Genomic DNA, 114628 nt, shown 5'->3' on the forward strand with positions numbered 1-114628 from the left:
TTTACAAAAAATAACTTTGCTATAAGATTCATTTTAAAATAACGATAGAATTAACACAAATGGGATTTATTGACATATTCCTTTCATAAATAATCTTTTAATTAATACAGAACAGAAGATCAAATTAACAGATGACCCTAAGAATTAGACATCCTAGTACACCCGCTAAAATTTGGAAGAGGTTGACCTCTTTTGTGACTTTAACCTTTAATATGAATTTAAAACTACACTTTAATAGTTTAAAATATAATAAAGCTATGGAATGACGTAGCTCAATGGACAATGTGCTCTGGATAAATTATTATCTTGATTCGCACCCTGGTCGTTCCTGGAAAAGGAAATATATATTGTGTTTACAGACTTTAAAGAAAATTCTTGGATCAGATGGAGTACTTGTATTACTATGATATTTACTTATTTGTAATCTGACCACTTAGAGGTACAATGAAATAAATAAAAAATAAAGCAAGTGCTTCAAGTATGAAAGGGCTTTAAGGATCACAATATTTGCGAGTTTTGTCTTGTTAATATGAAAATAGGTTAAAATAGGATGTGTGACCGATATATATATTTTTTCCCAACAAATAACAAAAATGGCTATGGTCAATAGAAAAGTTGGGCTGATATTGAATTTGCTCATTTTCTTACATTAACTTCTCAATTAAAATAATATTGAAAAGATAGTATACAGAGTGCAGTCGTTGTTTAACAATGAATTTTATCACCTGCACAAGCTCCAGTAGGACGTTGTTTGTTGTTTTGACGGCTAGCCAAAAGTATTTGACGTCAGTTAAAAATGAAGTATTTATTCCACAATCGTGGAAAAAACAGAGAAATTCGCACCGGAAGATACAATAGTACTATTGCAACTTCTTAAATCTGCAAAAGTTAAACCCTAGATTGAGGGTTTGAGGCTCGGAGGCCATTCACCCGGAAAAAACTCTGCTCCATGTCAGACCGCAAAGAAAACGTTTATCCGGTTGTCTATTTTTTTTCTCACTTTGTTGAACATAGTATATGGCCTCCAAGCTCAACAGACCTCGACCCCATGAACTTCTTTGTATTTGTGCAGTTGAGATACACACCAACAGATCCTCCTACAACACAAAATCCAAACTGTTGTCCAGGATCCCGGAGAAATTCCAGGTCTGCCAAATGAGACAGTCATCAAGACCTACTCCCATTTCCAAGGTCGAGTTGAGGCAATTATTTACGCCGAAGGTGATTTCATTGATTTATCATAAGGCAATGTTTATTATATATATCGGATGATAAAGTTTAAGTTAATGTCTTCTTTTTTTTTTTTTAATCGTGTTGCTTATTAAATAAAGGTTGCTCTCTGATCATACAGCCGAAAGGTTTCAATTTTAAACTTGTTTAATTTTGGTAAAGTATATTTGATATTTTTTTCCAAAAAAGTTTAATTGGATCTTTGAATATTTTCAAATTAAACAAATATTTTATTTTTTTATTTTTAGTTAATGACTCTGGATTTTTCGAAATTTTAATGTTCGTATTTAATTTTCACAAAAACATCCAAAAACTAAACGCCGGTCCCAAAAAAAAAAATATTGTATTCTGTAGACGTCCCTGATATAAGTATAACTAAATTTAATTATTTTAAAAATATTTATAGAATGAAATTTTTTATATATTAAAATATGCTTTCTTTTTATGGGTAAAGCATAATTATTCTAAGCGATGTCTTCATTAAAGTATTAAATATATGTTTTAAGAAACGCACTTATTTTGATTAGAGAACGCTGAAAAACATTGGATTCTTTCCAAAAGAAATAACTTTGTTCATAATTTTTTGTATACCTACGCATTGCATATGTGTATATACAGTAGGGTGTTTTGTTTTTCAACTTATTTTGAATTTCGATTACGATTATATCGGAAAACTTGTCAAATAGCAAATAAACAAACTATGTAAAATTTCATTTTCCTACAGTCTCATTTTTTGATATTACATATATCTTTTTTCAATCCTTAAAAGGAGACAAAACTTTATTATTTCGTCAATAAGGATTTAAATACCGCATTCATCATAATTTTGGATTTACTAATTATAATAGATATTATTTTAAACAATAAAAACATAAATATAATTTTTGGCTACCTTATATGGTACTTTCCTTTCTGAAAGTGTAAAAAAATATGTTTGCTTTACTCAAATCATTAAATTTTTCCATAATTAGTGTTACTCTTTGTTTTCATGAGCACACTCACACAAAACTACTCAATACTTTGATCAACTCATTTGTGTTCTGTCCCCAAGAAAGATATACTACTAATAATAAGAGTTTGAAAAGAAAAAATATACATAATGGGATGACTGATGAGTACTTTAGTCTTGAGAGGGCTCATTAATAAACACAAAACAAAAAAATCCTTTTAACATACAAGCATTTATATTTTATTCAAATCTTAACATATACTAAAATATACATGAATTACAGTGATTTACGAGTATAAAAGAGACCAATAACAAAAACAAACAGAAGCAATGCCTTGTTTTGAACACACACACGCATATTAACAATATTTATATGATTTACATCAGGGAACACTATATATAGTCACCCTTTATTCACGTTCGATCCTATATACATACACCAGCAATAATTCATAAGTTTTTTTAGTTTTTTATTTGCAATACCTCATTATTATTACACAGTCAGAGTATTATAAACGTAAAATAAAAAAGGTCGACACTACATATTATAAATAAAACATTCACAAAAAAAAAAAAAAATGTGAGACGAGAAAAAAAAACAAAAACCAGACCTAAAAAAAGCATGATCAAAAAACAGGATTTGACAAATTAGTAAAATAATCATCTAAAAATATAAAGGAATCGCAAAACAGATTTAAATTAGATAAATTCGTTTAGAGCAATGTAAGCTATATTTGTATGGAGTTTAATATTTTCAAAATTGGACATTACAATCATACTTTGCGATAAATTTGGATCCAATTCAAACGGAGGAGCCATGACGTTAAAACCATTTTTTTGTCCTTTCGGGTCGTTCCTCTCCCAAGATAGTTAGTGAGTCCATTAAACATTACCAACCATATCAATTGAAGTTCCTTGCAGGCATGAAAGTCATAAGCAAGCGTTTTCTTTTTGTTTATATGGATCGAACAATGACCTCACATATTGTTTCTGAATCCTTCTATCCTTTATTGTGAATTTTAGAGTCTTGCAGATATCGTATGGAAGGTCCCTTTCTCACTCACTTCTTAATTGTTTTATTATTAATAGTTAGAGCTATTCTTAGAGGAAGTTTTTTTTGGGTTGGTTTGAAGACATTTTGGAGGGAGTAGAGTAGCATAATAACGATGGGAGGTTTTATTTTCTCCTTGGTAATCATATCATTTATCATTAGTACAACTACATCCTTATTTATTAGATTAAAATATAATATTGATCGAAATTATGGAACACTACGTAAAATGCACCTCGTGACTTGTTTTCATATATTTATAGAGACAAAAAGACAAAATTTACCTTATTAATATAATTACTAGTTCTTAATATATTTTTTTCGAAATATCAGGCGGATATTGTTGAAATTTTTTTACATTTTAATGGACTTTATTTCACAAAATAGATATCAAACCTACATGCCACCATGAAAAAATAAATTAAGAGGGAATGGGAAAGTAAAAATCAAAAATAAAACCGTTGGTTTTAAACTCTCCCCCTTAATTATTGCCCACCATCCCACCATCCCATTTGTATTCCTTTAAAACATAAAGCACCGAAAAAAAATATTTTCTAAAAATAAACATACAATTGAGTAACATACCCAACTCAGCCACAACTAAAAAAATTAAATTTAAAGAACGTTCATATTAATAATAAAAAAGGACCCAAAAGACTTTGATCATCTCATTGTTTACTTTTCCGGAATCAATCTATTATAGTCTTTAGTTTATGATAATATCTAACCCCCCAAGAAGGAAAATATCGAAACAAATCTGAGATGAATTCCCAATCCAAGGAATTTCCCCTAGGACTACGCACGGAAAAAGTGGGATATGTTTCTACAAATACAATAATCACCTTCCTAATTTCCCTCAATTGCAGTTTATTGCAAGAAGTAAGTCGACTTGCTATAACTACTTTAGAACTTATAAATGCATAATTTACTCCACGGATTTTAGGGCTGGAATTTATTTGCAGGAGAATCCCGAAAAAAATATGGGTTCTCATGTGTTTTGAAGGCAAATCCACCAAGCCCAATAACTTAGCATTATGCCAAAATATTTTTTTTTAATTGAGGGGAATAGTTCGATCCATATTGATCAATGTTTAAAAGTTGCAGTCAACATAGGAATTTGTAAATTTCACAGTTTTACGATAAAAATAAAATTTTAATCTTAAACAATAGACAAGGCAAGACGAAAGAAAACATTTTATAAAGAATAACTATTAAAATGTACAATATTTATTCAAAATATAATTAAAAAGTTTTACCGACAGTTTTGTATAAAAAATGCAAAATAAAGTATTCCTATTCGGCGTATAGCGGGCACATTTGCCCTTTTCAACAATTGATGTAAATTTTTAATGTAAAGCATTTCCAGAGTCAAAAGATTTGTATTTTTAGCAAATTTTTGGTTAACTCCTTATTATTAGTGGATCCATAAACGTGGACACTGATCATTTTGAGAATGTTTGGGAGAAAATGCAAAAGCTGTACTCAGCCGCAAGGAATAAAGTTTAACCAAAGTAATGCAATATGATAGAGAAATGCCATAAGGGAGATATTCACTGAATATGTCCACTTTTTTTTGTAAAACGTTTTCCCGACATTTAAAAAAAAGAAGATAAGAACAAGTCCATTGAATTTTTACTCATTTGATTAAAATTAACAATATTTTGCATAAAATTGATTTTGTAATTCAAGAGCATGTTTATTTTAAATATGAAATCAATCTTCTTTATAGCAAATTATTTAGATGATGATGAAAATTTGATATGTTTAATGCATTAAATTGATTAAACTTTTATAAATATAACAGTCATCATCATTTATTATACCTTTTAACCTTTTTTCTCCAAAAAGATAACGAAAAAAGACCTTTCAAATGTTGGATACATTTAAACATAGGGGATTGTTTACTGCAACTTAATAACAGCTTGTTATTAAGTAAATAATAAATGCTCATAACATATATAGCGACAAGTTCAGCTAATAAAAAAATAAATACAAGTTGCTGGTGATTGAGACCAGGGATGCCACTCAGAATTATATTTCGTGATTCACACCTAAAAAACAAAGAATCGATGCTGAAATCCAAAGAAGATAATACAAGTTTACAGAAAATCAATAAAATTTGTTGCTCATCTTTAACAATTTATGTTTCCGATTTTTCTTCAGCTTCAAAAAATCTACTGATAAGATGAACATTGCCTTGTACAAATTTTGTTATTAAGGATGTATAAGGCATCCACTTTGAACATATTTAAGAGTACAATCAGACAAAACGAGAATAATTTTGGAACGAGTTGAAAACGATTAAACAAAAAGTAAACTCTTGAAGCATTAGATAAATAAATTTTTGAAGTATAACGAAAGTCATGGAATGAAAATAATCAATTATTGTTGCATTTTTAAATCACATTTTGATAAATATCCTGAGATTCTGAGATAAATCCAAAGGAGTTTTATCTCATTTAGAATTATTAGATGTTAAAAAATTATAGATGTATTTTTTTTAAATGTTTTTTTAGATCTTCATGTGGATCTTTCTTTCACTGTCGAGTCTTTCTACCTTTGATTTATACTCATAATATTTCATAAGCTAATGGATAGTCATTGACAAATGAAGCAACTGTGCTTCTAACTGGTAATGAAGTCAATTCATATATTAATATATCAGACCTAGATATTTGGATATTTGTCCAATCTCTATTTGTTTCCGCCTGTTAGCCGGGTTACTTTTCCATTCATCTAAAATTTAGATATTACGTTATGCAAAATGCACTATACGCAAAAAATTAAATTTTGAAAAATATAAATTTACAAATTTGCTTTCCAAAAAAAAAAATATCAACTTATTGGAAAATTGAATTATGAATTACACTAACTGGTCTGATTTAACAATACTATTGATTTATATAAATAAATACATAAACATTTTTTTTTTCAACCATAAACCATTTTGAGGAGGAATTGAACGTTAAATATTTTTGCAAAAATGAGTGAAATATATGTAGCATATAATTATCTCGGTATTTTTTGCCAACAAAAATTAAAATGAAATTAATATTGCCCATAATATAAAGCCTTTAAAGAAGAATATACATTTTTCCAAATAAATTAAACACTTTATTTGCCTCGGTACTTGATTAGCACCTCGAGTTTTCTGATACAACCCATGTGTAAATTAGTTTGTCCAAAAACAAAATAACATTTCTGAAAAAAAAGAAAATTTAGTATATAGAGCTTAATAGTATGTACCTACAGAGTGGGTACCCAAAACTTGTAGTAGTATAACTTTTAGAAAAATAGACCCACCCAAAACAAAAAAAGGAATTTATGCTTTTTTACTAGAAAATTTAATATTTTAATTTTTTGAAAAAAAAATTAAAATTTGAAATCAAATTTAGCTTTTCAAATTAATTTTCCAAAAAAATGATTTAGTTTTTAGGTGGGCTAGAAAAGGGTCATGAGCAGTGTTGGCTTGTAAATGAGTTGCAATTTTTTTCTTCCGAGCTTGATACACTTCAGCTTATTAGGCATATTATGTGTATGTTTAATACTTTCAGCTTTTTTATATCGTTCTTGCCAATAATGAAAGAAGAAGTCATGAATTACCTTCTCTATGTAGATTGGAGGGGTCTTAATAGCAAACTAGTTTTGGCTCTCAGTGCCTCTGTTCGCAAGATGGTCTGCAAATTCATTTACTGTAATGTTAAACCGTCCTTTGCACCATTTGGGATGTATATTTTTCTTACTCATTCCTTTGATGATAGTTTCTTTACACTTTAAAACTTCTCTACTAGTAGTAAGTGGATTAAAGATTGAAATAATTACTGATTGGAAGTCTGATCTGATTATTATATTGTTCATTTTTTTCGTTCTTGAGAAGAGCTTCTACAAATTGCGTTATGGCGAAAATATCTGCTTGAAACACAGAAGCCTCTTTATTTAATGAGGCCATTGAATGACAAATTATGGCATCAGCTTTGGTAGCCGCCGATCCAGCCCAGTGCTTCCGTCTTCGTCTTTAGATCCGTCCGTATAGACAATTGCGTCAGAATTATTCATCTGACTATTATTTATCCAAATGCAACTTTTTATGTAGTCACTTGGTTGATCCATTCCGACTTGTATAAGTATTGTATCAGTATGGAAACGATACCCACAACGTTGTAGAAGATTACCAATTCCATCCAAAAGATAAAAAAATGTAAATAAGATTCCTAAAATTAAGATTTTTTTTTTTAAATGAAACATACTATTTGATTTTTTTTATAAATAAAATATTAAAATTTTATTTGAGTTTTCTAATTTTTTTTTCCAAGAAATTTAATTGTCTGTAAAACGCAATAGATGTTTGAAATTATTCCCCAAAAAGACTCAAGTTTTCCAAAAATTTCTAATAAAATTATTTTTTTTGTGAACATTGGATAGAAACTAGACTTTTTTTTTTGTTTCTTCTGTCGTAGGTTGCATAATAAAACCTCATAACTAAAATTAACATGGATATATTCTTAGTTAAATGCAAATGCAAGTTTTTAGTCCCCACTCTCTAATATTTTGAATTTTATCTATAACAAAGCTTAAGGCATATGTAAAAAATAACATTTTATACCTTTGTTACGTTTTAAATTTACATATGCATTCAAGTATTAACTTCAATGAAGTTTTTACCTTCTCAAAACTAAGTTTCGTTTCTTTCTTTCATGTTTTTATATTTTTATTGATAGTTTTAGATATTTATGTTCATATATAGAATATTTTATTATACTTACATCGAAATATGAACATCACATTTACCTACAATATTCAATAGTTTAAAATTACACTTTGAAATAAATCATAGACGTACGCAAAAAAGAAAGTTGTTGGATGTGATTGAGTTGCTTTCTAATGCTACGTCAGTAATCTACATAAGTATATTATTACCCTTTTTCACAAGCCTACAATTTAATAACGTTATTTAGCTTAAAGTAAAATAAATGTGGGTTAAAACTTACTGATATTAAAAACATACGACAACATGTAAACAAATTTTAGCATTTACAATTGTAAAGAATTTTGTGACGTTCCTAATGATATTATTTTTGTGTATGAGCTTATACACAAACATCTTTTAGCCCTATATTTACTGTAGAAAATAATATTAAATATCATGACGAAGACAACAGCTAAAAAAATTCCTTAATTTTTTTTTTAAAGAAAGAAATAATTTTGTGTTATACTCCAGTGCTTTTTCTATAGAGGTTATTGTGTAAAGTATTTAGTGTAAAAAGTAAAGTGATTGTTGGTTAAGAAGGTTAAGATTGTTCAAAAGGAACATTTGATATAAGTAAGTAAATAAATTTAAGTACTATTTATTTATTTATATTAATTTTTTGTTTAATTATTTAAATTGATCAAATGAAATGTAAATATCTTTATGAATATTTTATTTAATATATCTTTTTCCCACAACTTTAATCTGAAAAAATATATACATGTATATATTTATTTAAGAATGAACATGCATATTGAATCAAACAAAATTCATTCAGCGTTAATTAAAGTTTTAGGTGAGTGATTTTTTGGTTGATGTATTTACATTTATTTGACAAAAAAATGAAATGTGTAAAAGACAACCGTACAAAGTGAAGACACAAAAAATGTAGTCGCAATTAAAAACAATTTTATCCCCGTTATATTTAATTACGAGGTTTCATTACAAAACTAAATGACAGCTAAAACAAAAAACTAGTTTTGCCCATGTCTCTAGTATCCCATGTTTCTAGTAAGTGTAAAAATATGTCGGAGCTACAACTAAAATAAAGGCAGATTGTGTAAAATCTCCTTTGTGCCTGTATAAGTGCCAAGAAAGCTGCAGATATCGTTGACAACTCCGTTCAGATTGCCTATAGCATCAAGAAGTTCATTACAATACCAAAACTTATCCACTAAATATATGGCTTACTTATGCCCTGCCTCCATAAGGCCTCTTCATGCCTTGACCTCAATCACTTAGACTTTGCAGTTTAGACTGTCTTGAAGAAAAATGTCTGCCGCACCTCTCATCCAAATTTGGAATTGCTTTGACTTACCATGATGACAGTTTGGTACGCCATGGATATGGCGTTTTGACATTTTAGGATGTTCAATCATCCCTGCTCTATCATAGGACAAATCTCAAACTAATAAGATATTAACAACTTAATTGGTCGTGTTGGGTTGCGTTCTATAAATCCTAGATCAGCCAAAGACAAATATAATTTGGATTAATTCTGTTATTGTTGTAAAATTCTGTCTACAGAAGACAAAATTCGGTCTTGATCCCGTATAACGTCATATATATATATATTTTTAAATGTCAATTTTGGTCCAAATCGGTCTGGAAAGAATTATTTTTTTTTTTTTTGGGGGGGGGGCAAATGTTAAATTAAAATATTTTTTGTGACATTAACATGGTTTATGCTCACTTTTTTGGAGGGACATAAAAATAAATATTTGTAGTTAATACGTGATAGATCACATATTAACTACAAATTTTTATTTATAAAAAAATTGGATGATGGTAAAATTCTTATATTTAGAAAAGACTCTAGTCTCGACACGTCTCTTAATTATTAAATACTACTCGGATGGAAGAGTATTCCGTATATCCCGCAGGTCTTCGTTAAAGCTACTAGAGTTCATAAAGATGTTATATCCTCTACAAAACATCTCCCACATAGAGAGAGAATCTTGAAAGCCATTCATTTAAATTGGGTTTGAACATGAAACTAATGAACAATTCAAGGTCATAAAAGGTGGTACAATGAAAATTCATCTGAACCCAGGTCCTATCAAACTATTACACGTTTACAATGCTCGCAAAACTCCAAATGTATTGTAAGATGCTGCAAAGAGCAAGCTTGAAGGAGATGAAGGTCTTGGAGTTATTGAGAAAGTCTTGGAGTGGTTTTCTCCCATATCCTTCGTTCCAAAAAATAACAGTAAGGAAAGGAAAGTGATATACTTTGTTGAGCTTAATAAATATGTAATTCGTCCGACACATCTTTTCCCTGCTTCTCTTAAGGATATAATTGCATCTATTCCTTCTTATACAAAATGTTTTGCTATATTCTACTGTTTACATGGATATTGGCAAATTCCCCTAAATGAAGAATTCAAATTTTGTAACTGAATTTGCCAGGTATCGTTATAATCGATCTCATATGGGCCTCGTCAGTAGTGGTGATAAATTCTATCGTTGAACTGATGAGACGCTATCAGGTGTTCTTGGTGTGAAAAAATTGTATGATAAAATTCTTATATTTAGAAAAGACTATCATTCTTTTAAGGATCTTTAATATTTTTGCTCGATGCGAATTTTGGGCATCATACCATCAAAAGATAATTTTTAACTAAGTGAAACTGTGAAGTTTTCTTAATGTAGTATTTTGCCTGAGGGTATGACCTGACCCAATTAAAATTAGTGCTACCAATAAGTTTCCTTTTTTTTTTTTTGCCTGATATGCATTCTTTTATGCATCTCAAGCAATCAAGTCAAGGAAGTACTTACTAATCCTAATGGAAATTTTCTCAGTCATTTTAATCCAAGTTTAGCCGTTCAACTATGGAATGAATTATCTAGCGATAAAGATTCTGTTCTCTCCTTCTTTATTACTCACGAATGTGTGTCCCCACTGAATCAAGGTCTACTACAAATATTACACATGCAACACAATGGAATATAAAAAACCTTCAGATTGCATAACAACTATATTTTTGGCCGAAGAAGAAAAATGATGTTAGTAGAATGGTTTCATCTTGTCTAGAATATTTAAGAATATTACTTAAACAAATATCTGAGCCGGGGGTTCAAAAAATTGCTACCCCCCCCCCCTTTGAAATATGTCTCTGTTGACTTAGGGAAACAGGATGAGACTAATTATCTCATTCTTGCAAAACGATACTCTGGAAAAACACAACTAGTTTTGACGTGCTTTCACCAGCTCAATAGTTAATTAGAATGTAACCAGAGAACCGAAGCTCCTGCTCTACCTTCAGCTTATTAATGACTTAATGACTGGACGGTATCCATTAACCACGTGGAGTCGGATCATCTGTATCAGTGCAAACCCCTTTCATCAAGCGGTGGAAGCAAGAGTCCACCATAATATCAAAACGTAATAAGAGGTCTTACGTGGACTATGGGAGAAGTTATATACGAAATAGAAAATTTTGACCTCCATTCCTAGTCAATTAAATTGTAAAGTTACTTTTAATGACAATGATAAGTTTCTGTTTTATTAAATTTGTTATTATTGTTTTATTTACACGTTAAGATCGTATGAACTACTGTCTTCTAGAGACTCACACATACACATGCAAAATTAATATCTTGACGGGTTGGTACTCTAATTAATAGATTAGTTAGATGAATTTCCTGGTATTTGGACCTGGATCCAGCCCTTGTTCCTTTCAATGTATATATTTTCGTTTCGATAACCTAGCAACGACATCCAGCCTTAAACTGGTTGTTCAGAGATATCGGCCTTCTATGACATAGAACCTTACTTGGCGGATCTTACCTCCTATTATGGAGGGTACATTCATTGTAGAGATGAATTTTATCATTATTTCTGTAACAATGACTTCTATATTCGTGGAACATAGATCAGTGTTCAATAACAATAATATCAGTCAGAGTCTATTTTCCATCCACAGTTCATTAATTACCTTAATTAAAACTCAGAGTGATTCCTCCTACAGTCAATTCCACTTCGTCTCCTACAATAAGAAATATTTTATTGATTCGACTTTTTTTAGTGTCCTTGAAAAACAAATTGATCATATCCAGCACACTCATCTGATTACAATTCCATTTATTTAGGAAAGGTTAAAAAAACCTTCATACTCTTAGTTTTAAAGGTATTATTGATCTGAAGTAATAAAAATTCATATCGACTCATCCTTCAATTAATTTCATTAACCACTATAGTTTAATTTACAAGTTTTATATATCAAAAAGTATATATACAAATGTAAGATTAGGTTTTAAATATAATTGAATCTATTTAGGAAAGGATATTCACTACTTGTAACGATAACTTTTCAAAAAAAGAAAATTCATTCTTGAGATTACCAATTCCAAAAAAAAAAACCCAGATTAGTTAAGAAATTCACAGGATGTACATCACTGTATATTAAATACAAACATCATATTTAGTTTATATAATGCTTTCCCGGGCCGCACAGTGCTTTATTTTACAGAAAAAAACCGTCAAAACCTCTAAATATTAATATTGTTAAATTAGATTTTTTTTTGTTCTATACATCTTATAAAAATGTGTCTATATTTTGTTGTTCAGACATTAAAAACAATTTAATGATTAAAAATATTGTTTTTATTATTACTTAATTCGCGAGTATATTATACCTATGAGATTATAACAAAAATATAATATAATTGAGTTAATGTTTGAAGGCTATTTAGAGCTTTGTACATAATTTTAAATAAAAATAGGGCAATGCAATTGTTAAAGGTAACTATATTACAGTATTTTTTTGTAACTTATATATTTTTATATTATTTAAAGAAATATATATATATTTTATGAAAATTTTACTATTTTTTATGATTTCAATACATAAAATTATTTATTTACCTAATGTTTTAGTATAGAAAAACAAGTGTGCACAAAAAAACAAAAAAAAACTCAATGTGTTAAGTTAGATACATTATTAATGAAGAGTATTAAATAAAAAAAAACCTGCGAATATTTGCTCACTTTTCTAAAATTAGGATTTTGCTTGATAGTGTACTCCAAGATTAATACAATAGGTATTATCCAAAACAAAAATTGAGATAGCAAGGATTTAACAGTGGTGAAATTTGCGCCTTGACAATAACATTAACGTATATAAATTTATTTTTGGGGGATACTACAGGCCTCCCCCACCCCTTTGGCGCTCTAAGGTTTTCATATGAACTAAATTTTTTTTTGTCATGCGTCATTTAAAAAAATTATATTCATAAAAATATGTTAATTATCATAATATGAATATCTTATGCAGTTAAAAAAATGTCAAGAGATTTTCCAAGGATTCATTGAGCAATAGAGGCATGTACGCCCACTGTTTGATATAAAAAGTAGGTGCCCCAAAAAAAAATGTATCTATGTTCATTTCTATTACCAAAACGCAACTTGACGCAACTTTCGTCATGGTTAAATCTTTATTTTTCAATTTCTATTTTGGGAAGATACCCTCTACCATGAACATGTTCCCCTCTTCTAGTCCGTAAAACAAAAATGTCTAGATACATTATGTCTCCATCATTCAATAAAGTATTTATGCATGAAAAACAAGTAATTGATTCATCTGCTTTTCTATTTGGGCTTTATTATGAAGAAGTCGGAGAAGCATTAAATTAAAAAATTAGAAATGCCAGGCTTAATTACTCAAGAAAATCATACAATAATTAGCATCCTTACAGATCAGATTCACCGCCTTCTGATAAGTAGTGACTTTTCTAAAGGAAATAAACAAGTCATTGGGAGATACTAAATCCATATTTATAAAGTAAACGATGAATCTGATGAGAGAGATTAAATTTATATGTTTGTTAATTTGTCCTGTATTAACAAATAAATTATATTTTAATTATTTTCATAAATATAATATCAATTTTTATAGTTTTGTCCTTTTTTTAGGGAAATAGAGCACTGTGTGCCGAAGGGGTCTAAATATTAAAGAAAAAATAATACTGACTATTGTCCATGGGATTTCCTGCTTCTTCCTTGGCAGAATCAGGGCCAGGTTACCCTTCGCTAGTATTTATATATATTTAAAGGTGCAAAGTAAATAAAAAATTAGAATGAATTACACTTAAATTCTTAAAAATTATATATTCATTCATTGTTCTTAGATATTTATTTTTAAGTTTTTGTTTGTTTGCCTGTAAATAAACTTGATACGTAAAAAAATATTCATTTTTCTACAAATAAAAAGTTTTCAAATATTGGTATTTGTTAATTATGTTATTCATACAACTTTTTATTATACTAATGCAAAAATATTTTCTCAAAGATACAAAATATTTTTATTTTTCATATTGATATTTATAGTTTTTGTAGAATCACTTTAATATGCTTTCTTTAATTATAAATATTAGTGTTGGGTTTTGGTCTTATTTAAGTTCGGACCGTTTTTGTATATAAATTGTTTATGGCTTCATATGTATAGCTCCTCGGAATTTTCCCTTGATTTTATTACGGATCGTGTATCAGATTATCTTTGATTCTATACTACGTTGAATAGGATCATCCTGCAGTATGAACTTTTTTTTTTAAATATTAAAATTATAGATTTTAGGGGTTCACTCCATTGTTACAATATTTTAGGGTGGCTGTGTTTTAATTGGGTAATTGCTTTTGACCGTGGACTGATAGTGCTGGACTGAAGTGCTGGACCGAAAATATTTTTGAAAAGTAAAGATAAACCAATATTTACCTATCAAAAAGGCTTATATTCAACACATAAGAATGCAAGAACGAGTTTTCTTAAAAAAATGTGAGATAATTAGATTTGTATTCTTTCAAGAATTATCTTTTACATTCTTCTTAAACATTATCAAAATATAATATTGTACCATTGTTTAAAGCTCTATGTACCAGGTGCAATGTCATCAAGTATAATTTGGGAAAATAGTTGAGCTACATTAACTCAACTTTATAAAGATGTTGGCATATGTATTGCCCTTTTTAATCTTCAATGTCGTCTATATTGACTTTGATAATAGCCTTGATGTGGCACTGATAGCTCTGACAGGTTAGTAATAAGGTAACTGGGGCTCATGGAATTCCAATATTCATCAACAGAAGCCTTGGAGATTTCGTGACCTTTTCCGACCTTGACATGCAGCCAGAAGAAAAAGTGTAGCTGGCTGATGTCTGGCAAGTATAGTGGCCATATTATTTTCATCTGGAATGAAATTTTAGTCTCCAGAAAGGACTGTTTAACCTCTGATGTGTGTGCCAGTGTACCATTTGTTAAAGCTAATATTGATGACAATACTGTCATTAATGGCCTCTTTGATATTGTAAATAGTCTGTCTGCTTGCCTTAGTCAAGTTCTGAATCCCTCTTGATGTTTATTCTGCATGAAGTAGAGCAGCAACTCTGATTTTCATCTCTACATGAGGTCATTTTTCGATTGATTGCGTTAATAGATTTGGAAAGGGTTTTCTAAACGTACAGTTTGTCAGCTGATGGGGAGGAATTATAAATTTCTCCCTTGTGTTTTTCTTATTACTCTTTTTTATAATTGTTCCAATTTCAACTACGCACCTTCGATGTAATATGTTAGAAAAAATAATTAACAATTTATCTCTAATTTTTAAACTTATTTTGTAATTTTAATTTTTGGATAGGCCAAAATATTTAGGTTCCAAAGCTCTAAATTTTATTATTAGGATTGAAAAAGATATGTTTATAGAAAAAGTGTTGTTAAATCATAGAGTCTGGACTTTACTCGATATGACCTCTATTAAATCCATTTAAAGCCTAAAGAAATGACTAAAACTGGTACAAGATTTGAAAATCTGATCCCAGGGTAGTTGGCCCAGGCCTTGGAGATAGTAGATCCAAATTTTGGTGTGTGGTTGCATTTTTAATGCCTTCAATAGTACCCAACAAAAGTAATCAAAGGATTTCAAGTCGGGGAGTAAGAGAGGCTACATATCCTTGGGCCATATATCAGCAAAGTTTTGGGCTCAGAATTCCAATTCCTGGAGCTCTGGACGTCCCTTTGCCAATATTCTTAGCATCCTAGTTATTAAAGACGGTCCTCATATTGACCCTCGAGGTATCAATTGCTGGAAATTAATTTTAATGAAACACCGGTATGGTAAAAAAAAAAAAAAAAAAAAAAAAAGGCAACGTGGTCACTCAGACAATTTGAAGAATGGTTTAAAGGAGATCATCTTAGATACCATGACGTTTCATTAAATGATCTGCAAACAGTTTTGAGACTAACAAAATAAACACAACCCCAACACTGTATCTTTCAATTATTTAGTCAAGAATTACAGAGATGTCGATCTTCAATTCTACTCCGTCACCAAAAAAGACTTCCACTTATAACCCTTCAACGATTTCTCAGAGTAACTCTTCGTGTTTCACGCACTTGTGACTACTTTATACTGGTCTTTTTAAGAATGAAAGTAAAATGTTGACTGCTTTAGAAAATTTTAAAGTTTCCTACTTTTTCAACTCTTATTAAAATGTACAAGAAATATATTTTTATTTGGCAATCAGAACAGATTTTTTTTACTTTTCAATGCTGCTCTTATTATTTTTAATTTTAGTAGACAGAACATCTAAGTAAAAGTAATCACTAGGTGCTTGCTTTTCAATGACAGAGAGTAACGCTAAGGGTTTAAATGGGATTAATAAGCAGGGTTGTGGAGTTTGTCCATAACATGTCCTACTCTGACTTCAATATATTGGATGTCACCAACTCTGACTCCAATACATAATTATATTTTATTATCTATATAATTAATATTAAGTCATTTGAGTGTAGAGACTATAAAAATAGATTTAGTTTATAGATAATGGTAGTTATTTAATATATATGGTAAATCATTGTGCCAGGTAAAAAAAATATTTAACTTAATGGACAACAAATAAAACGGATCAATAGTTATATAACTTATATCTATGGTCAGTTCATTCGGTCATAAGTTTTTGAACAGAATTGATGACCCTGTAACCGAGGAACTGATGACACTGACTTTTCACAAGACTAAGTAATTAACTAGTAAAATTAGTAGTTATGCCCTATCTAACATAATCATTTATATATTGGTGGGAATTTGGATTATAACGACTAAAGAGCACGTATATAAAACATTTGCAATTTTTGAAGTAAACTTATATATTGGTTTCAACTTTCATGTAAAATGAATTAATAGTACTTAATATATTACCTATATTTGATAATCATTTCGAAAAAAAAGTTAACGAACCCTCAAAGTAAACTTTAGATTATAAATAACTGTTAACTGAGTCGTAATGGACTTTAAAAGAATAAAAACTGTCTGTATTGATAAATAAATAAAAGTTAATTACCTAAAGTATTGTATAGTACACCGATTATTCAAGATTTCTATTTATGTAGCACAATTATTCATTTCAAGTCCCTTATAATATTATCCAAATTTGAACCGAATAAAATTATATATTTTAAACCTGAAACATGTTTTTTGTTTGGAACAGTCTGGAACCCAAACAATTCAACAAATCTTTGTGATATTGCTACATAAGCAAATACTTACAAATTATTCTGCTTTATGCTAAATGATGTGGATAAAAATTTTTATTATTATTCTGACATGAAAAATTATCTTGATTAACTAAAGCAACAAATATTCTTTAAAATATTCGATATACATATGCTATTTAAGAAAAAAAAAAGCTTTTACTAAATTGACTTTTCATTTACGTTAAAGACATTAATTTACGTGTAATTTATAAGTCTACAATTACAATTAGAGTTAAAAAATCTGATAAATATCAATTTATGTATCATTGTGAGTATTCAAAGTATTAATTTAATGTTACATCAATGATTAGGGTTTTTTTTAATAAGGGGATAAGATATTAATATTTTAAAATTGTGATGAAAATGTTAAAGAATTTTAACATTTTCAAAACGATAGAATATTGAAATACACATGGGTAAAAAATTGGAAAATATCATGGGTTTTTGGTCAAAAGTAGATAATTTCTTTTAACCTAAACTAGAGTTGTTCATGTGTAAAAGAAATCATTGTCTAATTATGTAGCGTTTAATTCTTCAACATTTGTCAAAGGACTTTTAGAAAGGTAAGAAGTAAGTCTTTTTCAAAAAATTGACTACCAATTAATCTTTTCTTCAATACATACTAATACCTAATGTACTATAAAAAACTTGACTTAAAAAAGATTTGATCAAAGGGTATTATAATACCCCTTTGACCATAAAACATTTTTTTTTTCATTATACTTTTTTTAATACCCAAGACTTGAAGTAGCATAACCAAATTAAGAAAAACGGGATTTTTATTGAATAAAGGAAAAACAACTCTAAATCAATTTGTGATTGAACAAAATACTTATGTTCTCTTTAGCAATATGTTTTATTCACTTTATCTTCCTTCACATACAGTTACAGCCTCGACACGCCGGAGAACGCTTGAAGCAAATCCAAATTGGATGCAAAAATGGTAGACAATATTCTTCAAGACGGCTCAAACTTTTAATTCTATTGAATTTAGGTCAGGGATGGAGAAGGGCCACATCGAAACAGGTCAGAACTTAGCTATATTGTTGCTGCAGAAGTTTTGGTTCTTTTTGACAATATGGAAGGGGCTCTCAGATGGACTTCTTGATGCTAAAGGCAGTCCAAATGAAGATGCCAACGATATCTGAAGCCTTCTCTGCACTGACACCGGTACAGAGGAAATGGCACAAGTGTTACCTCTTTTGTTATTACTCCAACATTTTTACACCCAGAGACATATGATCTCTACCAAACTTGTCTTCTTTTGTTTCGTTTAGTTCAGTAATAAAACATGGCAACTGAAAATAAAAGGGTTAAAATAATTATTAGATGCTATTGCAACTTTCAAACTTTGAAGAACATACATCTTACATATTATCAAAAGATGAAATTAACACATTGTTTTAGATTCTTTGTACCAGGTGTGTATTTGATAACTATACATTTTGAATCAGAAAATTTAGCAAGCGTAATTTGGGAAACTAGTGGAACTACATTAACTTAACTTTCTAAAGATGTTGACATACGCATTGTCCTTTCTAATCTTTAATTTAGTATACATCGACTTCGATAATGATCTTAATGCGGCGTGGTAGCTCCGACAGGTCTTTTATAATATAATTGGGGCTCATGGAATGACAATGTTCATCAACATAAGCTTTGGAGATTTGGTGACCTTTTCCGACAGGTTCTGGCCTTGGTATGTCACCAGAAGAACCAAAACTTCTGCAGCAACAATATAACTGATTTATGGGCTTCCTCCATGTGGCCCTTCTCCATCTCTGACGTAAACCTCCTAGACTTTAAAATTTGAGCTACCTTGGAGAATATATTTTGCCGCTCCTTGCATCCAAATTTGGGATAGCTTTGAGCTGCCTTTATGACAGTGTGGTACGCCTTGTATACGTCCTTCATCATCAAGAGTTGGCAATATGTTCGCCGGCGTGTCGAAGATGATATTGCTTGTGAACATATTGAATATAAAATATTTTACTTGAACATATCATAAGTTGGTTCTGTGTTGTTATTTCTTGATTTTATAAAAAAATACGTTTTATTACTGTATATATTTAAATACAACAATTGAAAGTAGATAAATAAAATAGAAAAAGACACAAATTTGGGTTAATGGGTATTTATGTACAAAGTCGATATCTCCAAAAGTGGAATAAAGTACGATGTTCTCTTTCGGAGACAACCCTACCGTTACATTGTGAGTAAATATCCAAAATGTCATATAAACTTGGAAAGTTTCCTCTTTTTATGGATATACGATCACAGCTAACAAAGAAGTTAGTTTTAGTAAAACTTTTATGTACACTTTTTATTTCTTAAGAGGGATACTTTATCTTTTTTGATCATATAATATTTTTTTTATACAAAAACGAATATTTAAATGAGCTTTCCCTTCATCAATTTGACTTTAGGTTTGAGTACACAACCCTGACCAGAGGCAAGAAAACACTTTCAAAAAGAAGATGTCTTATCATGGAAATCCCAGTTCTATACCTATGTCTCCCACTGGTAACGTTGTCATGGATCTGGGACGAATGATCCCACCAATACCCCCTCCGACGACTCCTTCTCATTCCAAATGCTCAGACTGCTTTAGATTTCTAAGACAGACCACAAGCTTTTTGTTGAGTCATATAGGACTTTTTTCCTTGGTGGTTGGATACTGTCTTCTGGGTGGACTTATTTTTGAAGAGTTAGAAAAAGAAAATGAATTAATGGTAAAACGAAATATGACCAAAACAAGAGAAGCGGTAACCAAGGATTTGTGGGCTATGACTGAGTATGTCTTGTGTGTCTATTTATGAACTAACAAAAAGGTTTTTGCGGATCGTCAGTCTATTGAATTCTTCATTTAAACAATATATATATTTTTCAAATGTATGAAGGGCAGACATAAGCGAAATTGTTCACGGCTAAGAAAAAGAGGGGGAAAATATGCAACATATTTATTAATGTATAGGTGGTCATAAAAAAAATGTAAGAGCCATCTCTAATACAGATTGAGCTTTAAAGAATCAAAACTCTAAGTGCCATGGGGTGTCTTAATATAAACACCATCTAAAACAAAAAAATGGAAAAATATCTATATATAATTTGACTTCATATTTAATATATTTGAGTCACTTATAGGGTTTTGATTCAAATTTGAAGGATGCCAAAAAAAAATGGCCAAAATTTTTAACCATTTTAAAACATTGTTATTTGATTTTAAATACTTAAATTGACTACAATATAATAAATATAATACATCATTTATTAATTATTTTATGGTAACAATTTATTTTTGATACATTAAGTTCAATTTATGGCGCCTCCAAGGAGTGAATAATAATAATTTGCCGATAGAAAATGATGATTATTTTAAGTTTTGAGTCATTCCTTAATAAGGGCATATGAGGAGCACGTCCCAGTCCCTCTTGTTGGCCGTAAAAAGATAAAATCACTCCCTCAGGACGTAATTGAGGCTATTTTTCCCTTTCAAATTATTCCATTATATTCTATGTAGTATAATCAGTATTTATAAGCCTGCCTTTGGTGTCATAACACATGGAATTTGATACGGTTCGCCAAATCAGTCTCAAATTTCATAAATAAACGTATAAAATAACTGTTCGTATGACATTAAAGCTCATTAAAATGCTGTTTTGATCCTTTCTTTATATCTCTCCTTCTCTTCACCCTCTGTCTCTTTTTACACCCTTATCTCTGTCTCTTTTATTCTACCTTTATACTTTGTTTCTATACCACCCTCTGCTATGATATAACTAACTGAAAATATAATATGTTCGTCTTACAACTATATTGTATTTCAATTTTGTAAGATAAATGAAATGCACAAAATATATATTATTTTGATGAATAAACCATCTAAATTTTTATGTAAAATACAAAGACCGATAGGATCCGTCCTAAGAGGGAACTCATCGAGTAAATAAGGACCGTTAAAACTCTAACTATTCATCAAAGAATACAAGTGCAAAACACACCCAATTTTACTCAATTTGAACATCAATTTAGCTTGATTTTGTGTTGACATAAAAATAAATAAAACTCATTCTATATTTTGAATCCCTAAACTAAATATTTGATGCTCTGCCTAGTCCATATTTTGGCTAGTATTGGGAAGCAAAATTTATGCTTTCTTTGATGTTTTTCCTCATCCGTATAAACTCATCCCAACTAAATTTTGATAAATTAGCATGTTATTCATGAAAAATTTTATTTTAACATATTTTTTTATTGAGGAGTAATATTAGTTTGATGACCTTTAGCTATAGTAATTTTTAGGGATATGGAAGTTTTAATACAGGAAGATTGGACAAAGAGTGTGACTTCACATCTTAGAAACTTTGAAAAGTCTCTCATAATAGCACTCAAGGAGAAAGGTTGGGATGGTAGTGAGAATGAAGAAAGTGTCACATGGACATTTTCTGGAGGTCTTTTTTATTCTATTACTGTCATCACAACCATTGGTAAATCATTTAATCCCATTTTTTTAAACCCTACCAAATGAATATGTTTCAGGTTATGGTCATATTGCTCCAAAGACACCCATAGCAAAAATAGTTACTATTTTCTACGCTATTTTGGGTATTCCACTCACTGTTCTCTGCTGGTCAAATATTGGAGATGCTATGGCTAATGCGTTCCGATTCAGTTATTGGAGAATCTGTTGTTTTGTCTGCACCAAAAATGATAAAAAACGACAGAGAAGACGCGCGGCTGCAAGACCAAAGTATTTATTAATATATTCATAGAGAGGGTGGGACTTTTGTAGAAAAAACATAAGAGATTAATTATTAAAAATGTAAAAACGATTCTTAACCCTCCGTTCGTGAACCTCCTCATAATAACGTGCTTAGAGAATTTGGACAAAAAATAAAACGTATTTAATTACATGATAAACAGTTGAACAATTATAATAATTACATAATTTAAATTTTGTAATATTATAATTTTAATTCATCCATTCATTTTGCACTCGTAAATATAATTTAAAATGCAAAAAATACTTTTATAAATATTATTGAAAAATAATCTGAACAACGTGAGTTTGGGGTTTCAAACAAATGAAATTTGGTATTATTATAGTTAAAACATTATTATTTGAATCTTGATAAACAATTCTATGAAATATTCATTACATTATCCGAATTTAGAAACTTAAATTTGTACCCATTAATTTTTATAAGACTGTGTGTATTTTATAAAATGATAGCCACAGTATTACATTTTTGTAACTACTGTTTTAGGCTGCACACTTCACATAGAAAAAAAAAGAAGAATCGAAGAAATCAATAAGAAAAACAAATGAACGACTCCTAAGAAAAAAAGCTAATTAAATTCACTACACCTTGATTAAAAATTGCTTAAAATATGAATTAATTATACTGGGTGGTCAATTCAAACTTGAACACTTTTAATTTTAAACTTTAACAAGTTATAATTGACAATAGAATTTCAAAAAAAAAAAAAAAAAAAATGGCATCCCAGTGCTGTCGGAAAGTGGCTTTCAGGCCTTGATGTTTGGATGAAGAACACTGAAGGCCTTCCCCTCTACATGCACTCAAAAGGTGTAGTCGAGGGGGTTGACATCAGGGCTGTAGGGCCCCCTAAAAAGAATCAAAAATACTTTTGCAATTGAGGAGTATTTTTCATTGCTGGTGTCAAAAGTGGCCTCATCATTTGCATAACGCTCTTCCTACCCTTTTTTTATAGCTCTATGGGCATTATGTTGTAAAATAAAGAGATCTCTTGCATAGATCATCATGAACTTGAAATGATTGGCCTGGGATGTTTTCTTTAACTCCTCCGGATCCAGTTTGGCTTTTTGACATAGCCCTTGTTTCTTCTCTAACGTTTCATACTTGTTGGCGGCGTAAACAGTTGTCTTGGAGACGCCCGACTGTTTAAATACTTATTTTGGTGTTTTTCGAGCGTCAAGGAATGCCTGAAGGAAAATTCTTCGAAATTCCCTTTCAAGTATCATTTTCTCGACTTGTTCATTTGTTTCGTAACTAATTGTTTATACTTTAGTATATCGGAATATGAAATAACTTGAATCACTGAACTTTCATTATTTATTGAATTATTAAGTGTTCAGATTTCTATAGACCACCTGGTAACCAAAGCATTATCAAGACAAATTTAGAATTGCATATAGTTTGATTTATTGTTTCAAGAACATACTAAAAAAGTATTAGCGATACAATGTAGATTTAAAGGAGTAATGAGAAGTATTTGCATTAATATCCCTGATCACAAGGGAGTATTAACTTAACTATATCATCAGTTTCGCTCTCGCCTACTATTGCTCTCTATTAAAGTATCATTCATAATCCTTATTTATGTCCTCTAAATTTATGTTTTAAACCTTTTATATGCTTTTATTGGAAACTAAGTGAACGAATATTAGAGTAACTTTTTCTCAAAAAATTAGTAAATACAAAAAAAAATGATGACAAAATTAAAATTTAAAGCACTTTCTATGAAATTTTACTGAAAGAATATTTTTAACTATTATTACGGTACATGTTCCTTTTTATACATATTTCAGAGTTGTTGCATCCAATAGATTCCCTTCAAGGAGTTTATCTATACGCAGATCTCAAAGAACAAGTCAAAGATCTGCCGACTCTGCACTCTCAGTTGAAAGTTCAACATCATATTCAATCTATAACAATGAAGAAAAGTAAGTATTTTGGATTAATATTCTGAAAAAATAAGGAAAGGATAATGTTTTAAATCTCATTGTTTTAAATATTTTTGAAAAGAGACTACTACGATTATACAAGAAAAGATGGATTTTTTTGTTTTTTTAGTTTTTTTTATTATAATATTCTAATTTGTCTTAATTTTATAATTTTTATTGCTATTGCAAGTAGCAGTCTAAAGTTTATATGTAAACTAGTTAGTCACCTTTATATACCAAGTTATTTTTATTAATATAGACATGCCGGATACAATTGCAAGCTTTCATAAATTTGATTTGAGATTAAATCAATATAATGTTATTAAAAAAAATATTGATCAATCTAATGTTATACAAATAATATATTAGAAAGTGTGATTTTCCTTATACATACAGTGTGCAAGTTAAAATAATGGAATTAACAATAAATTAATCTGTATTACTTTATAGTGAATAGTTTAAAATACTAGGTTGATTTATTAAAAGCAAGGACTATTAAAGGTAATAAAAAATTTAAATAAAGCTTTCAAAAATCAACAATTACCAGTATAAAGGTAAAAAGGTAAATTAGACACCCTGTCTTATTTGCACAAACAGCCAATTGAGTGTTGAGGAGATCATAAAGGTATAGTGTGCTCAGAGAGTCTATTTTTTAAGATTGAAAACATGTTGGCTTCAGGTCAGAGCCTTGAGTATTCCTTTGGCAGTGGTAGACTCTGGAATATTAGGATCATGGAGGACGTGGACCCTGCAATCACAATAAGTCCGACCAAGTCGATGACGCAGCATTTCAAGGCTTTCATTTTTAGTTATTGTACTTTGAAGAGGTACATGACGGATTTGGAAAATACCTCTTATTTACGACGACATCGGAAACTGCTTTCAACAGCTACCAAGGCAAACCGGTTCAATAAAGGACATAAATTGTTGACTTAAAGTTTGGCTGCCCTCCTCCTAAGACTGTTTTCCCTCGATTACGCCATTTAGAGTGTAGTCAAGAATAGAGTCTGAACTACTCCTCTCTGAAATTGCTGCATTGGGCAACAAAAGTTTACCCTATTTTTTCGTTATAAAAAAGTCGATGATTTTACCTCGCACACTGTACGTGGATTTAAAATACTAAAATTTATTGAAATTAGATTATTTGGTGAGCAAAAACCCTATTAATGTCATTAATGCATGATTTATACAGAACACCTGTTAGTTATGAAGAAGATGTTGGAGACATTGGACGCCCCGGAATGAATCGAAATCGATCATCCATTAAGACTTCAAAAAATACTACATTTGAATATCCTGAGGAGAATCCACCCATTTCAAGCATGTCCAAGCCTCCAGCACCTGACTTAGCTCTAACAACTCCACCGTCAAAGAACCTTTCTGGAAATAAATTCACAAGAGGCTTAAGCTTGACAAGAAAGAAACCTCCACCGCTACAAATACAGACACAGACGGGCCTGCCAGAGCCCACATCGTGTACTACCACAAATAAAAATATAAATAGAAGTAATCGTACACCTCCAGGAGCCCAGGTTCCCCAGAAAACCCCTCTTGGAAGAGTTCCTGAAGATGATTGGATGAGTATTACAGCGGATCCCTTTTTGGAAGAGTATGAGTTTATTTTGGAAGAAGAGGATTTTGACGACTACTCTAGGAAACCGGTTCCGATATGGCTAAGCATTTGTCTCGTGATTGCATATATTCTTTTTGGCGCTTATATTTTTAAGGTTGTTTTTTAATATATTTATATTTTTGCTCATAATATACTAATAGCTTTTTATAAATTATTCTTAGGCATGGGAAGGTTGGACACTTTTGGATAGCTCCTATTTTTGTTTCATCACTCTCACAACTATTGGATTTGGGGATTTGGTTCCTGATCAAAGAACAGAAGATGGTGAAAAAAGAATCGCTCTTTGTTCCCTCTATCTTCTTTTTGGCATAGCAATGATTGCAATGAGTTTTAATTTAGTTCAAGAAGAAGTGATTAACCATTTTAAGGACTTGGGACGGAAATTAGGTATCATCAAGGACGATGAAGATAACGAAGATTATTGATTTTTGTATGTATGTATGAAGTTTAAAAGCTGACACGAAGCTCACTTAAAGTTAAATAAACTTTTGTATATTTTCCAAACTTTGATTTCTAGTTGCTCCTTATATAAAATTTATAATAACAACGTAGTAAATTCGGTTTTAATTGAGTATATTTTGATATGATTACAGAATTATTTTTATCATATGATGTCCAAAATATCAAGATCATGAGATAACAAAATAATTAAATATGTGTAACAAGATGCATGCTGAAATAATATACAGATCCAAAGTCCTGTAGAATAGTGGATTTTTGATTTTTGTCATTGTGTACCAACTGAGAAAATATTAAGATCTTGAAACATCATCGTCATTTTAAAATTTTGAATTTTGGTGACAAAAAATGTACTATATTTTTGATTTGGAAAGGTTTCATTGACTTACAAAATAATCGAATGATTTTTCCCATAATATCAACTAGTAGAGCAATAAAAACAGACAATTAAATGAGACAACCAAAATGGGTTTTACAATTTTTGATAAATTCAGCAATAAATAAGGAAGAAGAAACCATTTTGGAAATGAGATTAATAGTACTTAATTTTTTTTACCTAAGCGCCTGATAGTAGGCCTCCTGGCCATTTGTTTGTGCAGCCTTGAAAAAGAAAGGGGGCATCTTCTTTCCATCAGCGGCCACAACGGCTGAAGATTATTGTTTGGGTCGGATATTTGGTGTGATAAATCCCTTTGACATCTTCTTGAGGATTTTCTTGGACCTTTCGAGCCTTCTGGCTTTTATTCTCTCTATCAGAATGTGGCAGGGGCCAATGTGAAAGAAAATAACCCCAAATGTGCTTTATATCCCTCCGTATTGTCCTTTGAGCCACATAGAAGTAGTTGGTGAGACAATTTATCAACATAGTGAAATCTTCCTTTATAATCTTCTCTACACTTAGCAAGAACTTCGTATCCCTCTTTCAATTATCCCCTCCACTTCCTAACATTCTGGATCAGTCTTCTTCATTTTATTTATCTGGACCAACTTAAAAATTAGGCTCCTAGAACACTTAACAATGTCTGTAATCTTCATCAACTCTAACACCTAGGAAATCTTAGATGTATTATTACAAAATATTTATCCTTTGAGAAAATTGATTACAATATCAAAATTGAAGAGCTGTTCATTTCAGAAAGTAATCCACTGTATACTCAAGCGATCGAAATAGCACTTAAAAATGTGACAGATACATAATCAAAAAATTGCAACGATATGACAAGAAATGGCTATCTATTTGCAAAACTTACATCATGGGAACGTAATCTCCGTTTGAGTCAAAAAAAAAAAAAACTTTGCCTTTCGTATATTAGGGTTATCGTATTTATATCTATATATATATATTTTTAAATGTATTCCTATTTTCTAAATCGAATAATCGTTTATTTAAATATTGTTTGATGATCTATATATGAATCAATATATTTATGTGTTATTGGAATGAAAGAACTTTTAAAGTATGAAGATACATATACAATTAAGCTATTGTTATTCTTTATATTGGCAAACATGTACGCATAATATGTTTAGTTTTGATGGATTTCATGAAACGGGCTGTCTTCCGGGCTGGTTTTACATTGAGTGGGACCTCAAATTAAAATAAAATATGGGGCTCCTATATTTTATATAAAGACGAGAGGCCTAGGACAAGTGCTGGTTAAACCAGCAGTGACTATAGTAATTGTTGTTAAAAATACTAATATACTACTCGTCAAAACAAATACGGGTATTACAATATAAAGGCATAAAAATATTCTTTTTCGGATTTGGGTTGAAAACCTTTATTGTTCTTGATTCCATATACCAAATACTCAAATAAGTAATATTTTGTTAAAATATATATTGATTCATTTCACTAGCAATAACCCTTAAAAATATAACTAATCTTTTTATATTGAATATTTTTTATTCAATAAAAATCAGCATTTTAACCAAATTTAAAGAAAGTAAATTTCAATCGAGTGTTGGGAGCTGAAAATATATTTTTCATAGCTGAAATTTTAAATGTTGTTTTTCCAGAGTACGTATCAACTTTTTATCGCAAGACATTAATAAATTTTAAAAAACTGCCCCCTACTGCATACATAATATGTACACTAATAGTATGAGCTCACCAATGTGCCGAAAATGCCTAGATTTTCATATATGAACAATTATCAGCATCACCAGTTCCTTACAATCCCCTCTAACAAACGACTTAGTGGACAACGTTTTTTAAAGCTGAATGATATATTTTTCTTCTCTTTTAGTCTATCGTCTATGGATCATTTAGGTCCTTGATATCACAACAAAATAATTACTTAGGCTAAAGAATAGTTAAACCCAACACTCAAATATTGACCAATGTTACTAATGAAAAAATTGTGCCGTGTGAATGCAAATTTTTCAATCAGTAATAACTACTTGAAACAAAGAGATGAAAACTTACCCACTACTCTGTAAAATTTGACATATATACTAGTAACTACAGCTGTATATGTGGTCAACTGTAGTAGTATATTGTAGTAATATAGAAATTGCCACCTGATTTAGACGATGATTTGATTTATAATTTGAGGGGGGAACTCCAAGACTCTAAATGTGGTTATTTTTCTTGTTAGAATCTAAATACAATATTTAAATTTTAAATTTATATCATATTAAAAGGATAGTTAATAAAAAAAAACAGGAAGAAAGGTTTTCTTTTCTTATTTTATGTACTGGAGTTTAATAATATCTATTATATTTAATAAAATGTCTGGCGCGATCAATTATTGCCCTCTACATTCAAATAAATTATAGTCACAATTTTTTTTTTTTAAATCATAATCTTTCTTGGTTCATAAATGTATTTTATTGTAAAGCATGTTTTTAAAATAACGCAGAGAATTTATTTTTTTGCTTCATACAGGTTTAGAGAGTGCAATTAAGCTAGAGGTAAACTTTAACAATTTTGGCTAAAATTTCGTATTTGTGTTCTATTTAAGAAGTGGTAGTACCAAAATTAGGTTCTACTGATTCTTACGAGCAAGTATAATTTTGGGGCAGCTGCATACTGTATCGTTATGCGTAAGACAGTTAGGTTAGAGTTTGGATACGTAGAAGCTGAAAGTATTGAGTCAGCTAATTACTTCAGGAAATGCCGGGTACTACTGCTAGCTTATAATCATACTAGAATATAAACCTAACCCATAGAAAAAATAGGAGAAATCTATTTAAATTTGACTTCTCCAAAACAATACATAATTGACCTTTGATATTTCAAAAACGAAGTTTACACGCTGATTGAATGTTGTCGAGTTTATTAAAAAATATTAAAGTTCGTTTTTCATTTAAATGGATTTATATTTCATTCATTTTTTCAATTTTTTGCTTCAATGTCATGAAGCACTGTTGCTTATATATTTGCATTTGTTGAAAATAATATTTGATTTAGCTACGATATAATCAATATTAAAATACATATTTTAAGTTGCTTTAAGCAAAAAATTTAATATTTCAAACTGTCAAAACAGTTTTTTTCTTTTCTATTGTTAAAAATTTACAATATAAAAAATTAATCATTTTTTGTAGTTGTTGTATTATCTCATAAAAATGTGTGGAATATATTTAGTCTTAACAAGGTTAATAGAAATACAAGGTTATAACATAACACATGTGCGATTGATTTTTGAATTCCACTACGCTTTTTAATAGTGGCGTCAGAAATTATGATTGGTTTTGTGTTTTGTCAAAGTATGTCTTTCTTGCCCCGCAGTCAGTAAGATGCATCAAAAATTCTAATAATATTGACGTCATGTAAAATGATAGGTTGCGAGGTTTTTTTCAAAATTGGTCTGTCTTGCGCAGCAGTTGATACGATACATCAAATAGAAAAATCTAGCCAGCCTGATTACATTATGTTCTAAACTTAAAGTTCTATGAACCTTTGTTTTAGTAAAATTTATAAAGAAGATTTAGCTTATTTTTTTAGAAAATATTTTGGTGATTACTAACACCTCGAATGTCATTGAAATATATTTAGATTTGTTATAAATATAGTCTCTAACAGTATCAGTACAGAAAAAAAACTCTGGTTGACAAAATTGTCTCAGGACAACATAGTTAAAAAATATTTTAAAAATAAGTACCAAGTACCCATTTCCAGCCAGTACGGAGGAGGGTAATTCTATACATTCTGTACCCTAATTCAATCCACACAGGTTTAGTACCTTTATTAAATGGTTTACCTTATCTGCACTTTATCTAAAACTAGGTTAGCTGAAAAGTTCGTAGGCTGTCACATGGAAGGTCCCACTATAATTAAATTAAATTATTTTTATTTAGCTTTAATCTTCAAACGGACCTGTACATGTTAGTTATCTGTCAGACAATTGGTTTGTGAGAGAAACAACTTTTTTTTAATGCTAAAGTTTGCTTAAAAAGAGTTTGTATATAAAGCATTGCTTTTTTGTGGAAAAAAAATACTATTGATTAAGGATTGGCTTGATAAATGCACTCAGTGTGCGTCCAAAAGAGGTAGTTATCGACGAAAACATAAAAAAATGCACATATTAAATTTGAATGGTCGTAAATTGAAGTGGATCGACATAGCCGAGACTCTATAGATACCACAAGAATGGGTTGGCCATATAGTGGGTGAATATTTGAACATGCAGAAGCTGTGTACAAAGTCAGCGCAGCACGAGCTCACAATCGACCAAACGTAACAACGAGCTTATGATTCATAGCAATTTTCAGCAAAATTTAACAAAATACAAACTCTTTAAACGAAATATGAATATATTTAGATACAAGGCTCCATAACTACAATCCAGTCCAATGGGCAGTTCATGAAATAGGCTGAATGCAATAAGCCAAATTCAAAGCGTAAAAAGATGTAACAGTCGGTGACAAGGTTGTGGCATCTTTATTCTGGGATGCGCACGGTATAACATTCATCAGCTATCTCGATAAGGGTCACACCATCAATAAACATAAATGCATAGTATTGTTAGAGCGCTTGAAAGATGAAATAACGAAAAAACATCCCCATTTGAAGAAAAACAAGTTTTGTTTCATCAAGACAATGCACTGTGTTACAAATAACTGTAAAGTTACATGGATTAGACTACGAATGTCCTCTTCGTCCACTATTCTCTCCAGATCTGGGACCCAGGGACTTTTTCCTAGTTGCAGGCTTCAACAAAATGTTTACTGGAAAAACAATCAAAGGTAATGATGAAGCAATCGCCGAAACTGAGGCCTATTTTGAGATTAAAGAGAAATTGTACTATAAAAATTGCATCGAAAAATTTTATGACCGCTATTGCTACATTGCCTACGAAGGTAACTAAATTAAATAAATAAATAAAAATTTTGACAAATAAATGTGTTTTAGTATGTTAGGCTACGAACTTGTCAGCTGACTTGTTAGGTTGTTCGCTGGCGGTTTTTCTCAACGAAGGGTTGTATTTGTGTTGGTGTTTTTGTCTTAAAACCGTTCATGTAAAGAGTTTTTTCATGACATCCTCATCCTAGAAATTGGGGATATCAACAAAAACATTTAAACAAATAAAAAACCTTGTTTCCAAATAATGTATTAGTTCTTTTCATTTTTTTAAGTATCAGAGCAGGTTTCCTTTATATTTGTTTTATGAAGAAATTTGTACATTTTGTTCAAAACCTAATATATCAACAACTACGAGTATGTCTCCTACATTGTTTAATTTTCGGATGATTATCCAATATTTAATCTCATGGGGAAGAATCTGACAATATGTATCAACAAATTATGTTTATCCATTTCTCTCATGAATTAAAAATAGGTGAAAAAAAAACGTTATCATTTCTGAAATGTTTTGTGAATAAGAAACATACCTCAAGAAAAAAAAATATATCTTCAAAAAAAATTAGGGAATGTTGCCCTCAAGCAATTATGAAGTTAAGGTCCATAATCGCTACAAAAATAAAATTGTTTTATTTTAAGATTCTATAACAGTTATTCCATTTTATTTAATATTAAATTTCATTTTATTAAAGACTATTTATATTGTTCTTCTAGAAATAAAGAATCTACTAACAAATTCTAAAACAAAATTATTTAAAGATTATTGGAACTGAAAGGATTGAAACAATCATGAAATAAAGAAACTTTTATTATTATGTTATTTTCGTTGGTGAAATGCATAAAAATTTATCCAAACTCGTATTAACTCTATAATTCTTGTAGGTTATCCTTTTTCTGATATTTTGGATAATAAATACTATTTTCTGAAGTGTAGAGAGAAAGGGTTATATAGTTGAGCATTTCTCACATATGTACTTTGATAAATAAAAAAAATGACGTCCTCCAATTCTACAGTGTGTGGTAGCGAATCCAGTAGTAATTGATTACCGTGTACAACTTTGTCCAGATTTTCGAAAAAGAAAAAATAGGCAAAGAATTGAAATTTTTACTGGTTCATTGGGAAGTTATTAGCTATATCATTTCTCAAAATGGCCTCCCTTTGCCTTAATCCTGAGGTGGAAGGCAAACACATCTTCCACACAAAGTCCTCGTACATGTCCTCCCACACCTCGTCCACCGCCGCCTTCAGGGACTCCACATTATCTTAAAAGTTGCACAGGCCTTCTTCTCAATGGCACCCGCACTCCATAGTCCAGTGTGTTCCAGTCTAGGCTTAGCGGCGGTCAAAAGTCTTCTGACCAGAATTCCTTCAGGGCGTCCGCAGGATTGTAATTTGTGGGGCTTGGTTTTTTGAATTTTATGGGGAAAAAATCAAATGTGATATTTCAAATACTCGATTTTTTGAAAAAAAATTTAAAAATTTATATCTATTTACATAAAATTTCAAATATTATACTTCAAAAGTCGAGTACTATGATGTTTAACTATTGCCGCCGGTCCAAAAATAAAAGTCAAACTTAATTAAATATTATTAGCTCAGAAAAAAATCAAATCTTCATCAAATTATTTTTAAGTATACATTGTTACACACATTATGGAGGTTTGTATAATTTTGATCGTGTGATAGAAACAGTTTACAAAATATTAAATTCAAACCTTTTAATGCCCTTTTAATTGTTAAATAGTGTCAACTTACAAAAATATATATTTTTACATAAACCATGCAGCTGTTGTTTCACAACGAACGGTAGGATGTTGTTGTTCTTTTTTTTTGCGGCTAGCTAGAAATGTTCGGTGTCTATTTAAAAAAATCATTAATCCACAGTCGTGCAAAAAGCAGAGTATCTTTGTTGTAATCCTCACAAGACGAAACTATCTTCAGATTGCAAACTTCTTAATCCTGATCATTTCAAGCCCTGGATTGAGGAAGCTGCAGCTCGGAGGTCATTCGTCTGGCAGCAAGAGTCTTTTTCATAGCACTCTGATAAGAAAACGTTGACCTGGTTTTTTTACTTTTTTCCCCCAAGTGTTTGCCCTCAAGGCTCACTGAACTTATTAGTGTGAATGCTGAGCTACACACCAACTGATCCTCTTTCAACTCAAAATCCCAATAAATATCCAGGATCTGAGAGGAATTCCGGAATTTACCAAAGAAGACTGTCATAAAAAATTTCTCCCATTTGAAATCGAGTCGAGGGAGTTATTGACGCCAGAAGCGATTACATTGAGTAATAATACATTTTTTTATTTAGCTTTTATTAAAATTGTATCAATATTTTTGGAGAAAATCCATTTTTTTTAAATGTGTCGTTTGTTAAATAGAGGTCGTACCTTGTATTTTCATATATTATACTGCTACATTATTGTGTGTAATTACGTTACACTATATAAATTTTCTTGCACGTCATACATTCTCTTTCTATCTCCAAATTGGAGACAGTGATGGAGAAAAGTTGAACTTCAACTATCGCAACCTTTCAAATAAAAGAGAAGTACCTTCACTCGATGAGGTGGAGCCAGGAGCTGTGAAGTGAAGAGGATATAATTGAATCAGAAGGAGAGAAACCTAAACCTTTTGAGATATTCAAACAGTGAGTAAATGAAATGTCTCATCATAAGAAACGAACTCACAACCTCCTCTTTTTAGAGTATCCGGGGAGAGTAGAAGGACTCAGTGTCAATATTTGGACTGAATGATAATGCCAGAGGAGACCACATCTTATTATGTACGACAATACGACTTTTTCTTGTATCTTGGCCTCATCCCTCAGTCCACGGATCGACTCCGAGTCTTTCCAACTAGACACTTTATAAGAGACAAACTCGAAATTTTTTCAGCATAATGAGACCTTCCATCTACTTTCATGATCCTTCAATGTACAGATTGTCTAAATATCTGGAAAAAGTTCAAATCCTGATCCACTTACTGCAATAATATATTCTCTGCGTTGCTTCGCTTCACTTAGCAAACGTTATAATATTTGAATTTCAACTTTCTGCTATCTCCTATTTCAATATGAAAAGATATATATTATGAGGTGCCGGAAAACTTATTCATTCTACCCAAAAATTTGGTCATTACTCATTATGATATAGGAAGGAATGGGAACTGATTTCATTTTATCTTCTTCAAATACCACAAAGAATGTCAAAATATGAGTGTGTACTTATATAAAGGTCCAAATATCCATAGTAATAAAAAAAATATAACAGTTGGAATTTGGGACAAGGTGTGAGTTTTTAAAAGGTTTTTATTACTTACTTTTTATTTTTATTTAAAGTTTGAGGCAACATAAAATAAAATTCAATTCATTTAGAAAATTACTGAATTTTTAAATGAAGAAGACTCCTACCTAAATTTTTTTATTTTTTTATGGTCAAAAAAGCACGCTTATATCTAGAAAAAAAAATTATAATGATAACAATAGCTTTAAGCCACTACGCCTACCTAAATTTATGCACATGGGACAGAATAAGCGCATGGAACAAGTACATTGTGCCCAAAATCACTCTCGTATTACGAATATCTCCATTCTTTCCAAATATAGCTTCTGAGACTAATGTAATTGAAGATTCTTTCCTTAAAATCTTAAGGAAGAAAAATATATCAACTACAAAAATGCACAATCTAATAAAATATGGTGGCTTAAGCGTGATATCATTTGCTAAATTTTGAAAATCCCTCAACTCCTATTGGATCAAGAAGTTGTGGTACACATAACACTTTTTGAGTCTCCCATTGAACCACTTTCTAGTCACAAAAGGATTAATATACACCGACTGCCCATACTCGAGTCTCTCTCAAGTCTTTGAAAAACTGGGAGGATTCTTGGATAGGCTCAAAGGATTTTGTGATGGGTCCTGGGAAGTGATCAAAAAACTTGAAGACTCCTTGGGATGGGAAATGCCTCTGAAAAACTGCATTAGCTACAATTTTAATTTTGATTTTACATTGGATGTTGTCCCAGATTTAAAGGAGTCAAACTTTCTTTTAAATCAGATGGTTTTTTCCTTCTATAGGTCAGTCTTTGGACATTTTTTACCAGTACAGCGACCAATATTTCCTTTTAAAATAAATATCAGTTTTTTCTCCACCTGGTACTTGTGAAGATGTCTTACACTTACCCCTTTCATTGCTTATTTAAGCCGTTACAAAATCCCAAGAACTCCACAGCAAAGCATCAAAGCCATTAAAAATAAATATCTAACCTCTCTTGAGAAATGGTTTAAGTACAGAGTACTTTCGGGTACTCTTGAAACCGCCGGGAAATACTACAAAGACGGGCGAGCAGATTGTTTTTTCTGCAGTTTAACATGAGAAACAACCGACCACATACTCTGGGATTTCAGGAGATTAACAGAAATCATCATTGAAGAGGGATTTGCCCTCCAACTTTCAAAAAATAATTTTTTATCCAGAGCAACCGACGGAAAAATTGACTCAATAATTACAAAGGCATAGTATATAATACACAAATTGCCCTCTACAAGAGATGATAACTTTGATGGCATTTAATCTATATTAAGATTGTATTTTAGGACTTTGAAAGGGATTATTTGATAATTATTATTTGATTGTCATGAAGCTATGGACTGTTTTTGACGATCGAAAGGTAAATTTGTATTGTAGTACATGATTACCAATGGTGAATAAAATGTGCGCGTAGTTTTTTTTTTAAATGATATATTTTATTTGTTAAATTATTATATCAATGTAATCAGTATTAGAAAATTGTTGAATAAAACTAAATGCCCTAGCGGCCAACAAAAAAAAAAAAAAAAAAAAACATTCAAGAGTCAAATTTTTAATCATAGTAATACACTATTCAAATGAAAAGTTTTTAAAATAATATAATACTTTCAATAACTACAAAGTAATTAACAGTGCTCAAACATTTCATAGGGAACCTTAATTAGAGCATGTGAGCTCCGTGGAATTCTGAGACGTTTATTAAGGAGTTCCCAAGAGTTATTTTCTACATTGTAGCTATAAATTCGTTCGATTTGTGTTGTACGATTAAACCCTCCAACAATGGTGGGTTTTCCGAGAAACTCTTCCATTTTTGCACTGTGCAAAGGCTCTGGGAGGGGAGCAGCAAATGACCATTTATTGGTAGTTGGATCATAAATTTCAACATCAGGTATTGCAGGGCTTGTTTCACACCTAGCACGGGTAATAAAAAATGCATTCTTCTTTAAAAAGTTATACGTATATACTTGTATGTACAATCTACACAGGTATTGTGTTTTTCTATGCGTTTGCGAAACTTTATTCAATAATAAAAAAGTAGTATTCATTGATGAACTAATAATGGCTTAGCATTCTTAGTAATTAACTACTCAAACAGTTTTCTTTGAGATCATTGACCACAAACAGCGACAAAATATATAATTATTATTCATTTTTATATTTGCGTATGGATTCTAAACAATCTCCATTGTAAAATTTCAGCACATATATATGTATTTTAATAAAACAAAGTATAATCTGTATGTATATAATCTGTACAGTCATTTTGAAGGAATGACAATCCAATATAGCGTACGTTTCTTACTAAAAAAGAAGAAAAAAAGGAGTCATATTCATACTACATGCACACCCCTGTAATATTTTATTGACTCGACTACTTTAAAAGGTATTCCTTCAAAAAAATATGATTTGCTAGGGAGAACTTTATAAAGTATGCATTGCATACACCTTTGAAGCTAAAGGCACACACGTGACATACCTGTGAGGGTGATCATGAAAAACGAAGAGTAATCTTCATTTTATGGTAGAAACGTGTGTCTGCTTCTAACTCCGAGCAATGCAGTTAATAATGCTAAAGATTGATAATTGAAATTGAACAAAGTTGTGCTAGTGATCAGAAAGTTAAATACTAAAACATAACTAATATGCATGTAAATTTGAAAACCAAATAGTTATCGTCACACAAAGTAATTTATACTGTATGCCGACACTTACCATTCTCTGCAACCACCTGCAACAAGTACTTTTACAACTCCATTATCATTCAATGTAGAGCAAGCTAAACGATCCCTATTTCCATTCATGCTAGATAATCTCTTCCAGTAAAAGCCATCAAACATCCAAGCAGATTTTAATGAGATACCAGGAACTGAATAACCATCTTCCTCTTCGTAATCTTCGTATTCCTCTTTCACCTCACGGAAAGGATTTCGAAATACATATGGAGCAGCATAGCCACCAGCTATCAAAATATGGGTTCTATTCAGTCTAAAAATATTTATAATAAGATATACTTTTATATTGTATAATGGGTGTAATTAGGATAGAGAAAATCCTTCCCACGGATTAAGCAAAATGAGAATAAATAAACCTACTCGATGAAAAGTGATTTTTGTTGAATTTGGAGTATTTAAAATAACAAAGAAATATATTTTTTTCGTTAATCCCATATGGGTCAGCCCTCTCAAGATGACCCATGTTCCTCATTTAAGAGAAAATCTTATTTGTACTAAGGTTACTTTTTGTTTTGATTCACAGACACAAAACAAAATACTTTTTTAGTTTTCGTCTGTCATCCACTATTTTATTTATACATTTGCGATTATGTATATATTTTAACATATTTGGTTCGTATGTAATTTTGGGCTTGAAAGAAGAGGAAATTGAAGATACGAATTTTATACTTAGATTGTGTATGTATAAGACACAAAAACTCACAAAAAAAATTATTTGTGCCGTTTTTTTTCAAATTAATGAAAATGTCCTCAATTAAATAGAAAGTCTTGATAAATGAACACTAGTGTTGGCAATAAGTTTCATAAAACATTGAGATTTTTATCATACATTTAATTTTATATTCCATTAATAGCTGTTTTTAGCTTCAATTGGGCTATTAGTTCAAAGGTTAAGAATATTTAAATTTGAGATTAATTTTGAATTGGATTAAAACAAGTCCATTTAAAAATCACTAATTGGAAATTAAAATTTGGAATCCGGAGTATCACAGTATGGGAAAGGATAGTGTGTAAAAACAAGTGTTTAAAAATGATTTTTCTTGGAATATACCTAATATATATTCGGTATGGAATAAGTCTTGGACTATCTATTTAATTAAATTTTTGAGAGGTGTAGAGATATTTAATCATAAATTTTTGCAGATTAATTAAAAGCTGTTGTTGTTGTGTTTCAAAAGAGATATTGCAAATAAATATATCTCACTTCTGGACAGAGAAGTAAAACAAAAAGTTTGGAGATGGTAACTTCGATCCACGCCAGCCATCCCACCTAAGACATCGTCAAGCAGCTTGGAGTGAGCAAACATACTATCTACCGCTTTCGAAAGCACCTGGAAGATAGGTCCAGACAAAAGATCGTCATCAATCCGGTAGGTCAGTCAAGCTAACCCCAAAGCTGCTAAATACTCTTGAGTTCCCTACACCAATCTACCTTTTCAAAGATGATCAAGGCTATTCTGGGGATGTCAAAGATATTTGAAAAGAGGTCATCCTTGACCAAAACATTTAATTATTCCTTATGGAGCGTAGCATGAATATTTTTAATTCCCAAAAACATCACTTTTAACTATCCCAGAGCCCAGAACTAAACTTACTGGACTTCAACATATTTTCAGCATGTCTGGTCAAAAGGCTTCCGAGTAAGCCACAACAACACAACAACTTCAAGTCCTCTATGAATATGGATACATGTGTGCACTATTCTCAAATCTAGCTCGGAGGCTGTTATTGCCCCCCATGGCGTCAAGTTAACAAATAATGTTCTTGCATAAATATTTAATACATTTATCTTTGATATCTACTATGTCCGAGTACATTTGACTTCATTAAGATTAAAATGGAGCACAAAATGCAAGGTGGTGCATAGACTTATTCACTACACGATACATAATTAATTTTTCATGAAGATCAATAAAGATATTAATAAAAGTTTCATTTTATAATCATATTGATTTTTAACGAATGAAATTATGTTATATATGTTAAACAAGATGAACTATTTTGAATTGACCTAAAGCATCGTTTTTGGTGAGTTAGTGAAACTAAATAGTGATTCATTTTAATTAAGTTATGTTTTGATAGATTTTATAGATACATTTTATATATTTTAAAGAAACATGAATGGTATGCATATAGTTTAAAATTTCTTAGAAATAAAAGCGAATTTACCTTTAAGTTAGATATTCTTTTAAGACAAACTTAATATACCTATATAAATTATCCTCTTCTTTAGTTATCAACTTATTAGTTCATAACAGATTTACAATAAATTATAAAGCTAACATTCATTGTGGAAAAATTCATAAAGTAAATGTTCATAACTATATAGATAAGGGCATTATAACTTTTCCTATTGGCATTAATGAAATTTTTCTGTTGTGACCTGCCAAATAGTAACTCTCTGTCTTAGATTTTCCCAGGAAGAATTTGAAAATAAAAAAAAACAATACTGATAACAATCATATTTTAATTTGGAATAACAAATGTTTAAAAAAAAATTTTTTAAGCTCCATATATAATTATAGTAATATTTGACGATCTGATTACGAATATGTATTAATTTTTTTTTATATCTAGAACTTTATTGATTTGTAATGTCTGTCCCTTTATATCATTTTTTTAGGTTGTGTCAACATTTGAATATAAAAAAATATAGAACCTATATCTAATAAAGCAATTTAAACAGACCTTCAAAAACGAAATACTCTTTTTTTAAGTAAAGCATAACTAATATTCTTTAAATACGTATTTTGCCATAAAACATTTGAAAAACTGAGGCAGGATTCCTTGATCAAACAAGATTATAAAAATTTGCAGTTTTTTAACCTTTAGATTGCTTTTTATCATGCTTATTTGATTGCACATTAAATCACATATAATCACATTTTTTGAATTTGCAAAAAGGAAACAATCTTTTATGAAGATAACTGATAATTTTTGATAATGGGTTGTTGGGGCATACCTATAAAAAGGGTATAAATACTTTAAAATTTCATATTGAAAATTCTCAAAAGACCTGATTTTATACGAAAAAGCTAAATACGTGATTAACTTCTTAATTAACTGGAATAAGTTTTAATTTTAAAAAAGAAAGATTTTGTTGATTTGTGTAATTTAGCTCTTCTATATTAAATATCTATACTTAGTCAAAATGACTTGGCTAGTATTACTGTAAAACTTGTAAATAAAAAATTGTAATATTAATTATATAATCTGATATTTTTATAGATAATTTTAAGGCATTAATTTAAAAGCTTTTTTATACTAACCTCACAGAGCAATGATAACTAATACCAGAGTTTCGTAACTCTGAAGGAAGAGGAGACGCTCGTCTCCATTGTGAGTTATTTATATCAAAAATCTCCGTTGATTCTGCGCTTATAGAACCATTTGCTCCTCCAATAATCCAAAAATCTCCTTCTGAGCTTAATACAGCAGAAGCATCAGCCCTTTCATATTTTAAGGAATCGGTATAGAACCATTTGTTTAATAATGGGTTATAAACGTGACAAGTCTTCTAAGGAATAAAATATACATAGAAATATTTAACTTATTTATATATATATATATAGACAGAGAAAAGAAAATTAACCCAGAGTATAATGTCAATTTGATGCCTTGTATAAATACGAGTAACTAGAATTTCGGAAATGTATTAACAGCAAAAGTTATAATATCTACCAATGGAATCAAAAAAATTGAATAGGATTTGAGCAGGAAGCTAATAGTCAGTATTAAGGAAGCAAAGTTCGTCTGTATACGTATATGTTTGGATTAAGTCCAGTCTTTTTTAGTGTATTTGAAATATGAGTTGAGGACTCATTTTAAATAAGAATTGTGTGTAGCACTCTAGAAAGTAAAGTGCTCCCTTGTTCATCACATCATTTTATTTTCTCATGCTTTCTCTTACATGTATCGAAGTTTTAAATTTTACTATCTCTGAAGGTGTATGTCAGTTAAAAGTTTTTACGATTTATGCATTGCAAATGTTGCACACGAGGATGATCCGAAAAGTATCTTACCTAACAAAGATACAAGAAATTTTGTCTTAATTATTTTTTTATTTTTCAACATTGTCTCCTAGTAACTCGCCACACTTCTCCCAGCGATGATCCCGTCTCTTTAACCTGTCTTAAAAGTACTCGACGTTTTTCTCTGCATAATAATTGTTCAAGAGACACTTTTTTATGGCTCAATTACGCACCCAACCATAAATCATATTTGTTAATTTTTGAATCTATTTAAAAGTTACACTTTAAAAAAAAACAATAGTTAAATTATAGCTTGGCACTCAACTATGTCCATTTTCGCAAAAACACTCACATCAACTTATTTCAACGACTGTTTTCCTGCTCGTTGAAACAAAATCGAAATAAAATTTCAGTGTTTCAACGATTGGGTATGAGTGAAACAGTTTAGGGTCATCCAATTTAAGAAAAAGTTGGTTCGGCAACTGCACGTCCAAAATGGCTGAAACTTTGGTGAGTATCTGTGAACAGATGCTAAATAAATGTGAGCAGCTTTAATTTACAAGTGCTTCTATATTAATGGTGAGCTCCGAAACTTTTCTTGCCACCTTTGTATCCATCGATACTTAATGAATGAAACCCAACAAAATGCTTAAGTTTTTCGAATTATAGAACTTTACTATAATAACAATATTTTTTTGCACGTTTTATACTTGGAAAAATTACTAGGAGACAACACGAAAAACATACAAATTATTTATATGTTACTTTTTATATAGGTAAATATCCTTTTTTTAACGTGTTTAGTGAACTGAATGAAAAATAAACCCCAAAAATTAAATGTATTAAATTACATAATCAACAGTAAAACGGTTTTAATACCTACGTCATTTACATTTGTATTAATTTTTAGCAATGATATCAATTTTGTACCCGTAAGTTATCAATTAAAATTCTAAAAATACTGAGTTTAGGCTTTCAACGAGATATAATTTATTGTTCCTAAAGTAAAAACATTGCTACTTTTTAACACTTTAGTCCTAACATTGAAAACCAGATAATCCAAGAAAAGTAATTAATTGTAGATTCAAAGGATCATTGATTTTCTTATTACTTTGACAATAGATTTAAAAAAATTATGTAGCATACAGCTCAAACGAAAGATTAACTTGCTCATCACCAGTGATTCATAATATATGACCCGCTGGTTTGAAAAATAAAAGATACAGAAAATTAATGTAGACACCACAAACTGTAGTCAAGGGGATTCAAATCAGGTGATTGAGGTGACCCAATGTTTTTGTTCCAAAATGGCATGTTGGCACCGAGCCAATCCTGAGTCATTCCAGTGCTATGGGCAGGTCTTTCAGATCTTTTCCCTCCTTGACAAGCTTCTGGACATTGAACACATGAGTCCTGGATAGTCCAATGTCCTTGATTATCTCCTTGACAGACCTACCGGGGCGGAGGAGAGTGGCAACCATATGACGTTGGGCCTCGTCATTCATCGTAAACGACTTGGTTTGATGCGAGTAAGAACACCAAAAACAAATCCAAAAGATTTACCGAGTTACTTGTGCTGGATTTTTTTATTTCTGGTCATGGAACCTCGAGATATCAGCTTTTAAAAATTAGTCCGCGTATTTATGCAACTACCGGTATAACAAAGTGTGTTATCCGGATATAGTCTTGGAATAATCATGGGATACTTTTCTACCAGTACACGCGTATCAAACATGTCATATATTCAAAACCCCGTCAGACGTGTCTTAAATAATAGCAATAAACAAATATATAGGGATATAAAGGCTTGAATCACTGTCGCTTCTCAATTCTACACTGAGTCCTACATGGACTTTTGCTTATAACTTCTGAGCAAATCTTTATTTTTACTCTTCGTATTTCATGACCACACGTGCTGGTTATTACTTTATACTTACATATTTTCTCTCAAAGAATTATGTAATAATTACACCAACTTCGAAAAATATAAATTCCTGTTCAAATTACCTATTAAAAAAACCACTCCTGCTTTCTAGGACTATTTTTACTCCTCTGCTCATCACTTGCTTTTTAAATTTCTTTTAGGGTCAGATCAGCTTACAGAATTAAAAAATCAGGACCTAATCCAACAAACACACGTACAATTAGTGATAATAATTAATTATAAGTATTTAGGCATGTTCAAAAAACTAAAATCAAAATGGCAACCATAACAATTTGAAGAATGTTTTGGAGGAGAGGAGCTTAGCTATTATGAGGCTTTATAAGATCAGCTACAATCACCTGGGGCAAAAGAGGAAGGAGAGAAGCAAATAACAAAGAAATTGGCAATAATTACTCCGATGTCGAAAAAAGACTTACAATAATAACTCTGCAATAAACCCTCAAGTGTACTCTCCGTCTTTTATGAGCAGAGACGAACTTTCAATCAGGTTTTGAATATAATTGAATCTATTTAGGAAAGGAAGTTCACTTCTCAGGAGTTAAAGGATAATGATAACAGCTAAGGAAAATAAAATTGATCCTTCAGATTACGGGTATCCTGTACAATTTTCCCCGCACGCCATACTTTTCTTTCTATCTCTAAATTAGAGATAGCGAGAGAGGATAGTTGAAATTCAATCCTTTTAATAATAAGGAAATAACTTGCTAACGTCAAGCATAGGGATACTAAGTGAAGTGAAGAATTTATTGACTGAGGAAGAGGGAAAGATCTCGACTTTTTCGAGTTATTCGGATAATTAGCACTTTGAATGGTCACAAAAGTAGATGGAAGGTCTTTTTTCGTGGAAGAAGTTGTGAATTTAGTTTTTATGGAGTATTTGGAGGAGGGAAGAGGGTGAGACCTCTCGGAGTCCATCCGTCGAATGAGGAATGAGGGCGGAGAAGATCATATATAATTATGAAATCATTGCAGTAGAATTACTTTAAGGAATACTTTTCAAGGAAGTCGTAAAGTACAAATTCGAACTGTGTGTTTTCTTCTTAGACATCGATGATGTCGTACAAGAGTGAATTCAAAGCCTAGTTGAAATATTTTTAAGCTTAGTTTACAGTATATAGGCATTGTCCTTATTCAAACTTAATTATTTGTTACCTGATAATAAGTCTTTATATTATATTTCATTAATTAACCTTTGATTTTGTGATGATTTTATCAATCATAACTGTTGGAATAAGTTTATATGTAGAATTATACAATCGTGGCAGCTTTTACTATATATTTCTATACCTAATAACTATACAATAATAGTAAATAATCAAAAATAAACACGTCTATTATATATAATGTAAATTAAATTAAGTTTCTTATTTAAAAGAAATAAACAAATCAAATTTTATCATATTGACACTTAGTTTACAGTTTATATTTATGTCCCATGTTGAAACTTAATTATTTATTTATGAACTCTTAATATACAGTATAATTAAATATCACTAAATTGTGTAATAATTTTATCAATCACAAATGTTCAAATAAGTTTTTACGTTTTACTTAGAACAACTGTCATTTCGGACGATTGGGCAGCCTTTTTGTAACCTTGGGAACCTCTGACATATCTCAACAAGTATATGGGGAGGAAGTGTCTCAAGGATATTATTCCTTTTTATAGAATACTTGACAATATTATGAACAATATTAGATATGGTGTTCTGTCATATTTTTCCTTTTTTCTTAAATTTTTTTTCTTATGCTTTACTTTTTTTTCTGTTTCCTGACTTAGTACATTTGATGACAAATATGTATGTTCTTCACAATATACTCATCACTTTCATCCAAGAAGAAGAAGTGTTATATCGGAAATATTATTCATCAATTCAACTTGTTTGATTGCTTTCGATCCAAGCATTTTATTTTTGGAAAGATTACGAGTGAAACGAATTGGAAATTTGGACTGGAGTTCCAAAAAACGGGCCAGATAAAAAATTCACATGAATTTGATCACATCTTTTTTAAAAGTATATATATAGATATATATTGTCAACATATTGTGATGTATGTAGTGGTTGCAACTTGTAGAATCATATTGTACAAGTTGCATTTTCTTTTGCTAAGGAAAAGGAAATTTATTCTTCAGATTACTACATAAAAAAAAACGGGTGAGCTACAAAATACACACAATTTACATCACTAACTATGATCATAGCATGGGGATGGAATGGAAACAATAAAATAATCGGGACGAGCGATTTTTTTAGAATATGCAAGCCTGAGTCAAAAAAAGACTACGGAGTCTTTGTAAGTAGTTTGGGCTGATACGGTATGAATTTTAATCAATTATTCTTTAATTGAATTAACTTTTTTGTTTCTTTTTTTTGTAGAAGTTACTTTGGATCTCTTTTGCTTATGGAACAATTTTTTCTCAGATGACATAGTGAAGTCATCAGAATTAAAATACTTATTATGTAACAATAAACAACATATATATACTTAAATATAAATACTTACCAAATGTTCCACAGAATTAGTTCCTCCACAGACAAACAATGCATCTCTTGCTACAATTCCAGCTCTGCCTCTAGCAGCCGCACTATGGTAAAAGTTTCTGGTGAGTTTACCATTTAAAAAGTCAATCTTATTCTGGCAAATATTGTTTGGCTTTGATGAAATGAACTCAACATCTCTCAAGAGTTTATTAGTTCGATTGGGGCTAAAACCTCCAATGACCACTAAGTGATGTTCCATTTCTAAATAAAATTGTACACCTATTGTATGTCTGAATCGAGATACTGGACGTTAAGATCAAATAGACGCTTGCTCGTCCGGGCGATTTGGATATGCCCCAACTATTTCCCATTTTGTATCTTTTTTATTATTTTTATTTAGAAACTTTTTTGTATAAACAAACTCTAGTGAAGTTTTGGCCATCATGGCGAGAGCTGCTCCAGATGTTACAAGAATAAATTTACAGAGGAGGAACGGCGTTGCTCTGTGACGACGAAGATTCTCCAAAACATAGAGATTTCAAAACGGGAGCTCTCAAATATGACTGGCGTCCAATCTTAGGTAAGACTCTTCTGAAGACTGATGATCCCAGATCTATCATCAGCCATCAAGAAGTCGTCCAGGAAAGTCAGAACAAGAGAATTCATACAAAAAGTTCAAAGCATGATCGATTGATGACCCATCTAGAAACAGAATTTATACTGCCTTGGATCCATATCATTGCTGGAGATCTGCATTGGGTCTGGCAACACGAATCAGCAGCTTGTTATGCATCAAACAGATTGCTGAAGATTATGAGTTTGATGCTAGAGGCATCAGTGATAATTTAAAGATTTTTGACAAATCCGCCGATTTGATCTTAACGCCCTTTATTTCTAATAACCCGTGTCATACCAGCTATTCTCCTTATCCAGGGAAGAGTTTCCGGATGATTAATTTTGGAATAAATAGTAGCTGTTGTATCACAAGTTGTGCCAGTTGTAACAATAAACAATTGCTCAAAATATGGTTCTCTCATTGTATCAATCACCTTTCTTATAGAAGCGGATCCTGAATCTCCATGGCAAGCTCCAGTATGCTGAATTTCTGACCCAATACAAATAAGGTCATGCGAAATGCCCTAAGAATGAATTTCAAATTGTATTAATGTAGCATAGATTTTTTTTTCTACTTCAGTCAACAGTATACGGCTTCCCCCAGCGTTATTAATATCGAAATTATCGCTCCTCCCTTTTGGAAACAAATTCTCACAGAACTTTTTTGAATAAACTTGCAATCTTGTTTGACGAAGTTCATTTGTAACTGTGCCATTTTCGTTTTCGCCCCACCCCGCTATAATGACCAAATCATTCACGTGAGCCTCATCATTTGATGGATGGAATGGAAGACAAATGGGTCGAACATAATCAGTGAACTCAATGTATCTTTCTGTTTCTGCAAGTCCAATATCAAAATAGGGACGATGCATCACAAATCGGGGATGGAGATATGTCCTTTTTATAGCGGATGTAATTTCATTTTCCCCAGATTTATCATTTTCCATATAAGCCTGTCTTACCCAATTATGAATATTCAGGTCAGCGTTGCCAAGCCTTACACGATAACTGTAAATATATTTTTATATATTTAGAGACAATTGAAATTAAATATGCATGTACAAAATTATTTACAAGATATAGATCCAAATTATCAAGTTAATATCCTTGTGTTTGGGTATTTCTTTATTAATCTAAGATGCTGCTGTATAACAACAAATATATTGTCCAGAAAGACAAAAGAAAGATAACTTAAAAATAAAGAGAGAAATTAGATAAGGAAAGGAGTTAGGTTAAAATATTATAGAGCTATCTAGATTTTTCATTTGAGTTTTTTACATTATTATTTCAGCAAATTATTATTTGTAGTTCATGAGATATAGATACTTATGCCAGTCCCTTTTTTGGAATAAAATTTCCTACGTCACTTTAATGTTTTAGTTCTGGACGCTACTGTTTCTTGTATATTTTTGGATCCAAATGAGTTTACCTCATGAAATTGGTATTAGAATATTTTGTAATGTGATCATTCCAAAAATGAAGTCAAAAGTAGAATATTTAGATATCTTATTACTTACATTTTGATTGTTTTAAAACAAATCTGAAGTACACTGGCAAGTACTTGAGCAATAATATAAAAATTGACAAACTTTTATGAAATTAAACTTAGGCAACATGTTTTAAATATCCTATCGCAAAAATCAGTCTGGCTTTTTTATCATAGCTCTCAGGGCGAGATATCAAAATTAGGTTACTTTAGTAAGAGAATTAAGTATCATATTTTTTTGGATCCAAAAATCTACAAGAAACAGTAGTTTCATGTACTAAAACATTAAAGCAGCGCTGAATATTTTATTCCAAAAAGGGACTGATAAGAGCATTAACATTTCATGAGCTACTAAAAATTAGGTGCTGAAATTTGGTACACTTGAGTTACTCATGAATTTGAGCCTGTGTGCTAAAAATTACTCAAATCTAAGGGGGTCGGTTGTTTTTTTTTGTTATTTATTTGACATGGAATGACACAATAGGGAGCTTTGATTATTGTTAGTGTATTGTCTATAATTCAATCTAAATTTTACCATTTGTATAGCAATATGATGTTCGGATATACATATAAAACTGTAAATCGTCTGTGGAGATACTTATGTTTTTGTTTACGGAATAAAATCTATTTATGTATCACGACAAACTTTTTTATCCACTCCCAACCTCGTGTATTAAAAGGGAAAAGAAAAATATAAGGTAACTAGCCTTGTGTATTTTCCTTGTTGCCAACTGTTAATTATTATTTAGAGGATTTATAGTTATTAATTAATATATATGAGTCGTACATGTTGTATGTTGTAAGCAAGATGCGATTTATTTTAAGTTGCAACCAAAAATTATTATTGAATTATTTTAAAAGAATGATTTACAGCACTAGAGATGAGAATCCTGTCATTATTGAATATTCCTTGAATTCTTTGTAATATTCCTTGTAATTTTTTACTACTTTAATATAATTACTAATGTTGTAATTAAAAAATGCAATAAAGATGAGGAAATTGTTACTTGTACAATATACTTATACAAGATGTAGCCTCTACAGACATCAACACTTGTACACAGCATATCTAATCAAATGATAATTTTATCAAAATAAGTATCAATGATAAAGTATGAAATAACACAAATTCTAACGGAAGGCTCTTGATTGATATAAATAAATAAAAAAATATAAACCCTAAGTAATGTTATTTTTTGTCTATAATATGTTAAGTCATCTGCTTTAAATCATACAATAATCAACTTATAAAAATTAATTAACACTGCTAAAATGGAAAAACATTCCCATAAGGCAAAAAAAACAAATTCTATAAATCAGAAAACTTTTGTTTTTCTTTAATTATGATGTTGATCTTTAAGGATATCTTATTAAATAGATGACTTTGATATTTTAATAACCACACAATGGGTAAGGAGACAACACTTAACTAAATATAGATTTTACTTAAAATTTGGTATTTTGTACAGAAATATCCTGTGCATCATATGGAAAAAATTGAATTGAATAATATGATTTTTTTTTCTCTCATGTTAATACGGGACTTTATTTTCCTTATTCGCAGTGTGTTTGTAACAAAAGTTGTGTTATTTCTTTCATTATTTGATAATTCAAGTATATTTCCTTTACAACATAAAAAACTATATATATATTGCGTTTATGGTGTTTACAGAAGGGCGCCCTAAAGAAATGGGTATTTTTGAAAATTAAAATGGTTCAAATAGTTGGTACGGCTCAAGAGGGTATAAATTTTGGTTTTATTTTATTAAAACACAGATTCCTACGGACTTTTTATACCGAAGAAATTGTTTTCTCTTATACCCGCTCTTGCTCATCAAAATGCTATTGTTAGGTTAATTTTGGGTATATTTATAGTTTTTCGCGTCCCAGATGAGGTTAAATTCAACGTATGCAGGGTAGTTCAGATAAATCAGGACTACATTTAACTGCATCCTCATCAATTACGGAATGAAGTTGAGGTTTGAAATTTTACTAAAAAAATTTAATAATATAATAGAAAGGAAAAAAATCATTGAATCTGTTTACCATTCTCACCAATAATTTGCTCGATACGATGCCTAAAATATCTGCTGGCCTTGATCACGTCCACGGGGGAGACTTTGTTCCAGTACATGATGATAGAAGCTTTCAAGGAGTCAATGCTGTTGAGGGAATCAGCAAAATCCTTTATTTGTATCTCCCCATAAAAGAAGTAATCCATGGGATTCATATAGGGGGAGTTAGAGGGCCAGGTCTGGGGGTCCCAAAATGGCACCTTCCCTTTTGTAAACAAGTTTTAGGTCTTTTGCACCTTTTGAGAGGGGACTGAGTCTTGTTAAAACAGAAACTCAAAACTATTGGCCCACTTGATCAAACATGAGCCCAGAATACCTCTCGCCACCCACCCTCTCCTTTGATTCAAAGAAGATGGGGGGGGGCACTACTGCCGTTGGTGCCAATGACTTCAAGTGTAATGATGCTGACCGGAAACTTGTTGATATAGACTTGGAGGACATTAACTCTCTCTGTGGCCATCCATTTGTCGTTCTGGATATTGTGGGAACTGTCGACAGTCCATTGTTTCTCATCCAAATAAAAATGATTCGGTTAACGAGGGACTTCTAATTGTTCAGTAAATACCTTCCGTGAGCAGCCTGGGTGGCTTCATTTTGTCTGCAAGGATATGTATTTTGTATATGCTGTATGACGGTATCGTCAGATCAGTGTTTATGGCCCTAGAAATTGTTGTGCGGCTTACCTGGTGCTTTTTTGGCAAACATGTTATTGGAGTCCCAGGATATGACTTCAAGGAACTTTTTAGGACTACAAGGAATATGAGAGTTCGTTTTTTATCACTCCTAGACTTTTCTCTTCTATGTCCACTCTTCCTCCCTGCAGTTGTAGAAGTCGTAGACTGTGTTCTTTAGATATCTGAGCATCTTCTCAATGTACGCCGGACTATGTCTCGCGCAAGCAAGTTCGATGATGGTGTTTCTCCGGGTCTCTTACACCGTAAATACTTATTTTGAATTGAAAGGTGCGCTACTAACTTAAAACTAAGGCTTAATCTCTCACTTTAAAATTATAATAACCGAGTTAGATGCTGTCTGTATTGTTCAGGATGTATTTAAAAATGGTCCGGATTTACCTGAGCCACGCTGTATATATTTGAATACGGAAAATGTATTAATAAAATAACCGTTACAAAAAAAATCACAATTATTTTCTTGATCCAGTGGATCTTCTTACATTTTGTGGGACTTTTGTAGGGTGTATATGGGTGGTCGGGTATTAAGACAAAAGGACTTATTTCAGTCAAAATTTTGGGAGTGTATTCTGACTGCAGTCTTCTTGATTAGTTTTACAATAGAGGTTTGTGTGAATTGACTGTAGGTATTTCTTTTTCGCCACTAAACCACTTTCGGGAATTTTCCTATTCCAAAACCCTTGTTTCGTTCAATCATTTCACACCAGTGTGAAATCCAGAAGTTTAATTGCTGTACTGATGTTATTCCATATATCATCACCAATTCTATTAAGTATTAGGTGATAAAATTCACTGCAAAAGTAACGAGATCTTGCAGTGTGGATCTTCGTTTTGCTTGAAGAAGAATGAATTCATGTGACGATCTATATAGAAGAGGTTCAATTCTTTCCTTTGATTTGTTCAGAAGCTTGTGGTGAAGTTGCTGCGTTAGAACTTAACATGTAATTCCTCGTATGTAGAAGGTTCCTTATATGCTCTTTTACTCTCACTATCGCTCTATAATCTAACTAGATCTCTTTCTAAACAACCGACAAATCCAACTGCTTCCTTCTCGCCCCCAAAGCTCATCAACAGTCAAGGTAGGACAGTCCCGTAAGCAGCTGCTTCTGCAAGATATATATATTTATTTATTTTTATTAACTTGGGTCAGGAGGGGTTGGAAAAATTTCAAAGATTAATATTCTTTGTTTCTCCAAGGATTTGATTAAATGACCTTTTCTTCAACAATTTTTTCTTGGTCAGGATAAATATTCTTTCACTAGGGGGGAGAGACCCTCCAGTCCACCTCCTGTAGACGTACCTTGTGAGTCACATGAATTGATGAGAAGCTCAAGCAGCTCAGAAAGTATGGTGTGGTGAAAGTTTGTAATTCCTATTGTATTGTAGGTATAAAATAGTAAAGTTGATGAAGATCTTCTCAACTAATTGAAACTACCACCATAAGGTATTTGGGACTATCAACACTTGTTTTGAACCGTTTCTTGATTTATTTATGGCATTTAGTATACATTTCTTAGCAAACTATTTAAAAAAAGACGCGCATATCCTAAATATAGACTCGTGTATATTGAAAACCCACTGTGACCCTATAATTTTTTCATCTATTTTTGTTTCTTTTTAAATAAGTATCTAAGCAATGCACGGATAAGGATAAATTTATGGCTGATGAAAGAACCTCCACATTGATGCATCCCTTTCTTTCTTTCTTTTTCTACTACATTGATTCGAATGGAAAATTTAAAATATTTCCCGTTCCGATATTTTACGAATAATTGGATCATGACCCGTGACCCTGAAAGCATTTGTTTTCTACTGTCACACTTGTTTGTTTTGCATTTTACAAATGCATCTTTAGTTTTGATTTTTTTTAAATGTATAGGCACATAACATATGAGCAGAGATGTTAAACATTTGTATTTAAGCATGCGAGGATACAATTTGCTTGAGCAAGTGATTATATTCCAGTTTGTACAAGCTTAAAAATGCAACCATTTTCACGTATCTTCTCATATCTCAAGTATACACTTTTTAAATAAAAAAATATGCATTTGTAATTTGCAAAACAATGTTTTAAAGGACACTAATCATTCTTAAAATATCAGATCGAGACATAATTTTAAGTGACCAAATATATTTAGCTAAGGAAATATACGTATTTATTCAACCATGAGAATATGTCATACATCCATTAATTGATTGGAAATCATTATGTATGCTTAAATCTTTTTTCTTATTACTAGTTTGACTAAAATGTGACAACATGATCTATCCTTCTCTGTATTTTATCATTTGGAATCAAATAACTTGACATAATGATAAGGCAAAATATGTAGTACACATCAGAAAAACTTGACAGACTGATAATTAATTCTTATAAAATTATCCGATACAGATATGACTCGTCTAATAAATAAAAGAGATTTCTTCCTTTTTCTAGAGGGATTTGGGGTTGTACTCAAATCCTGCTTTTTAATGTAGTATTATTTTATAAATATATTTTATGACATATATTTATACAAATACTAAATCTAAAAAATAGATATTAATATCAGGGGAGTCTACAGGATTATATTTGGGGGGAAAGCCTTGGTTTTGGGACTTATTTTAAAAATAAATCGGAAAATTCCTAAATTTTGAGAGGGATACAGCCCCTCCAGTCCATCCCCTGCGGACGCCCCTGGATATACAATGAAAATCATTGAAGTAGCAAAAAATACCAAGTGTCTTGATCTTTCGGTAAGTCCAACATGTATTTCCCAAATTAATTATAATTATATGTCAATTCCTTTTTCCCCATGTTTATAATTTGTCCACCTCCCCCTTCAATAGGTAAATAATTTTGAATGACATAATATGTAGATTGTAGATGGTTCCAATGACTTTTCTCAAAAGAGCTGTTTACATATATAGATATATAAATAAATAGTACAACTTGTATCTATCTAATACTATATTTAGTCATTAAAATGATCAATGTTGTAATGGAATCGTTCATTTTAAGACGAATAAATTGCAACTAGTACATTGAGTTTGTACTAGTTCCAACTCGTACAGACATCACAACTTGTACATAGCATAATTATATTTTTTAAATAAAGAATCTTTATATATTCGTGCCCTTACCCCTTTTTCCATATTATATTTACTTGTGCATATTATTTCAACATAAATCAAAACTAAAAAGTTTACTTTTTCTTTCAGTAACCTACATGATAAATAATTAAGTTGAGGGTTTTAACCCGAAGTATCTTATAACGCCCGTTTCTCACTACTCCAAAGCAAGATAGCAATTGACTTTATTTCCAAGAAAATTTTAGAATCTTGCCTTTAGAATCAAACCACTCTTAGCCCACAATTACTTCTATAGTCGATATGGTGCACAAGCTATCTGCATGCCCACAATTTTAAACGCAATTTTCTCTCCCAGCCGGTTATCAAATAAATAAAAAATAAAACCGGATTCCGAAAGCTTGATGGATTCTAATTTATTTTATTCAATAAAATCCCTTCCACCCTCCATTGCAGTATCTATACGTGGCCGAAAGCGCGCGTAGCCTTTCGCCACTTGGTTCCTTGGAAAATACTAGGCCTCTCATTGGTAACCATGTTGCTCCAGGGCTTCATCGTGGTTTCTAGAACGTCCATGTTGTCGGCGTGGGTTTTATTGAGGGTTCTTTCACTTTTCCAAATATTTGGGCAACAATTTTGTCAAATGATTCCATTTTTTTCCAACTGGTACAGGTTTGAACAACCTATCTAACAAAAAAAAATCAAATGGCTAAGCGTTGGCGCAAGAAAGCTCGTCAAAGTGGCAGCATGAATAGCTTGTGCACCCTAAATATGTCACACATTTAAAAAAATGAAATTATGAAGCCTGCCCTGTGTTAAATGTTTACGGCTAATCATATTTATAGATACCTTTTAGCATATGAAGTATCCAAACAATGTGCAGACGTAAGGATAAATTTATGGCTGATTAAAGAACCTCCACATTTATGCATCCATTTTCTTTTTTCAAATATTCCTAGTGATGTCATCCACGGTATTTCTTTTATATCTAACTCATTATCCCTTATAATTCGCTTCTGTCTTCGTTTTTTGGCCGGAACACCACATTCTTGAAAATATTAGGGATTGAAAAGATGAGTATGCACATAATATGTAAATTTCATGTCAACACTAAACCAAACTGATTTTCTCAAAAATTATTCAACTTGGATTAAATGTACATTATTTAACTAATTGACTTCCTTTTATAACAATTATATACATAAGTATAACTATTTTATTATTCGAAAGCACTGCAAAATTACATTGAAATATTACAAAAATTCCAGGGTACAATTTAAAAAAAAAGAATTTAAAAAATTATTGTAATTCTTTCTCAATTTTTACCTATATTAAATTATTTGAATCCAAAGCTCACAATTCAAAGATTGAGGTGTTCATATTTATATATGTTGTGTACAAGTTGCAATTTGTAGACAAAAATTACACATTAAAGTGGGTTTATTCACAAAAATTTATGAATTTCGATTACGGCTGGTGCAGAAAAGTTGTCATATGATATGAATATGACATGTGCGAAATTGCATTGTCCTAAGTAGTCATATTTAGTTCACAAATCTCGATCAAATTATGGAAAAAGGTTAAAATTGTTTATTTAGTCAATATAGATACCAAGAGGAAATTTGTAGTTACTTTACATAAAATAATTTTCATATACATTTTCTTCAACTATAAAAAGTGTTTGATTGTTTTTTTTCTAAAATTGTTTTTGGTACAAAGAACGAGCAAAAATTTGGTAAAATTTGTTTATCCGTGTAGAGCACCTATCTTTTTTTTACATTTTTAGAAAATGAACGATAACTTAATTCATTTGTGATTCTATTTTTACCCTCCAAAAAATTACTAATATTTTTTATCGTTTAGAATCATGCCCATCATAGTTAATCACAGTAAAAAAATGATTAATACTTTATTGTTATCCTTATTGGTGAAATAACGAACTTTTATCTCCTTTCAAACATAGAACAAGATTTGTTTAATAAAGATGACATCTTAGAAGCCACAAATTTTGTATAGGTAATTTTCATAACATATAACGTGTTTATTTTGTAAATCTTGGGACTTTTCAGCCCATGTGTTACATAATAACTATGTAATTTTAATGAATCACAATGAAACGATTGTATTAATGAATAGTTGGTAATTCAAACAACCAATATTGAAATTAAATACTGCATTCTAAAACAAATTAAATGCAAACTGTAGAATTTGCTTCTACTAGCTGCAATTTGTACAAATATCGTAACTTGTACGAACATTACAACTTGTACAGAACAAATTAAATAATATATTAATTTTTTTTCTTGATTGGCATTCAAGATTTCTGTTTGTTTTGACAGGCCCTAATTAAATATATTTTAGTATGTTTCATTTAAATAAATATGCTACCTCTTGGTGGATAATGCTTTGGGCATTTGTTGGGATCACAAGTTCCCCAGTTTCCTTTGATATGATTATTATTAACATCAACTTTGGTTGAACACCAGGGTTGGTTTTTAGTATAAATACTTATATACCAAGTACATGAGTAGTACTCGATCCCCTTATAGATAAACGGGAATACACATTTTGTATTTGAATATTTCCCACCATTTGTCATACAAGTACCTAAAAATGATTAAAGTAAAAATATGACATTCATGTATTCAAGGCGTCCAAAGGCGGTGGGCGGACGCTTCTGGTATCAGATTTAAGTTAGTACTGTACATTTACCTTTATCGTACGCATCTGCTGCTATAAATGTATTCTCATTTTGAATGGTTCGGGATGTTGTAGATGTTGAAAGATCTTTTGACGTGGAAGAAGTTTTTTTTTTGTCGGACCAACGATCTTCATAATATTTTTTATATGGAAAATAAATCACACGAGGAAAAGTGTGTGACGCGTTTGATCCTAATGTTTGATGAAAGTATGTCATTGCTGAATATATATAGCCAGGCTTGTGAAAGAAACCGGCGTTTAGGAGAAGGGTACCTTTTTTTAAAATGTTGAAAGCTGAACGCTAAATATGAGACTTTAGTGTTCCATTCCGCTTATTCTAGCAGAATTTATTCATAAAATTGAAAGAACTTAAATGATCAGCATTTCCACTCAACAAAAAAATAATTAGAGTCTTCCAAGGATTCTTTCTCTTGAAATGTTCTCTAAAATTAGCAGTTGTAAGAATCTAAAACTTACTTTTAATTTTTGAAAAGTATTTGATAAATTTAAAAAAAAAAAATCTAAATCATTATTCTCTCTTACCCCATGTGTCCAAATTAAGTTTATACTTAAATAAATTATCACAGCTCCAGTTTTGATAGGAATTTTTACTTAAGTGAGGTTTGTGTTATATTCTAATAATAATTTTAGATTGTTTTTATTTATATATATTGTCGGTATCTTCAAGGACGACCAAATTTAAGCAAAAATAATTCTTGTATTGGAAATACTCACGCGCCAGAAGACCACAACTGAGATTGCCAATAACTTCAGGATCAGCCAAACGGCTATGTATAGTAATAAAAAATGATTTGAACCCCAAGGAACAGTGGTCAGAAAGTCTAGAAATGTTCGGAAACGAATAGTAAGAACAAAGGTCATGATTATTTGTGTCTAAAACTACCTTGCTAGAAATCCAGTAAGGACGATTTGCGGTATGGCCAAGAATATTAAAGTGAGCGAAGTTATGCTCTGAAGGATCATGAAAGACGACTTGGAATTAAAATCAAGAGCATGGGGGAAGAAACATCTCATTACTTTGGGCACAAAGGAGAATGGGCTTTCTAGAACCAAGCTTCTTTCGAATCTGTCCAAAATCATTTGGGCTCCCAACTCCACCGATTTTAATCCTTTGGATTATTCCATCTAGACAAAGGTATAAATGGAATTTCCAACAAGCTTCACGGGTCTGTCAGACTTTTGGAGTCCGCCATCAAAGCTGCATTGGCTGACTTGTCAGAAGGCTACCTCTGTAAGGTTTGTGCAGCTTTAAGGAAGAGGGTGGAGGCCATCATTGAGGCTGAGGGAGGGCAATAGTGAAGAAAAATATTGATTAATTTTTAATTCACTCGAAATAATTTAATTTTGCTCTTACTGTCTTCATGAACTGGTTTTTAATAAAGTTGAAAAAACAATCTTGTGTGTAAACTTAAATATGACGCATGGGGTATATGAAAATATATCATTTGAAATAATTTTGAATGTTCCTTTCATAAAAATAAAATTAAAAATCATCAAATAGCTGTATCGTGATTTATAATCTATTTTATGGTTTAAATAACCCAAACACGATTCCTAAATCCTAGCACCCTATTTGAACCAAATGAATCAAAGCTAATTTATAAGTTTACTTGATAAACTTATAGCAACTTGGACTTCTTTAGATAGTTTCAAATTCGTTTCTAAAATAATAACATATTATCAGCGGTATAATTTTATCAACCTAACCAATTCAACCTTACATATAGATTATAAACCGTAATTTATTTTTCTAGTTTATGAATTGAGCGTTAAAAATGATAGAAAACAAATAAACAAAAAATTGAACATAACGCTGAACGGAATGGGAAAAAAATCGGAATGATTACAAGCCTGACTATATCCCAAAAAAGCTACCTTTTTCTAAAATTCTGAATGCATTATTCATATAAAGTTGAAGTGCTTTTATAAAAGGATTGTAGGTCAATTTTATACCAGGATAATCCTCGGAATTAATGACAATATAAATGTTAGGCTTGTCCATGGCTGTCAAAAAATTATTACAGATCAGTATACAAATTTTTAATCGTTATCAATTCTTATTATTATGAAAAAGAGCACAAATAATTTGAACATTTAAATAAAAAGAATATATCCCTTTTGTTATAAGTCTCTTGCTCAATTATAATTAATTAGATTACATAATTTTCCACCAAAAATAAACAATTATAATTTTTATAGAAATCTATATTTTCAATAACATGTAAATATTTGTGCCCACATTTCAATATCCACTCACAAATTACGAATGATTAAATAAAATATATGTTATGTATTGTTTCAAACCTGATACATAAGTCAAGAATATCTTCAAAAAAATAATTAATAACGCCTTTGGAAGGAACATTCTGTAATATATTTGGGTGATTGGTTAACTGAAAACAACTGCCAATTGCTGCTTTGATTTGTTAGGTTCTATAAGAAAAAAAAAGAATATAGTTAGATATAATTATATACTTTGAGAATGAACATATTATGTGCTGTGTATTTTAAGGATTTGTAATTTTTGGATAAAATTTCCAATGATCAATAAATTCAATTTATTACTTATATAAATTTAAAAAAATGATTCAACTTTAAAACAGTTTATCCTTATTTTTATCTAAATCTCTTTAATAACGATGCCATCTTTATTCAACCTTTGATCCAGAATGATAATGAAGAAAACACATAATTAATCAATGCGTGATGAACCAATTACTTCCATTTGCTGGATTGCACATACTTCACTTTTAATCACTTAAAAATCTTTTAAATTTCATATTCAGTTTTAGCAGTACTTAAAAAGCTGATTACGAGTCTGTTATTTGTTTTTTCGTATCAAATCTGGTTGTTTAAAAATTTGCAATTTGGATATTTTGAGTGTTTATACCCTTTTTAAGTATAGGTTTATGAAAAAAAAAAACTAATCACCCACTCAAAAGTTGATGTAGGTTATGCTGATTTTAAATTTGTGCTTCTATTTTATATGCAATTATTCAATCCTGAGAAATTAAAATAGGAAATTCTCGAAAACCAGATTTGATACGAAAAAACAAATAACTAATTGCAGCTTGTTCAGTACTACTAGAACATTACTAATGCAAACAAAAGTTAATTCAGTCCAAATTAATCCACGTTTTTAATAGTAGTTAGTCACTAAATCATAATTTATCACTAATTTAATATACAAATGATATTGCTTTGAAAAAATTTCAAATAAGGGCAATTTTGTGTTAGTATTTATGTATTCTCCGAGTAAATTTTGTAATCTTTTTAGCATATGATTCGTTAATGCATAGGCAAAAAAAAAAAAATTGCGATGTACAAAGTATAATATTCATTGATTACATTGAAAAGAGCAAAACCATGAACAACCAATTAATAGATAGCATTGTCACTGAAAGTGATGACAAAATTGCATAAGATAGGGAGCAAATGGCTTCCCCATCCACAGTATTCTCCAAATCTAGCCCGCCGTGACTTTTCTTGTTTCTATAATTTAAAAAAATTATCACTCAAATAAAATTTCAAAGATTTAAAGCGATAATTGCCAAAACTTAGCCTTATTTTGAGGCTAAAGAGAAATCTTACTATAAATTCGAATCGGAAAATTGTATGACTGCTATAGCCGTTGTATCACCCTCAAAAATAAGTACATTGAATAAATAAATCAATATGTTTTATTATGTATGCATATGCACGTTTTAGCCGACCTAGTTTCATAGCTCCTCATTCTTAGGACAAGATTTATGGTATTTTGTACCTGGAAACATTTTATAATTAGAAATTCAATTATATTGTATATATATAACCCTACGGACGCCCCTTCAATATAATAGTAAGTTTAAAGTAAGCTACAAGTGTGTCTGCTCAATGTTCATAAAAGACGAAAAGTAACTCTAACGATTGTTTAGGGAGTTCATGTCGAAATATGACACAGAATCGTAGTTATACCCTAAAATTTGATTTGAGTTTTTTTAAGACAAAACTGTAAAGATTGAAATTTTAAATGATCATTTTTGTATTTTACGGCTTAAATAACAATATTATATATGGGTTTCACCCTGCCGGTGCTCCGAGACCTCTATTTTGTTGTGTAGTATATTAATTTAATGTTTTTACTGTAAGAACACCAAATTATGTCTTGTTGAAACCCCAAATTCATGTTGTTAAGATTATCATAAATAAGAAAGCTTATTTTTCCTCGATATATTTTATTTATACAAGTATTTTTACCATTTAAATCAATATTTACGAAAGTAAAATTGAGGAAATAGTTTTTTTAAAAATTGATACAAAATTTTAATGAAGGAATTATTATAATCTTTCAACTCTTTTTTAACAATATAATTAAGTATATTTTGTGTTTGGGGTTTCTTTTCCAGTGAATTATTAGCGGTATGAAAAATATATTCACTAACATCAGATTAAAAACTTCTTTGTGGAGTTGTTTTTCTCAAATTAAGGTTTTTTTTTGTTTTGTTTTTTTTGTAAACAAACAATTTAATAAAACATATTTCCGACATTCTCAAACTGTTTGAATGAAAGCTGTCATTAACTTATCTGATAATTGTAAACAAGTCCACAATTGAATATTGAAAAACACTCTTTAAATTCATAATACATTATTTAATCAACTATTTGATTTAAATACTACTACAAAAATTCTTAAAAACGAAAACATAATTAAATTTTGTGCCGTTAAAGTATTTTATTATTCGTAAATTTACATTTAGTGGGTATCTATTATGGTTTAATCACAATTGAAAAATATCAAATGGATAACATTAAATAAATAAGAATCATTTATATATAAAAGTCTCTTGGATGTTCAGTAGATATTTTTAAAAAATCCAAAACATATTAAGGTTTTAAATTCGATTTGATCCAGTCTACATAGCTATCTATTTTAGTATATATTCCAGGAACTCCGATTCCACAAATGTATGAACCAGATGATACAATTCCTTGCAGAACCATAGGCGATCCATAGCTGGGTACATATATCAATGGGGATCCGGAATCCCCATTACATGAGTCTTCTCCTAAAATGAATCACATAATATTTTTAAAAGCGGATTTTAGTCATTTGTTAGTCTTAAAAAGTGTAACAACAAAAATATTTGATCAAATCAATTTAAAAGTTGTCAACATACCGTCCTTTCCAAGAGCACATATGTGACACTTTGTGATTTGATTTATTAAATCTTTACATATTGAGAATGGTACAACGTTTAATTTTAACTTTTGAAGTATTTCCGATCCAATTCCTTTGTTAATAAAAATGTTTCTTTCATACGAAGTTTTCCCCCAGCCAACAACTGTCAATTCTTTTATCCCTGAAGAAGACGGATTATTGCTTGGATTTGAATTGGGGAGACATATGGGTGAAACAAAAGTTTGAGCATCTTCTTTTATAGTCGTAACAAGTCTTGGAAGACGAATAAGTGCAATGTCATTGTCTATATTGTGTGTAGAAGTTTCTTATAGGTAACTAATTCAATGTTTAGTTAAGTTCACTTACGTGCAACATGTCCATCAAAATTGAAACGGGGGGTGTTTGGTTACATCAAGACCTTTATTGAACCTTTGTGCCATACGACAATCTGCTCTACAGTCTGGATCATCTCTAATATCAAACTCTCCTAAAACAACTGTTTTAATTGGTTTTTCGTCTGTTTCACAATGAGCTGCAGTGATTACGTAGCGTCTATTAATGAGGACACCACCACAAAGATAGTCATAGTTTCTCTTAATACTCACTGATTCATATCCCAAAAGAGCAACAAACGGAAACTCGCCCAGCGTTGCATCCTTTCCACCAAAAATAAACCCATAATTAAGCGCATTTCCGCATTCATTCTTAGATTGATTCGGAATCCAAGTTCCTTCAGTGTCATTTCCATTCGAGAAAAATTGTGAAGAATGTGAAATGGTTGATTTCTTTCTTGAATGGGGAGTCGTTGAAAAAGTAATATCCGTGGAGGTCGTTCCAGGTGAAATAGAATGAGAGGATAATATTCTGGTAGGAGAAGCTGTAGTTATGATTGTACTTGGTGGAATAATAGTTGTTCCATTTTTGAACGATTTTCCAAAAAAATCTATAAAAGGACACTTTGAGTCACAGTATCCCCAATCATTACTATCACCTCGAAGCTCCCGACTATTTTTTATAATTCGAGTAGCACACCATGGCCTTTCGTCGGCTTCGTAAGCAGTGGTACATTTGTCATATTTTTTACCATAGTATACAAATGGAAAAATACAAGGAATCCCTTGAGGAGCTGGACCACCGAATATTGTTATGTTGCACTTCAGGTTTCCGAGCACATGACGATCAGTTGTTGATAATATTATTAGTATCAAATTGAATCCAAACATTATCAATGTGGTGGAAGTCTTTTAAAAATAAAGACACACGTTTTGGTCAAATATATTGAATGAACCAACATACTATGTGGTAACGAGGATTACCACATATATCGTGCGTGTACACGTATATTTCACATATTTGCTCCGACAAAAACTTCCTTTCATCATTTTTAAATATATCTATGCGCGTACACGCACGATGGATGTGGTTACCTGCCTTTAATAAGGTCCACAATAACTATATAATGTAAGTCAATTTGCCATAAAATATTTCATATTAAGTATAATCTAACTGACTAAAAAAATGTAAATCGACAGAAAGAAATTCCAAATTATATTTAACTATTTATAACTTATATTTAATCAGTTCAACTCCATCAAATAAAGGAGTATAATAAAGTATATATTTCGTGCAATATTAAACAACAATTTCATATTTAATGGATTTCTCAAAAGAGAAAATACAACTTTTGGCATATACTTTATTTCAATTCAATTTATGAAATGATTGTATTGATGAATACTGTATCCTCTAAAGGACTCCAGTGTCCGAGGTAAAATCGTGGACTTGACTTTTAAAAAATATAAATTACTTTATGTTAATTATTTTAAAATACTATATTATGTTATTAAAAGTAAGTACTATTACGCTAAATAAACAATAAATAAAAATCTTTCAAAAATCAACAGTTGTCAGCATGGAGGTGGAAAGGTAAAGGCTGGCTTATTTAATCCACGTCAAGTGGGTGTCAAGGAGGTAATAAAGGTCATATTGTGCTCCCAGACTCTGTTTTACCAGATTAAAAACAGGATGGCTTCAAGTCAGAGGCTTAATGCCTCTAGTCGAAAAGAGAGCTTGTGGTTTTCCTATAAATTTGGATGGCCTCAGTGCCTCCGTTCAGCAACAGTCTGAGGCTTTCATCAAGGGATGCTTCTGCGCTTTTACGCCCGGCTTGGAGGCCATGGTATCAGGCAGAGAAAATCATATTGTCAAATAAAAAGATATATCAATAAATAAGTATGTGTTAAAGCCTCAATGTACTCATTTTCATTCTTGCAAAAGTTTAGCCAATTTGTTATTTATCAAAAATTCAACTATTTTACCTCACACACTGTACATAATTAATTACTAATTGCTTTAAAACCCTAATCGTACATATTGAGCTTACTATGTATCTTATTGCAATGCATTTTATAGACATAAATATTTCTTGTAGTTTACAATATATATCCCTGAATTAAATCTCTGAAGAAGGCTTGGATAATATTATTTTGTCCGCATACTAATTATATCTACCTTACCTATGGTGGTTTTTTTTTCATTTTTTTTATTTTTATTAATGAGAAGAAGAATTACTACTCACTCTAACGTTCATGCGCAAAAAATTTAGAATATTCAATCCTGGTCATGTACGAGTTTATTCAAATCTATTGTTTTATTCGTAAAGACGTTATCATGTGATTCGTTTTAATTTGTTTATAAATGTGTATATTGTATAACATAAGATATCCAAAGGAGTTTGAAGTTAGAAATCCGAAAAATAATATAGGTAAGATTGATAAATATCGTTTGATTGATGGAATTCTAGATACATGCAAGTTTATTGACGTTATTTTTTCCCACTTGAGCCAAAGATCCTTACTTTGCATGTTGTGCTATAATTGTATTCAGATACATTTTTGTTTGTAATTCTTTTAAAATAAACACACTCAACAATATCCGTGGAAAGTAATGAGCTCTTTACTTCAAATTATTGCCAAAATAAATATTAAAATTAAAATTTGTAATAAAAAAATATGTGAGAAATGCAAATCGTTGCAGAAATTTGTAGGTTGAAATTTTAGAAATGTTAAAAACAATGTTTTCAATCCTTATTTTACTGTTACTTATTTCTCCTACAGATAAAAGTAAATTCACTAATATGGGAAAAAGGGGAAAAAAACGTCTTTATACCAGACATAGTTTGATTCTTTTTCTTTAATAAATATATTAAAATAATATTCAGAAAAGTATAAATCAGATCATTTAAGGCTGATATACTTTCCTCCTTCACAATTTTTTTGTTTTTAAACATCAATTAATTGAGTTTTTAACAATTTATTTGTATTTTCTTACCTGTTTGAAATCCAAAAATTTATAATTAATTACACAGTATTTTATAGATATGCTAAGCATCAATACCAATTGGAATATATTAAAAAAAATAGTGTTAAACAAAACCATAGGTTATGGTAAACTTAAAATAGCACATATTCGCTAACCTTATTTTACACTGGCTTTAAAATCCTCCTATCAAGATACTTGTTTTTTTTTCAGGTTCTTGTAACCTGGTTGCGTAATGTTATATGTGTAATAGCAATATAGGAGTGCTTGTTTGGCATGTTCAATTTTAATTGATGTACAGCCGAAAGTCTACCTTATATATGTAAATATTTTTTGAGACTCATATAATTAAAAATGGTATACTTATGTCCAATCAAATATCATTTTTTTTAAGAATTAGAAAAAGAATATTTATTTAGATAATTGTATTTACAATCTCAAATCAGAAGCAAATAGTATTGCTTTTTTTTAAACGGAACTATTTATTGAGAAAAAAAGTTTGATGGACGCTTGTTGCTAAATCCATTTACGCAATAACATTTGTGTATATTGTTTCTGATAAGAAAATATTTCTTTAATACGTCGGCCGTGTATATCATCACCTGTTGACTATGAACAAACGCTAAAGTATTTTAATTATTTTTTTAATGTCATATTTATTGTACATACTTATATACAGGGTAACGTTGAGAAAAAAAATTCATATTATTAGGATATTTAATGACAATATGGGACAATTTGAATAATATTAATGTAATAATTCCATGTTTGAGCCTTTGTGTGACGACGCATTTCTCTAGACTTGAGTGATTTTCTACCTTATAAATTAACCTCCACTCATGTTCAATGAAGGCCTTCAGACATTGATACTGGGATGGCGAACTTAACAAATTTTCCTCTCGATTTTGCTTCAAAAATAACTCTGTTGTTCAGAACGAATTATTAATTATTTCTGGCTATAGGGCCCTTTCCTGCTATCATTCATTCGGGTAATTTTATTTGACTTAGAGTAAAAACACTTCTTTGTTACCCCATTTATAAAAAGTAAAATTCACTTATTCAATCGCTTCAATGTTTAAGTTATCCGGGGTTTTTTTCCACCTTACGATCTTTGTTATATCCTCTTTTACTTCTTTGAGTTAATAACAGATGTTTTGTATTGTTTGAAGGCTCACAACTCCGATTTGCTTCTGCAAAATGGACAAAGGGTCGTAGAGTAAATCAGTGAGTACTTTTCAATAGCGTTATTACTTCTTCATTTTCATGTCGAATAAAGCAAACTGCTCCTTAATTAAAAGCCGATGGCTTTAGCATTGAATTAGTATCATTTTTAAATACATGTGATCTCTATAAATGACTTCAAAACACCAAAGTGATTATTTCAATGCGTCACCCTGTAAATACATAATGAATTCTACCATTTTGAGAATGACGTAAATTGAAAAGGCTTTGAAACATGGATGAGAGAAGAGGAGTATATATTCAATGTAGAAAATACTTCCTATACTTACATGTCTGTGACTCCTATAATCATAAGTCGTTTGTGATTCATTTCACATTTTTAATTATATAACCTATTGTTTCAAATTTAATTTATGGAGTTATTAGAAATATTTTTCATTTGTTTTTAACATATTTAGTTGTTTTTATTTTAGTGCAAATGTGAACGCCCTGCTGCTACTTCAAATTTGAAATATTCTTCTTGAAGCCTTTAAACGTAGAAGATCAACTTTTTGGGATTTGATAGGTAAAAAAAGTTCATATCTAGTTTTGTATTCTTCCTTTATAGCGTATTTTAAGTTGTATGTACGGTAATTTTATAATTGTTGTTATGTATACCTGTGTTACAAGTATAGGGGACCCGGAACAATGACACATTTAAAATGATAGTATAATAAACTAGCGCTAGCTGGTTCCAATATCATAAGTTTAGTTCTTCTTCCGACCAAACATCCTGTGGAAACCCATGTAAGTAATGTTGGGTATGTCCATATTTATTGGTTGCAATCAATTCAGTCCAGTCTGAAGAGGTACCTTTAGAACAGTCAGTACTAAAACTGATTAATCATGACATCATGAAGAACCAAAGTTTTTAAGTTTTTAGGACTGATATGCAGGACTGAGGTTGCCAACCGTCCCTTGAAAAAAAAAAAATCGTTCCGTATTTAGGAAAAAAGCACCCGTTCCGTATTAAGTTGAAACGGGACGTACTGTGAGTTTTTAAAAATGGTCAGTAAATTGTTCTTGTAAAATGAATAACAATGCCCTTTATATAAATTTTACGGTTAGCGTGATCCCGACCCATGTTCTCGTCTGAGACTAATGAGCTGATAGCATATTCACACACGTGTAGGATGATACAGAATACGTTCTTCCCATTGGCTGAGCAGGTACTGCTGCATGCGCAAAAGATAGTGGGGAAAAAAAGAAACAGCATGGCTGATAGTGACTGAGGCACCGACACTGCTCTACACAGCGGACTACCTTTAAACAGTCATTCAGCTCGCACAACTCCGAAAAAAAATGAAAAGGATGCAAAAATGGAGGTTTTTATTTAAGCTGGACAGTTTTTGTTTCAGTTGATTTTGTTTATTATTAAAGTGAGCTGTGGGATAATAATTTGTTTTTCATGTGTTCATGTTACTCAAAAATATGCATCTAATTAAATAGAGGGGAAAATAGTAAAAAATCGGAAAATCGGAAAAAGTTCACCAGGTTCTGGTACCGGTTATATTGATATATAATCGAATGTGTGTACAGGATCAAGGTGACTATATATAAAGGTGAGGCAACAAGGATCTTCTAAGGGAGTCTGGTTGGTGTTAGCTGACTCAGCGGACGTAGTGAAGTCGCTGTTGCGGCAGTTCAGATAATTTTATGGAAGTGAAGTGCACTAATTTGGATCTGTTTAGCAAAAATGGTATCATCTTGAGGTTCAAAGGGTGTTTGTGCCATGCCCTGTTGTCCCAATCCACGGGATGACCAGTATTTTGCATTTCCTCAGAAAAATTTGATGCTCCAGCGTCTTTGGATCTCAGTTCGTAGGAAAATACCCTATTAATATATAGAAATTTTACATCCAATGATTTTGAGTGGAATTTCCAGGCTGAACTTTTTGACTTAAAGGCCAGGAAGAAATTCAAAAGTTATGTTCTCTTTCATTGAGAAGTTTGAACGATCTGGAATTTTCATCATAGCCATTGGTTTTTATTTAGCTAACAAATCATTCATCTCCCAGTTACAAACTCTCTCCGGACAATTTTTTATTTGAAAATCCTGTGGATACAAAACGTCAAATTTATACCTTCCCTGACTGTCCTCATATGCTCATAATATTTCGAAATCATTTATTGGATCATGGATACATTTTCAAGGATTTCAAATCATTTTTATTCATCTATGGGCACAAGAAAGAATCTCAGTCTAGAATCATTCAAAAAGTTAATGATTGGTTTGACTGTATAAATACTAGTAGATCATAAAGCAATAAAAAACGTTTTTCTAAGTTGCTATACATTTGGAAGAACAAATGCATGCTTTGAACGAAATGGAGCGGTTAGTGATTAGTGGTTATTAAAGTGATGGGTAAAAAAATGCAACTTCCAGTTCATTAGGGAATTTTAATATCCATCCATTCAACAAAATCATTATTTCAAAGTACCAAGGATGATGGAATGAAATTCATTTCAAACACTCATCTATATTAAGATTGTCTGGAGAATGTAATCTCATGGACTAGTGCCATCACAGGAAACAAAACTCATACATCCCCAGTGGAAGCCCTCAGAAGCCTAAAAGTAATTTTAATTTTTTTTTTTAAATCATTAACTTGGCTTAATAAATCCATCTGTTGAGGAGGAGTTAAATGATGAGAATGATGGCGAAATAGTTACAAAATTAATAACGAATCCCTTCTTTTCGTCAAATATACAAAAAAAAAAATGAGTATGATGAGGAAACAATTGAATCATAGTAAATTATAAATGAATTTTAAATATATCTATTTAATTTATTCACTTAATTTGTGTTGTCTTACAATGAATTAAGGTTGGATATTAAAATTATTACCTTACAATGATATAGGAGAGAGTGATATGTGTATCAACAGTGACATCATTAAATTTTCCTTGTTTTCTTGATAATAAAAGCATTCCCTTGTTGGCTTGTTTTCCTATTGGTCTCTTATGTATATGTTGCAGTTAAAGTAAAAAATCCATTAATATGCAAAATAAGTAGTTTTTGTGCATAATAAGTGAACTAGACCGTTAATGTGGATAATAACTGAAAAAGATCCTAAATGTGCAAAATCATTGAAATCATAAATGTCACATTATTTTCTATATGGGTAGAACTCATTGATTTTCTCTTCCGCACACTTTTCCTCTATAGGGAACAAAAGGCCTTGCATTATTTTGATCATTGATCTATCATATGATAAAGGAAGAAATAGTTGACCAAAACATTAGAACTGTAATAGTTTGGTATATTAAAAACATAGACGGCGCTTCAAATATTTTATTTTTTTTAAACTCTTATTCTAATAATAACAATTAAATTATTATATTAATTTGGATATGCAAATAAACTATTTTTTAACAGATTATTTTATGAAGTATATTAAATTTATTCCAATATTAAAATTAAAGTTTTATTTTATTTATCCTATCAAAACATTCATGATTGTTTTGGGTAATTTTTTTGACTATTTTTCGATTCAAGAATCGATAATTATTTATTCTACAATTGAACAAGATGTGTGAGTATCCTCGGAAGTTTGGTCACATGAATTGTTTCACTTTCACCATTTCCCAAATCATATAATTTTATGCCTGCGTAACATTTTGAAATAGATTGAATTAGTGTTCATTTAGGGTTTGATTCAAGAAATGAATTTTTCTAAAAACTGATATTTTTTTACAATAGCTATATTAATACTATAAGATTGTTGGAGCTGAATTATTGAAAGAAATACTATGCTATCGACTGTTTTGTCAACTATCTTTGTCTCTTGTCTGCTGTTTCAAAGTCCAAAAATTATCTTGTTTTTGCCCAGTATGTTCACTCTATATATTTGATCTCTAAAATATATAGAGTAATTTTGATTTGTAATATTTTTTAACTCTATCATAGATTTTGTGTTCCTAAATATCAATTAAAAATAGTTCATGAAATATACAATTTTGTATGGGACACCCATTTAATATCGATTTTAAAATAAATATGGAATATGTTTTTTCAAAAAAAAAGAAAAAAAGTTTAGCAATTTTTGAATTATAAATTATGGGGCATAGTTATTCCCCTGCTCCATAACTGATCCATCCCTGTATTCTTCTTTTTTGAAATTAAAATATGATTAACTTTAACTAGGATAAATCATTTGAGGTATTTAGAATTAAAATCCCTAATAGATTTGCATATTACATCAAACAATAAACTTAAACATGTAAATAACGGTGTTGTGAAATTTTCAAGCATTATTGGTGCAACAAATACATTATACTAAAGGGATATATGTATATATTTTTTCTGCCAAACTAAGAAAAGATATTAAAAATAACGATAGTAATGAAATGAATAAAAATTGCAAATTTAAGTAGGTACAATTTTACGTTATACTTTTGCAATGGAACAAGAGTCAAGAGTCCATCTTGTTTGATATATTTTTTTTTAAAAATTCAAAAATTTTTTTAATAGAAAATTGTACATAATTATAATTCACTATTGCATATTCATTATTAGAGATAACAATTGGTCTATTTTGTTAATTAAGCAGATTTGACTTATTTTCTTATGAGTCTTTCATCGAGAAAAATAGCAATTTATAAATGTAATCTATGTATATGGTATAACCTATAATATTACAGTAGGTGGATGTATGTCCGCGGATTTGCAAGTATTCTTAGTATGTGCATAATAAAATAATTCGGCATACAATATACAATACGGGTACATCCTACTCTACTATAATATGATATTATAGTACGTGTATGTCAAGCGGATTAGCAATTTTGTCTTAGTAAGAAATAAATAAAACAGGTACATCTTATGTACTATAATATTATATCATAGTTGATTTATGTATGTGTATTAAATACGAATTAAATCAATCAAAATTAAATCTATACTAGGGGTACATCCTAGTCTACCATAATATAATATTATAGTTGTATGTCCGCTTATAAAAACGCATAATCAGGGTATTTAGTTCGGAATTCTGAGTAACGTACCTGGAGCTATGTTTCATTCTGATCAAACCTGATTCCTGGGCATTGGAGGGCAAGTAGTTTGTTTTTTTTGCTAATAAAACATGATCAATTCCCCGTGTCTGAAAGTTGTCTTTAAGGTATGAGTTGTAGATTTGAAAATGCACCAGGAAAAATTAATTTCCAAAAAAACGAATTATTGTCCTAACGGAAAAAGGGAGGACGTATATTGAATAAGAATTAAAAAGGGAATTAAGCCGAGGATGAACGAGTTTTTTTTAATATGTTTCTTGTCTTTCATCAATGTTTTCTAAATTCTAGAGCTAATTAAAGTATAAATAAAATAATTTGAAATTAAATATTTAGTACGGGTACGTCCTGGTACTTATATAATAAATAAGAATAATATAAGTGAATAAGTCTTGTGCCATTTATTTAACTGTATTTTTTAGAGGTGTAAAGAATTTCAATCATAAAGTTGGGCACATTAATGAAAAAGCTGTTGTGGTGATCTTTAAAACGAAATGTTGCAAACAAATATATAAATGAAAATAAATATATACATATGTATGTGTCTTGTCAAAACAAAAACAAGCTACAGTGAAAAAGAAGAAGTTAAAAAAACATTTAATCAGGATTACATTTGTATTCTTTAATGAAATATTGTCAATTTCTTTCGGCGAACTGTTATTATTAAAAATCATGTCAAAATTAATTTGGTATTTCTCATTTTCTTGATTCTTGTTTAAGATTGTTTTTGCGTTAACTCGACACATAAATATTTATCCTTCACTCATGTAAATTATAATTTAATAAGCTCTTATTACTCTTAAATCCTCAGTCTTTAATATTTTTATTCTGCTGAATATATGTATTTCTTTGTATTTTTAGGTGACTCATCCAAATTTCAAAAGGAATCATGTCTCAAAATACAAAAAAAAGTGTACTCCATCATCCTTACTTTTTCCATAGTCTGCAAGTCAATTGAAGTCAAGAGTCAAGGTGGGTTGACTACAGGGTAGGGCAGCAAAATATAGACACGAGAGGTTGCTTTACAAATAATTTAATAATTTTCAAATATAAAAAAAGTGTTAAACAAGGTCTTTGCAAACTTGATCACTCAATACGCCCCCTTTTCACATCAATCACAGCCGTTATACGTTTTCCTTGCAGGAGTTGATGACAAACTCCTCAGACAAGTTGTCACACACAGCATCTATGATTGTTTGGAGTGAGTCCACATTTGGTTGGGGAGTTTTATTGGTTTCCCTCTCCAATGTGCCCCACACATCAATGTACATCCGTTTCCAATCTAGTGAGGAAGGAGGCCAAACCTGGTTCACTCTTTACCTCTCAAGCATCCTGGCCTTCATTACCCCTGACAGACCGAGACGTATTACGACGCATTTTACACCCCCTCTTGATGGACATAGAACCTACGGAGAAGTTGTTGGCGAGGTCATAAATCCATTTGGTGGAGTTCGCCTTGATCTTCTTTTCCAAGCTGTATATGAACTCTGGATCACTCTTTAAATTGTGCCCTTCCGCTTCTTGCTTCCCTGGAGAGGTCTTCTGCATCATTCTTCATCTTGGTCACCTTGAAACCCAGGCACCTGAAGCACTTCACAATTCATAATCCTCGCCTCTCAACTTCAGAATCTAGGAGATCTAAGATGCCATGCCTTTTGGCGTCTTGCTCACTTATTATGACAATATGATAGGACGAAATGTTTATTATATTTTGTTTATGCGTAAAGGATGGCTAAACCAGAATGTGAAAAAATAATAACTATACCCTCCTATATTAATGAGATAATTAACATCCCACGTTTGGCTGCCCAACCCTGTACACATTATCATTCACTTAACAAAATAATATAAGTTCATGTCACTTGATCATTTATTCAATAGGTAATGACTCTGATGGTCCTATCATCATATCTCCTGAGAACTACAAAGGAATAAGCATTACTTATGATCCATTTGTTGAAGTATTTATGAATATTTTAAAAAAAGTGGATATGTATTCGAGTCAAGGTAAGGTTATTTTTAATTTATAATTGGAATAGATCATCACAAATGTACCGAATTTTAAAACTCCTGATTTCTATTACGAACATTCCTCTTTACATACAAGGCGTATCCTAAATTCTATAACAAATGTTTAAACTTATATAACTCATAGAGGTTTCGAAATATCATTGTAAAAATTGTCTTGGCATTTTTTGGTGATGCATCATTTACGAGCACGGAAAGCAAAAGTGATGCAGAAAAGTAAAGAGACAGCTTCTTTCTGTCAAAAATAAAGAAAAGATATTAAACCGAACCAAGAAACTCATGTGTAAGTTGAAGTAAGGTATGGCTCCTAACATTATCTTTAGCGATGATAAATTTTTTCTTGTGGAGGCTAAATGGAACTCTCAAAATAATCAGACTTTGATAACTAAAGGAATCTGTCAGATGCAACAACAAAAAAAACAATGTCTGTGGTATGGGGACCCGTTAGTAGATTTGGTTAGGCAGACCCAGTCTGTACACTCTGGACCCAAAATTAACAGCTTAGAGAATTCAACAATATGTTGTTCCTTTTTATACGTTCAAAGTGACGCAAGTGTGGTGCAAGAATATATTTTCCTTTGTAATCATTACTTTTGCCTCCATCCAGTCCGATTGGGACCCTATGGATTTTGGAATATGGTATATTTTCGAGGACAGGGCCTGTAATAAAATTAAAAATAAATTAAATAATTAAAATTGTAATTTCGGCAAAAGGAGAACATTTTGGATAGTTGTTTTTTTTTGTTGTTGTTTCGTTACTTATTTGAAGGACAAGTAGAAGTATTAATATAAAATTTTAGGTATCTAATAATATATATATATATAAATGACATACAATTATTCATCTTTCAGTATCTAAGGCCCACTCTGTATAGTGTATAACTCCACATTAATAATATATGTCTGGCAAAATAAAGATAGATTAAATAAGTATGTAGCCAGATTTGAAAAAATTATTATAATGATTTGTCAATGATGTATGTACATACAAACGAAGGTGACATATCTTGATTAAAAAATATTGAGTGTAAAAAGTATAACTATACTTAGATAGTTCTAAAAGAAATATATTTTTAGTTCTTCTGATATCAATTCTAATTTGTATCACCACGATTATTTATTTTTACCTATAACTCATCATATTGCAAAATGAAAATAGTTATGTTGTCACATCTGTTGAAATTATTATAATAATTCGTGGAACGTGGGTGAAATATCTAATTTTAAAAATATTTAGTGTAAAAACAGCTCTATATTTAATAAATAAGCAAAAAAGCCTGAGTGAAAAATTACAAAATTAATTATATATATAGCTTAATCTGTAATAAATACTAATCAAGTACATTGTATATGAAACACATTTCAATTGGGTTTAATCTTTTGCTTCTCAAATATTAATTACTTATTATAATTGATCAAATAATCGATTTAACTATATCCCATTTCGGAGCATTGTTTATGCAACCTTGTGTTGCTTATATATTTAATTTGCAAAAGTAAATCAAAAATTAAATTGGAAAAGTCACCCAAAAAAGACTTTTTTTGACAGCAAATTCGGTTAGTGTTGTAATTTATTGTATACATATAGTTATATCTCGTCGAAATATGTCTCTGAATCGTAACTAACCTCTAAAAAACTTCTTTTTTAAAAAGGCTTTAAATACCAAACATATTACAGTTGAAGTTTTTAATTTAATTTTCGTGTTTTCTGCCTTAAATTACAATAATAAATGTGAGTTTTAGGCGGCAAATCATATACTATTATATAAGTTAATGTTCACATCAGTAGTGACTTGATTGAGAGTAAATGAGACGTGGAACTCTGTTACTAAATATTTACAGCAGTTCGTATATGATAAGAGGTGACAAATTGGAAAAAAAATATATTTCTTTTAAAAAATCAAAAAGAACCTAAAAAAGGGTTTTGTAAATTTGTTGTCTAGGGGCAGTAATATTTACACATCCCTTGGAAAAATAAGGCAAGTGCTCACGTTTACAACATTCCTAAAAATATAATCATTATATTATTTTACAAGATGAAAAATATATATTGCATCTATTAATATTTTATAATTAAAACGATTGATACCTATATTCATATAAGCTACTACGTATAAGATGTACAAATCCCAACTTGTAAAATCTGAGCGGTTAATTTAATACATTACAAAAATCTAATTTGTACACAATATATTGAATAATTTATATCCATTTTTATTGTACAACTATATTTTCCTGTTAAACTTTGGTTTATTTTAGGTGAAGCTCATTTTGTCCCTCAAATTATCTTCAAGAAAAATGTACCAAATAATCCATTTTACAACATTTTTAGTCATAGGTATTTATAATTCTATTTGACTTAAATTCAGAACATAAATCTATTATGTAGCATAAAATAAATATTTTCTTGTATTCTAAAATTTAACTAAACTTTAATAGACATTACAAATCATAATTTTTTTTTTCGCTCATGGTTCAAATATTTTGATATATCAACAGCACTTTTTAAACTTTAAAAATATAATAGACGAATTGTTACATATATAAGTGTCAACTAACTATGTATATTAATACAAAATCAAATCAATTTAATTAAGGAATAATGAATCAGTCAAAAAAGAAGAATACGATCCATACCAAATAAACTCGACAGAAAAGAGGTTACCACGAATTCAAAAATCAATTAAAAGTAAATTGTTCCTGTATGAATATTATTATCAGTAAAACATATAATTTAATTTTAGATAATATGTCAACTATCAGAAATTCTCCACTCAAGGCAACTCTATTAAGTAGTCATGACACTCTAATCCAAATTGAAACAAACAAAAAACCTCTATTAAGATTTGAGGATTTGGAACCCTTAGATACATCCGGTAAGATAACAATTTATTCATTTATCTTTCATCTATAACTAAAGAGTTGAGCATATAAAATCGGATTGTAGACTGCAGTCTAGTTTGATATATTGGTCATGAAAGATAAGAAAAATTTATCCTTGATGCATTGGTGGAGTTTGACATATGTATTCTAGAGGGATCAAGTAATATATATATATAGGATAGTGCACTACAATTTGAACAAACTTATACACCATACAGATCATGTGCAAATGCATTGTGACAATTTTTTTAATTTTATTGAATATCGCATTTATTTTCAAACTATTCCTCCATGAATCTCATATCACTGGCTCAATTCTCCCACAGAGCTAACATTTTATACAGACCATTTGAAAACGTTGGTACTATTGATTTTTATCCTATTTTAACTATAACTTGACATAACTTGCATTCATATGAATTTATGAAGTAAAAAGGTAGTAGTGCACGACGTAGATCATTCCTTCGAAAATCTATACTTTTTTCATCCCATTTAAATATTATTTAGTATGTCAAATATTCTGTTATTGGAAAATTCAAAAATAAAATTTCCGATCTGTAACTCAATCCAGCTCAGAGCTATTTATTTTTTTATCCATTAATTTTGAAACTCAAATTTTAGTTTGAAGGTTAAACACCTTTTTATTTTATGGAATTAGAATTATTTGTTGTGAATTCAACCCTCCGTTAGTAAATTTCCTTTTTATAGCACAGTTAACTGGGTTAAAAAGAATCCTAAAAGTAAAACGTAATTATCTTAAACATGTGAGTTTGGACTTTTAACGATATTTAATGCGTTATTCTTAAAGTAAAAACATTAAATTGAAAAAAAGGAGAATCCAAGCAATCAAAACGAAAAATAAAGGAACGACTTTTAATCAAAACAGTCAGTTAAATTAATTATACCTCGATTAAAAAATGATATTTATGCCAATAAATCTTAAACAAGGTATTATCAAGATAATAAAAAAATTGCATAAAATTAGATTTATAGTTTCAGGAGAATCCAAAGATTCAAAATTAATAAGAAACATTTTTTTATAATCATGAAGTGTAAAATATCCCAATTTTCTAAGGGAGGGTTCAGAATTGAATTGAGTTCATTAGTGCCCAATGAATTTGGCTACTTGGCTAAAAAATAATTAAATTAAAACTGATACTAAAAGTACCTTAAGTTAAGTCATAAAATGAAGGTTAAAAGTTGCATATTGTATAGAGCTTTGAAAAAAAGTCTGAAATCTCAATATAACTTGATTACACATTATTATTTTGGGAATCAATTAGAATTTGTTTTACCTAAAACTATGCACCCTAAATATGTGCAAAATAAGTCAAACTTTTTAAGAGAAAAAAAGTTTTTTAATACAACAAATGATGAGTTGAGTTACGTAATATATATGTACATTATGAGAATATTTTGGAGCACTATACATGGTTTTTTTAATACGGCGCTCCCCAACAAAGAAGGCCTTTATCCTTTGTTCCTTTTTTAACTATTGAATGTTCGTCTCTTACTTTAATTTCTTATTATTTTATTTATTTGCAATGTGTCTCCCTTTTATTATATTATTTTTTCTTCTAGGATCCTTGTTTGGAACATTATTTCCAAACTGTAGTAAAATCATAAGTGCTGCTGGTACTCCATGTATTTTTCCATTTTCATTCTATACCAAGACTTTTTATCACTGCACAAATGAAAATGATTTTGATGACATAAGTCATCCTCTCTGGTGCTCTACCAAAACAGACTCACAAGGACATCATATTGGTGCCCAGGGGCACTGGGGAAACTGTGATCCAAAGTGCAACTTTTTTATTTTTCTTGCAAATATGATATTTGATCAGGTAACACATTTATTTTGTCTTAAAGACGTTTTTATATAAAATCCATTTCTACACAACTTAAAACCTAATACGTGTTTACTTTTAGGCTGTTATTTAACAAATTCATATATTGTGATTTTAGTATAATTGCTCGCTTTATATTTCATTTTAAAATGCAAGCATTTATCCCAAATGGGGTTGTACTTAAAAAAAATGACATTTTAAAATTGTTCACTTCAATATCAATTTTGTTTATATCAAGATCTCGAGAAAAACAATACAGACAATCAATTCTGTTGAAATACCACGTATGAAAAAAACTACAATATTGTAGTGTTTTGTTGGTTCTTATTTAGGACTGAAAACTTGTGTTGCGTACATTTTAGTCCTCCATATCACTCCTAAAACTGACTAAGTTTGTTGCTTCATCAAGTAACTCAACTTTATAAATTATTTTTTTATCCTTTTTACGACGGACAGTCTGAAGGACCTGTCCCAAAGACTGATAAGAACGGTCTGAAGACTGGGTTGGACCGAATAAATAAGGAATTACACAGCACTAGTATGTGGGGTTGTAAATCGTAAGCATGTTCTGTATCTAAAAATAAATGGAACTAATATGGTAACCCTGACAATTTGAAGAATATTTTAAGGAGAGTAGTTTAGCTGTCATAATATTTATTGGATTTGCTGCAAGCAGACATTAGAGGAAGGAAATAAACACAAATCTCATGTGGGGTTGAAAATCAATCAATCAAAGACTACAATTCTCCCGATTGGCTTATGGCATTCGGGAAAAGTTTTGAAAATTACAAATTCTTCTATCAAAGAAATGATTTATTTTTTAGGGCATTAAATGAGTGGGCTTTGGTCCCAGAGATTTAAATTGACTTGGAATAAAAACGAATGTCAATAATTTTATGAAAGGCTGGTGCTATTTAAACTTTTTTTAAAGTTACCTTTATAAAACTATTGTTACTCATAATGTTTTGTATAAGTCTATCTCTTTATCAAAATTGAAGGAGGGTGCCATATTTCAGGAAAATATATGGATGGGGATTCTTTTTTATCGGAATTAATTTTCAGCATTAAAGAGACCAAGAAATTGATTGTTTGGCGGGCTCAAATCTTTTGTGAGCATTTATTCTAAAAATAAAAATTATTTATTTTAAGCTTTTGGTTGATATAAAGAAGAATCCCAACATGGAGTGGAGACCTGTTATATCATCAAGTCCATACTTTGAATATATTATACTTGGAATAGATCTCATAAATGGATATATATTGCTTGTTGCAACACAAAAAGTCCTTTTGAAAGAGACTCCCACTTACAATTATAGAACGACCATTATTCGTATGAATTTTGGAAGTAAACCTTTTTTGAAGAATTTACGAGACCTTGTGTCTTTGGAATGGGAGGCACTCATAAAAAATTAGCTAACAAAACATGATATTTTAATTCACACTTTTTTTTAACGTGAAGTTTATTTTTGCTTCCATTAGACATGATAAGCTACACTACCTATGTGCCTATTCCTTGGCATTTGAAAATGAATTTTTGGAAAAAGAAAAATGAAAAAGACTCTGCACTGTCAAGGTGTGATTCATGGATTAGGGAATTCAGTCTATCTAGTTATTGAATGTACATACTTCCCGAATAGCAATGCATAAGAAAAATTCACTGCTCAATTTCAAATATCCACGGGAATAATGTTATTCGGCACTCCATTTAAAGATTGTTGTAAATTATTCAATAACATTAGACAAGCTTTTTTGGAATGTCCTCACTTACATATTCTGAGATAGTTTATGATTTTAAACCTGAAGAATCTGAAGGACAATAACGTTGATATGATTATGGCGATAATTCTGTTCAGGTATCATCGAAAAATAAAGATCTTACTCCTAAAACTAAACCAATACAGAATGTTTAATTCAATTTTAAGAGTTACCTTGCAAATAATATAACTATAGGAGGAAGATATTTGTGCAATTTTAATTGCGGAGATTGCAAGAAACAGATCGTCCGAAATGAAGATTCCAAAGATGATCGAAGGTGCTTAGGACTAGGCCTCTGATATTGTAAAATATCATCCATCAAACGGATCTATACATTTTTGGACTTTGCAGAATATACTCAAACTTTTTAGAAAGAACGAGAAGAAACGAGCAAATTGTTAAATTAAAAGCAAATTTGCACTAGATATTACATATTTATATTTTAATGATTTTAGATGCTAAATTTTTTAATTTTGAATATATGCATATATTGTGTTTATAATTCTTAATTTTGTGAAGAAATATAATTAAACACTTTAAATAATGTTTAAATATATTTCTTCAAATTCATCTTCATTGGAAAATTTTAGTTAATTCTAATTCTTATATATTATTTTCTCTCTAAATAAAGGTAAAAAAATATTGCTCCAAATTTAGGAGGCTATTACTTTGATGTTGATCTTCAATTCTAATCTGAGTCTGAAAAGGTCCTAACCTGATTATTCCCCCAGCGAATCCTTAGTGTTCCTTTCTGTAATTCATGAGTACACAAGCACTCATAGCTACACTTTCTCTCATTGTTATCCTTAAAATATCACGCAATCTATCTACTGAAAAGTGACCAAAAAAAGCTTAAAATCAGTTGGAAGTTAACCAATTCTTCCAGCTATGGAATCAGTATTTAATAATTGTCCAATTTGGTTTAGATCTGAAAAAGACTTAATTTAAACTCAACCAATCAATGTTGTTGGGGTGGGGCTGGGGGGGAGTTAGAAACATCGACAGTTATAATAAAATACACCGCATATTATTGTGTTATTTAGATAACATCGTGTTATAGGGTTTGCTTGGTCTACAAGAACAGCAATAGAGCGCTCTCCATCCAGTCAAAAGCTGACAAGAGTTTAAAAGTTAAACACAGAGTCAAATTTCTGTCAAAAAGTTACAAAATTCTACATGGCGTCATTTTTTTTGTGATATAGTCTTTTCTTTGGCTTGAACTTTTCACATTTCAAAACGTTTATAGTCATAATTATTTAAATCCTATTGAGTTATTAGCACCCTATTTCTGCAGACAATATATTTTATATGTAAAAACAATAAACTTTAAATCTACTTCTATTAATATTTTATCCTTAAATTAATTACAGGCCACACAAACCATTGACTGCCCCATTGAATCTTGTATAAATTATAATCATTGCAGTCCATTTGTAAATAAAATGCATGACATACAAGCGACTTATAATACAAAAGATGTGTTTAAACTTAGCAATTACGTCTGTGATAAAAAAGAGTACAAAGTATGTTGTAGTTCTCCCAATAAATCATTAGAAAGAACTAAGGAGACTGTAACAACTCCTACAGTCATTGCATCGTCAACATTTTCAGTAGAATACTTGGATACACTGAGACCCATAGTTTTGACCTTGAATGAATCAAAAATCATAGACACTCAATTGTCATCAGATGGAAGATGGTTACCGAGTCCTAAGAACTTAGAGTGTTCAAGAGATATATCTTTTCAAACGGGTTTTATAGTGGGGTAAGTATTTATTTCTTATAATAATATTACAGAACGATAAGTCTAACTTATTATCTTTTGTCAATTCAGGGGAAAACAAACCAGAATTGGGGAATTTCCTCATACAGTCCTCCTCGGCTATTTTATAGAAGCTTATAACGCTACATACTATTTGTGTGGAGGAACCCTTATTAATAGGAAATATGTACTTACAGCAGCTCATTGTCATAATCCCCTTAATCCCGATGAATCTATTATAGAAGTAGTTATTGGAGAGTGGGATGTCACAAAGGATCCGGACTGCCTTGATTGCAAACCAGCTCAGCGGTTCAAGATAGAAAACGGGAATGTTATTAGGTGAAGAGATATTTGCTTTGATGTTTTTTTTTTTTTTTTTTTTTGCTTATAAATAAATATATTGTTTACAATGTAATAATCCTATTATTTTCAGACACGATCAATGGAGTTTTGATACATTTTTAACTGTAGGGAATGATATTGCCTTAATACGTCTTCCGCAAACCGTAGAAACATTTGTTGAGAATATAAATATGCTTGTGCTTCCAGCTTGTTTAGATTGGAGGAATCTAGACGACACCATTTCTTTCAATGATGTCTCTGAAGAAAGCTTTATAGTTACAGGTTGGGGGAAAACCACTAACGATCAGAAAAAACAAACACAGACTATGCCAAATACGGTGTTTCACAGAGCAGACTTATTCAAACAAACGTTCAATTCATTCCGAAGTCTCAATGCCAGGATTTTAGGGTCTATAAAAGCATTTCTGATAATCACATTTGCTTCAACGGTTATGAAAGTGAGAAGTATTTAGATTTACATATTTGTCCTTGCTATAAAAATTTAAATATGTCCATTTACTTTTTTAATATCTCTTTTTAAATAAGTAATATATTTTTACTTCGAATGTTGACTCTCTTCCAAATTATAAAAACAGGTGTAGTAAAAAGAAATCCATAACTTTTCAAATAATGTATTTAGTAACGAGTATCTCACGTTGTATAAGTGTAATCGGTTTACACTGGACAGAGTTAGAAAGATAAGATTTTGTACTAAAAAACTTTTTAAACAGATTTGTGATTGTTGCACTCAGGTTTGTTTGAGAGCATGTCAAAGATGGGCAGTAGCCATATCTTGCAGTTCTTCTTCAGACAAGGCGAAAACGTAAGCCAGGTGGCTGAAAATGTGAATAGTGTTTATGGTCTTGATATTGGAGGAGCCAATTATAATCAGTTTGGATTTCGTCGATTCCGTTCCGGTAATTTCAATATCAAAGATACATGATAGATCTGGATGGCCAGTTGTCGAAAATGTGGATAAAATAAAGGCTAAAGAGATAATAACCCATTAGTGGAGAATAATTAAAAAACATAATCCATTAAAAATAATGGATTTCTTATGGATTTCCTTATACTACAGCTTATATAATAAATAAATTAAACTAACTTTTCCCCCGTCATTTTTCTCTAGATAGTGATTCATGTGAAGGAGACTCGGGAGGAGGAGTAATCAAACTCTTAGAATCCCAAATGATTGTTCAGGCTATCGTGTCATTCGGAACAGATAAATGTGGAAAGGGAATACCCGGTGTTTATACTAATATTAAGGACTACATACCTTGGATTATACAACAATTGAAAGAATAAACATGAAAACCTTAACAACTATAAGTACTCAAAACTAACTATATACTCCTATGTACTTTTCTGTTATTTACAAAAATAAATTTACATTGTGTTATAGGTTAAAAAACACATTTAAACTATGCATTACAAACTACAAGTTGAATTATATTATATACATAGTGCTATGAGTTTTCTGATAATTAATCTATAGAAGTAAATATTATATAAACTTATGGAATACAAAAAGTTTCTTCATCAAAGTTTCGGTTTTCATTTGCGTTTAAATGTTTCACAAGCCAATACTTTTGGAAGTAAAGTCATTTATTCAGAAAGAATAATACTCAAACGAATACCAATCCATCCGTGGTAAACCATAAATTCTGAATTTTTTGGAGGTAATTTGTTCATTATGTTTTGATAATTTGTAAATCACTATATATATGAAATTTAACATTAAGAGATTTTTTAATGTGAATTTTTAGATAATTTATTTTATTATGAACCTATAAAACAAGTCTTTAATAAAATATGAATAATAATAATTTATATTGTTAAGTTTTTTGATGAAATTATTAAGTTAAATGAAAAAAATTAAGACCAATTAATACGCGTTGTACACAGTACATATATAGGTTATACAGACATTGGTAAAATAATTTACTTTTTTTATATAAAATGGCAGTCAGATTGTAAAAGAAGTAGCCGGATGGGCATGGTTTCATTCTAGAGACGAGATTTTTTTTTTTTTTAAATACAGTCATTTGTTATCATGTGTTGGACTAGTTAGGAACGTGCATTTGCAGTCGAAAAATGGTTTGATATAATACTTCACAAGATTAAACTAATTACAATTTATCTCTTGAGTGTTTCTGTGTTGGCTTATGAAAATCAGTTAATTGCTTCAATTTATAATATACAAAAAAAAGTCATATTTATAATTTGCAAAAATTTTTGAACGCAAATAATTCTATGGATAATAGTGTTAAAGATTTTTAATTGGTATCTTCAGATTTTTTGTTATGCAAGTATTAAAATACCAAAAATTCGATTTCTTCTGGATATAGACAATAGGAGACGTCACTAATCGGATATGATTTCAAGGGCGAACGCAAGATTATCCTTTTTTTTTTATGGGGTGGGGAGGGATTAGGTTTTTGGAATTTTTTTTGAAAAATGAAAAAAATTGCGAAAAAAATATATCCTGTGGACGCCCCTGATAGCAAAAGGGTATTTTTTAACTATTATTTAAAATATTAAAGAATTGGAATTGCAAATTTTTATTATAATTGCATCAGGATTTTTTTTAATCGTCCCGTCACTAATATCTTCATTTACCAAGTACTTGGATGATAATGATCGAAGATGAATTTTTTTGAAACTATTTTTTTTTAAACTTAAAAGCGAACTTTATAGTTAAGAAAAGTGACATTCAAATGTTAAATGTTTTATTTTTTCGAAAATCACACTGATTGCCGCAACTAACTAAATACATTTTTTGATTACAAAAAAAACAAAAAATTAGGGTGCACTACATTTGGATAGGCACTCTAATATGTATTTATAATATATACTTTAATACTGACATTTAATCAAACACATAAATAAGAAATTAAGATCGCTCAACGGTTTTAACATATTTTTGAAGTTTTATAAGTATGTAGAGGATATTAAAAAATTGCAAAATTGAAGAGAGGAGTAATGTTTCAAAACAACAAAATAGAAATGTCAAAGACGTATTAAAGTTTTTATATATTCCTTGAGCAATACTAGAAAAAACACATGGAATATACAACATAACTTTTATCATTTGAACAGTCAATTTCAAGTTTTTTGATAAAAGAACAAGTCTATTATTAGTGTCTGTTGTGATTATATTTCTATCCAAGGAGGAGCTCATTGGATCAAAAGCCACATCAAAGGCTGCACGGTTCATTTCTATTCGATCAGCATTGTTCAATATTGGTGGACGAATTTGGTTTCCTCTTTGACTCTGATAGCATATTCTGTAGCCAAAAACAAGTAGAAATGTTGTAATGAAAGACTGAAAGAAAGAAATTCAATCAAAGTTTTTAAAACATTGAAATTTTTACAAAGTTTGATTTACTATAAACAAAAATTACACTTTTCCTTATAGAATATCGCTGTTTTAGTATATAAACAACTTACACGGAGATACAAAATACTCCAAACAATCCGTATAAATGGTACAATGAATGAGATTGTTATAATATTTTGATATATGTAAAGTATATATTTTATTAAAAAGTTCTTGAAATAAAAAATAGGTTCTTGACTTTTCTATTCTAGACAACAGAGTTGGAACTTAAAACTTGCCGGAGCATGACTAAATTAGAATAAACGTGAAATTTATAGAATCAAGAAAAGCCAACTCAAAACCCGTTTTTTATATATTTAAATTTGGGGTTTCCGATGCATCGGATTAGAATCAGTAATAATGCACAAATCGCACGCAAAGATAAATTAAAATTGAAACCCCTATAAATATATATATCCCAATATATTTGATGTGGTTCTCTATGGGGGTCAGAATTATGTGGAAATAGGGCTGTCAAGTCTCCCACATTTCACTTAATTTATCTCTCTGAAATACATTTTTTTATGTTTTATTAGTAATAAATTGATAGGAAATTCTTACGCAAATTCAAAAACCCTGCATCATATTCTGGCTTTACTCTATCTGAGCAAGAACCAATTATTAACTACCATTGAGCAGGAGATCTTTTTATATCCCCACAGATAAAAAAATATGTACTGTAATATTTTTAAAAGAGTGAATGGTATTTAGAACACAAATATTTGATTGCCTCCCTAGCAAAGAGAAGAAATAACTTTTTCTAATGCATAATTATTTACAACTAATTATAATCATAATTATGATTGATATATTTATGTATTTTCTCACCTAACTCAAGAGAAAATTGAACATTAAAAAAAGTAATTCATTTTATATTTGACAATATAATTCCTTTATTTGTAATAAACCATCGGAATTGTCCATAAAGATAGGATCAGAATCGGCATAAATTTTGGTATTGGTACACCCCTAATTTAAATACTATCTGTAACTATATTTTTTATTTAATATGTCCTCCTTCAATAGCAATGACAGTCTCAACACCCCGGCGAACAGATTAACAACTTTTGACGATTGAGGCTGTGGATATAGTGTACCGTACTATAATTATGGGAGCTCGGAGAGAATCCAAATTTAGATGAAAGATGCAGCAGACATTATGATCCATGAAGTTCCGAACTGAAAATTCCAGAAGAGCTGTATGAGGGATTCATGAAGGATAGCTAAAAGTCAATCGTGTTGATGGGATATCAATAGAAACCAATAAATAAGTTATCGTTAGTTTAGGTATCTCAAAGGTTATCATTTTTCAGTAAAACTTCTTGAATTAAAATAAATTTTCCTGGGACCCCCCCAATTCCCTTTTTTGGTCTGGAAAGGTTTCTGTATAAGGTCAAACTATTTTTCTTATAAAGTAAACTCTTTTTCTCATTAAAGAAACTTTTTTTCTTATGAATAAGAAAGCTTTACATTTTTAAAATATAAGTTTGTGTATTCTGTTATATAAAAGTTATCATTGATTCCCCACAGATATTTAACACTTTTAACCATTTTGGTAAGGTCAGTCTTGTGATCAAAACCCTTGTATTTTTTTCAAGGATTTCTCTTTTGAGGATTTGGTATTAATTTGCCTGTACTTCTGTTGTTCCGCTCTAACTAGTTGTTTGTCAAGTATATTTGAAGGAGCAATTAATGGCAGATTTCTAAAAGAAAATTCCATATAGAGGCTACTGCTGTATCTGACAAACAATACCTGTTTGCAAAGTTAGTGTAACTACCCTTGTTATGGTCAGATTTCATGAATTCCCTTAAAGATTTTTTTTTCACAATCGTGGTATCCATCGGTATTTTTAGGCACAAGGAAATCTTCCAATTTGAAAAAAACTAGAAAGGATTGAGCAATATAACTTAAAATCACATTCTGGTTTTTTCATAAAACTGCATTTCTATCTCTTTATATAATAAAAAATAAGATATTTTCTGACTTTTTTTCCTTCCCATAAGTTATTATTATCTTTTTACTCTATTTTCTTACCAAATACTGAGCATGCAACGTTTATCGTGCTTTAGATGTGATGGATTTTATTTTTGGAATTTATCACAGAATACCCGAAGTCATTATTTAAAATAGTTTAAGCTTTTATATTGATATCAAAATAATTACTTTTTAAGAAAAATAATTTGACAATTTACATAAATATATCCGTAACAAAAGAGTCCTAGGAAAATACTTTATAGTTCAAATATTTTTAATTACATGTTGCAACAATTAAGAAGCCTAAACTTGTGAAAGCTCAGGTTTTGTTTCCCGTGATACTCCCTCATATTTATAGATATTTCAACCCAAACATTAACTATTGCCCAATTTTATTTTCTTAAACAACTAGTCATGTATTCACCTACTTTTGATTATTTTATTAGTACCTTATTCAACATTCACTCTATCTAAACGGAACCGATTTCTAAACATGTAACGAGTCTAATTATGATACTAACCAATAATTCAGAGTTGTCCGTAGTATTTTATTTCGGTGGGTTACATTTTTTTGCAAAAACATGATTTTTAAAATTTTTTGACCGGCCCTTAATTTGTCCAAATAAACTTTTTTATCTGTTTTGATATTCAAAAAATTTGCCATAAAGCGATAATTTTTTTTGTGTGATAACGACAAAAATTCCTTTCCAGCTCATCTCCCAGCGGAAACCTTTGCTTTTGATGCCAAAGAACAAGTTAAAAGCTTCAATAGGAGTCGTTAGAAGTGAAATATGTCTCCCTTTGATTTTCAATAATTCCAAAATCCCTATTTACAGTTTTTACATCATTAATGTATTTACCCTCTTGAATGATTTTAAAATCCTAACCACACATTCTGTGAAGGTTTCTTAGATTTTTAGAAAGACTGTGTTTGGAAAAGAGTAGAAAATGTTGGAATATATAAATTAACTAAACTGATACTTTATTTCTTTATAAAACTCATTTTGCAATTTGCATACATTGAAAGGGTATCTTTTTAATTTTACTGACATACAGCACGTCGTTAACTTAATGGTATCAAGCAACCTTTTCTCCAAAAAGAAACAGAAAAATGGCACAAGTTGGTTGTTTATCCATAAATATTTCCATACTATCAATGTTGCATTATTTATCCACAATTTTTAATATAAGTTATTGTATTAAATGCATAGTTATACATTTTTATTTCTATATGATAACCAAAATTACTTGATCGAAATAAAAAAGTAGCGATATATATATAGCCTGTAAATTGTATTCATGTCGCTTTAGAAACGGAATATGCTTATTTATCAAAAAATTAGGAATTATGAAATTGACATGGCGTATAAAGTAAGACGAAGGAATCGACAGCTTACAACAAAATACATAGAGTATTTTTGTGTTTGCAAGGTAATGCAGTGATAAAATTATATTTATTTGTCGGCTCGATAGGTCATTTTCATACTAAGGCAGCGAATTAGAATAAATATAATTTTTTTTTTTTTCAGATGAAGTTCCCAATTTTTTTAATAGGCTCCAACTACATAACTCAATCTACAATTAACATAGAAAAAGAAGATAATAAAATAAATTACCAACAAAAATATAATTGAGAAACGAGATGATATGGTTTTCATTAACTGCATTTCATTCCCAGAGTTTCCCCGATCATAGCTGAAAAAGTAGGTTCCAAATATAATTGACAAAATTGACATTATCACACAAGCCACTCTCAAAAAATGTTCAGGAAAATCGAAGGAGGTTATAAAGTCTATAGTAAACAATATGAAGCAAAATGATGAAAGACTAAAGTTATAAAATGATGTTGAGATTACGATATGTTGAAGATTTAATTCCTCACCTTTAATTACCTAAAGTAATAAATAATTATAATAACTACATTAATGATTATTAATTATGATAAATATTAGTACCCTGCACTTATAATTATTTTTGAGATATTTGGGTAACAAGTAAAATGAATGTCAATCATATTTCAGATCAACAGATTTCAAAAAAAAATTGTTCACATTTTCATTAATATGCATTATCGAATATGTTTCGAATCTGAAGCCTTGATTGAATTAGACTTATCTGCTACTCTGAACATAGTCCCTAGTTCAATGTATATGTACAAATCTAAGTACTCATATGTACAGAACATTAATATAGAGGGTTGGGGGAATATTTTTAAATTATTTAGTAGGTATATATCTAGACTTCCAGCTGTAGATCGTATCTTTTTTTCACCGGAATCCAAGTACTAACGCAGTGATTAAAAATGGAATAATTCGCTAATTAACATCTTAAATGAAAACTATATTTATGGGCTTTGGAAATATAATACTTGCGAATTGTACTTTTTTCATAGTTTTGAGACAATGAGGTCGAAGTCGATTAAAAAGAGTTTAAATTATTCAATTACAAATGAAATGAATTGGGACAAATATTCAAACAAAGTAAATGAGTAGAGCAAAAAAAATATTGTATATTACAAGGGGGGGGGGGAGAATGGTTTTACAATAAGTGTTTTTGACTTCCAAGCATGAATTGAAACATTTGATAGTTATTTTCAAGTTACAAATTGCATAATAACCCTAGTTATTTAGGTAAGTCACATTTAATGTTATAGAACTTTATTATGAACATACAAACCTTTAGACTATAAATACTTATTTGCAAATACTGTATTAAATAGATGGTAACTGATGCAATTCTTCCAAAAAAAATTAAATAAACTGCAATGAGACTTTCGATATGTTTTTGAATGGAAAAAAGCTTTTTATTTCTGATAATCATTCGTATTTTGATATCCATCCACAGAGTTAAAATATTTGAAATGATTATGATCAAACAGATTGTTGATATTAAGATTCCTACACCAAAATAATTTTGTGGACTAATTAAATTTAGAGGGGAGGGCGGAGAAGGTGTTGTGATGGATGTCCATGAATGAGTGAGTTGATTTTTCCATTTCCAATTTGTACTTTTAACATTCCAAAGTATTCTTTCATTACTAAAGAAATTAGAATCTTTTGACGAATCGTATGAATGGGTTAGTTTTAGAAGAGTGTCTTCAGTTGTCAGGATCATCATTATTCTGAAAAATGTATGTCAAAGTTTGAAACTATTTAGATAGGTAAGTATAACACAGTTTGAAAGGATATTATTAAGATTTATATACTTATTCAGAGGCTACAAAATGGAATAAAAAGTTCAAATATGTAGCCTGTAAAATGTGCACATAAAATTGTCAATACATTCAAAAACGATAATTCAACCACGATGTACCCTAATTATATTTATTTTTCTTTAAATAGTATTAATTGTTCAATCTAATTATGACAAATATGTGCAATTTGCATAAATTTGATTAAGACACATTAATATAGTCTAATTTTGTCACCTGAAAGTGTTCTTTGGGTTGCATGTAGATTCAATTTTTGTACTACTTTACGATATAGTTGTGGAATTTTGGTAAAACTTATTTTATGTATACAAAATCTTGACTAAATTTTGACCACAAATAACAAAATGACTTATAAATCTCATTCATTTATATATTAAGGCAAAATATGCTTTAACCAAAAAAAGCTTTCGGAAAAATGGTCCGAGGTGAAATGGTTTAAAGCAAAATTACCAAGCACCAATTTTTGCATCTATAATATATATCAATATTTTCTATTCCTCAGCTATTATCATTATTGTTTAACTCAAGAGTGGTCAACTTATTTTCCTACTACATTCAATTATATTCAAAATCTGATTGAGCATTCGTGTGTGCTCATAAAAGAAGTAGAGTAAACCTGACGATTAATTGTTTAGTTATATTTGAAAGTCCTTAATGGGCTCAGAGTAGTATTGAGGATAGATATCAAAATAGTCATTGCCAATGTCCTTCCTTCTTTACTTTTCCTCTGCATCTCTTGTCACAACTGATTTTAGCTCATTTCATGAAATTTCATAACACCAAAGCATCTTTCCTCCAAAGCATTCTCTACTTGTCAGGTTTACCATGTGGATTATCGGTTTATTTTTTTAATGTGCCCAAAATACACACAATTTTCATCACTATAAATAAATCGAACATGATATTTAAACTCTGCTTTAAATTTCCTTAGCTTTGTTCTAGATTTTAAAGCTGAAAATGTACTTGCGTCTTTTATTGTATTCGCAAGTCTTAGAGAAAGCCTCTAAAACAAATTTGACTGAATTTTCCATCGATTGGGAATGACACGAATACTTCTCTTATTTCAAAGGCTGGTTCTTTGCTTTCACGAGTTCTTCATCTGACTAATAATGCAAAATTGGAGGAACTGGCATGATCCTCCTCGACAAATCAATATAATTCGTAAGATGATGCGATCTATAGTGTATTGTATGTACGCAGTATGTATTTACATACAAATATGTTTTTTGCTTATACCTAGATAATGTTCAACTAGGCTAAGAGTATGTGTATTGGTTCATATTTTATTTCGTAATGCTGTTACTTTTGTAAAATGCATTGATATATATGGACAAACAATTCAAGGAGTGTTTGTGAGTAACGTAAAGTGTGCATTGAAACTCAAAACGGATTTATAGAGGCAAACACAACAAGGAAATACTATATTTCTATCAAGTGAAAAATAGCAGATGTGATTAACCACTCAATAATGAAAATCCTTTTATAAGACAGTTGCGAGAACTGGGTCAAAAAGAAACCCCATAAATAAAACGTATTTAGTTACATGACATACAGTTCAACTGTATGATTTAAATTTACTTTTTTTTTTAATATCCATTTTGCGGGTGTAGATATGCATTAAAATGGTTAAAATACTGTATGAATATAAGACATTGAGAAAATAACATTGGCAATGTGAGTTTGGCTTCAACAATATATAATTTGATATTCCTATTGTGAAAACATTAAATTCGATAAAAATTTCTATGAAATATCCATTACTTTTAGTGAATTTGGGGAATGAAATTAGTACCCATCATTTTTGATGAAGTTACGTGAATTATATAAAATAAAAGCTAGAGTAATACAATTTCTTGCTAACATTATAGGCATGATTCCTACCATTGACATAAAAATAATCCAATAAATCAAAAGGTAAGAAAAAACAACAACAAGACTTTCAAATAAAACAGTAAATTAAATTAACTAGACATCTATTAAAAATTGCTAAATATACTAATAAATCCTATGCAAGGCATTATCAAGATAAATAAAGAACTCTATATAATCTAATTAATTGTTTCAGAAATACTGAAAAAGCGGGAGTAATACTTATGGTACTACTGAATTAAGAGCCTTATTACTGCCTATTAAATTATTTTAGTGTGAGAAAATGAATTACGTTATAAAGAGAAGCACCTTTTACATTTAAAATAGCATTCATGCTAGGACAATAAAATAATTAAATTTAAATACATATACAGGGTGAACCATAACGGTTGAATATTTTTAGTTATGTTTGTTGCATATGATTTATGCCACCTCCATCTTTGCTTGTTGTTAGACAAACTTGTTTCGAAATTGTGTTCCTGAGCCTGTAACAACGACATCATAAACCTGAAGTGTACCATCATTTTCCTTCATTTGGAAGGAACAAGCTGTACGATCATTACCAATGTCCTGAAAGACCTCAATATGACCAAGCCATCGGCCCACTACACAATCAAGTGGTACTAGGAGACCTGAGGTATCGATGACAGGCCCAAGAGTGGTCGCTCGAGGTCCGTGAGGACACCCTGGTTGATTGAGGCAACGAGAACGAAGATCAATCGTAAAAAGAAGCACTCTATGAGAAAGATGTCATATGAAGCTGGTGTGTCTCGAGAAACCATGCGTAGGGTGGTCAAGGAGGACCTGAGGAAGAAACCGTACTGTCAAATAGAAGCTAACTGACTCGGGTAAGGAGCTTTTGAAATTCATCAATTCTTCTACGCACGTTTCACGTTGGAGCTGGCTTACAACAGCCATAACAACCGGGCGCTGAGTTGGAGAATCGAGAAAAATCCATTAAACGAAGACAGCGTGTTGAGGGGACAAAAAACTGCCTAAGTAATGTTCTGGGCGGGCATCCTTGATCTTCATTCCCAAGGGTGTGAAGGTTTACCAATATGTCTATCTAGATATATTACAATCCCAAGTACTTCCCTGGATCTAGGAACAGCACTGGGTAGAGTCCTACTACTTCTAGAAATACGGAGCACCTTCAGATACTGCAAAGTCTTTGTAATACTGATGCCAAATCATTTGCAATCTTTTTGGGGGCAAGGACATTTGTCCCCCTTCTTCCACAGGTCTCAACATAATGGACTTCTCCTTATAGTCCATTCTGGAGAGGGAGGTTAGCATGAATTCCTACCACAGCTTCGACGACTTGACGGCTGTCATAGTGTCTTCATGGGACAACTTGTTGGAAGAGACGACCCGTACAGCGTGTAAAGCAGTTCCGAAGCGTCTGAGAGCTGTAGTTGCCGCAAATGTTGGCTATGTGGAATGAACGGGCACTTATTTTGAAGTAAATTTTACGGTAATTGCAATGGTGCAAAAAGATGCTTTAACAAATAAATATTTGTGTACTTTCTTGGCTCTTGAAGTTGTTCTAAGACTTATGGGGCACCCTGTATATTTATTCTATTATGTATTTTTAAAACAATTTGCATTAGAGATATACAAAAAAAAACTCTCTTCATGGCGATATCTAAAAATCATACAATACTTTATACTTTAATTATAACTTTACGTAGGATGTACATATGATTTATGACGTATTATAATTTTGATTGAAGAGGTCGTTGTGGCAATTATGATTTATGTTTACTATTATTATGTATTCACTTAATTAAGTTTTTAAGGGCCGGATATTATGAAAGAAGTCCTTTATCCATCTATGATTTAAGTAAATAATTTAAATTAGTGTCCAAAATGGCTCAGAGTTTTTCTGCTTTTGACTTTTTCATAAAGCAAATCTATAGTAATAAAGCAATCTTTGTCTGTTCGTCGACACCTAATAACTCTGGGTAATGACGGTTACTCTCGCTTATACCTTTATAGAATAACTATAACACTTTTTTTTTTAAATATTGAAGATAAGGCTTTCAAATTTCATTTACTGCGTTACAACATTTTCATTACAATAGAATGAATTTTGCATTATGATCAATTTTTACTATGGTTTGCTCATTTATTTTTAATTTGATGATCAAAATTAAAATTTGCATTAATCAGTACTTTTTAGAAAAATTTAATATAACATAACGTAAAATCAATTATTCTAATGGATAAAAATACTATACTCCCTATGTATGCCATTTATATTTTATTTTTTTACTAAGTGATTTACTTACGTTTCATTTCAACAACCTTGTGAAACAGAATGTTTTCTTGATACGGATATAATTTTAGTGTTGTCTGTAGTTAATAATTATAAATGTATAGGAGAACACGATAGCTAGGATCTGACTAATATTAATAACAACTTATCCAAATATATATATACCTATGTATTGATTTATCGTTGACTCAAAAGGTACTTTTTTGCGTTTCTATGGATACGTCAAGAAGATTAAGTCTGTATGTAGACGAATTGATCTATTTATATACATACCTCTATGCCATCAACAGAGTATTATGTAAAGAATATGGATGTATGTTTGAAAGATCAATATTATCATACAACAAAATTCATTCTAATAGTATTAGCAAAGGTATATAAAATATATTCTAGAAAGGGTAATGCGCTTTCTAATTGGCAGCCTGAACTTGACAACTTCAAATAGACCTATTGGTTGATTTTCACAGCATCTATGTAGAAACCCATGTTTAAACAGTATTTTTATTTCAGTTCCTCGTTCATATGAGAAGAAAAAAAATATTACTAACTAGTAGTAGTACCCGGCATTGCCTGGAGCTATTAGACATTGACAAACATACAAGTTTAGCTTGAATAATATAGAAGATAACTACCCAATAAATCTTTGGTGTTACTCTCCGTTTTTCAAATGCACACTAACACGTAGCAACTCACTCAATAATTAAGCATTCTTCATGTAAAATAAAATAAAAATAACAGCTTGAGAAAAAAAAAAATAATAATTTGATGACGCTCATCTAAAGTCACATTTATGTTTTTAAATTTTACTTAACTTTTTTTATTTTTTTAACATGAGTTAAACTAAGGCTGTGATATTTAATTATATAATTTATATTATACACCTTTTTTTCTTTATGCTTTATTTGTATATGCTATACATCTCATTATTGGGATAATGTCGTATGTACCAATAATTGAGGTACAATTATACTGTTAAAAACGAGGACTCTAATATAAAAAATATAATAATTTAGCTAGCACGAACACGCTAATTTAAAGATAGCCAATTTAAAAGATGTTATTCATATTTAGCTGGTTTATGATCAAATTCTAAATTAAAGCGATCTATTATAAACAATAATTATAAAATAAGTAAATTTCTATCGTAAAACTTCATTGCATACAACTTTTTTTTTTCTGTCCATTTTATGTAATTATAATCAAACCTGCACCCCCTTATGACTTTTACAGTTCTTGTATTTAAATATTTTAAATAATAAACGTTTAATTTATTTGAGGTACTAGAACGGTGAAAGATTCGAACTACACGCTACTGTGCTGTGTTCATATATATAAGGATCAATAATGAATATATCTAGTAATAAAAAAATATTTTCTTGAAAACAACACTTTTAATTTAGCATATGAACAATAAAAAACAGGAGATTTATCATACAATCTTTTTTAATTGAATTAAAATATGCAATCCCATGTATAAATATAGTATTTATTAAATATTATGTTTCGGCCAAATGTCCCAAATAATCCTTCAGCGAAATATACGTTCGGCAAACTGTTTTTCCGCAAATTATCCTTAGGTAAAAATGTTTTCGGCGAATTATCCTAGAACCTTAGTAAAAGCACCTGCCATTATGTTCAGCTGCACCAATTATTATAACTACATTATTTTTTAGTAGGATATTTAGATAATAATTAAGACTATAATTTGTGCACTCTACATAGGGTTAATTAAAATTATTTATATAATAGAAATTGTAGAGCATTACACAAAGAATAGCACCGACTTCGATATCGACTTAATTTTACCAAAAGCAATCGTATGTTGCTTTCTTGTATTTGCCTCACATATAACTCTGAGGATTCACTTGAGTGAGTGACCACACAAGAAACAATGAAATTAATAGGATACCCCCTTTTTTTTTTACAAAAGTACAAAGATGAAATGAATCATTAATTTTTTTAAATATTCATTCCAAATTATTATTCTAGTTTTTTGTGTACTTCGATGCTTCATGGTTAAGTTTATTATTGTATTTTTGTTTTCAACAATTGCTATATATCTACTTTTATTTGGTTATTATAAATTTATACAATAATATACATACAGTGTGTTAATTATATATAAAATATATGATATATCTATCTTATATATGTATTACATTTTCACTGGAATTATGTAAGGAATTTAAAAAGAATTTAATCTAATAAATTTATATTTTGCACTTATTTTCTTTGACAACTTGATTTGCTATTGTCCAGATTGTAGGACTGGTCATCTGAAGAAAAAACTCATCAAAATCATAGTGAGGAAGAAATTGTTGAAGAAAAACCTTCTCTTCATAAGTTTCGAAAAGTTCTTAAGCTTATTAAAGTATGATTCAATTCCATCAGAAGAAAAAACTAGGAGCCAAATCAATATTCAAGAATCTGTTTGATGCATTTTACTCTATCAGCTTTTATTATGAAAGAACAGATACAAATTCAACTTGGGAAGAATATATAGTCCACTTAAACGAAAAAAATTAAAATCTAATGGTGTTCCAATAGTATTTCTGGATATTCCAAAATACTTGAGAAAACAAACTTTTCCCGAAAAAAACAGCAACTTTATCTACTTCTACTAAAACGTTCTACTTTAAAAAAGGGATATTAACATTTCAGAGTAGTTAAAGTGCATTGTCATTTTTTCAGATTTGAGCAAGATTGAATTTGTCTTAATTCTCAAATTGAACGTTTATTTCGAGAAAATCAGTTAAAAAAAATTCACAAATATAAAAAAACCTGGAAAAATCGTGTTTACCCAAGGGCATTAATGTAATATATAATGAATACTGCGTCATTTTTTTGCCCTATCATCATAAGAATCTTGTCCCTTACATTTTGTCTAGTTTAAAACTGTATAATTACCTTTTTTTCTCAATTTTTTCAAAAGGACTTCCTATACCTAAGACACTAAAAGATTTTAATGGTTTACCTATACTTATTAAATACGTTCATCAAAGAGTCTAAGCCGTAATTCTGATATCTATAAGATTCTAACATATTTAAAAAATAAACAGAATGAACCCATTGGAATCCAATGAATATTGGAAGTAGCAGTACATCGTCAAGACTTTAACTCAAAAAATCATATCAGCTATATTTTAGAACAACTTCACCTTCACTCTGTAAGTGCGAAAAGACAGAGATACTCTCGTGAATTTTTAGAAATTTCAATATTTTGGCAGCTTTATATAATCAAATTAGGGAATCTGGAATTATGTACTTGCAACCTGAAGCGCGTATAAGAAGAATAACAATTGTTTTCTCAGTTCAAATAGGTGTGCCAGTCTCAACAATAGTAAATAAATCTAGAGTTAACTTATTGGATGAAAAAGACAAATATGTTTCTATAATAATTGACGATGTTTATTCCTCGCAGAGAGTTGGATTTAGTGGTAGCATTTTTTTTTTTGTTGGTAAGATAGGAATGGAAACTATTCTATATTAGCTCCTTGGTTTTCTTCAATGTCATTTGTATATTGTATTTGTTTAGTCATAAAATTAAGTTGAATTAAAATTATGTGTTATATTTTCAATAAAAATTTAAATTTTTAGTAGCTTAAAAAGGGTGAGTTCAGAGCTGCTAAAGTTTCAATTTGCTCCATTTACTTTACTAATATGGTAAATAATAAATCAATTTGCACTCTAGTAAAAAAAAAGCACATGCCAAAAAAAGATATCGTTCTATATTAATTTTAGTGTTCCCTGGTCTACGTGCAGCCTGCTTCGTACTCTTGGAACAAGAAGGAAGATTCTTGAAGAGACAAAGAACATTGTTCTCAGATCTCTATTTGTATTTCAATTCTAATATTGACTATAAATGCCGCAAATTAGAAATAGTTCTAATGAAATTAACGGTACGGAGATATTCGGACTCAATGTCAGAATATTGTTGACTATTTCAGGAGCAATATCCATGCAGAGGTATGTTTTTTCTTATTTTTCATAATGTATGTATTTTAATCAAGGCTAGTTTTAGTGTTAGAAGGGCAAAGATGTATGGAACCACTTTTTCCCCAAATGATCTTTAGAAAAATGGTATGCATATTACATAGAAATATTATACTGAGCTTAACAGTTTTCTTCACACGTATCTCATGTCATCCAGCTTTCCTACGACCTGACCTTTAAGTGTATGACCTAATCCTCTCATTGATTTGCCTCACCCCATCCAACTGCCTCTTCTTCTGACAAATTTAAGCTCATAGCAGAGTAGAATCCCTACTCTTGCATTATCAAATATTTTGATTATTCGTCCATGCATGAGTCTTTTCTAATATGAATAATCCATCATGTCTACAGTCTAATGATAATTAATAACAGATAATTGGCAGTCATAAATTTCAGCGTGATTATTTTCAGCAGGGCTCTTTTGGGCGTACTTTCTACAGCACTAATTAATTATCACTCAATGAAGAAAATGTATGTTAATATTATGAAATTAATTTTTTCAGGGACAACTAGAGACCAACAATAGATTCACGACCTTTCGTCATTGAGGACTATGTCAGTCAAAGAAATAAATTCCACAAAAAAAAAAAAAAAAAAAAAAAAGGAAATTGATTATAAACAAGGCCGTTGAGCTTTTGGAAAGTATTGTATTAGATCAACTCAATGAAGTTCGACATGTTGATTTTATAACTGAACAGTTGAAGCATTCTTTAACACCTCCCAAGCAACACAGATATTCACAAGGCTTACTTGCTTCATGTTTACATTGGGGAAAAAGCAGTCCCACTCTATATAAGCATTTAGTTAAGGAAAATTTCATTTGCCTCCCATTATCCAGATACTTGACATGTTTATCTCAGGCATTCAATTTGGATACTGGAAGGGTTTATTCTACTAGGAGCTATTTATTAAAGCAAGTAGCTGAGCTGACTTCAAACGAAAATAAAATTAACCTTGATTTTTGAGGAGGTATATTCGTTGAAGAAAGTTGTATAGTTAAACGGGAAATTTTACGGAAGCGAGCCTAATGGAATCCCAGCAAAAACTTTTTTGTGTTTTATGATACGAAGTGTCGCATCTAAGTATTCAGATATGGTTGCCATGATTCCTCTTTTGAAGATCAACTCGACGATTATCAAGGAATGATGTTTCAAAGCCCTTGAACTGTTGAAAAGTGTTGGATTTGAGGTTATTTTTCTTATATGTGAGGGGCACTCTACAAATTGCCGCTTTTTGAAATCCAAACATTGCAATGGGTATTTACAACATGAAATAGAAAATCCATTTGACTACGGACGAAAGATTTTCCTTCTTCACGACTCTGATCATATATTTAAAAATATATTAATCAATTTTCTCAAAAGAATGAACTTTTTACTTTTGACCTCAATGACGACCATCTTTTCTATGCTTCATTTTATCATGTCAAACAACTCTACTTAAAAGAGTTGGGAAAACCGGTCAAATGAGCATACAAAATTATTGATAAATTTCTTGCTCCTCATTCAATGGGACGTGTGAAAGTTGACTTGGTAGATTGCTTTTTCCATGAGTCGACAATCAACGGTCTTAAGTTTTACAGCGAACGAGGAAATCCAGGTTGGGCTCAACCGACTCAATTTCTAAAAATTGTTAGCAATTTCTGGAAAATTGTTATAGCCACTAACCCAATAAGTTAAATTAAGTCCAGATGTGATTACCAGAAGCCCATTACAAAAAACTTCAGATCAAATCTCTACTACTTAGACAAACTTTGGGCCTGGATTTCCAGATGGGAGGAGATAGGCAGGAAAAAAAGAAAGGTCTATCCAAAGGGCCATGTTAGGCCGCGAAGTGTATGATTAGATCTCTCAACAAGGTTTTGACTTGGAAACATTCACCATTGATTTTCAATTTGGTGGTTATAGAAGACTTTCTTGCGCTAATACTTATTTGAGTGTGAGACAATTTATTGAGTCCGAGAAAAAAATTAGAATCGAGTCTTTAATCAAACTAAGTTCCTATAATCTGAAAAATTTACTTAATGATGATGTTGATAGTAATTTAAAAGACATCAACTGTGATCTGGACTCCATATCTAGTCTGCTAGATTTGAACGACAGTTCATGAAATTACAACATGGAGGAAGATCATGTTGGTCCACTTTTTTTTTCTTGAAGGATATGTTGGGAACTTTATTTGTGCCAAAACAAAGTGTAATGTTTTGTAAAACCATTCTTATCACCAAACATCGTTTAAAAGTGGAGAATTATAATTTTGAAAACAGCCATCTTATTGAATCCCACTTAAATTTCAAAGGAGGAGGCTTATGAAAGCACTCTGAGATATTTTTTTTATTATTCTTCTTCATTCCATCATGTACTAACTAAAATATTTGAAAATACAGCTTTAAAAATTCAAAAATACTTCTCTTGAATGCTAAAGAGCCCAGAATTCTTTTTGTAAAACGAGTCCTCCAATATATAAAAAAAAAAATTGAAAACTCAAATATGCTTTAGTTAAAATACTCCAATAAACACTTGTTCAATGATTTTTTCTGAATTACATTTCAGTATTTCAACACTATCATCAAGGATAAATTTACAGTACTATCCATACCTCAAGAAAGAAAACAACAGTTTCTTCGAATTCTAGCTCTGCTAGAAAGATAAAACAACTGCAGTCTTCGTGAATGTATTTTTGGTTGTTATTGGTTTATATAATATGTTAGTAAATTAATTTCTAAATTATTGATGTTGTTTTAGTTAAGTAATATAATTGTTCTAACAGAATAATTTTCATGTATATCAAGTTGCATCATATTGTTATTTGGCTTGTTTCTAAATCATACCAAGGATCAAATATATGTAAAATAATTATTTAATGAAGATTCCCCTCAGTTAAAACGAGTTTGTGTGATTTCAATTGCCGTGCTTCATTCCTCTTTATATATCCCAAGCTCGTTGTAATATTTATACTCTTTGATGTCACTATTAAAAAGTGTGGTGGAAGTCAAATATTTTTAAGAAAAAATGTTATGGTATAACTTTGCACTTTGCCACAAAATTCAGGTCTTAAACGCCCACCGGCAGAAACCAACATTTATTATTTCCTCCGCAACTAAGGTTATGTCTTTACCCCTGTTTGTTTGTCAGTCACCAGGATTACAGCAAAAGTTACGGATTGATTATGATCAAACTTGGTAAGAATATTGTAAATAGTCACCGTAAGAGGCCATTAAATTTTGAGATGTCAAGGCTAAGGAAACACAAACGTCAAAACTGAATCATCGACCATAACTTTAGAACAAATTGAGATGTACAACTCTTATTGATTTCAGATGGAGGTTTTAAACTCTACCAAGTGCTCATTCTAGTTATTTCAGCTGTAAAACAAAAAAAGGACAATTAAACTCTGTGACCGACAAAATTTCAACCTTTTCGAGCTTTTTAAAAAAAATCACATTTAGAATATAATTTCAAGTTAGAGGCATATACGTCGTAAAAGAACCCTATAGATGTAAAATAAAAGTTAAAATCAATTGATAATAACAACGCGTCATATAAAAATTGATGATTTATTATATTATCTTGACTTCAATTTTTTTTAAATGTGTCAAATCATACAAAAATTTAGCAAAATTAAGTTTGTTTGTTTTTTTAAACTAGTTCTTTACAACAGATCTAATGAAGGAAAAACTCTTAAGAAAAATAAAACAAACGAAAATAAAGATATAGATATTGATTTTTTATTAATTACCGTAGATGGGAAGATTATGTAGTAGACATTAAAACCTTTCAAAGCTATAATAGAAATAGAGATCATATCTTTATTTATATCGGAGAAAATTAAAAAAGTATTGAAAAAACATGTGTTATAGTTTTTTTGTTTTTTTTAAATGATTCCTTTCACTGAAGACACGGTTAATTATTACAAGAATCAAATTTTCATTTATAAGGAGCAGAAGAATCTGTTCCTCCATGTCCGTTTAATGACGGAGGTAATCCATGATGCCCAGGAAATCCTGGATACATTCCCAAGGGAGGAGTAGGAGGTACAACAGGCGTACTCTTTAAAGCAGAGTCATAACTTTGATTCAACATTGGTGGATTTTCTAAATAGCCTCCACTAGGATCCGCAACTGTATGTGGAGGATAACCTTCACTCAATACCACCATGTCAACTCTATCTTGTTCATTTACTATAATTGATCCTAATGGATTTTGTCGAAGTAATTCTCTTTCTCTCACATCACTTAAATTATCCTTGGGAGGATAAGGAGGAGCTCCACTCATTAGAGATTTGCAAGGTTCTATACATGGATCAAGTCCAAAAGGAGGAAGTCCGCTTACACCCATATGAGGAGAGTTCAAGGACGGATTATTTGATGTAGACGAAACAGACTGACCAAACATTCCATAAGGATTAGCCGTTGATGAAACAGCCTTAGCATTGTACGATTGAAGGGGCTGTTGTAACTCTTGTGGAGAAAGGGTAGCAGACAGAGGCCCATTGGTATGTTTAGTACCATTAGTATTCAAATTTACACTTGTGCGCCCAATAGTTGTGGTTGCATTTAATCGTCCTTCACTTGACAAAATGGGAGGAGGGACAACAATTATATAATAGTGCTGAACTTGTTTGACACTACTGGAAGAAACTGGGCGTGACATGTCTAATACAATGCCAGGTTTAGTTTTTTTTTCAATTGGAAGTAAAGGTAAAGCATTTGTTCGTGACGGTGAACCTGATAGTGACGACGAATGAATGGGAGACCTCGAATTATTTCGATTATTGACATTTCTTTCGCGTTCCCTAGCATAATTACTATGTTCCCGATATATGTCCCTTTCTTTATGAAATTGCTCGTCACGGCGTTTTCTTTTGTGTACAGAGAGCATTGGAGGCTCTGACTTCAATGGGCACATACCAGGTCGATGTCCAAAATTATCAGAACGAACTGATCCCAAGTCTCCAAATGGACTTGGGGTAGTTGGTGAAAAACTTGGAGAAGATACAGGTGCTCCATATCCGGCATCAGGATTTAATGCATCTAAATTCGAATAATAATAAAATATAAACAATTGCACTTCGATATTGGGAAGAATAAATAAATATATATATACCAATGGATGAAGAACCATAAATATTAGAAGGGTTACCAAGCGGTGACCTTAAGTTTAACGAATCAAATAGATCTCCGTGATTGGGCATACACGAAGAATTAGCAAAACCTGGATAGGTTTTATTTTGATGAAGAATATTAGGTCGAGAATGAGAGTCAGTTTTGGTAGTTTCAGAAGGCGGACAATAATGATGTGGAGCCTTAGGCTTTGAAGCTTCAATTTTAGAAGAAAGACTATGGGTTGTGGTCTTTACAGCTATAGGTGTGGAGTTGGGTTGAGAATTTTTATGATCAGGTTTTTGTTTTTGTTGATGATTATATATTTTCCTCGCAATTCTGACATGCATTGCGTTCCACTTACCCGATTTCTGTAAGAATTTTTCAAATCCGATTTAGTTTAAAAAAACAATATTCACAAAATATATTTATCCTGACTGGAATATTTGGAGCAGCAGAGCCCTGAACAGATGGAGTAGTAAAATATGTGGTAGTTGGAGCCGAAGATGAAGACAAGGAAGGCCTCAATGGAGCACTATAAGATGGAGGTTTTCCAATACTACTAGAACATGAAGATGTTCTCAGATAATTAAAAGGATCTTCTGAAACACCAAATTTTGGCACTTCTTTAAACTAAATAAAAAATAAAATCGGTTAAGCATTAATTCATTATTATTGTTAAATAGTTTTAAAAAAGTTACCATAGAATTAGATCTATTTGAATGTCCAACTGAACGAGAGGGTCCGCCTGGTAATAAGTGATATTGATTATTAATAATAGATATAAAGTAAAATAAACAAACCCAACAGCTATTCATATAGAAGAAATGATAATCACTTAATTAGACATAAGCGAAGAAAACTGTAAGTCTCATTATAGTTGGACTAATAATAGTCTTTATGGTTCAATTACCAATATCACCCAAATCTTTGGAAATTAATAGACTATTTATGATTGTCCAGGGTAAAATAGGAAAATATTTGGAGATACTATATTAATCAAAAGAATGAATAAAAATAGTAATCAAAGATTGCAACGAGTGATATCCCAATATAATACGAATCAAAAAGTAAAATATTTTAAATCTATAGAATATATCATATTAGGTATATCATGCGATTTTACAGGGAAATATATTTTTAAATATCATCAGGATTTGTGAAAATTGTTTTTAAAAAGTATCATAGCCATAAAATCAAAAGAATTTAAGGTACAATGCCGTTAAGATAAATATATGGCACTTATATATAATGTTCGAGAGGCTGGAACCTTGCCATGTAGTTGCCATGCGTAGGGCGGTCTGATGATGAAACCGTATGGTCAACAAAAACGGCAGCTTCTGTGTGAGGACACAAAGACCAAGAAGCTAACCCAGGTGAAGGTGCTTCTGAAATTTCTCAATTCTTGTACGCACGTTTCAATCATTTTGACTTCACCATGGAGCTGCCTTATAACAGCCACAACGACCGAGTGCTTAGTCTGAGCATTGAGAACATACCATGAAACAAGCACAGCATGTTCGGGGACCAACCCCCGGTCTCAGCTATGATCTGGTCGAAAATGCTTGTGAAGGTTTATCAACGTCTCTATCTGGACACATTACAGTCTCAAGTACGTATCTGGATTAAGAAACAGCACTCGTAAGGGTCTCACTACTTACAGAAGGACGGAGCACCTTCACATCTGCAATGTTTTCGTAAGAGTAGTGCCAAATCATTTGCGAATACTTTTGGAGCATGAAAAGGTTGCCCCTTTATTCCACAGATCTCAATGTAATGGACTTCATTTTGGAGAGGGAGGTTAGAGTGAATTCCTACTGCAGCGTCGACGACTTGAAGGCTGTCATAAAGTGCCTGCATGGGATAACTTGTTGGAGGATACGACCCGTACAGCGTGGAAAGCAGTTCTGAAGCATATAAAATCTGTAGTTGCCGCTAATTGTGGCCATATGGAATGAACTGGTACTCAGTTTGATGGAAATTTTACGGTAATTCTAATGGTGTCAAAATAACTATTTGTGTACTTTCTTGGCTGTCGAAGTTGTCCTAAAACTTATGGGTCACTCTGTATAATTATTTTATTATGTATTTTTAAGACAATTTATATTAGAGATATGCAAAAAAAAATCTCTCTTCGGAGAGAGAAGTTAGCAAAATGACACATATTATGTAATGAACAAAAAATATGAATGAGTACAAGAAGCCATCCTTTTTCCTTTTTTTATATAGACATATTTATTTTCATTTCAAAAATGGCATCTTTAACTGAATTAAAATATTTTACTTTTTTTTTTTAAAGTTTACCTAAAGATCATATGATTGACTTTTAACGACAGAGTGGGACCCAAAACTTGAAGTATATAGCATTTAATTACGACTATATCCTTGTTATTTTTAATTACATTCTTATATTACGCAACCAAACGATAGTTCATAGATGAATGACAATACCTGGATAAATGGATATAATTATTATCGTATACTCGTCGCCGAAATTATGAGGGAGCCAGGAGTACAGGACACGTCGTGCGGAAGGAGATGTGATGAAAGAAAGTAATATTCGGGTAAAGGGTTAAAACAGAACAGTATTCTGATAATAAAATATTGTGCATTAAAAGAGAATACTTAAAATATGAGCTCAACATCAGCTTTACATGTATATGCGAAAGAAACAAAAATAAACAAGTTTTTTTCATCCCATGTCTCTAAGTATAAAAATGTAGAAGCAACATCAAAAAAGCCAAAGTGTGCCCAATTTCCTCTGCACTTGAGTGAGTGCCAATAAGGCTGCAGAAACCCTTGGCATCTCCATCCACATTGCCTACAACATCAAGAAATTCATTAAAGTCCGAAGCAGACAAAAATAACCCAAACTTATTCAGTAAAAATATGGCTAACTTCCTGCCTCCGTGTGGTCCTCCTCCAAGCCCAACAATAACGCTCTGGATTTTACAGTGTGAGGTTTCTTAGAGAGAAATATCTACCACACCTCTTATCCTAATTTGGATTCTCTCCATGCAGCAAATCTGTTCTCTGGTGCGTCGAGGCTGATTGTGAAGGAGGACATATTGAATAAAAAAAATAGCTAAATATAGTACATAGGCACATCACAAATTGGTTTTGATTTGTATTTTTCTTGATACCATAAAATTCACTTTTATTCAGGAAGAGGCATGGCTTGGTAGATTTTTTTTTTTAAATACAACAAGGTCATAAAAAACCAAAATTTCATCTGGGGAGACATATCCCATCTTCAGATATCCTTCCCCGAATATACTGTAAAATTTTTGTAGACATGTCGGTGAATCCCTCGCTGGAATGGAGAAAGACAATTACTGAAACTGGAATATATGAAAAGCTTATGATGGGGACAAATCTTACCAACGATGTAACCACAGGACTGTCTCAATTATGAAGTGCGGCTCCACGAGTTATCCGGACTAATGATCCTGTCTTTATTGACGACTCAACAGTATATATTGTTCGGAAAAATCTGAGTAAGAAGTTTTTCTTTAGGAAATTAAAGGATCCATCTGTTTTGGAAGAACATGATATTAGCAAAGAAATTTTAGCCAGACACAATGATCACTCCTAAGGTATATTCAATTGCAGGAGATTCAAATTTCCTCTTGAGAGGACTTCAGGTCTCTATATTATGCCATGCCCTTGGCTTTTGAAAATGGTAATGCCTAATTTTGAAGGTGAGGTGGATATACTATGTGATCTACATAGAAGACGATTGAGTCCCTCTGAAAACTGGAAGAGCAGAATCAAGTCATCGTTGAGAGGAATAAATGAAGGGAAAAAATTCACAGTCCAATTACAGATTTCCGCTAATTGTATTTTTTTCTCAAGGCCTTGTGGACTGTCGTAAGATATTCAATGACACAGTCTATGCTTTTGTAGATTGCCCGTCTTTAACTATTATAAAGCAATTTCTAAAATTAAGTGTAAAAGGTTTGATGAGTGGAGATGAAAAGTCTAAGAAAGGAATTGTGCTGTTTGCACTCTCACGAAGGAAAGAAGGAGCTTCGCCCGAAACTAAAGCAATTGACTATGCTCTGCTAAACTCAAAAGCTCTTATTGAGAACAGGCTGACGTCATATGAACCGATTGTTGTGGAAGAAGTAAGGAGCATAATTTTTGCGGCATCTGCAAGATATGTGGCCTTACTGCTGAAAATTCCAAACATAGGAACGAATACATGGTTGACAGCATCAGAAGTGATCACGTTTAGTCCATCTATGGGATCCAAAAAAGGAAAAGTTTTTAACAGAATAATCAAGAATTTTAGGAAAAGCTTGTCATAGTATCACATTATATCGTTCTCATTTTATATATTATAATTTGGAGCATTTTGGGCTGTTAAAAAAAGAAACCCAAAACTGACTTGGTAACTCTAACGATTTGAAAAATGATTTAAAATAGAGTAGCTTTGCTTTCATGGCGTTTTTATAGATCAGGTAAAAGTAGCTGTGAGGAGGGAAGAGGAAATAAAAATGGAAAAATGGAAGAATTACACCGAAACTCTTTAAAGTTTTTAAAACCTGTGTCAGACAAGCCATTCTTATGCAACTGCTTAAAACACAAAAAAGTTGGATTTAAACTCCAATTCTTTGGAACATCTAAAAACTCCAGACTTCTGGAGCATGCTTCATTATCTAAAACCAACGTCTCAGAAATATCTCTCAAAAAATCTTCAAAACCTATCCTATTTTTAAGGACTTTTGGCTTGAATGTTCTAGAATTTCAATATGATAGTTCTTTTATGATAGTTCTCAACTACGTATAAGCTATTCATTCCTTAAAAACTATAAATAAATCACAAACAAGTGGCTACAAAATGGCTACTCACTACGTATCAAAGATTATTTTATCTTACTTTAAAATTCTGCAATGTTCCATATGAGAGTATCGTCGGTTCTATTTTTCGTTTCAACTCCATCCACAAGAATTTGTTTTTAACTTTGTCTTATTTATGGCATAATGAACTGATAAAATATCCCACTCAGTAATATCAGATATTTCTACTTCCCAACAGTCATATGATCCGTCTCGACTTGAAATTTATCCCACCAAATAAATTTGTCAAAATATTCGCGAGCGCAAACCATTACCAGTGCTTCTTTTCTAAGGGATCATGCATCTTCTCAGGATACGGCTTCCATACGAAAAGAAGATCCATGCTTCTCCATTCTCCTGTTGCAACACTGCACCTAAACTATGTGCAAGAGCATCTGTATTTACAGGATACTCTTATTTTCTATCATATCTTCCCAACGTCATAATATGGGTAGCTCGTAATTAACACATCCGTTTTTAAAACAAAATTATCAACGTTCAGAATATTGATTATAGAAGAAATAGCCATATAATGACAACAATGTACAAAGAATATTTTTGTCTTTGTGAATTAAAACCGTGTTGTATTCTTAGTTTAAATCTACTGAATCATTTAAATAAATGAACCACGTATTTTTTTATTTAATTTACAAAACATGAAATTCAATCATTGGTTTGAGCGTGATTGCCAGGCAAACACAAGAATTAACATTTGGATTTAATATATATATTTTTTCCCCCATGTTCAAATACTATTTTAAATGTAGAAAGTCGTCTTCCTTATATCAATAAGTTACTGAAATAGATTAAAATAATAGTTACTTAGAGTAAGAGGCAACTGATATTAACATGGGTCTTAATTGAGGTGTAGCATATGTCTCGCTTTCAACTCCTCCTTCTGCTCTTTCTTAATACAAACAACTCAAGTCTACCTATTGTTGAATTAAAAAGTATGAGACACAAAGCTTGCATTTTTGGTTCATTTGATAGAAAATTGAAGATAAGATTTATTCATTACCAAGAATTGTCAAGTTTGTCTTCCATAAAAACCATTCTCTATTTTTTTAAACGGGCATCTTGCTATCATCACTAAACCAGGATCAAATGGATGAATCCGTGCTTTATAAATAAATTAACATATCTAATACTAGTATTTTGTCGATCTTTATTTAGGATTGAAGACTGCAGTCCCCTTCAGTTCAGTCTCGGTCCAGTCCAGCTCAGTCCTGCATACCAGTACTAAAACTTATAAAGTACGCACCTTGATGACGTCACTCAACTTTATTTTTTAATCAGCTCTAGTATGGAGGACTGATTGATGGGACTGGCCCTAAAACTTGACTGAACCAAATAAATAAGGACTGACACACCACTACTTAAAACTATTTTTGAGTTACAAAAAATTTAGATAAACACAAAATGCTTTTAGATGGTTCACAACAAATATATTAATTGAAATATAAATATAAGATTCTATTCTACTAATTATTGTAAATTTACCCTTAAAAATGAAATCACTGGTGCGATCAGTATTTCCCCTTAATTAAAAAAAAATAGTGTCCTTCAATGATACCTCAGAACTTCTTTCCAAAATATATCTAAAATTTACAGTTATCAAGAATTATACACCTATAATTTAGTCTTCTTTATTTTAGGTTTAGTTTGGATAGATCAAAATTCATTCCAAACTATTAGTATTTCTAAAATACTAATTTATTATCAGATTTATAATTTTATTTCACTAAGCTTTTATAAGAGAGTAACCCTCAACCTAATAATTCAACTTTACATATAGCTTGTAATTGAAAGGTTTTGTATTGTAGTAAATAAACGCTGAACGAACTCTAAGAAAGTCTGAGCCCAAAACGCTTTAAAAAACCTCATCTAAAGTCATAAAGTTTTAATTTCATATAATTATTTTTTTTTTTTTTTTTTTTTAAAATGACGCCCAGAGCAGAGCTACACACTCTCGACGTTAAAAACTGTACTTTATCAATTTAGATTTTTCTACTTTATGTATCAAATGTATCAATTATCGTCCCCTAATTATGACAATATATTACATTCAATTATAATTACCAGACATTCATAGATGACTATAGATTGCTTAAGAGCGCTGTCGTTGGAGCATTTCATGACAGCTATTGTTGGGGTAGTAAATCAATCAAATTTATAAAAACATGAAGTGATCATACAATACTTTATACTTTTATAATAACTTTACGTATAATTTGTGACGTATTATAATTTTGATTGAAGAGGTCGTGGTGGCAATTATGATTTATGGTTACTATTATTATCTACTCACTTACTTAATTTTTTAATGCCCAGATATTATGAAAGAAGTCCTTTATCCATCCGTGATTTAAGTAAATAATTCAAATTAGTGTCCGAAATGGCTTAAAGTTTTGCTGCTTTTGGCTTTTCATAAAGCAATCTGTGTCTGTTCGTCGACACCTAATAACTCTGGGTAATGACGGTTACTCTAGCTTGTACCTCTATAGAAAAACAATCACACCTTTTTTTAAATATTGAACATAAGGCCTTCAAATTTCATTTCTGCGTTACGGCATTTTCAATGCAATTAAATTAACCTTTCACTGTAATCAATTTTCAATATGGTTGGCTCATTTATTTTTAATTTGATAATCAGAATTAAAGTTTGCATTTCTCATTACTTTTTAGAAAAATTTAATATAACATTACGTAAAATCAATTATTCTAATTGATAAAAATACTATACTCCCTATCTATGTCATTTATATTTTTTGTACAAACATATAAATATTTTATTAAGTGATTTACTTACGTTTCATTTCAACAGCCTCGTGAAACAGAATGTTTCCTTGATACAGATATACTTTTAGTTTTGTGTGGAGTTAATAATTATTTATGCATAGGAGAACACAATAGGTAAGATCTGACTAATATTAATAACAACTTATTCATATATATATATTTATACCTATATATTGATTTATCGTTGACTCAATAAGTACTTTTTTGCGTTTCTATGGATACGTCAAGGAGATTAAGTCTGTATTCATACGAATTGATCTATTTATATACCTCTATGCCATCAACAGAGTATTATGTAAAGAGTATGGATGTATGTTTGAAAGATCAATATTATCATACAACGAAATACATTTTAATATTAATAGCAAAAATGAGATTTTTTAATTTTTTCCATTTTTTTCATAAAATATATCCTAGAAAACGGAATTATCTCCCTCTACTTATTGATTAAAAGTGATAATGGTTTGATTTCAAAGATCACATAGTTGTGCTTTATTTTTGAAAAAAATATTATCAAAGATGCCTCGTCCTCCCAGTACATATGTATATTCTATACCGAAATGACAAAAGTTAGGAATTTGGTATCGCCAAAAAAATTTTTTTTTTTTTTGCATATTATTCCTCTAAACAAGAACATAACCATATTAAGCTTAAAAAAATGGTTCTTTATCGACCCAATTTAATTTGTTTTGAAAATCTATTAAATTTCGAAAAAAAGGAAATTTTGCCGTTTTTTCATTGAAATTATCGATTTGAATAGAGTTACAGAATTTTTATGTTATTAAGTATTGTAAGTAAAACATATATTTTGCAACAACATTTTAACAATTTTTCTTTAACTTGCCTCATGAAATGACTATTTTAGTTCCAAATATGTTGCCTAAAATATATTTGGCATTCTCTTTTGATACCGTGTATTACTCGCATTTATTTTGATGTTTCTCTTCATTTTTACTCCTAAAGTATCATTTTTTTATACCAAATGGGAAATATATTATTACTAAATTTACTTTTATTGTTCATTTGTGCAAAAATAAGACATTCTATTTTACCAATTTATAATTTTGGACTGTGAAAATTGTCAATTTATTTCTTAAAAATACAACCTTTTATTTATTTTTCCTTAATCTATAGTTTTGATTGGTTTTTATTTAAGCATATTTTATACTATATAAGTTTGATATTTTTCATTTAAGCATATTTTATACTATATAAGTTTGATATTTTTCATTTATTATGAATATTTAATTACTTTTTTTTCTCTATAACTTTTCGAAAAAGAAAATATGAATCAATAATCGCTTCTAATTATTTTTTTGTGACATTAATAGGGAAAATTCAACATAATTTCAAGATTGCACTGAGATAGTCTCTCTTGTCCACAAATTTAAGCTGAACCGTCCAGTCGGTTACTGCACGTTCACAACTTTTTGTGGGGCATGTTAATTTGAGAAATAGAAGCGGTTAAGAGACAAATCTAATAAGTTGACTTTAAGGAATGATACTGTGATAAAAGGTCCAGTAGTGTCATTTCAATCATGGATATTAATAATTGAAGTAGCATCCCAATTGAGGTTAGGTGAACAGTATGGCCGTACACTGATATCTCCCAAATCACTTCCATATCTTTTGTCTTAATGTCATTCTATTTATTGGCTGCATGTTTGGAACTAAAATACTCATGGTAAAATACTTTTGAGAAATATATGCAAAATAAAAATCCTGTAACTTTGTTTCAAATCGATAATTTTAAAGAAACAACATCAAAATTTCGTTTTTTTTTTACATTTAACAGATTTTCAAATCAAAATACATCCATGAAGGACCCTTTTTTCGGTCTTTGGATTGTTATTGTTTTGTTTAGACGAATAAAATGCAAAATAAATTATATCCTACAATACCAAATTCATACTTTTTTCATTACGGTACACCTTAATCTATACAGAGGATATCTGCTAAAATTCCTGTGATTGAAGGTACATATTATGTAACTTCATACATCATAGATTTTAAGTTCATTATTTTTGCTGGGATGTTGAATTTTATTTACTTAGAGTGATCAGACAGTTATCTTATTTTTTTCATTTTTTGCTACAACAAAGTTGTTTATCATAACATAGAAAATATATGGGATGTTATGGACATAAAAGAATAAATATCAAAAGATACCATTGAAGTGATTCTTTAGACTAGAACACCTAGTTAATGCTTTGTATGTACATAATTTAAATTGTAACTAAATTATTGAAACAAATTCAATCAGAAGTTTTTGATAAATTATGTACATATCCAAGGAGCTACGGATCCCAACCAACCAACCTTCATCTATATTTTAAGCCCAATTTAACTCACTTTGCTACATGTATCATTTATTTTTTTGTTCTAATTGGGAATGATATTATATTTATTCAGAAAATAACACTTACGAATCTAGCCATTTTCCCCTTTATTTTTCTGTAAGATAAATTGTTGAAAAATATTAATCTTATAAAAAAATAATATATTATTACATTAAATTGTCTCAAAAGTTATAAATTATATTAAAGAAGAATAAAATAAAATAATAATAACTATTATAAGCATATCTTATTTTATACCTTAAATTATCCTTTATGATTTATTAATGAATATATAAAATACAGATCATATCACCCCATCCAATAAAATGGAATAGGTAAATGATATAAGATTTTTTTTGATAATGGAGGAATGGATTTTTTTTTATTTCAATAGAGTGCGAGCGACTAAATTATTAAAAATAAATTAGCTTTAATCAATCAGTCAATTTCTGATTTTTTTTTTTTTTTTTTTTTTTGTGCAATTTCACAAATCCGTCTTCCAATGATTTTTTTACGTTGTCAGGGTGATACAGTTGTATCTGAGCTCCAAATAGCTAAGCGCTCCTTATGGATCTGGAAAAGGGGTTTCAGGCACCAGACAGTGTAAATACAAGAGGGAAGGGGTGGGGTAGATTATTGATCCAGGTCCGGTACTAAGCTTGTCGTAGCTCTATAATATGATAACTATAATATTTCTTTAGCCAGGGTTTCCCAAACTTCACTATGCAAAGCTCCCCCCTGCACTAATACATTTTAAACTCAGGCCCTCTTTGTACGAGTTTTCAGGATCCCTGTTAGAACTTG

At 30.5% G+C, this 114628-nt stretch overlaps 5 protein-coding genes and 1 long non-coding RNA gene across 14 annotated transcripts; 3 read left to right on the forward strand and 3 right to left on the reverse strand.

Annotated features, from left to right (window-relative positions):
* The first annotated feature begins 8175 nt into the window (after window positions 1-8175).
* galene (potassium two pore domain channel subfamily K member galene) lies at window positions 8176-26347 on the forward strand. The gene is made up of 7 exons (XM_040723633.2): window positions 8176-8550; window positions 19931-20298; window positions 21807-21991; window positions 22044-22254; window positions 24076-24210; window positions 25403-25937; window positions 26005-26347. The coding sequence occupies exons 2-7, from the start codon at window positions 19982-19984 to the stop codon at window positions 26266-26268; spliced, it is 1647 nt and encodes a 548-aa protein (XP_040579567.1). The 5' UTR covers window positions 8176-8550; window positions 19931-19981; the 3' UTR covers window positions 26269-26347.
* On the reverse strand, window positions 17542-65367 carry LOC121128752 (uncharacterized). 4 transcript variants are annotated; one of them, XR_011783250.1, is made up of 12 exons: window positions 65201-65367; window positions 59017-59145; window positions 58588-58716; window positions 56704-56883; window positions 56380-56598; window positions 54841-55039; window positions 47245-47677; window positions 46968-47193; window positions 46077-46315; window positions 40925-41172; window positions 18876-19465; window positions 17542-18802 (listed from the first exon to the last, which is right to left on the reverse strand). XR_011783250.1 is itself a non-coding variant. In XM_071892886.1 (12 exons), exons 2-12 carry the CDS (start codon window positions 59075-59077, stop codon window positions 36549-36551), a joined length of 2490 nt encoding a protein of 829 aa, XP_071748987.1. In that variant the 5' UTR covers window positions 59078-59145; window positions 65201-65367; the 3' UTR covers window positions 36338-36548. The 4 variants fall into 4 exon arrangements, 3 of the variants coding, with proteins under 3 accessions (XP_071748987.1, XP_040580289.1, XP_040580290.1); XM_071892886.1 differs by lacking the exons at window positions 17542-18802; window positions 18876-19465 and adding exons at window positions 36338-36834; window positions 37636-37908 and having other exon boundaries at window positions 40925-41169; XM_040724355.2 differs by lacking the exons at window positions 17542-18802; window positions 18876-19465 and adding exons at window positions 36338-36834; window positions 37636-37908.
* Window positions 45017-46081, forward strand: LOC121128755 (uncharacterized). Its single transcript, XR_005868267.2, has 2 exons — window positions 45017-45888; window positions 45950-46081. It is a non-coding gene; the product is annotated as an uncharacterized lncRNA (long non-coding RNA).
* Window positions 61576-63093, reverse strand: LOC121128333 (venom peptide isomerase heavy chain). The gene is made up of 3 exons (XM_040723917.2): window positions 62289-63093; window positions 61869-62174; window positions 61576-61757 (listed from the first exon to the last, which is right to left on the reverse strand). Exons 1-3 carry the CDS (start codon window positions 63091-63093, stop codon window positions 61576-61578), a joined length of 1293 nt encoding a protein of 430 aa, XP_040579851.1.
* On the forward strand, window positions 63835-83864 carry LOC121128753 (uncharacterized). 6 transcript variants are annotated; one of them, XM_040724358.2, is made up of 12 exons: window positions 63835-64634; window positions 66844-66935; window positions 72283-72393; window positions 73303-73428; window positions 75709-75787; window positions 76047-76138; window positions 76194-76325; window positions 77914-78176; window positions 81305-81699; window positions 81769-82035; window positions 82130-82496; window positions 83168-83864. In XM_040724358.2, the coding sequence occupies exons 4-12, from the start codon at window positions 73389-73391 to the stop codon at window positions 83204-83206; spliced, it is 1674 nt and encodes a 557-aa protein (XP_040580292.1). In that variant the 5' UTR covers window positions 63835-64634; window positions 66844-66935; window positions 72283-72393; window positions 73303-73388; the 3' UTR covers window positions 83207-83864. The 6 variants fall into 6 exon arrangements, with proteins under 6 accessions (XP_040580292.1, XP_040580291.1, XP_071748988.1 ...); XM_071892889.1 differs by lacking the exon at window positions 63835-64634 and adding an exon at window positions 65385-65510; XM_040724357.2 differs by lacking the exon at window positions 66844-66935.
* An 18631-nt stretch (window positions 83865-102495) lies between these two features.
* Window positions 102496-106392, reverse strand: LOC121128121 (uncharacterized). Its single transcript, XM_040723689.2, has 5 exons — window positions 106296-106392; window positions 104546-104592; window positions 104283-104477; window positions 103849-104215; window positions 102496-103775 (listed from the first exon to the last, which is right to left on the reverse strand). The coding sequence occupies exons 2-5, from the start codon at window positions 104546-104548 to the stop codon at window positions 102670-102672; spliced, it is 1671 nt and encodes a 556-aa protein (XP_040579623.2). The 5' UTR covers window positions 104549-104592; window positions 106296-106392; the 3' UTR covers window positions 102496-102669.
* Window positions 106393-114628: the final 8236 nt, after the last annotated feature.

The sequence above is a fragment of the Lepeophtheirus salmonis genome, chromosome 13 (assembly GCF_016086655.4).
Source record: "Lepeophtheirus salmonis chromosome 13, UVic_Lsal_1.4, whole genome shotgun sequence".
NCBI classification, from domain to species: Eukaryota; Metazoa; Arthropoda; class Copepoda; order Siphonostomatoida; family Caligidae; genus Lepeophtheirus; species Lepeophtheirus salmonis.

What these genes read in the sequence shown, in the direction of transcription:
- galene (XM_040723633.2), top strand. Translation starts at nt 19,982, where the DNA reads ATGTCTTATCATGGAAATCCCAGTTCTATACCTATGTCTCCCACTGGT. An exon ending in TACTGTCATCACAACCATTG is followed by an intron (nt 21,992 to 22,043) that starts GTAAATCATTTA and finishes AATATGTTTCAG; the next exon opens with GTTATGGTCATATTGCTCCA. An exon ending in ATCTATAACAATGAAGAAAA is followed by an intron (nt 24,211 to 25,402) that starts GTAAGTATTTTG and finishes TGATTTATACAG; the next exon opens with AACACCTGTTAGTTATGAAG.
- LOC121128752 (XM_040724355.2), bottom strand. Translation starts at nt 59,077, where the DNA reads ATGTTCCTTCCAAAGGCGTTATTAATTATTTTTTTGAAGATATTCTTG. An exon ending in CTGGATAAGGAGAATAGCTG is followed by an intron (nt 46,316 to 46,967) that starts GTATGACACGGG and finishes AATTTTATTTAG; the next exon opens with AAATGGAACATCACTTAGTG. An exon ending in CTAATTCTGTGGAACATTTG is followed by an intron (nt 41,173 to 46,076) that starts GTAAGTATTTAT and finishes TTTATTCCTTAG; the next exon opens with AAGACTTGTCACGTTTATAA.
- LOC121128333 (XM_040723917.2), bottom strand. Translation starts at nt 63,093, where the DNA reads ATGTTTGGATTCAATTTGATACTAATAATATTATCAACAACTGATCGT. An exon ending in GGCACAAAGGTTCAATAAAG is followed by an intron (nt 62,175 to 62,288) that starts GTCTTGATGTAA and finishes CACACAATATAG; the next exon opens with ACAATGACATTGCACTTATT. An exon ending in ATGTGCTCTTGGAAAGGACG is followed by an intron (nt 61,758 to 61,868) that starts GTATGTTGACAA and finishes GATTCATTTTAG; the next exon opens with GAGAAGACTCATGTAATGGG.
- LOC121128753 (XM_040724357.2), top strand. Translation starts at nt 64,568, where the DNA reads ATGTGTATATTGTATAACATAAGATATCCAAAGGAGTTTGAAGTTAGA. An exon ending in GGAACCCTTAGATACATCCG is followed by an intron (nt 76,326 to 77,913) that starts GTAAGATAACAA and finishes TTTTTCTTCTAG; the next exon opens with GATCCTTGTTTGGAACATTA. An exon ending in CAAATATGATATTTGATCAG is followed by an intron (nt 78,177 to 81,304) that starts GTAACACATTTA and finishes AATTAATTACAG; the next exon opens with GCCACACAAACCATTGACTG.
- LOC121128121 (XM_040723689.2), bottom strand. An exon ending in CTGCTGCTCCAAATATTCCA is followed by an intron (nt 104,216 to 104,282) that starts GTCAGGATAAAT and finishes AAATTCTTACAG; the next exon opens with AAATCGGGTAAGTGGAACGC. An exon ending in TTATGGTTCTTCATCCATTG is followed by an intron (nt 103,776 to 103,848) that starts GTATATATATAT and finishes ATTCGAATTTAG; the next exon opens with ATGCATTAAATCCTGATGCC.